This window comes from Serinus canaria, chromosome 18 (assembly GCF_022539315.1).
Source record: "Serinus canaria isolate serCan28SL12 chromosome 18, serCan2020, whole genome shotgun sequence".
NCBI lineage: Eukaryota > Metazoa > Chordata > Aves > Passeriformes > Fringillidae > Serinus > Serinus canaria.
In genome coordinates this window covers 5,431,826-5,576,004 of record NC_066331.1, presented here as the reverse complement: position 1 = coordinate 5,576,004, position 144,179 = coordinate 5,431,826, and the positions used below count along the sequence as shown (strand labels likewise).

Genomic DNA, 144,179 nt, shown 5'->3' with positions numbered 1-144,179 from the left:
AATAAACTCAGCTCCAGTGTGATTGTTTGCATAGTGCACGGTGACTAAAATTAGCCCGCCTTGACTCCATTGCAGGAGGAAATCTGAGTTGCCATTGCAGTTTCAGGTTTATTGGCTTTCAGATAAATTTGAAGCATCCAAGGAAACACAGATGTCTTCTGTGTTTTCTGTGCAGCTCTGCTCCTCTTGGCTGCCACTGCTCTCCCAAGCTGCACCTCAAAGATGTCCTACAGCACCAGCAAAAGCTTTGTCCTTCCCCACATGGGAAACCAGAATGTGCTGAAACGTTTGAAAGCCTTTTTTTCAGTATGAAAATGTTGGGGAGATAAATTAGCAAGGGGAGAATGCATTGCAGTTCACAAATAGTCTGTCCTGGGTGTAGAAAGGGTAAAACCTCACTGAGAGTTAATTATCACATGAGACAGAGGTTTCTCAAAGCAGAGGTGTGCTGGAAGGTGCTCTGCAGGAGACATACACCATGTAAAGTTGGGCTAGGACTGGTAGTTTAACCTTCATTAGCTGCTGGATGAAGGTGAGATCCTCAACTTGATTCTCAAATATTATTGTGTATCAGAGCTTGTGTTCCTCTGTCACAATTTAATACTGTGATTTGGCCAGCCAGAGAGCTCACACACTCCCTTGATCTCATTTTATTCTGCAGATGAACAGATGTCCATAGGAGGTCTTGCTAGTCTACCATGAATGTCCCTGTTAAACTTGAATTATTCAAAAAGTCAGTCATCAGCTAAGTGATAAGCTATTGTGGCTTCTTGGGGTTAGTTTTTTGTTTATTTTTCAGCTTGAGATGTGGCTATAGCTTCTCTTCCCTGGATGCATAAATAATTTATGCAGTTATGGAGTTGGATCACTCAGGACCTCTGTGAAGAGTGCTGCTGGCTCAGATCCTCCTATCACCTACTGAACAAACCCAGGTCAGCTCCTTTACTTCATCCACCCTCCACCCAGGGTCAGGCCATGGGCCCTTAGGCCACATTTCACAGAGTTTTCGTTCCTCTATCCCTGCAAGGTACCAGATACCTTTGAATCCAAGATCACAGCTACCAGAGACTTGTAGCTTAATATTTATAATAAATTCATACAAAAAAACTTGCTGTTGAAACAATCCAGTTAAGTACTTGTTTTTATATTTCATATGAATGCAAGCCAGCAAGTAATTTCATTTACTGATGTGGTGTAGAATTGAAAAAATACATTTAAAATTATTTAGTAATTATTCTGACTATAGTATATATCTTCTGGAGGGAGCCCAGAGTAAAAACTCAGTGATGTGCAGAGTCCTGGTTGGATGCAATTAGGAAGAGAGCAGCCCCATGACATGAAATCCTATGATACGTTGAACTTCTGACCTATAGGAGAAATCTGATTGTCACCATCCACCTTCTTCATTTCAGCTCCATTCAGCATTCAATTTTTCAAGTCTTCATTCAGCATTCAATTTTCTCCACCCTTCGCCACTGTAATTTTTATATGAGCTGAATTAAATATGCCAGACTTTGAGGTAAATGTCCTGAGTGGCTCAGTGATATCCATGGTGCCTTTCTGTTTCTTTAGCCATTGTTATGAAGCCTCATTCTGTTCTGATGAGGCCCTACAGGAGAGTGAGGTGTTCCTGTGTCCAGCTTTACTGTGCTTTAAGCAAAATAAAATACTTGCTATAGCACTACTGGATTACTTTATGTCTGAACTGGAGGCAGTCAGTAGGTTTTGCCTACTTTAACCACATTCTCTGCTCTGAAGTTACTAAGTATTAACCCTGAAGTCCTTATTCAGGATTCCCAACATGCAAGGCAAAGTTTGAGGCAGACACAGACTCCAAAGAGTTTAATGACCGTGCAGAGGTGCTGAGTTGGGGTGGAAGCACCCAATAACCTGCAGTCTGTCACCACTGTAGGCTGACATATCTTCAGTGGAGTGTAGAGATAATTAGGCCTTAAAAGACATGGCACCGTGGCTGGATGGAGGCCAGCTCAACAGTCCTTACCTGAGTTCCTGCCCAGCTTCAGGCACGTTGCTCTTTGCTCATCCACAGCTGAGCTCTCTGGGACCCAGGCATGCCTAAGAGGACAAGGGCTCTACCCACCCCTGCTCTGATAAGCTAAAAACAGAATGAAGTTCTAAGTCAACTACACTTGAGCATGTGATAAAATTCTTTGCTAAACTGGGGCCTAGTCAGTGTGTTCTTAGGGTGGAACTCAAATAGCTGGTCTTGGAGGAGAAAGAACAGGCACACAAATGGAGCCAAAGGTTCTCCTGGGGTGATGGGCTGGGGTGAATGGCAAGAGCCAGAGCAAATGGGGAAACAGCCTGATGCAAGAGGAGGAAGGATTGATGTGACTGGCTGTGTGGCTATGGCTTGGGAGGAGGAATTTCCTTGTGGGAATGTTGCCAGGAGGGTGAGGAAATTGCTTTATAAGCTGAAGCAACTAATGAAGAAGGGGTGAGAACAAAGGTTATAAATGCTGTGGGCAGTGTCACTTAGACGCAGCAGGAGTGGTGATTGGGATTGTGGGGTCCAAAACAGCACACTGACTTCAGACCTTGAAAACTCTGAAAGAGTAAAGTTATAGAGAACTTCATCCCAGATAAATATCTGTGGTAACCATTCAGGAAGTCTAGGGCAATGTCTTTTGGAGTTGAGGATAAAAATAACCCAGATCTAAGATACCAGCCCCAGATTTCATGCAAAGTTCTGGAGACCAAGTGTTAGCTGAGTCCCTTGGAGCACCTCAATATGCCAAGCTGCTACTGCTGGGCTGCCTGTTCTCTCTGTTTGTGCTTTCTTTGGGGCTTTTGGGCCACCTAACAGTTCCTTGTATACTGAAACTTCTTCATTGTGTAATAGGGGAGAGCTTCTATCCTTCTGAAAGAATTTGTGCAAAAGGCATGGAAGGACTAGAAAGAAGTGGTTCAGGTTTTTGTCTCTTTTGGAAAATAAGTAATTTGCAATATGGGTGGAAGGGACCATAACTTCCCTGGAAAACACTTCAATACATCAGGAACTACACTCTGAAATTCTTAGAGCTATGTGTGCAAGAACACAGCTTCTCCACTCACAAAGACACTTCAGCTACAGCCAAAAACTCTGTGAAAGAACCAGCCAACCTCCCAAAAATGCATTCCCCCTAAGGGGAGTTTTGGGCACTGTGCTGGCTAACAAGAGACTTGGAGCTGTGCAGAAAAGCTGTTTCTGGAGATATTCTTACTACACAGAGGGAAAGAAGATTTCATGCCTGAAGGATCTCCTTGATTACATCTCCATTTCGTAAGCACCATCTACAACTGGTTAGAGCCTAAAAGCAGCAATTTCTTCTGCTCAGAAGAGACAGCAGCCTCTTTTCTCTTCTTATACCAGAAAAAAAATTGTTTTGAACTGATTCTTCTAGATAAATAGCACTTAGAAGTGTAGTGCTCGTGATGAATCTCATGGAGGGATTTGCAGTTGCTTTTCATGCCACAGATCATGAATTAATTAAGAAAATCTTCTATTCACAGTCGCATCAAGTCACTGTAGCAGTAACTTGCATGGAAAAAAAACATTAGGGATATTTTTATTTTTAGCTGTCTTAATGAAATATAGCAGATGGAAATGAAGAGGAGAAGCCCATCCTATGTGACTAGCCATCTGTCTGGGGATCAGCCACAAGTGTTTCATGGATCACAGCCAGAAAATTAGTAGGTAATTAACGTCAGTCTTCAAGCTACCCTACAATTCTTCACACTCATTATTCTACTCTATAGACTGACCTTCAAATACCACCCAGAGCTTGCCCAGCTGTGAGAGATGTGCTCCTATCACCACCCCTGGATTTAGAGCACTAAACCTTGGGCTGAACACCAGCAGTTCCCTCCCATCCTGCCCACCCTCTCATACAAAGCTGACAGTGACCACATAAAATCCACAGCCTCAGCTCCCAAGATCAGGATTATTCCAGTCATTTACCTTTTCCTAAGTTTGCTTTTAAGATGTTCCTATCCCATCCTCAGTTTTCCAGCACATCAAGCACTGGGATTTGCACTGGGCATGCCATGGAAACCAGGTTACCAACAGGAACACAGGGTAAAGAGCTATTATACAAACCAGTTTTTTGTGTTTGGTTTATTTCTGGCTTGTGGCTTTTCCGAGTCCATTGAGTAGCTGGTCTGGAATCTCACTCTCCAAACCACTCCAATGACTTCCACACACTGCTCTGCTGGAGGAAGCCTGCCTTGTTTAATGACATCCTAAACACACAATCCTGAGCACTGCTAAAGGTCAGGCAGCCTGAGATTTTTGAGATGAGATACTTGCTCAGTGTTGTCATTGTTATACCCTCTTGGCACCCACACATGCTGCAGTACATCTCTGGGTTGTTCTCCCCTTCCTTTCTTGGAAAATCAATGCCTTCTCACAAGAAAGGTTTTGTATTTCACCATTAGAGAGTAATGGCTATTCTTCTTTGGTAACAGGATATTGTTATCAGGCTGATTTAACTTTGTTTATTACCTCTATTCCTCCAACTGCTGCAATTCACTTGATGCAGGTTTGGTTATTTTTATGCTTTGATTTAAGAACAGTGTGCTCCAAGGCTGCATTTAAAGAAATGCCCAAGGAGTGGAGTCAAGGGAGTCATAAACTTATTTACTGGACTGAGCTGAGCCCAACACAATGGCTTAGGAAATAACCTCTCTTCCTGGAAATCCATGGACAACTGTTAAACTCTACTGTTTGGCATCAACATAATTGTTTTGTGAAGATTTGTTTAACAAATCTTCACAAAACCATGGGCATGCAACATGTGAACATGACATAGCAGGTGGAAATTGTGTTATTCTTCATACAGAGAAAGTGGCCCCACTGACAGAGCTTAAATCAAGGGAATCCTCTTTGTAGACCTACTTGAGTTTTGGCTGTGTCTATTACTTTTATGGCCCTTCCTCTCCCCCTTCTGAATGAGTAAGCAATCACAGTTTGCTGTCAAATGCCAAGTATTTGCAAACACGTTTCAGTCTGCCCTTTCCAAGCTTGAAGGTGGATTTATAAGTCATGGAAAGATTGGTTCCCTCCACTCTGCATCAATGCCTTCACCATCTCCCCCCCTCTTTTTTCCAGCCCATCTCAGAACAGATGAAAGAATCAGGGCTGGGATGGGATTGGGATGTCAGTAGAGAGATGCCATCAACCAGCCTGTCCCTTCCCACTTTCCTCTGAAAAAGGAGAAACCTTACCTGTAAGGAAATCATGGATATACATCCCCACTGATCCCACTCGGGCTCATCTACTGAGGTGTAAATTAGCAGAGCAGATGTGGGGGTTGAGTGCGTGCTGCCTTTCCAGGTGAGCCATCCTCCCAGAGCCGTGTCCCTTGTGGGATGGTGGGGCTCACCCTTGTGTGCTCCTGGCTGGGGGGACGTGTGAGTGCCATGATTTGTCTTGATAGAGTTGATCGCCTAAAAATTGGGAATTGTGGAGCTTCTTCCCCTTTCCATAAAGACACCATGAGGATGATCCAGTTAACACACAAAGGGTTGCTAGAGAACTGCAAAGGGAGAGCTTATGAGATGTAAAATGCCAATTGCTTTTTAATGAAAAAAGGATTGTCATGGTTTGAGAGGAAGTGAGTGTTTTGAGATGCTGTAGTCAAACCAATAAGTGCTCAGATTTGAATACTGGCACCTGGTGTGGCCACTGAGGACATGGATACACCTCTGAGAACCCAGGGGGGTTAAAAGCTGAGAACTCCCAGGGGAAAGGTCTCTTTTGGGTTCCATCTGTGAAAGAGAGATCAGAGCTCCCCTGCTGGCTCCGAGCTGGGCGGGGGAGGAGAAGCCACAAAGCCTGACTGAGGTAGGGCCTGGGACAGAGGAGGGAGGTGAAGGCCCTGCAGGATGGAAGGGTGGAGGAACCCTGAGAGACATCGGGCAGCCCCCCCTTGCCCCAGGAGAGAGAGAGAGAGAGAGAGCTGGAGAACTGGAGAGCTGGTGTCTGTGCAGGTAGTGAAGTGCCCGGCTGGGCAACCGTGGGAGTTCTGGACAGGCAGAGCCTGAGACTTTTAACCCTTTTTTTTTTGGATGCTGGAAACCTTGTAAATGCTAATTCCTCCTGGAGTTGAATGAGAAGAGAGACAGAGGTGAGAAAGGAGGAAATGGGCCACAAGAGAAGCTGAAAAGAATCTTAAGTGGGAAGAGGTGATGGACTGGCCTTTAGCTAGACTTTTCTTGTATAGCCATAGACAAAACCATTTTTCCTGTGACACAGACACTGCATTTAGGGGGGAGGCAATGGCTTAGAGTCAAGAGAGTGCAGTGATGTGATGTGAAGGGGTGGTGTGAGCAGAGACAATGGGTGAGGAGGGTGGTGGTGGTGCCCTCCGTCTTCAGGGAAGAAGAAGAAGAAGATCTCTGTTCTCGAGACCCCTCGGCCCCAGGGGGTAAAATCTGGTGGGGACAGGTGTCCCAAAAGTGAGAGACTGTGCTCTTTTTGGAACTGGGCAAAGCACTCTTTAAAAAGGAAAACCCTAGAAGCAGCCCTGGTCCATGCACGGTGGTGAGAGCACTGGGCACAGAAAGAAGATGTCAGGATGGCAAAATGTTCTCTGGATGGTGCCACTTGTAACATAGAAACACAAGAGGTTTCAACTGTGTATCCTGAGGAAGCCTGTGGTACAAGAGGAACTCCTCTCTCCTAGATGAACTGAGAATCGATTATCTGAAGAGTGGTGCTAGACTGAGAGTGGGTGATTTGAGAGGTGAATGTATTGGAAATTTGGTGGGAGGAGGAAGAATGTTTTTAGAAGGTTTTCATCCTGAGCTCTGTGTGTTTCTTTTATAGTTGTAAGTGAATAAAGTTTTCCCCTTTTATTCCTAAGCTGGAGCCTTCTTTGCTCTATTTCTGATCACATCTCACAGCAGACACCAGGGAAGAAGCATTTTCATAGGGGCACTGGCATTGCACCAGGCTCAAACCATGACAAGGATCAAGAGATTATCTTAAAAACAAACATAGATGCAGTGTCATGTGCCTTCTGGGCATCCTTTGCTGTGGCCTAGTTTCTGTTTCAGTTGCCTGTGCTTATCTGGGCATGCACATCTGGAAGGGAGATGGAGCTTCTTCTGCTTTTTTACTGCCTGGAAGCTGAACAGACTCAAGAGCAAGTGTGCAGACGTACTGCTGCCCAGAGAAAGTGGATCCCCACTTTCCCTACTTTGCTGCACTCTTAGCTACACTCTAACATACAGCCAGAAAATTGACTTCCCTGCTACTTTATACCCAAATTAAGGTCATAGAGACAGCAGGGTTGTTCCAGATGTCTCCCTCATTTCTTCTTCTAGAGTTTTGAGCAGCCAGAAGGTTGCCCAGAGACCAAGACAAAGGGAATTTCTTCATAAGCTTTACCTAAGCCAAATTCCCCAGCAGTGAACCTGAAAGTTATTTTGGAAAAGCTCTTGGCTCTTTGCTGTGGTTTCTGTTTCAACCCCAGGAGCAAGGCTGAGCCTTTTGCAAAGCAGGCAGCTTCCTCTTCCCAAGAGGGCTCCAACAAGTAGGCCAAGCTCAGACCTGGCCATAAATCCTGTCCATGTAGTGAAGTTGCCACACCAGGGCAAAAGCCTGAATTCACAGGTTTGAAGCTATCTGGGGATTTGGGCAGGCACACACTTGGGGCTCTGTGGTGTGCACATCCTCAATTTTTCTCCCAAGGACCATGAGAATCCTGTGTCAGGTCTTACTCTACCTTCTTTTTTCCACCCATTCCAGCCTGTTGTCAGTACTTGTAGCAGCAGAGAACACAGAGCTCATTTCAAAATCCTCCTCTGCTCTCATGGCTGAATTAACCTCTGTTACGATCCATTTTAAACACAGAAGAGCAGGGGGAACAAAGCCTCTGTGAATAAAATGGATCAAACCCAGAAAGGTTCAAAAAATACCCAAAAAACATGATTAAAACCAAACAAGGTTAGATGTTGGTGCCAAAACTTTGATACATTTAGTTTAACAGTGGAAGAGGCAAAGAGAAAAAAAGAGAAAAGAAAGAAATAGAGAAAGAAGTGGCCATGGTGTGGCACAGTGCAGCCTGGAGCAGTGCAGCCATGGTGGCAGCAGGGGACCCTCACCATCCAGAAGACCAGATGGAGGGGAGCAATGAGATGTTGTTGGGACCCCCAGAAGAGTGAATATGCTTCTACCTAACCCCTGTCACTCCCTCCCTGTCCCCCTAGCCCCCCCCCCCCCACTTCTTATTTTCTCTTTCTTTCTCTTTGCCTCTTTTAATATTAAACAAAATGTATCAAATTTTGGCACCAACATCTAACCTCATTTGGTTTTAATATTTTTTCTTGGGTATATTTCCAACCTTTTTCAGATTGATTTGCTTTATTCCCAGAAACTACATTTCCTCTGCTCTTCTGTGTTTAAACCAGATCTTAACGACCTCCCAGATACCCAGGAATGGGTAACCAAGCCTGTGTCTCCGGGGGCTCAATGACACACGACACAACCATCCTCCCTCTCCACACTGCCATCCTAAACAGAGAAACCCAAGCCTTTTCAGGATGTATTTAACCTGCAGCTCTGTCTCCTGTAGGGATAGGGCTGGGATTTTTCAAATGACACCACTGGAAATTTGTTGCTCAATTCCAATTGTGTTTCCAAGGATTTGGCAAATAACTCACAGCCTTTTTTAAGGCTCTCGCACAAAACAGCAATGAACTTGAATTTGCAGGTTGTACATGGAGGCAGACTTCTGGTTCATTATAGCACCAGCTAAATGTTGTTTATCTCATTCATTGTCTCATTCTAGTTATTCATTTCCCCCAGAAACTCAAAGAGTTGGACACGTAGGATGGCTGGACAAAGTTCTTTCAACTCTGTCATTCTCTGTTTAGGAATAATACCTAGAAATATCTTTTCCTGCAGAGTCATAAACCTCCAGCCAGGGCAAACAGCTGCTTATTACAGGAGCTCAGATCCAAAGTTTGCCACTGTTCATGGGGAGCCAGATCCAATGTTTCAGTTTGGCTGATGGTAAAGAAAGGCGAGCAAAGCTGAGTAAATCCAGATCTGAACCACTCCCAGTGTCCATTGCCAGGGGCTGGGCTGCTTTCATTTCATCTTCAGAGAAGGCCATGGTCTGAGCTGCAAAATCAGTTCTGGAGCACCAGAAGGGTTTGAGTAGAAATACACTGCTGTTACTCACAATAAATAAATAAATACATAAAGTAAGAACTGCTGTGGTGAAGAAAGCTGCCTCTAAGTTGTGACATTTGAATTGCTGAGCTGCACCCTTGGGATTTGTATCCTGGGTTTGTCGAGGGACTGTTCCCCTGGGCAGGCAGCCAGCACCATTCCTGGGCTGTAACATAGCCTAAAGGGCTCCGGTCCCTGCTCTAGGTGATGAACAACACAGCTGCCAGGGGCACTGAGAGAGGCCAGAGGGGTGCAGACGGCCTTATTGTGCCATTTGATCTGAGGAATCCCATCCCAGGCACTGGCAAGCCAAGTGATCCCATCAGGATCACTCTGTGGGCTGTAATGGGCAGAAAAAAGAGCTGGGATGCAGGCGTTGACCTGGCACTTTTGGCAGGATGCTCCCACAGTAACAGCACAGCTGACCCCCCCTTCCCAAACTAAATCCTCCCCCTGATCCCTTATCTCACTGCTCAACACAAACACAAACTGCCCTTTGCAGCTGAAGGAAAAGGGCAACCAGATTTCTTGCCTCTGTCACTCCTATCTCCCATTCCAGTGTTGGCAGTTCAAGATCCCCGACATTTTTTGAAACCTGAAGGTTGCTGAAGTGCAAATGCTTCCCTGCCTTTACCTTTTAATGATAGTGTTTGAGGACTGTTTTCATTGCAGTAATGGTAAGAAACTATGAACGAAAAAATAAACCACAAGGCAGCCCTCAGATTTTTACTCACAAATGGAGGGAGGCAGATGTAGAAAAGTGATTACAAGCCCTTGCCCGATATAAAATTACAGAGCAGAAAACTCCATCCTACTCTTCAGCACCAAAGGTGTCTTCTCCAGTAAACTGTACCTCCTGAGCTGGGGTGTCTCCCAAATGAAAACAAGTTTCAAAGCCATGGTTTTGGATGCCATTGCTGTGGGCACATGCATGAATGCTTTTCTGAACCTCTGCCTCCCTAATTACCCCTCAGGTAAATACCGGGCAGCTGCTGGAGCTGACAGCAATGGGAATCCTTATGAACAGATTCTTCATAACCCCCTTGAAAATGAAAATATAGGCAAGCCAGTTCCTGCTGGTGCTGGTTTTACCTGCCTGTACCCAAACATCACCTTCAGTTTCCAAACTTTCTGCCCTCTTTCTTATGACCAGGATGATCACTAGGCTTCTTGGGCTAGAGGATCAGGAAATCCAGGCTCTTATCATTCTACCTCAATATTTGGGAATTTTATTCCATCATCTATTTTAGCCACACACTAAATAACACAGGTGGCACATGAAAAAGGGAATAAAAGCAATATCCTTATCCAAATACCCAGTGTCTAGTGAGGCACCAGGTGTGCCTTGTACTCTGCTGGCTGTTTGGGGTTTGGCTGCTGTTCTTCTGGAGCTGGGAGGTGCAGTGAGTGCCCTTGGTCATCCACCCCATCCTGGGTAACAGGCTTGAGCAGCAGTGCCTGCTGCCTGTCAGGACATGCATTTTGATCTTACTCATGGCTCAAAAATAGCCAACCTGCTTTATTTCCACATCTACTTCAGCAGCGTGGGGTAAGGTAGGCTCTGCTTCAGTCTCAGAGGGCTGGAGACCAGCCCAAGTCTGACAGGTTTTAAGGAAAAAGTGTTATGGGGTGAGAGAAAATAATTCAGGAGAAACTTGCTGCTGCTTCGAGCCACAGCTCAGGTATGACCCATCATGAACAAAACCCTTTCCTCCTAATTTTTTGTCCAGTCCAAGGTCCAAGTTAAAGGTGTGTTTCCAGCCTAGAGGAGGCATGTGGAGTCAGGGCTCTCCACAGCAGAGCTCCAGATCATCTCACCCACCTGTTTGAGCCTAGTTTTCTTATAGTATCCAGGGGCATGGGGACATTGTTATTGGCCATCCTCAGAATTCCTCAGAGGGCTTGACTGAATACACAGAGAAAGACCTTGCTACTGTCACCCAAATTAGTGAGAGGGGAAGGCAATGTGTGTATTAAATAATACTTAGCAGTACAAAGGATTAATTGTCCTGTTCATGTAAGGGAAAGAAAAAAGAAAAAGTAGAGAAAAAAGGGCTTTCTAAAAGCTTAAATTTGGGGCCCATTACTTTGCTGAGCAGCTGGGCCTCCCACACTGTCTGGTTTGAAATGAATCTCTCACACAGAGACTCTGTGTGCTCAGAGCCCCCACTGTTCACAGGCAGACACGTGTGTGTGTGTGTGTCTGTGTGTGTGTGTGTGTGTGTGTGAGTGAGTGCTACACACCACCAGCTCACAGGTCCCTGCTAATTAGCAGAAATACCCTGCTATTACATTTGGTCAGCCAGTCAGTCAAGAAGATTCCCATGGTCCTGCACAGACCTGACCACCAGGAACACTGTGACTAGGAAGAGGAGACTGATGTCCACTGTGGCCATGGCTAAGAGTGCCACCCCCAAGGGTATCCCATGCACCTGCAGCTGCACAGCTAGACTGCATTTGAGTCAGAAGAGCTTGAAAGTCATAATTTTATTTTCTCTCATTCTCCCTATTTTTGGCTTCAGATTCTTGGATGTCTCCTGCCTACTCCCCAAATATGTGACAAGGAGTAGGTTTGAGATAGTAACAATATGAAAATGAGTCAAAGCACAGATTGAGCTGAAAGTTAGCACAAATGCAGGATAAAAACCTCTCAGCAAAAAATAAGAGTCAGGTAGGCAGAAGATCCTCAGGAAAAGCCTGGGGAGCAAGGGAGTACTGCAGGCTCAGTGGGGCCCCCAGTGCCACATGGTTAAGGAACTCTCACAGGCACAGTCACACTTCAGACACACCGTGCTCAGCACTGCCCAGGCTGAACCAAGGAGGCAAAAATCCAGAGTGGAATGGGAATGATCCCAAAATACAGGCTATGAGGAGAGAGAGGCAGAGAGCCAGCAAATAAACAAAATCCAAGATATTAAAGGCCAATAAGATCTCGCACCCTCCACAGACATAAAACCTGTAGAAATAAAGATGCCAAATACTGACACCATTTCAAGGGAGGACACAATATTGTGTCACCATATGGTGATTTGGCACTGGCCAAGACCCTCAATTACAGTACACATGCACCTGGCAGTGCCTCATTTGTTGTTTATGCCCATCTTTCCTCTGGGGATAACCCCTGACTTCCTCATGGGATGGGGAGCTTTCCCCAGCAAAGAATTTATGTCAAGAAATTATTAGCTGGCTTATTCCAATCACAAAGTATTTTTATGTTTTTAACCAGAAGTTATAAAAATCCAGGAAATGTGGATTTATGGCCTATAAAAGGTTTAGCTTGAGCTATGACCTTTGGTTTTATGTAACTTACTACTGGCCTCAGAGTGGACTCCAATTCCAGCACCCCTGTGAGCTCTTTTTGGAGCATTTCTTGATTTGGGCTATTTAAAGCACAGCTGGGCACTCAGTCAGATATGGGAGCTTGGAGGGCTGCTGGGCACTTGCCAACTTTCAGTTTCTCGTGAAGACTGTGCCTGTGCCAAGTTGGAAAACGTCACCCCAATCTTGGCCCTTAGTGTTTGCCCTAGAAACAAGGTGTTTGCTGGTGGGACTGCTCCTTCCTCACCCCTCTCCATCTCTTTAGGTGCCAGCAAGTCAAACCCTTTGAAGAGATAAATTGAACAGAATGGTTGTATCCATGTCTTGGCTTGCAGAAGGATCTGCCCCAGGGCTTGGCAATGTTACCACTGCCATGCCAGAGCTTGTGGGGGTGACTGGAGCATCTCTTCACCACAACCCACTTTATTACCATTACTACCTTGGAGGCTTCTCTGAAGATTCAGCCCCAACCCAGCCCTATGAAGAAGCAACGTAGCATCATGGAATATGCTGAGTTGGAAGGGACCCACAAGGATCATCAAAGGCCTGCTCCTGGTCCTGCACAGGAGACCCCAATAATCCCACTATTGTGCCTGAGAGTATTGTCCAAATGCTGCTGGAGCTCTGGCAGCTTTGGGGCTGTGACCACTGCCTTGGAGTAACTTCATACCCTTGAGAACATGTCTGGGTGATCCATCTCTGGAGGGGAAAGAAGGTTCTGCAGCATTAGTGATTTATTTAGTGTGTGATGAGAAGTGATGAGAGCTGCTCAAGCAGAGTGTGAGATATACCTAAAAAATGGAATCTGTGGAGAAAAGCTATTGTGTCTTGTCCAAACACCAAAGCTTCCCTGGAGGAAGGTGTGCTGCACACTGTGCCCTGAGGCCAGTATTTGTGTGTAGTGTAGCTGGAGGACCAAATACCAACAGCCCTGAAGAACCTCCAGACTAGTTCCAGTCTGATCTGCAGCTCTCCTGAACCATGACTTTCTCAGCTGGCTTTTTTGCTCTGATTTTTTCTTTTGGAGATCAGTCTGAGAACAGACCTACTTTTTATCATGGTTAAACACCAGCCCAAAGCAGCACTGAGCTGTAAGAAGCACAGTCTAGCGTGGTGTCATGCAATCCAGCTGCTCAAGGCACAGAGAGCCCAGCAAAGTCTGCTTGAACCATAAGAGGAACATGGAAACTGCCACTGCATCAGTAGATAAAGCCCTGCCACTGCTGCCTCCTTCTGAAAAGTCTCCTTATGACCTATTCACACTTCCTTCACTTTCTTATTTCTGATTTCAGATCACACCTCACACAGCTTGCAAAGCTCAGCTCACAAGACAAGAACAGTTCAACACCCAAGTGCTGCTGCTGTCAGCCCAGAACACTGCTGGTGGCTCAACAGAGCTTTGTTAAAGTCTCTTCATCCCTCCAAAAATTCTCCTCCATGCTTCCTTTTGAGGGTTTCTGACCCATGTGTGTGATTTCCAGGCTGAGTGAATGGATGAACCCCCTTTATGCTGCCCCTTTATCTGCTGTCAGCCAAGAGGGACTCCTGTACCTCCAGCCCTTCTGATGGACCAGGCCATTTTGCAGGCATTTCAAAGAGATTCTGACCAGCAGAGCTTCCTGCAAATCAGGATGGCAGCAGAGCCTGGGCTGGGAGGGTGTGAAGAGCTGCAACTTCCCAGGATGAGCAGCCCCATGGCAGTCATGGTGTAAACTCCACCTCACTCTGTGCCCAGAGCAGCACACCCAGCTCTGCTCAGAGCTTGCAGCACTTCAGCCACAGCTTTGGCCCAGAGGTGACATTTGGGGCTTTATTGCAGATGCAGGTTGCTATGGTGAAATGACTTTCTGAGCACCCTGTAAAGTTCAGTGAAGGATTAAAAATGCTTGCAAAAGCCAGTCATTGATTTTCTGAGCCTGGCTGATGGCAGGTTGTCACCCAAAAAGCAGCAAAGCATTTTCGTCACCCCCTTTGCATAAAAATTTTATTCTGTCCTGGTGTTCTCCAGTGCTGGTACTGCCAGTCAGATGGTGCTGGGATGTTCCTTCCTTCCCTCTGGAAATGTCCTTCCTCATTTTCTCATCCCACATGTGGAAATCTGCACAGCCCTGAGCAAGGCAAGGATGGGTACCTTGTGCCTGGTGCTGAGTTTGCAAGGCCAAGGTGGGGGAGTCCTGCACCCCTTGAACCCCTGAGCTTGGGCCTGACTGAGCTTCCATCCTTCCATCCTCCTTCCTTCCTTTCCTCTCAGGAGGAATGAGACACAAGCACATCTGCACAGGGCAGAAGAGCTTTTTTAGCTCCCGAGCACCCACACAGTGTTTATTTGCAAGTGAGTCAACCAGACTCTAATGGGTTTGTGGATGCTGCACAATTCACTCTCTTTTATCTCAGGGATTTTCATTAACTTTTGGGCAATTTTGACAAGGATTGAATTTTCCCCACCCACACACACATCCTGCTGTTCTCTCATTGAACACATCAATTAGCAGCCCAAAGAGTCCTCATCACCTTTTCTCCCCTGGATTCAGCCTCCCCCATCAGCCTTTAACAACATTTCCTTGTGCAGTAATCCACCCCAAACCAGGTCTGGCCTGAAAAGACTGAAACACTTCACATCTGATCCATGTGCTGCTCATCCCACAGATCTGTGCCATTCCAGGAGCAGAAACCAAATGCCCCAAGCAAGGACAGAACCATGTATGGCACCTGCAACCCTGCAACAGCATCTGCCAGCAGCACCCATGCAGTGGCAGAACAAGTGTAAAATTTTCTATCATTCTCATTCAGAGTATCCTGAGTATTTCAGAGTATTCCAGCTGCCTTTGCAAACCAGTGAGCTCTCTGATTTCCTGATTTTTAGTCCTGCTGGGATACAGACAGCTGCACCCTTTTCCATCAGTCCAGTTGTTTCCACAAGGGAGAAGCCGATTCATCCAGCCTGGAGACACAGCAGGATCCAGGGTGATCTGTGGGACACTTCCCCACACTCCCACTCCCTCCTGCAGCTGTTGCTTTCAGCCACCATCAGCCAGGACAGCAGGACGTGTACTCTGACCCAGGGCAGCACCATCAGCTCCCCTTTTTCCTTGAACTCAAAGCAAACATCAGCCAAATTTAATTTTAAAGGGAGACCCTGAGATCTGTGTCTGCAGACCAGGCTTTGGGAAAGTCTAAGGATCACACTGGGAAGCTGCTATTGCTACCACAAAGGGCCTAGCTGGTGGCAGCTCCATCCCTGCCAGCCCTGAGCCAGGGCAGGGCCTCAGGGACACAGGATATTCATTCTGTCAGCCCCGTGTGCCGAAAGGTGGGTGTGAAAAGCAGATGTGATGTCTGGGAAAGTTCCCAACATGATTTTTTTGGGTTTTTTTTTTTTTCTCTTTTCCTCTTCATTTAAGCTCCAAATCTGAGACAGCCTAAAAGGCACCGGGACACAGCAACATTCAGGAGCAGATGGCAGCACCCCCAAAGACACCCCAAATCCCTGGGCACTGAAGGTAGGCAGGGGAAGGTCTGGTGTAGATGTAAGGAGCATCAGCCCTCTCAACCCTGCAGCCCCAGCTGCTGCTGGCTTATAAGTTTAGAACCACTGTTCCCAGGCAGAGAATGAAGGGGGCCTTCAACATTGCACCTGTAAACTGGAACAGAACTTCCCTGAAGCCTGGAGAGGCAGCAAGAAGGGGAGTGCTGGGGAGCAGCTGCTCAGCCCTTGCAGTGCCAAGAAACCTCATCTCCCCCACCCTACCTGGCTCCATCCCAGTGCCCAGCAGGACTTCTTTCTAATAAAGGAAAAGCTTTCCCTTTCCCAGATATTAAGTGAATTGGACTGGAGGCCCCAGCTCCAGAGCAGACAGAGGCAAATCCCAACTGGAGCACTTACAGAGGTGAGGGCAGGGGAGCATCTCCTGAATTCTGAGTGGCTTGGGTTCTTCTGTCCTTCCTTAGACACAACAGCTTCACCTTGGAGAGCTGTTTTAGGGAACCAACCAGGCTTGGCTGCTGTAGGAAGCCTAGGAGAAGGGAATGCTCAAGAAGAATTAGTTTTCTCTTGGGCTTCACATTTTGTTTGAATTGTAAGAGCACCATCTTGTGTCACAACTCAGACTGCTCCTGCTCCTGGCCAGAAGCTCAAGCAGAGTGTAATAAGCACCAACCCACATCTCTTCCCATCAGTTCCCTTCCCACCATCATCCTAGAGTGTTTTAAAAAGCAGGACTCAAAACAGTTTTTTTTAAAGTGTAACCACACAGATTCACAGCAAGTCCTGCAGGCCCTGCCAGGTGCTAGTCCAGGTCCCTGGCCAGAGGTCCCTCACAGCTTGTTCTACAGTAGAATGAAGGGGCACTTGTGAATCAGAGATCACCACAATGGTCAGTGCCAGCTCCAGATTGTATTGCTCAGATAGGACACTGAAAATGGGAGGCAAAGGCAAAAAGAATCCCAAATTTTTGGTTTACTATTTATTCCATTGTAGAAAAAGGGAAATAGTCTTCCTCTGTAAGTTTGAGGTTTAATTTCCAAGCAAAAAAAAGTGTTTTTCAATAAAAGCATTTCCAGTGAAAAAGTTTCATAGTGTGTGTATTCATTCTGCCCTGAACACCTCTTGGTGTAGGAGACTGATACAACTGAGAGAGCTTTTTAGAATCTGCCTCAGAAACAGGGAATGCTTTTCCCATGATCCCATGTCCAGTGCAGACAGGTTTGTTATTTCCAATGCCTTCAAATTTCAGTCTCCAAAGAACACTTGTAACTCCTTAGCTCAGTTCAGAACTCTATTCTTTTATCTCTCTCAACACCAGATCTGAAAAATTCAACAGCTTATGCACAGACCAGAGGGGCTCCAGGGCTGCTGGAAGAGCTAAAACACTTCCAGAGTGAAGATTTATGATGTTTCTTCCCTTTTAATGCAGACACACTCTGCTTTAGCACAGTGCAGTGTGTGACCTGCCTAGGAATGGACATGGCCCCAGAACCATCAGTGTAAGGAGAGGGAAATGCATCAGGACATATGTTCTGGAGAGGAAAAAAATCTCCCAGGAAAACTCCACTAACTAAGCAAAAATTATGGTGGGTTTGTTAAGCACCAGGTTTATAAAGCTTCAAGGTGGTACAACAGTGGTAACAGGACATTTGGTGGTTCTCATCCATGGATTATTCCAGTGTTTACAGATGCATTTGTGCAAACAAATCTGAAGCAACTTTGTTCTGGAAATTTTAAACAACTTCACGTGAGCCCTTCACCAGTGTCCAAAGGCAGCAGTAGCACCTGCAGTGACACTCATGGGGAGGGCAGGAGGGTTTTGTGTCCCCAGCACAGCTTTCTGCACCCAGTGGGACTCCCTCAGTCCCTGGGAATAGCCAGGGGTTCTTAGGGACACTCCTGACACACTGATCAGGACACATGGCTGGGACAAATGTGCTTAAAAAGGGGCAGGTGAGCTGGGAAAACATGAAACCCTGGCTCTGACCAAGTGTTCTGTTTCTGCAGTCACCAAGTCCTCATTCTTCTGCCTTAAAAACACATCACTTCCTTTGCTGAGCAGGAAGTAACCAGCGAGCATTTGAACTCTGATGAATCTCTCCTAAAACAATTTCAAAAATAAATCTCAGTGTCAGCATCTATTTCATCTAATTTCATCTGAGCTGCATTAAGCAGATCTCCTCCAGATCTGTATATTAAGAGAGGCACAGACATCATAGCTTTTCTTCACAGCTTTTGTCTGAGCCCACTATAAGAGAGCAGGATAACACTAGTCCTAGAATGACTCAAACACATCATTGATAATGACAATACTTGTCATTAGTGTAAAATCCCCAAAATCGTGTCTTCTGATAGCACCAAAACTAGGCAAAATTAACATGAGATTACAAAGAACACACTGACCCAATGCATGTTTCATATACATATTTATATATATTTAATGTACAAAGTTACATTCTGAACCTCATGGATTCAATAATAGAAATAAATACTGAAATAACTACACTGCTATATGAGCTCTTCTGCTCACAGAAAAGAAGCCTCAAGTTTTAACAGACAGCAAGTTTAATGCTGTAGAATCCATCTCAGATTACAGAGGCAAGTAAAATTCAGCATAAAGTGTCCAACAGACAAAACTTTCAAAAATTACAGACCATAAAATGTTTAAAATATATGTTTAAAAGATTGAGAAATGTGCATCAACAAAATTAATAAAGGAACCTTAATCCTGTTAGAGGGCAGGAGATACATTTAGTGTATAGAAAAATGCTTTGAGGTGCAATATAGGTTGTTACAATATGGCATAACCCTGTTAGAAAAGAACATTTAATTTCCCTAAAGAAGAACTGTATTTGAGTTTACCATGTCTTGTTTTACAGAGCAAGGCCTTCACAAGGCCTGCCTCAACAGGGCCATTTACAGAGTGCTAAGTCAGGTTTAATCCTTTGGTAACTTTTATAATACTCACATGGAAATAAATATTCAGTTACACAGCATTTTTTAAAGACATACGTTCTTTAGAACAGTTAGTATAATAAAACAGATTAAACATTTGTTTATTACTAAGGCAGCCTATGATAAAGTGTCTATGCCCTGTCAGCTCGATCCTATCTGGCACAGGAAGACCTTCCCAAGGAATGGACAATGCAGCCTCACCCTCACCATGCAAACACCCCTACCCAGGCAAGTCATGTGCTGCATATTTTGTGCTCGAAATGTTTCAAAGTATTAACAAGCTGTAGATATCAAGAGATTAGCTCCTATTTATATGATGCTTTAATCACGAGTGTAATGCATAAACACATTCTTGAGACAGAGTCAAGGGTGCATTGTCATCACAGTGCCTGGGATTTGCATGTCTTATTCACCTTTCAAAGTGACCTTAAGGGGACTTTATACAGCCCAGCACACTGTGATGGCAACAGGGACCCAGTTAATCTACTGTACCTTAGGACAGGGGATAAAGTTTTTAAATGAGAAATAGAGAGAAGTGCACATGCCTTTATCTACACCCATAGTGCTACACAGTTCAACTACTGTCTGCTTTAAAACCCTTCCACTTTTGGACAGAAGCAATCCATCACTCTCTGAAACATCTGCAAGGGCTGGCCCACTGAAGCAGTAAAATGGCACGGGGGGACAGCTCCATTTGGCAAAGACCAGGTACACACTTGCAGGCTGCACTGCTCCAGCTGGAGCAGTAATGCCACTCAGAGAAAACAGCTTGTCTTTAATAACAAATTAAATCCTACAAAGAGTCAAGGAACAGAATTGTGCGCTTTTCTTCTGAGAACATGAGAATGTGACAATCAACAAGTGACTAAAAAACTTTGCAGATTGTGTTTTCCAAAGAGAAAAATAAAATAAATTCAAGAAAATGGCAGGAAAAACAATGCAACGGCACCACTCACAGTGAAGATTCTACACAACAGTAAAATTTTAGACAGCATTTTTCTAAGGACATCTCATCAGTTACTTCAGATGTGCTTCACGTTCAGCATACATGCCTGTAAGTTTAAAATAGGTTTAAGAGTGTTGACTCAGGTTACTTTTGTATAATTGGTATTTGTATAATTTTTAATAAGTTTCCAGACTTTATATTTAAGCCAAAGTATTTTAAGAGTGACATTCAAGATGAATATGGAAAGCAAAGTATGAACAACATGCTCTCATAGCTTTTGGCATTCTGAAGAGAAAAATACTACCAAGATATTAAACATCTTTAATAAGGATTTTTACTACATAGTTCATGTCCTAAATACATATTTACGAGAGGAACAGCTGTGTACAAAATATGTTGCTTAAAAAGTATTTATAGATATAAATCTAACCAATAGACCTGAATGGAGATTTTCTGGTTTATCAGCTATGATATGCATTTGAAAAAGCTGCCTAAATATATATTTACACAATAGACCTCAGCTAAATGTGTTCATTTTAAAAATTAAGAAAATATGTTTGCCTGATAGACCAGAACTGCTCCTATTGCATAAAAATGTTTAGGCAGTTTTAAAAAAGTGTTTCTATATTTACTCCTCTGAAACTGTTCAGTTCTCTCATATAACCAAGTTACTAAATTTCTCTGCTAATCTGAACAGCTCCAGCCTTTTGGGGGTAAATGCTGGATCTTTATTAAAACCCCTCAAAACTTACTTTCCAGTGACTAAATTAAAGAGCAAATCTGGGTTTTTAAATCTTCTGAAGTAGAGAAATCATGAAGTGTTTAACTTAGGTCTGATACTAATGCAGAAATTTCAATGTAAAAGGAAGACAGTCTTAAACTCACATTTATGGTTAAAAAAAAGATGGCAATTAGACAGAATGTCAGTCTAAGATTGGTCTCTTGACTTTCCATAATTTTCTCTGTCATTGTGTTACCAGATAATATTGCTGCTGAATTTTTTTTTTTTTTAACTAAACTGGGGTATGGAGCTACAAAAAAAAATAATTTGTACCTAATTATCTGGAACTACACTTCCTTTGATGCCTGAGGCATCACCTTTACGATCTCACTTGTGCAGAATGTGGTTTTTTTCCTGTACACTCTAAGTCTTTTCTCATGCTCTAATTGAGGTCTCCAACCTTCACACACATAGTGCCTTATGAGTTTGAACAGTTAGGCAGAGAAGATCATTCTAAGTGCTTAGGACATAAGGGGTTAAGAAAAGAACAAAACATATCCCCTGTTCAGAATTTTACAGTTATTTTCCAATTTACATCAACCTAAGAATACCCTCTAGAAACAGAGTTGTTCCATGTCAGGGAGATGGAAAAACATTATGCTCAAAATTGCTCATTACTGAGGGCAGCAGTTGTCAAACTTTAAGGTTTAATAGTGAAAATACAGTTTTATTTAAATATTTTCATTTTAATTCCTATACAGCCTCCTCTTTCCCCCCACAAATTCTGAAGAATGTAACAAATGAAACTGCGTACATAATATGAGCAAGATTTTCCAGTTTTGAAAACAAAAGCTGAAATATACAGTTTGCTTTAGCCGTCACTGAGTATTGGGATGAGTCTTAATAATCCATCTTTTAATTTGTCCTTTTTTTTCATACTCTGGGAATAACTTTGCTGTTTTACCCAATGCATTATACTGTGAAATGAAGCTCAGTTGGAACAAAGCTGAACTCAAGTGAGACTACCAAAGAAGTGAACACATGAGATTGCTGTGGTACAGTAAAACTGTATCAGCTGCTCACTGTGGTGTGCACACCAGCTGGAGAAACATCTGATTTCCTCACACTGTTCCATTTAACACAGGTGCAGTAAAACAGCACAAGCTAATTCCTGTATAGCTAAAGTATGACAGGTTTCAATATAAAGTTAAGCAGTAAAGAAATGCTTCAACATCATGTAGTGAAACAGGTACACAAAATAAAAAAAACATGCAGAAGCTTTTTTTTTTTTGCTTCCCCCCATCCCCACCCTCCCCAACACCATTTTTAAGGTCTCCAATTGCATCCTACAGGCTCACTCACTGCCACACATGACTTGCCACACTATTAAGTGACTCCTCTCAGCTTTGGCTACAGAAGGTTCAAGTGGTAGAGCTTCTCCCAGGAGTTCAGATTCTCCTCCTTCATCACCTGGAACAAAACAGCTTTGGTTGAGGCAGTCAATACCCAGAACAGCATCAACAACACATGCAGCAAGACAAGAAAAAACACTAAAAAGACAGCGTTGCCATATGCTGATATAAAAATATATTAAAGTCTGTGAATGTAAACAGAGTGTGTTGCATAATTATCTCAGAGCCCAGCGTTCTGTTGGCAATATCCTTTACTTCTAGCCCAAAAAATAATGGCAGTTTCATAAGTATCCATATTCTACATGTTTCATTACTTATAATTTTTTAATGTAGAGAAACCTAATCTGCAAACTACCAGTCAGACATAGAGATGGTTTTGCCACTACAAAGTGTTCTGGGACAAACCCAAACATATAAATGTTCTGGGACAAGAGCACATGTGAGACAACACAACATTCATGTCTATGGTCAACCTTTCCCACTCTTTCCTCCTGTTCCAGTTTTCCAACTTGTCACAACTCTGCCCACAGTGGCAAAGACAGTCTTGAGCGTATTCTCCATTATTGCTCTTCAAAAAAAGAAGAGCAGTTTTGTAGCTGCACCTGAACTCTGGGTGACAGCAGCTGAGTGGGACCAAAGGTGACACTGCACTGCACATGGATAGCCAGGACTATCAATCCAGAAGGTCACTTTAATCACACAACACAGGAACTAACTTACACCTCAGGAAGGTGCAAAATCAAATTTTGGCTGGTGTTCTGGTTAGACTCCTTTGGAGGGCTGAGGGAGAGTAGCCCCAAACCTCCTAATTTTGCTGGGCTCATGTGGCACTGGCTGGGCTAAGGCAGCACTGGCACTGAGCTCATGGCTTTGCCATCATGCCACAGGGACAGCAAAATTTGGAATGTGGCTGTTCCAGCTGCCCTGAGTGACTGCAGCACTTCAGCCCTCACTGTACTGCAGCACAGAACTGCCTCCAGTCCTGCCTCCCACAGGAAATCCAACATGGTCACCCCAGGAACCTGCTTGTCACTGATTCGTGGGATGGCAGGATTTGGATTGGCCTTCCTGGGTTTTCCTTTGCAATGGTGGGTTGTTTTGCTGTTTGGTTGGTTTTGAAAAACAGATTTAGGCAAAAGGTCAAAAGCAGGTCTAAGAGTTCTGACACTTTTTAATGCACTTTTTGTCAAGGTCGCTGGCTGCAGATTTATAGCACAGAATCACAACAAGTCTCACTTTATTTCCCCAAAGAGTTCAATTAAAATGAAGATACATATTTACACAAGAAATCTTTTATGGGCTAGATCATGCCAAACTGCCATCCAAGAAAAGCAGTGATCAAATACAATGGGCATGCAGAGATAAGTGATCTACTTTCCTACTCAAAAATGACTAAATTTTACACTGAGTATTCTTCACTTAACATTACTTGTTTTCAGTCAGTCTGCATATTTAAGTAACTAAGGACATGTTTTCCAGCAGTTTGAGACAGAAGATTAACCTTCCAAAGAAAGACTGAAAACAGGAAGGTGGTACATGACTCCAAAGCGAGTTCCAAATAAACCTTCTTACACAGTCATCCCTGTTATAGATGAGTAATTAGATGGTTGGCTCTCACAATTAAGGGGTAAATGTTATGTGTATGTTAGGAGAAATTTTATAGATGTATAGTTATGTTACTGTAATATGTCCTCCCCCTTGCACTGAGATGGCCTTGGTAGTTGGGGTGTTTGGGGAGGGTTGGCTTGTTACTACAGTAACACCTGATCTCCGATCAAGATGTAAGAAAGTGAACTCCACCACTAGACAGCAAAGAAGGAGTTGACTGATGAGGCTTTGGGAGGGGCTAGAGGTATAAAAGGCAGAGTATCCATTTCGTAGGCAAGCACATGGTGGTTGAGTCCTTTGCTCCCGGCACTGTATTTTTTTATTTAGTCCTTTTGTTGTATTTTTGTTAAGATTTAATAAACCTTTGAAATTTTAAAAATGAGCATCATTTCTCACATCCCAAAGGTCATGGTTTATTGGGAGGAGGAGGAGAAGCTGAAGGCGTGTGTCAGAATAAAAATACTTCTACCCCTGCAGTTTATGGTAAAGACTCTATATACTGACCACACAAATGCACTCACTGCAATTACAGCAGCAGTTATTATGTGGTTAATACCCTTTCAGTATGAAGTATGACTCATTTAAAGCTCAGATTTCTTACCCATTCTGAAGTCAATGTATCCTTCTCCACCACTTATCACCAACATTGATTTTAAGGGACTCTGGTTCAAGGACTCCAGGGCTTGTTTATCAGCTGTTAGATCTGTTCCACCACTACTCTGAGGGCAAACAACCTGACCTGGGTGAAAAACAGAACACTTTTTTATGCCTTATCTCAGAGTAAAAACTTCTGTGCTTGGTCATTAGATGAAAACGCCGAGAGCAGTTGAAAGCGCTCACTTAGCACAGCACCTTTTTCACAGAAGGAAGCAAAGTCCTTGCTTGTGATCAAGCCCTTTTCCTCTCATTAAACAGGGCTGTACTTAGCAATCAGACAAGCCTTGCAATTAAAATACAATACATTGTTTCTGAGAGAACTTGTGCTATCTTGGACTAAACACTAACTGAATGTTTAACTGGGTAAACAACAAACAAACAAAAAATCGAAACAAAAAAAAACCACCCCACCTCTTTTGAAGGTAGTAACAGAACCTCACCTGGTACTGCAACAAAGAATTTCACAGCATCCCGGTGGCCGTGGAAGCAGAGCTGTGCATGGGCCATGGAACAGTAGGGGATGAATGTCCCTGGAGTCACTTTGTCACTGTGCTCATCTCCATACACACGGATCACACTCCCCGGACGGTTCCCAGAGCCTGCTGCTGATTTATTGGCTGTAAAAGAAGAGTTTGTTTTCTACCTCAAAACACAAATTGCTGAAGTGGTTATTTGTTAAAAAACCTTATAGTACCATCTAAAAGCTAAAGCCAACTTAGATAAAAATGAAATAGGAGGGCAGCAATGCCAATTCAAGACAGAGCTGGAAAGAAAAAGATTGCATGCTTCGTTATTTCAAGTACATCAGAAAATGGAGCAGGATTCTTATTAGTCTAGCATAAACACCAGATTTCAATATCCTACTTTTGGGGAAAAATAATTTGTGACAGGATTGTATCTTTCATAGAAAATAAGTACCTCTAATGTGTTTCAGTATAAGCAAATTCCATGTACTTAGACATGTAATTAAAGACAGTTTCATTCCAACTAATCATAATGTATGCCCTTGCCAGCAAAAATTCTCTAGAAACAGCCACCTGTGGGCATGAAAGAGCTACTCTATTATCATTCTACATCTACATTTTACTGTGAAGTTTTAAAATACATTAAACCAGAGAAGTACTCATGCTAGACATACAAGCCATCTCCATTCCAAAGACTAACAAAGTAGTGAAAGAAACAGTGATTTGTAACAAGACAGCAAATGATGTGGATTAATGACGAAGTTATAAGATGTGATATCACATTGGCTGGAAGAGAAAGTCTATATGAGAGTTCAGCTGCAACACAGGATGATATGCTAAACTGCTGAGCAGATTGGTGGCCATTTAGCAAACATAAAACTGCTGCAATGCAGTAACTGCAAGTGGAAAAACATTTAGGAACATACAAAGGGTAAATCTATAAGGAGTGGGAAACAGCCTCAAAGTGGCTATTATAAGCCTGAAAGTGGGTTTTGGTTCAGGATCTGCACTTACCCCGCAGCCCCAGTAAACGTCCCTGGTGGAGGATTACAGCTAGTGAGAAAGGAGGAAAGGGGAAATGGATAGGTATGACAGCAGAGGAGAAGGATTAATGAGAACCCACCGCTCATATTTTGGTTTTTGATAAGGTAGAGCTTAAAATTTTAGCTCCTAAAAAAACCAATAGATATTTAATTACAGAAGATCTTATCAAAAGTCACTAAGAACAGCATCTTACTATAGAAGTTTCAGTAAAAAATAGACCACAAAAGCACTGTCATGTATTTTTAGTTTATTATTGATTAGCAACGTTTCCCCTTTCTCTCTTTCCTTGGCAGGAGGCTCCAGAATAATATAGAATGATTCATGTTTTCAAGTACCCTTTTGGAACATCATCTGCTGCCCTGCTACTAAGACCCAGGGGATTGAGAGATGCCACTGCTTATGCAAGGATGTGACTGCTTTATTACTATTTCTCAGCAGGTCTCTCAGCCCCACTATCAGGATACCCCCAAAAGGCTGTTCTGGCCCACAACCAACCAACAGAAATGAAATGCAACTGAACAGCTTTAATAGGGATTTCTTCATGTTCACTCCTGGTTTAAAACAAACTCCTCTGGAAACATTAAATTAAGCTTGATGCAAATGAAGAGCTATAATTTTTGAAAGCATGATTTAAAGTGTCTCAAAATCCATGACTGGAAGTCTGTCCTTCCTTAGTACATTCATGCAAAAAAAAGACAGTTACTGAATGGATGGACAATGCAATGGAACAACATGAGAAACAATGCATATGTTTGCTGTTCAACAAAGCAGATACAACATGAAGAGTTTTCACTATTAAATCACCCTAAAACTCCACCTGTCAGACCACACTATTTTCTAAGTAACAACAGTACAATAGGACTATCATAGGTCTGCATTTTATTTTCTGAAACCTCTGTCCACCTGTTATAACATAAGTCTCAGGCACAAGTGTTGAGACTTTTTTTTGTTGTTTAAATGCAATCAATTTACACAGAGATCCTTCCCAAGCTTTACCTATTTAAGATTTGGTTTGCCTTGAGCTGTTATTTTCTCCTGAGATTCAACTGCCCTCAATTAGTTTCAGCCTATGACAAGGGTCTGGGGTCCGTTATGAAGCAAAAACCAGGATTTACATGATTGGAATTTGACCTGGATGTTAGTGCCCTGTTTGAATGTATTTACAGCCCCTATAACTCTGAACATGGCCTTTAAAGTAGTCTGTGCTATTTCTGTTCCAGTCCTTTATACTCACTTTGTGATGAATTCTCAAAATTTAAAGCCAATCAAATTGTATTAGCAACAACATACTCAAATCAAAGAAAAATGTATTTTGTGATCACATGGCAATCAAAAATAATATTAACAAGAAAACTAATGATGTCCTGTATAAGCAATAAACATCTATCAATGCTCTTAATGCTCAGAACACCTCTAAGGCTTCAAAATGTCCCTTTCATTCAAGCCAACTCTGCTCAAACAGCAGTACAGGAGATTCTGGAGATGTGGTATTTTCTCAGGGGAATTGTAACCACATACACAGATCCAGGTGCTAAACATCACACGGGCCTGATCTGTTACAAACCTGCAAGAGTCAGACCTGGCAGTGAAGCTTTCTATCCAACAGCAAGCATCTGAATGGTGTTTAATACTCTTTTTTTTTTTCATGCCTACAGCATATTGCACAGTGCTATTCATTAATATTTTACTTACTTTCTGTTAATGGAATGGAGATGATGACACCATTTCCTGTTCCTACCCATAAACGATTACAAGACACCATAAGTGCTGTGATTCTCACAAATGAGAATCCCAGTTTACCAGTACCTAAAAACAAAAGACGCTTTTCATCAAAAATTATGAGCAAGAATAATTTTAGTTCTACAACAGATAATCTAAAATCCAACTCCCAAATCACACAGACAAGTAATTCCCTCCCACTTTTGACAGAAACAAAGTAGAGGAGCACATTTAAGTTCCAAAGATAACCTAGAAGGCTACAACACTGTAATTAAATTGAGAATCTATGTTTTAAGAGTCTAACATTAGCTGTGAAAAAGCAAAAAACGTCCTTAATGCTGCACAGTAAAATCTTTTGGGGCTTACCAGCTTTTAAAACAAACAAAAAAGTGTGTTTACAGATATAAACAGTATTTGTAATCCATTAAAATTAATTTCTCATTTGTTAGCAGGATGAGAGGAGCACAAGGCTGACACCAGTCATGTGCAATGCAGAGCAGTGACTTGTGAAGGATTTCCCAGAGCCTAATTACCTGTATTTGTTGTGTAATGTATGTAGTCAAACTGCTGTTATACAGATATTAATGAAAATAATCAGAAAGCTTACTAGGTTCAACAGCAATAAAAATTTCCTATCTTGAGGGTTTTTTTAAAAAAATTGGGCAATTTTTCCAGGCAGGTAATGTATTCTTCCCATTTTTAGCTATAAAATGTTGCATCGCTATAGAAAAAGAGAAAGACTGTAGTGTCTTTATTGGTGCCTGCCCAACTCAACCACTACTTTCCTCATTAGTTCTGAGTTTTTAAGGACACTTTACACACCAGGTAAGGTCAACAGACTGTAACAGATGACCCATCACCCCCATCATGCTTCACAGACTGACTTAGGCTTCTACTTCCAGATTCAAGTTTGTACAAACTGATTTCAACGGGCCTTTCCACCCACCTTTACCCCAAATCTGCAGTAAGAACTGCCTGATCTCTAGCAGGAAAAGGAAGCTGCAGACAGCAGGAACACACCAGTTTTTCCTGGGAACTTACCAAGCATTTTGCTTACATAGGGCTCAATGTCCACGTCCTGCAGGTGCTGGTAGGTGTGGGCGTGGTAGAGGCGCAGGGTGGAGTCCAGGCGGATGGACACCCACACCCCGTCCCCCACCCATGCCAGCTGCCTCACTTGGCTCTCCCTCCTTGGGTGGGCATCAAAGGACTTCTATGAAACACAGGGGTTCAAATCAGAAGGTAAAACAAACGGAAGAGTTAGAAAGGTTTCTCTGTTACTCTCATACAGTCTGAACTGGAAATTTCCAATCAAGCACAACCCTCTGATTTGCAAGATCACAAACAGCGTTTAGCTCAGTTACAAATAGCATGTGGTACTCTAAAATTGCTGATTCCCTTCCCTGAGTGTGATCTCAAAGCTGTAATTTCCTACTTGGTCTTCATTTACACATCTCATCTTAGCCTGCTACAGCTTCTGTCTCCCTTGAACCTGAAGCCTTTTTGGTCTGAGATCCTGCTGCCACAGCATAAGGTACATATGCCCAAAAAGTGTCATTCTTCCTTGTTCCACCATGACTGACTCAAACAACCCCACCTTGTGCAAAATACACACTATCCACCAGCAAAACAATCAATTTCATTTTTATATGAACTTCATTTCAGTTTTCCCATATATATTTATAGTCTTCTTCACAAAAACAGGTTATTGAGTGATTGATATTTTTGGAAGAGCTGAGCAGTCACCCTCAAAGGCCTGGCCCATGTCTCAGGCCAATTAGCAGGCGCTAAAGCACTTATATTGTTCAAGGCTTGCAGAAACCTCAGCCCCTTTCTGCTCCTGAGATGACAGACTAAACACTGCAGATAAAACACCAGCTCACACACCTTGCATAAACTATTCTCTAACTGGAAGGAAAGTACATTCCAAATTAATACTTACAACCTCTGCACATGGGTGAATAAAATGAGGCACCCAGAATAAGCTGGGAGCTGGCCTTACAAGCTCTGCACAAGCACAGTTTCCAGTTTCTGGTCAGCCAGAATTGGAGAACTAAATCTCCCAAAAACTGGTTTCAATAAGTGAGAACTGTCTCACCATAGCTTTAAGTCTTCCAAAACTACTACTTAGTAAAACAAATTTGTTAGGTAGCCTGTTTCCATACTGATGAAAACAGATGTTTCTGGAGTTACTCTGGAGTCTGAGCTGCAGCATTAAAACACAACATTTAATTATTTTAATCACCATTGGAACTTACCTCTATTTTCATGGCCTTTGGTTGAACAACATAGATTTTGTTCCTGTAGCCACACCAGACCTTGTCATGGACCACTGTCATACACCGGATGGAGTGGTGTGGCCGGCCCAGGTCCAAGAGGTGATAGTTTGACAAATCCCACTGACCATCTGCAAAAACAGGAAGAAAAAAAAGTAAAACTCACAGGAACCTGAGGTTTAGTTTAAGGAAAATTTAGAAGTACAAGCACCTATCTTAAAAGTCTAATTTTTTAAAGGATGTAATAATCTGGGTAAATCTGTACAAGTTTATGGCTAGGCTCCTCATTTAAAAAATGGCAACTAACATCCCAAATGTTACCTTTTTAAAAAATAAAGTTGCACAATGATTCAGGTTAAAAATCCAGCAAAACACTTTTAAATCAGCAGGTTACCCTGTGCTACCCTTTCAGAGGTGCTTGACTAGGACCAGCACCTCTGAAAACAGGTTCCCACACAGCACCAGGCACCTGCTGCTTGCCTGAACGTAGAAGTGTTGGCCAGTGCAGATTTTTTTAAAATATGCTGCAAGATCTTAAAAAAGGCACCTAAAATCTACTAAAAACATACTAAATTTCATCATTCAACACCAATTAAAATTCTTCTGTAGACTGAACTAAGGCCACAGATCATCAATGACATTCACTAGAGAGGCTTAGACAAACCTCTGCAGTGAGTTTTAAAAAAATAAACAAAAAAAACCCACTAAAAACAACTTCATCCCAGCTGCAAATTTTCCAGTATTTGCATTAGTGTTGTGAAACCTTTTTAACTCTTTTAAATGCTGAGCACAAGGATTTAAACATCACAAGAGAAAGATGAAATGAATAGGGTGGAGAAAACAAGCTAATAGATAAGTTTTGGTTACTCATAGTAAGACCTTCCCCTCCAGGTCCTATTTCTGGAGGCTGAAGAATGAAGCTGGTTCAGGAGCAGTTTGGGCAGAAATTCTAAAGGGATGCTTACAAAATTGTCATTGAAGGACTTGCCCAGACACAATTTTTATCACTAATAAAACAGACGACATGACTATTGAGCATAATGAAAATGCAAGAGAGATGATAATCAAAGCAGACTTTCAGATGGCTTTTCCCTATTTAGCAGATCTATCCCATTCTCCATTTCAGAGTAAGAAAACACCCCATGAAAGCACCACAACAGTGCAAAACCAGAACTTAAATCTGCTACTGCAATAACAAGAAATATTTCTCATTACAACCCAGAAAAAGGTCAATAGGGAATACATTATCAAAACATTACTTGTAAATGGCACATTTATTTCCTTCCTAACAACTGTTGAAAGTTCCCTGATTTCCAGATGCAACAGAATTCTTACCAACTCCCCGGTGAAAGATTGCAAGTGTCCCATCTGCCAGTGCAACCAAGACTATTCCTTTGACATGTCTGAGGAAAAAGGAGGCACAACAACACACTCTGTTAGACTGCTCTGCTCAGAAAGCAAGTTCAAAACTAGGTATAAACATTTCACATTTCAGCATATTTTTTACAGTCATTTTTTTATTAGCCCCAGTGTTTTGATTTCTACACTATAGCTCAAGAGACAGGTTGGAACAAGGGATCAAAATCCAGTTCAGAGAGATTGAAATATATCTGGTTACCATGCCTGAAGAAAACAGCACAAATAGCAACCTATAACTGTTTTGTATAGATACAGATCCTTTGGGCTATGTAATTCCAACAGGTACAAGATTCCTTTTATTTTCCTTACTCCCTTTCCACTGTCCCTCAAAGAGCATGCAGGCAGTTATGGCAACTGACATTCCCAATATCTGAGGAGGAAATACAAAACTACTTTGGAAAATATTTTAACAGAAATTCATTATGATTTACATGACATTCTTTCAGGACTTACACAATGCTGAGAATAGAATCTTTAAGTTTAATGGCATGAACACATTTCCTCCACTGGGCCACTGACGAATGAACATACAGGCTGCAAAGACAAATCAGGAGGGATTAAAAGCACTACCAGACAAAAACAACCACAAGCAAAACTCTTATAAACTGAAATCCACAATCAAAAGGAAAACAAGTTTTCATCTTCCACTGGAAATTCTGTGTACACTGAAAGGAAGAACTACATGAGCAGCAGAATGGCTTTTTCAGAGGCCTAAAGCATTACAAACTCCCTTGCAGATCCATCTGCAGTAAAAATTACAATACATTTTTCTAGCACACTAAAATATTGGAAGTTATGTAATTAACAGACCATAACAATTTCTTTGAATACAAAAAAAACCCCAGAACCTCTCTGCAGATGAAGCATTATCTAACAAAACAGGCCTTGCTAATCACCTACAATACTTCATTTGAATTCTGTAATGCCTAAAAACTGCAGCAAAGCATTCAAGGTTTTGGCTCTCTTGTTATCATCCTGTGCTTAATCTTGACTTGAGACAGTTTCAAGCCTGTAGGCACAAGAAGCAAGTTTAAAGTAATGATAATAAATAAATATAACAAGATTAGCACTTCCTTACCATCCATTCTGTGCTCCAAGCCACATGGTCGGTAAAAGGCTACTCATTTTCTGTGCTTCTTCTCTCACTAGATCTTGCTCACTTGGCAGAACTGCAACATCTTTATATAACTCTGACTCAGTACTAAAAAAAAAACACCAGTTAAAATACATTTAATGAAGTGTACAGATTGCTCAGGCTATAAGCCAGGTGTTTACTTCACAATTTAGAGTTCCTACACTGGCTTTTGAAGTACATGAGATGTTTAAAAACACAGTAACCATATGAAAATACAATACAGATGAAAACCTCAATAACCATGAATTTCTTCAAGTGGACATTTACTTTTACAGGGAAAACTAGGTTCCATTCAAACCTGTCAGTATTATTACCTCTGGGGAATGAAAGAAGAGAGTCACAAAGCACAGTCTTGTACCAAGACTACTTATATGAACTTCAACACACTTAAAAAGGAAAAAAAGTAATCATTTTGTCTCCATGCTACGTGCCTACAAATGTTATACTTTTAAAAAATACATTTTAAGAGGTATGAGGCCTTAGACTAGGTACTTAGGCTGATACACTGGAGATGCCTCTGTTGTATGCTGCACTCCCAAGGGATCTGTAAAGACATGCTCTGTGTAGACTCCAGTTTGTGCAATATCAGCTGTGTCTTCTCCTGTCCCTGCATTGACTTCTGTTGCTTCTGTTGCCTCCTCTGCCGTTGGAATGTTCTCATCTACTGAATTATTTTCAGCTGCAATATCTATGAAACAAATTTGAAAAACTTTTTAACAACTGTGATAGAATTTGCTGTTGTTTAAAACAGCCAGAACTTGATACTTAAAACTGAAGTGAATAGCTGTTATAGCCAGACAGCTACAATTTACATACCAGAATCAAAAAATCACATCAGAAATGCCCAAATTTTAACAGGAAACAAATGTCAAATGCACTTTTAAGTATCAGCCTGATGGCTCAGACTGGCCATTAAATTATTAACTAGGACAGCAGTAAACAAGGCCAACCACTACATATCCATTGACAATCATATCACCATACAGCTCTGCAGGCCATATGACAAAAAATAGTATGAATGTCTACAAAATAATCAGTTTCACTTAAATCTCTATTAAGACTTGACAAAATCCAAGGCATTTATTTTAGTCACAATCTGGCAAGATCTGCATTTCAAATACTACATAAAAATCTCTCTCTAGAACAGGCACAAAAATTCTATCAAAAGTACCTACAAGAAGCAGCTGTCAATTCCCATTTCATGTCACCTCCACCACTTTTTCAGCTACAATTTCCAGATTTACAGAGAGTTTATGTTATCACAGCTTACACACTGTTGACCTCAGTAGTTGCACCACTTCTTTCCAGCTGCATCTCGAGGTGTTTGGCCAGCCCTGACACACCTGTAGTGTTTATCACATACCTGACTGTTTCTCTGCCACAGGTGAGGCTGCATTGGTGTCATGGGCACCAGGAGCCCCCGTAAGACCCTCAGCAGTGCAGCCCACCACAGTGATTCCCCCCAGCAGGCTGTCAGTCTCAGCAGAGCTGTTGCTGGTCATACTGCCACACAGGGAGGATTTGTCCACTTGGCTGGAATCTGCTTCCTGGGACCCTTCTTCTCCTGCAGGGTAGTCTGTTTCTCTTGCCCCTGAAAGAGATTCAAGTCAGAACAACATAATATCCTGAGCTGGAAGGGACCAACAAATATCCAGTCGAACTCCTGGCCCTGCACAGACACCCAGCAATCCCACCCTTTGTCTCAGAGCATTATCCAAGCGCTCCTGGAGCTCTGGCAGCCTTGGTGCCATGACCATGGCCCTGGGGAGCCCTTTCAGTGCCCAACCACCCCCTGGGGAAGAATCTTTTCCTGATATCCAGCCTAAACCTCCCCTGACACAACTCCAGGCCACTCCCTTGGACCCTGTCACTGAGTGTTTTTCATAGGGATAAAGCCGAATCACTTCTCTATCTAATAACTAAGCTTCAAACTCAATGAGCTCTCCAGAGATTAAACATGCAGACAGATCCTATCTACAAGGTTAGTTTCACATAATCAGCAAATGTGGAAGATGCTGTCACAAAGCTCACAAAACAAAAGCAAGATTGACATATGCTGCACTACGATGTCATTCACTCTATTTCCATCTGCAGCTTTCCAAATAGTTTATTTCAGTTTTAATTACATCTTCCTCTAAAATCAGATTTCAGAACAGTGCAGATACACAAGGGCACCTATCTATATCTTTATGAAGGATTTAGGTACAATAGAGTCCTGGTTCTGGAAGAAAAACTGTTTTTCTCGTGTCCAATCCTCTTACACTTTCAAGATTTAAAATACACTCAAATGCAAAAAATATTCCCTCTGTAGGGAGCTTGCTTATCTTCAAGAGGCTGAAGAAGTCAAAAAAGCAACTAACATTATTCTTTTTGTGATGTTCACAATTCCATGAAATATCGACACTGTTGCAGAGTTTATAGTACATCAAACAAAACAGTTCCCCTTGGCTGTTGACATCACTCTGATTTTCCTTTCATGTAAGTCAACAGTCAACTAAAGAGTGAAACAATAGGTAAAAATGCAGTAGTTTAATGTACAACTAACCACTTTCTAATTGCTCTGTTACAGTAACCTTTCACCATACTAAGTAACAAACCTGTGGGTTTTCACTGCATAGGAAAAACTGAATAAGAAACAGTTAAAAAAAGCAGGAGCTGAACCAGCCCAAGCATTTACCTGGCACACTGGCAATACAAAGCACGTGAGAATTGCAAACAATGAAACTGTCCAGAATATTCCCTGGTTGGTTTGCATCAATAATGATAACTTTTGTAGCAGAATGTGTGCTAGTACAGATCCAAACTAGACTGGATAATTCTTCTTGGTGTTTCAGTTCCTTCTGCTGATCCTGAAGGAGAACAAAGGCAGAAATGAACAACAAAAAGGGGGACAAGAATAGAAGTACTACATTTGATCTTTTATGGTCTTACATTTTCACCTACAGAAATATACATAAATATGTGGGAAATTAAGTATATTCAATGCCATTGTAAAACTACATGCAGTTACTTGTTCTTTATGTATTTGTAGTATAAAGCTCCCTCATATTTATACTTCTATTAAAATACATAAAATAGTATAATTACACTGCATAATTATACAGTTAGACCAGTATAAAAGAAAAACATTATTTACATGCCAACTGCCATACTCAGTATCATCACAGGTTAATGTGATATCCCAAAGCACTTGAAAATTTAGACTGTTTTTATGCCCTTATTATGAATTCCATTCATGGCAGTTAGAACATAAACAGGTCTGTCACAAATAGTTTTTAAAGGAGGCAGCACTCGTATAAGCAGCACATCATTTTGATGTAAAATTTATTTGCTCCTGAGATTTGGCAGCAAGGGAAGATTTGAAAGTATTTAATAGTAGGATTCAATAACCCAAACATCCTGAGCTAATGACCAACCAAGAAAACTCTATTTATTACCAATGAACCTGATTAGAAAATACTTTAGTACTCTACAGTTACACAGTAAAGGTGAATAACTATATAATTTATTAAATGTGCCTTGCAGTGACCTTACCTTGAGCTCTTGATCTAGTTTATCTAAACTGCTCTGGGATCCTGTTTGCTGCTTATTGCCATCTGCATCCACACCAGTCACATCATTGTAGAACACACTGGCACCAACCACAGATCCTCCATCTCGTGTCTTCCCTCCTGACAGGTTCACCCCTACAGCACACCACAGCTTGGGAGAAAAAGAAATGTTTCACTTGAATCTCAAACAAAAAAAAAGAGAGAGAGAGAGACAGGCATTGTTAAATATGCTAAGTGATATCAATATTATTATATATCCAGAGTCCATTTTAAGTTTTTAATTACAATTAAAGTCATATACATTTTACTGAGACAAATTCTTCTTCACTATGTTTTCTAAAAAAACATCTTATTGAAAAAGAATGGAATTGAGTCCAAAACAAAAATAGTCAAGCTGTAGTTTGCCCAAGTCTTCTTACCATCACTGGAAACATCCTACCTTCATAGAGGTATCCTTCTCATCCAAAGGTCTCAGGTAAACAGGTACAGGCAAGTTCTTCATCTTATTTTCACCCTGTCCACCATTTGCCACCTAGGTCAAAAAACAAACAAACAAAAAATTTTACCTTTAAAAGAGGTTTACAATCTTTGGAATCAGTTGCTCAGAATTTATTTAATAAAATTAAGAGTTTTGCATTGTTGTCTTTAGAAAGATTCTTTACTGCTAAGTTCAACAAAAAAAAGCTGGAATCAAACACAAGCTGTCAAATCACACCCTCTTCAAATGCAACAAAACATGAAGCTGTTACCATTACACTTGAAAACATCCTACCTGTTTGTACTTCTGAGGTAGACTCCAGCCAAAAGCCTGCACTCTGCCATCTTCCTTCTGGACATGAGCTTTCACCTGGCGGTACTGCTCCCTCTTCTGCTCCCGGCGTGAGGCTAAACTGGCTTCAGTTCTGGGCAAGAATCAGGATTGAACAACTTCTTACTTATGCTCTTTAGAATCTCTTGTGCAATAGGAATTGCTGTTAAACTCAATAACCAAGATCACTGTGGAAGCAATGGGTTACCAAGGAAAACCCAAAGTTTTTTTCACCTATCAAGACACCAGGTTTCCTGTGGGCTATTTTTAAGAGACTGGGGAAAAACAGGCAAAACCAAAACGTCTATTGCCAGCATCCTTAAAGGAAATTAACTTGGGTTGTGTAGCTCTACTAGGAGCTTTAAAAGTTGTAACTCAAAAGGACATATTGCCAAAACAAAGCACAGGAGAAAAAAATAATTACAGATTCCTACTAGCTTGACTCTTAAGTGAACCTTAAGTACCTGTACAGTTATTGCCCAGCTACAACATTTTCATATAAAAGTGTACCAAGTGTTGCCTCCTGTGCCTAAATGCACTGTCTTGAAAGACAGTGGTATTTACCAAGTAGAATATTTCAGCCAGGTGCTCAAAGTATTCACCCTCTGCTGCACATTTTACTCTGCACTATCTTGATGCCTTATGAATCAACACTCCTTTCAGGAGATTATATTTCACTTAGCAGCATGCTAGTAATCTCAGAGAACTAAAGGAGTAAACACTTGATAGAGCATATCTACTATAAAACCAAAATACTTACTCTTCACTGAGGAATTCAAAGGCCTTAGATTTGTCACTGGGTAATTGAGATAAGGTGCTGCTTCTTTTCTTGACTGATGGAGTAATGTGTGAAGTTGGAGCATTATATTTAACATTGACAGGAGGTTCTGGTTTCTTTGCTGTATTGCTGGATGAACTGAAGAGCCTGCTAAAACTAGAAGAAGAGAAAAAGAGTCAAGATTTGTCAGATACATCCAAATTTAACTATGCAGGCAAAACACAACATATGCCAGCCTGTTCAAGACAGTTAAAGTGAGAAACTGGAGCCCAACACACTCAGCAACACTCTAAAAGCACAAAACTCATGTCCATAAGAAAAATTCTTAAAGGATTATTATCCCATTTATCAACTTCAATGGAACTTTATCTTGAATTAACATTTACAGGGAACCAACAAAATTAGGATGTGAACATCACACCTGGAAGACAGTTCTATGAAGGACATTAGTTCATGCAGAGAGCATTTTTAAAAACCCACTATTTTCTATGCAACAAGATAAAACAGTTATCAGCAAATCACAACATCAAAAGGACTATTTGACAACATCTTGTTGAGAAAAATACTGGTTTAGATTCAAAGAGCTTGAAGTCAGAAAGGAGAATATAAAAATTGGTAACCTGTACTTCACAGAAGGAAAAGAAGCTGAAATAAATTCAACCCACACATGCTATCCAGGTTTCTACTTTTCATCATAAAAATGAATCTGGAAAAAATGTTCAGAACAGGAATCCTGGTGCATATTCAGCTCGGAAAAAAATTTCAGCACTTTGGCATTTAACTTCACAAAGTGCAAAGCCACTCACTACATGCTGCAGCTTACAATACATTTTGTCTTCCAGAACAGTCTTACCGAGTTGGCATGCTGGGCAACAAGAGGAGAATTGTTAAGATATTTTCATCTGCCAAAAAATAATTAGCTAACATAGACAAATGTGCCAGCTAATTGGTTAGGGTCTTTATTTATTTCTGCCAATAAGTTGTGCTTCTATACTTACAATTGCCAAATGCTTGATCTTTTCTTCTCTTGCATGGCTGGATTTTCTCTGGATGCTCTACAAGAAATTAATTCCAAGTTTACTAAGTAAGCAACAACTAAAAAAGGAAAAGGAATGGAAGAGTGTGTAACTCTTATTTTTTAAAAAAGGAAAAAGGATAACATCTTGAAAATAACAAAGCCTGTTTTTTCACACTACTACTTCTTTACTGCTCAGAGCGTAATACTGAAATTCACACTGCAGGAAATAAAGTTATATAATAAACTTCATCCCCATTTCTTTGGATACCAAACAAACTGACAACTTTTCAGACAGAAGAGACAAGTCTGCATAACACTTTGTAATGAAAAAAGCTTGAAGAAAGCAGCAAACCATTTTAAATTATTCTGCCCCCTATTTAATATTTTAACGATTGTTTTTTGTTTTAAAGTCTATTAATCTTCAATACATCAGTAAATAATTGATAAAATATTCCCATAGATATAGATTAGAGATAGAAGAGGATTTCTACAGCAGATGTTAGCTACAGAAGAACAAGCCATGGCTGTTGGGAATGTACATTTTTCCCTCTAAAGGGTCACAGGCATGAGCTCAATGGGAACAATTAAATGTCACTGCTGTCCATGGCCAGCAGGCAGCACCACAGCCTCTGGTACCTGTGGTCAGGGACAAGGATGAGTTGGTCTGAGGCAGAAAACGTTTTCCAAACCATACCTTCTAAACACCTGAACATTCAGGATGCAAATGAGACCAAATCACCACCTTTATTGCTTATATTAAACACGCCTTGCACAACTTTAAACTGTTTTATCCTGAACAACTCAAGTCTTTCCAAAGGAATTATGCTCAGTCTGAAGACATTATTCCTATTTTGACAGCACAAGGCATGTGTACACACAGAGTAATTTTTAATGCCCACCAGATTAATGCTATTTACAATTACCAACTTTTGTAACTGTTCCAGAATAAGTATCCCTAAAAAATGTGTGTATTTCACATCATAAGAAGTAACACATCTTCACTGAGGTCTCACCAAGAACCATTCTGACAAATTATATCCCCTTAACTTAAAAACAATGATCCTCATGGGCACGAGGAAAACAAGCAGAAGGCAGTGAACCTGCTGACCAGATCACCCAGCATCTAAAAGTCACAAGGAGCTCTGTCGAAGATTCTAGAAGAGCTTTTTCACCTTATCATCTCAGTCCATCGGACAGCCTCCTGCAGCTCCATCAGCCTCTCCTTGTACTGGTTCCTCTCCATCAGCACTCGGGCCATTTCCACACGTGTGAAGCGTTTCCGCTGCGCCGTGGGGACATCGCTCTGGGAACACAAGTTAAACGTGGCAGGGACAAAGGTGCACCACAGGGCTCTGCAGAGCCACCCTCTGCCTCCTGATAACAGCCAGGCTAGGGCACAATTCCAGATTTCAAATAGTTTGGGGCTTTGAAAATCTGAGTTTACCTTCCTCCCATCCTTTGTATGCAATACAATGTGAATAAAAATAGCTCTTCAAAAAAAGAGTGTAATAACAGTGGACAGAGAGCAAGCAAACTAATCACTGTCAATTTAAGTTTACTTGTGCTCTTTAGATCTGTCATTTCTATACAGGGAGGAACTTTACCACTACTTATTAAGCATTAAGTTTCAGTAACACACAGACTTCTAATTAATGTCCCATTGAATTACACACACAAAACCAGACATATACACCTACATCATCATCCTCTTTAGCCTTCTGTCTTGCTTCTTCTGCTTCTGCACGAGCTCTAAATAGAAAATAAAAAACAGCTGCAATAAATACCACAGTAGGGTTTTTCTTCTTTTTTTTTTTAATAACCATGGAATTAAACTTACTTTCTAAGCTCCTCTTCCAGTTCTTTATTCTTCTCTTCAAGCTTTTGCTTTGCTTGTTTTATAGCTTCTAATTCACCTTGTAGTACATCCTTTTCACAGGTCAGTTCATCCACCTTTGCTATTAAATCATTCTTCACCACATTCAGTGCATTTCTACACAAGCATTGAAAATATATGGTTATAAAGATGGCCATGGTCTCACAGCTCAGCTTCAGCCTGGTTTTATTTTTTAAGATCTACACATTTCTTACACAGAGCTGCTGTAAAAAGATACAGCTTTCTTAGAAATCAAATCATCTCCTCCCAAATCTCCAACATTCAGACACATTCACATTCTCTCTATTAGAAAAAAGTACTGATAAATTGTTAGCTGATTTTCCCTCAATAGTGCTCCAGTGGATTTGCCTCTGTACTTAAAGCTGTGTTTCTGACAGGGAGCTGATCTCATCAGGACACAGCACTGCATTTCTTGGAGTCTTACAAGGATAAAAGCAGATTTTTCTCATTAAGTTCTTAATTTCTAGAAGAAGATCAACTCAGACAAATACACAATACACTTACAAATTCAAAATACTCACACCCCCATGATTCTGAGAACTGAGAGCACATTTGTATAGTTTCAATTCTGTATCAGGATACTGAAGATATAACGAAATAAGAGAAATAAAGTCAGTACTTTTTACATAAACATTCTCACTTACTTTGTCTCCAGCAGCTGAGTGTTTTCCAAAATAAGGTTTTCAACCTCACGCCCCATTCCTTTCCAAAGGAAACAAACAGATTAAATTAGCAAATAAAATGGATGTTTTTATAAAACTTATATGTTTTGCCATTGTCTAAAGTAAAATGAATTTTACGTATGACAAAGCTGTCAGAAGAACTGTGAGCTATCTGAAGTTTCAGGTCCAACCTACCTTCCACAATTAGCCTTCCCTCCCACTTTCTCCCAGCCTAACTTCAATTAAAAAAGCCCAAAGACATCCCCTACCTAAGCATAGGCCAGTGCTGCTACTCTGTATATTTAGAAGTTACAGTACAAGTCAAAAAGCAAACACAGCATATGTTGCAGAAGTATTAGACCACAAAATGTTCAGTTTAAAATGTTTAACTGCCTTTTACACCATTATCATTATCGATTTTGATCTTTTATAAATAGATTGGTATATACCAAAGTGTATCAGTTATAGACACAAGACATGCTGAATAAAGTTCAGATTGTGAAAGCCCTGCAGATTTCCCCAGAGCAAATGATACCTTACCAAAGAAATTATGGTCTTTAAAGCCCATGCATTCCATGTAGAGCAAAAACAAGAACAAGAAACATTTCATATGAGGTGAAATATGATCAAGGTGAAATAAAAGATTAAGACTTAGGAAGTAAGAGCGAATTAAAACAAAGCCACCACCAAAAATCTGAAGTGGAATGTGATGTGATTAGAAGCAAGATTTATACAGAAGACCGATGTGGAATAATTTAAGTTGGTCACAACCATTTCCATTGGTTAAACCTCTTATAAAAATCAGTAACTTAATAAAAGTCTCTCATTGTCTGTGAAATAATTTAGAAGCACAGTCCTTGGAAGAAATTCTAAGCCATTCAGAAGTTTCCAATTAATATGCTCTGATGGAGAAAAGTGAATATAACTTTTCAAGTAACTACTTCAGTGTTACTTAAATTTCTGAAAATTAATTTCTTACCCTATTTTTTGCATACCTAATATAATTTTCAGAATTTAAAAAAAGATAATTTCAGGAGAGAATAATTATTTTGCATCTTTCACAGCAAAATAATTATGATACAGATAACAGCAGAAATTATGTTAATTCAAGATTAACATAATGAAGGAAAAAGGTATATTAATGGTGGAGGCTTTTTAAATACTTTAGGAAAACAATCTTCTAAGCAGCTTTGGCAGCAGAAGACTTGAAAGAGATTTGAATAAAGAAGAAAAGGTATCTATAAATAGACATGCAAGTCAAAGTTCCCTCTTTTGACATTTCCCGCTCTAGGTTTTGGATTAAAAGTAAATGATATTTACTGAAGTAACTTAGATCAACCATAGTTAATTTATCAATATCTGGAGAAATCCCCTATACTACAGCCATCAAGAGATTTTATTCAAGTTGCTATTGCCTTTTAAACACTTTCAATATTCACAGATAAAAGTATGTAGGATCATGTACAACAGGTTTCAGGATCTTTTATAATGCAAGAACAAAAACTAGAAAGCCAGGGTGCAACAGCAAAAAAAAAGTTACCAAGCAGGGAAAAAATGCAGAGAACGTATTGTATGAGAGCAGCAGCCAAGAATGCCTAACTGGAGAAGCAACAGATTTCAAATATCTTTTGAAAAAAGAAGCATACACACCAGAATATTCCCCTGGGTATGCAGCCCAAGAGAAAACAGATTAGAGAAGCCCAATTAACTATTTTTAAACAACTCTATACTGAAGTTTAATGCTCACTTAGAACAGGTCCAAATGCTTTAAACACACAGACTATCCTGGATGCAGATGTGGCTTTTCAGATATTTAACTATGGTTGTTCTCAAAGAGAAATTACGATTCTAAAATAAAATTTTCAGACCAACATATTCTGCATAACAAATGCAGGTATAATCCTAGGCTTAGTGTGCACACACTGGTGTTTCCAGCAATAGATTTACACAGAAAATGGTAATAAACTCACTGACAAACCTTAAATAAGTTATACTAAAAAGTATACTATTTTTTGCCCACGAAAAACAAAGCTTTATGATCAGGACATCCTGACAATAGTTTAATTTCTTTCATCAATTTACCACAACTAAGGGATGGATGTTGCTCCATGCTAATACTTCTCCAGTATCTGTATTTTTGCATGCAAAATGTGTGATTAGTTGTCCCTGTGAGAATGGAATGACATCTAAGAGTTTTAGATGGAGTATGTTGCAGTAAGGATGTGAAGAGCCTCACTGCTCAGAGTGACAACAAAGAAAAACCATCTCAGACTGGAGATAGGCTCATTACTCCTAGTGACTAATACCTGCAGAAATGTCACCTGTTTGATATAAAATAAGTTTCTGGAGGAACACTGAACAACCAGAAGTACAGACTCCACACTGGAGTTTTAACAGTCCTAACAATCTGTATTTTTGCAGGGTCAGAGGACAGAAGCAAACAAGCTGCTAATTTTCTGCACACAACTCATTCTGAAAGCACCTGAGAGTAGCATCTGCATTTTATACATTTCATTGTACTAGCTTTCATTATTTCAAAATGAGGCCTGAACAATTACATAGTAAAAATATCTTGCTATATTGTTTAGAGAAAGATTATTCTTCTGATGACCTTTTCAATCTTGGTCAACTCAAAACTCAAATTTATTTCAGTCAACACAAAAGTAACAACAAGCTGCTTAGGGGAAGGAGGAATGTGGGTTTTCCCTCCCCTATCAATTAACAGTTTGATTCTCAAATTACCACCATTTCATTTGCTGCAATTCTCTTTCAAGTTAAAATCTCTAAGGAGGTGACAAAGCCAGGCCACTACAGATAAGGCACGACCTGAATAAAACTACCTAAAACCAGTTCAAGACAAAAATCCTTCCTCGAGAAAAAAATCCTTATGTAAGAGAATGTACAGGAAGAAATTGAGAATAGTGTAGGAAGTGCCCCAAAAGATTAAGATCGTTATACAGAGAGAAACAAGAAACACTTGCTGGTTTTGCATTCCAATGATTACCTTAGAATGCTACTCAAACAATTTTAATGCAAATGAAGCATAACAAATTCAGCAAGACTAATTAAGCACTTCCTAAAAAGGAAAATTTCTGTATACAGCACCTTTCTTACCCAGTAAATCTGCACCTTCATCCACATCTCCAATTAGGCCAGAACCAGCAGATGACAGCTCTTCAAAGAGTGACTCTGTGTTACGGTCAAATGCTTTGTTCTTGATGCCTTTGGTGGGAGTGCTGGGCAGAGAATTAAACAAGACATGAAAAAGCAGGGGGATAACACTGCTACAATGCAGAAAAGCTTTCTCTGTATTTTTCACCAGTAGTTCATTTTTTCCCCTCAAACAAGCCCCACAAGCCTTCGGTTGGCTTACAAGTTCTAGATTCTATTTTCAAATACTGCTTTGCCATCAAGATCCCAAACTTAAAGCAGTTGCTGATACTGAGCTGGACAGGATTGTAATACATTAAAGCATATCAAGTTTTGGCCTACAGAAATTCAGTTGGGTTTGGACTTAGACCAAATGCCTGAAGAACAGACAGCTCAGCTAAACTGGAAGATATTTAATATAAAAAGAATGCAAGAAAACTGAATAGTAGGAGATCAAAATATTCCTCCAGTCAGAGAAAGGGCATCTTTCACACAAAGCTCTTCTTACGCCCTTTAGATTCACCTGTATGATAATTCATAAAATTATCATACAGGATAATTTTATCCTTCTCATCACAAAAATTAAAGACAAGAAAAGGAAAATCCCCATACACAGCATCTTTAAATAACCTTCTAAAATTTGTCTTCTTCCTCAAATCACAACACACAACTTACCTAGACCCCTTATATCCACTGAGATCTTTATCCATATCCAACTCTGGAGTTGACTCAATAATTGCCTGAACTTCAGATTTTTCTTCATTTTCATTTCCCCCTGGGGCAAAGCAAGTGGTACATGCCCATAAACAAAATCATCATGACATATTAACTACATGTAGTAGTTCCTAATCAATCACTAACTTCAGATACTTCTGTACAGACTTATCAAAATAATTAAATTAAAAGACCCACATATTTTGATACTCTAGTGCAGACACTGGAATTTCTAGGTCTCTCCCAAATTTTATGCAAGCCATCCAACAGCACTTATTTCTTACTACTTCTGTAATTGAAACCAAGATGTCCAACACTTCACAACTCTTTGTGCCTTTTCTACTGCCAAAGAAATGTCTTAAATAATTCTGATTCTGAAGCAAAAAGGACTAAAGTCACCAATAAACAACAGACTTATCTCTGACCAATTCTCTGTACTCCTTAAAATATTGAGTAAAACCCCCGTTCTCATTTGTGGCATAACAAAAGACAATAATTAAGTGATCAAATATCAGGTCCATAGTAACCCTACATTAAGAAGTTAAAGCAGCTCACCAGTGCACACATTTCTTGTCTCTTGAGCTGCTTGTACTTCAATATTCTTGCTTACATCCAGCTTCTCATTTGACATGTCTGTGTCCTTTGCAAGCCCTTCAACATTTTCCTTTTGAGGGGTTTCAGCAGGCAGCACAGGAACATCTGAAGCAGCTGTGGATACTGGCGTAGTACATTTGGAGCCTGCTTGGCTAACATCAGAGAGCTCATCCTAGAATTGCACCATTACCAGTAAAAAATGAACATAAAGTGTTACTAGAAGAGTTGGGCATATAAACTAAGGAACAGACAAAAAAAAATCACTGTATTTTACTGAAAATTATGCAAATGCAAAGACAAATGAATAAAAATAATATTTTAAGCCAGTACAGTCATCTTTAGCCTATGACTGTTTCACTCTTGTTAAGGCAATTATAATTACATTAAAATGCGTTTATTTTTAATAGCAATGTTTGATCTCAGCTGATAATTTTAGTCACTACTTTTCTGTGAAGGCTTCCAAAACACAAGCAGTGTTCTCATTCTAAGAGTCCTTCTAGCTGCACAATAAACTGCCTAATCTTCCCAAAGCTGTTATAAAAATCAATGGTTCTGAATACACATGGTACCTTAAAAAGCAGCCACTGAAGAACTGATGCAAATATGGATTTAACTAATATAAAACTGTAGTAATTCATAGCATCATAAGCACAATATGGGTTGGGAGGGACCTTAAAGATAATTTTGTTCCAACACCCTGTTGTGGGCAGGGACACTTTCTACTAGACCAGGTTGTTCCCAGCCTTGTCCAACCTGGCCTTGAACATTTCCATATTTGCAAGCACTTCACTCAAGTTTTATGTGCTTTCCAGTCTGAACTGGCTGAGACTGGGAATGGAACATAGAATTGTGATAACTACTTGTCCAGTTAGATTTCAGATCAACCAAGGAACATCAGTAAACAGCTCCTCCTCAGAAACTGATTCCTGGCAACAATTCACAGTGACACAATATCAAGACCGTAAGTATGACATTAATTACAGCCTTAATCCAGCTGCTGGACTCCAGACTGGGACCAGCACTCCGAGCTGCATCAAGCACTATGTGGGAGGGCAGAGTGGATTGGGTGTGACACAACCAGAGGCCACTAGCTGAATATACCAACAGCCCTTTTTCAGCTCTTCTCTCATCTCCTTCATTCATTTTACTGCCCATTCATGCCCAGACCCACATCAGACGTCTGATCTATGACTCAAGCAGCACATGACAGTGAACAACAGCCCACTGCAGAGAGGAAAACAAGTTTGCCTGATTAGGCCATTAGTTTCTTGGACACACCATTAGAGGAATCTAGTTGGGGAAAATAAAGATGAAACTTGAGGCTGCTGTATGCAAAATGGAGGCAGGATGGTAACATTTTATCAAAAGTTCTTGTAAAGTTTGTTTGGGAATCACAGGTGAAAGCAAGGTTCCTGGACAAGTCTGTGACATTTTTTAAAGAGAACGTGACTGAACTTGTCAAGAACAAAACAGGTTTAGATTTTGCAAAGCACAAATCACTGCATGCCTTTTTGAGGAAGAAATGAACTGAATTTTAAGGTTATTTAAAAAAAACACAGAAGAGACCTGCATGTAGATGTACACTGTTTCACTTGTACTTAGCATAAGATTCCTATAAGTTGTAACTTACAGATTTCTCCTTTTGGAACTTATTAAGGCAAAATTTTTATTTGTGTGGGGACAGGGAGGAAAGCATAAATAAATAAAGCTTGCATCCTGTAGCAACATCTCCACATTGAATTTGCAAGCCCTAGAAACAAAAATATAGCACTCATTGCCTATCAATTACTGACAGTTGTCATTGTTTTATCGTAAATTGCAAAATAATCAATTATTAATATTTGGTTTTCTGTCAAAAGTATTCAGAAATACAGACACCTCTAGAGGAATGAAAGAAAAGAAAAGAAAAAAACACTGCAATTTACCCAATTGCCTTCTGAATGGGTGAAGTTGAGGCATTGGCTAATGGTTCATACTCGAGTGAGCAGATACAGAAGGGAGGAAGTGGTGCCCCTTTACCAAGGGCAACCAGAGCTCACACAAACGAGAAATAAAACCTCAGCAGAGTTGCTGGCTCTGTTTAAACATTTCTACATCTTTGTATTCCGAGAGCATCCACTGACTGATGCAGCACAAACCGATCACTGACTTTCACACACAAAGCTCAAGGAAAATAGCTTGACAGCACAAGAAAAAACACGGAATAAAATGGTCCTTTTCCTAAGGGAATTTCAAATCACCCCATATATTTTATATTTTTGACTTTATGACCTATGGTATTTTTTTAGCTTACTCTTGGAAACCACACAGATTAAATTACAAATGTTTGTTCTAGAACTAAAGAAAAGCAAAAGTAATTTAATTAAATGACACTGAATTAATTGGAATATCTCAAAGACTAAACATCTGAAATTCAGCGCTGTGCTGACTTAGCAAAATTGACTTTTTTCATCATGTTGCCAAAAGACACCTCCTGGAAAAAAAAATAGTTTAAAAATTCAATAATTAAATCGGAACTCATCTGCAGTGCTGTGCAGGAATGAGTAGAAAAGAATGACTGGTACACAACTGTGTCTCATCTTACAATATCATCTGGCAATCTCACTATTGCACAAGCTACAGAATAACAGGTTTTTTCATCTCTGCCTATCTGCTCCCTATTTGCGATAGTTTTGGAGGAAACGCTGGCCATTAAGGAAAGGTTCAGGCATAAATGGAAGATAGATGCTAGAAAGCAGCAGAATCTTGTTTGTGCCTTGTACTGGATGCTAAAAATATTCAGAAGAAAAATATTAGAGAAAAAAATTTCAAATGCTGGTTTTGAGTTCAATATATCAGGTTATTCAACAGGTTCAATTCAGAAGTACTTTACATTCATAGCTACAAAGTAAAGATGTTGCTTTGGACTCAAGGTACTTATTCTGAATAAATAGATTAGAACAACTACAGTTTGTGCTACTTTGTGAATTCTCATTTTAGAGGTGCATTATTTTTAGAAGAATTATACCAAGAAGCCTATTTTGACAATATGGATTAGCCAATTTTCTGAGGGGAAAGATGGAATCAGAAGCTTTCCTTTCTTCCTCATCTCCATCTACTCCTAGTCATAACTCGTCTTTATTGTACGTAAATTATATTTCAGTCAGCTTTCCTAAAATCTGCCAATTCACTAATGTTAACAGCATAAAACAAAGGGAATTGGACATATTCAAGATCCAACCTCCTGATTAGAACTCTTTTTAAGTGAAAAATTTTTAGAAGCAAACTCACACTGTCACTTTGATATCCCTATAATTAACCACTACTTACTCTTCCCATTATCTTCTTACGACCTCCATGATAAATAAATGGGTTCCTATTACCTCCAAATAGTTTCTGTAGTTCTGATCAGTTAATATTCCTGTGCTAGGCAAGTATTAAGTTCATTTAAGAGGAAACTCCTCTCAGCTATATGCCTTTCCAAAAATAACAGTACATTTCAAAAAACTTCACAAAGAAATATATATTGGGAGGATTTACATATTCTGGAGTTCTTCACCCTGCAGATCTTCCTCCTGCTGTGCTGTGAGGGCACCCTAGACTGCCAGACTCATCCCACTCCAACACCACTCCCCATTCCTCCACTCCTGTAGATTGTTTTATTCCACCCTCTCACCCTTGGAACATAGAACAACTGCAGGAATTATAGCCAGGCTACAAGTAAGGGAAATCATGCTCACAGACTAATTTAGGTCATTCTCAGCTCTGTGGTCTACCTGCACCAGAGAGCTGGTAGTAGGCAGAGGCTGCAGGAAGAGCACTGCCCAGGTAGTAACCAAAGCTTTCCTTCTAAATCAGCATTAATAAAGCTAATTAGACAGTTCCTATTACCTAGTAACATATATAGTGTGGAAAAACAAGTTGGAACCTTTGGAAAGGGTCCTTTGTCAGAAAGAAAAGACCCACTACTGAGAACAAAAGGAGAACTAACCTATGTTATCACTTATTTGGAAAATGCCCCCAACACTTGGTTTCTTGTACAAAGAAAAGTTCCCTCAAAGTTCACAAGCGTGAGCAACATATTGGCTTATACAGAGATGTTTTAGGTGTTTACTTCCCCTCTTTCTATTTGGTATCTTTTTGGTTTCTTCCATCCTCCCAAAGATGTAAAAAAACAAACCAAAAAAAAACCAAACCAAAACAAAAAAAACCACAAACAAAACCCCTCCCTACCATCTGTTCAGGGAGTTTTTGCTGCCACACAAGGCAGTCTGGCTGCACTCACCTTGAGGCTGGTGTGGGACCGTGGTTGGCTCAGCTCATGGAATTTCCAGTGCTCTGCTGCAGGTGTTTCTGCCACGTCCCTCTGAGCCTCGGGCGTGAGGAGAGCATCTCCTGCAGGTAATGGGAAGATGCCCAGGGATATTGGACGCTCCTTCCTGTTGGAAAGACATGCAGGGTTCATCAGCCATTTCAGATGTCCCACAGCTTATTCTCCTGCGGCCTCTGAAATCAGCAGGGAAGTGGTGAAACTCCAGGTTCAAACATCCAGACACTGCTCCATTAAATGCGCAGTGCAGCACACTCAGACTATGTCACAGCACCCAATAATTCCTCACTTCACAACTGCCAAGTCAATTCCATGACTTTAAGTAGCAGTTATTGATTTACACTACAGCTAAAGTTTTATGAAAATGAAACACCTGTTCAATAGAAGTGTAAGACAAAAGTGTTTCCTTACTTCAGATTGAAAATAGTCTTCAGTGGCCACTATTAAAAATTCTATTTTGCACCTTTTTCTCCAAGATATAACCACAATTTCTACAACAGCAAACAGCTAAATCATCAACTGAAACATTTGCAAAATTGTAAACAATAAGCCTCAAGCAACTCTTCTTAAATCATTGGGTATTTTATTCCTGAAGATCACAGAAATGGATTTGCATAAGAAAAAGAACTGGGTCAGGGAATTACCAATGTTACAACTGGCTTAGCTAAAAATTGTGTAGTTTTACCCAAGATCAGTTCCAACACTCTACTTCACCCTAAAGCTGCACAAAAGCTTGTGCCAGCAAAGCAAATTATTTCATCCCAAATTTTCACTCCTTCACTCTTTCTACTTCCCTATGGCAAATACCATTTGGAAATTCCAAAGGGTTACGTAGTAACCCTCAAAAGAAACAAAAAATCCCCACTCAGTAGTGTGCTCAGTGAACAAAAGGATTCATTCTTCCTGCTAGCAAGAGACAAAACCATTGTGCACAATGCCATTCATAGGATACTGTGGCCAGCCCTGAAAAGGAAAAATATCAGCCAGGCCTAGAACTGAGATAAGCAAAGTGTTTGTTCAGGCAAAACAATGTAATGCAGGAAAAAATTACTATAATCAACTAGCACAGCTTTAAGCGTAGTAGACGGAGAAGATAAAAGTGTGCACACATGATGGCATAGTGTTCACATTTTAGCAGTATAAAAAGTCAAGACACAACCACATGTGCTTTCTTCCACAAGGCCCTTCACAGATTAAAACATAACCTAGGCAGAATTAGTATCTTCATATAAAATACATACAAATATATGGCAAGGTGTGCTGAAAAGCAAAAGCTAAGCATTTTCGGACAGATTTTTGATTTTGTTTATTTACTTTGAAGAAAAGTCAGTGAAGAAGGGATTTTATTTACCAATTAATCAGTAAACTCCCTTTGGTAAATTTCACATTGTTAAAATCACAATGTTCAAACAGCAAACAATTTGAACTGGCATGAACCTTTCCAGTCCAGGTGTACAAAGACACTCCTTGTCATAAAAACCTTTGTACCTAATCCTCACATTGGACCTATTCTATTTTATTTTTATGTTCTTTCAGAAATATTAGTCCAAATTAAGTCATTAATTGTGCAGTAGCTTAACACAAAGCAGGCAACAAGGTAAGTAAAGCAAAATCAGTCTGGGTTACAAAATTCAAAACATCAGACAATGTTCCAGCATCTGCAACTGCTGGAATGAGAAACCCCACAGTGGATTCCAAGATTTCCCACTATTGTAACAGGTCCTGCTTTGCTTTCGATTTCCCACAAGTCTCGGGCATGTGAGAAACAAAAGACAGGCCACAGAAGCTGAGATTATGTCAAAAGAAGGGCTGAGACCATTTCAGTGGATAAGAAGTGCAGGAACAAAAAGGAGGTAGAAAAGCTGCCCTTCAGTGGTTGATAGAGCTGCATTGTGAGAGGCCTGGCCTAACACAGAGGGTTCAGCACATTTCCATATTGTAGGACATGCCACAAAGCTGATCTGCTTTGCAATCCTCAAAAAAAAAAGTTTAAGCAGTTTACACCTGGCATCACTTTTTTTTCCAGATTAGTTTGAAAAAACCTTTATAATAAACATATTTTGATGTGTTAGAACAGAGGTCAGGTGCATTGCAAGGCTGTACAGTAAATGAAGTTTGCAAAAGAGGCTGTTTTGGAAATGAAGCTTATTATGTGAGTGTCTGCATTAAAAGAAATTATCCAATTAGACTGAAGCAATTCCGATTTATTTCACTGCTTGTTAAGCAGAAAGCAGAGAACCTCTTCTGCCTCCCCAGTGCACAAAAAAATAAATATCTGAAAATGCCAGAGTGAACAGAATGGAAACTCGTATTTTAAAAGCCTAAACTAATAAGTGATGCACTGAAGCATTGCAGGAGCCTTCAGAACATTTAGATGCTCAGTTCTAAAATCTGACTAGTGCTTAAAAGTACAAAAAATTCTTCTACAATTACATTCCTTCATCCTGTATTTTTATCTCTTTTTTAAAATTAATAAAGACTAAGAAAGTGAATTTTAATTAATGTAATTCCTAAAGCAAATTAGAAGGGCAGGAAAAAACATAGCTTCCCCAAACCTCTCAAATCCATTAAATATTTCAGGGGAGCAAAAGCACATTAGAAAAAATAAAAAATCTATTGCTCAAACCATCTGACTTATTTAAAACTTAAAAGTAACTTGTAAGTTACTGAATATGAAGTTCTGTTTTAGTTTTGTTTGGTTTTAGAGTTGGGAAATATTTATTCTGGATTTGGGTTTCTCACCCTTTTAAACAAACACAGCCTTACTAACTGGGTCAATCTATAGAGTTTCAATTGAAATTTCTTTTATTTCCTCATATTTAATTTTTTTTCAATTTTGTATCTGCTATTGGTATAAATTGGCTTTTTTTCAATCTATTGATTGCTTTTAATTTTTGGATCAACACTTCTGTGCTCACAGACCCAAGTTAAAAGCATACTACCATACAAAATCTACATGCACCAAGTACTAAGGAGGAAAAAGTCACATTAGTGATTTCACAACATTAGTGTTCAGAGAACACTAATTTCCAGCATTTTTCCCATTTAAAATAAAATTTACCATTAAATTTATAACCACAGGTAAAACATGTCAAGTTTTCAGGCCAGAAAGCTGCATTTCAAAAATCTTCCATCTGTAATTATAGTATTAAAAGATGCCAAGGCTACATTTGGCCACAATATTCTAAAGCATTTCTGTCTGCTACTGCTCCAGGCACATAGGACAAACAGAACATAACCTGAGCCAGGGGGACAGACAGCTGGCAACTTGCCATACAAGTACTGAAACAGAGGAGAGGGCAACATTTGGCTGAACAATAGTGAATACACTTTAAGAGCGCTAATGCTTAAATAATGAAAGATTTTTTTTCCCCCCACCAACCAATAATCAGATTTCTTGAAAATAACATGATCAATTAATTACTGTGGTTTTAATATCAATTAACTGATCTTACATAAGCCTTTTTATTAAAACAGGTGCAGTTTAATAGTAGAAAGCTTTGGACTGCATACATTTATGCTATACAAGATCAGCCAAGTACCTGACAATACAATGAACGTGAGCTTTATCCCTGACATTAACACTGCAGCTTTTGCAGCAGGTTATAATAAACTGATGCTAAAGCTTTGCACAGAAAAGATACATACAGCAACCTTAAATAAAAGGCAATGATAAAAAATAGATTGTATCTCCATATATAGACACATTTACAACAAAACCTGACATTTATACATAATTTACTTCTCTAATTTGTCCCTGTTTGAAAAAGCAGGAGAACAGAAAGCAGGGGAGCAGTGAAAGCACACAAAGACAGGGTTCAGTGGGTTGGAGTACCTGAGGATCCTCGGGAGGTTCTGCGTCAGAGCTGGCACCCCAGTGGAAATGGAAAAGTGCACAAGCAGCAGAACAGAAAGCGACACCAGGATGGCTGAGTTAATGACCACCGCCCCGCCAACGAAGCCAAACACAAACAGCAGCATGCAGCCCGGATTCATGGCGCTGCGCTGGCATGGTGGAATGCCGGCTCCAAGAAGGCTACGCAGGGGCCAAGGGGGGATCTTTGTAGGAATAGTCTGTCATTCGGCCGCCACCACAAAAACAATGCCATCAGCAGCAGCAGCAGCAGCATTCCACTCTTCTGCAGCAGCTCCAAAGTAATGACATCACCACCCTCCTCCCCCTTGCCGCTCCTCGCAGCATCAATGCAGTAGCGCAGAAGCACAGCCAGCCCGAGAGTGCTTCTCCCTCCTTCCACCAAGGGTTCATAGATTCCAAAGCTCCCAAATCTGCATAATCTATTCCCAGCAAGCCCTGAGGACAAGCAGGTACCATGCATGCACACAAAGACGCAGCTAGACCGCGGCCATGCTGGGACAGTCACTGACATTTTCCCTGCCTGCCCCAACACAAACACCCCATAAAGCTCAAATTGTTTAAGGCTAATTAATCTATGAAGTATATCTCAACGCTTGGCCACACAACAGCAAAAGCCTCTTTCTACTGATTTCTACGCTGTTCTCTTACCACATTCCAATCATACAACAAATCTTTCTGATTCAGCCGAACTGTTGTTGTAGGATTAAAGAACAAAGTCTTGCAAACACAAATGAACTGAATTTTTTTTCTCATTTCAGGGTGAGAGCAATAAATAGCTTACCTAATTCTACTATGTGTTGTGGATTCTAGCTGATCTCCCCCTGTTAGCTGATGAAGTTTGGTTCTTTCCAAGTGCTCCATATAATTGTGTATCATCTGTTTAAAAGGACAGAAATAGTAAGAAATATTTAGTAACATTTACTTGTACTACAACTGTATAGTTCTTGACCAATATATTCTCCCCCTGTAATGCTAAATAGTACAAGCATTTAGAGATATTAAAGAAATAAAGAAAGAAGAAAAATTAGACAGAGTGTAAAACCACAAACCAGAAGAGAAGTCCATAATAAATTAAAAATATTAGAGAACTTCCTTGTACATTCATGTACAGGAAACATCCTAAGGGTAAAGAAAGTGCATGCAATATTTCAAACATGAGTTTGGAAAAGAATTACCATTTTGGAGTCTGAAACCTCCAAATCCATTTTGGAGTCTGAGACCTCTATGTCCAACAGATATTAGCATTTTTTACATTATGCATAATAGGCACGATAGGCCTAATTGCAAAGTACTGTGAAGGTCAGACAATATGCTCCTCAAATTTTAAAGACTCTGAATCCACAGGCTAATAATCAGATTATTTCTGTAGGCAGAAATATGAAGTCCCCGCTTCTTTTTTCTTCTAAAATACAAACTTAAGCTTTCTGTATTTTCTACAAGGGAAGTTTGGTTTTAAATTATCTAGGCTGACATCTCATTAAAAGGACAGAGTGGCTGTGGATTTTTAGCACTCAAGACGAGTTCTGTCTGCTCTTTCTTTCTCACAAATGACAAGCACAGGCCAACATGGTATTCCTACAGTCATGACTTGTTTAATGAGCCCCAACTCTCATGGCCAAAGGATGCTGCTCTCAGCATGTAACTGATCCAGGACACGCATGGGAAGAAGGATGAGGTATCACTGCATCATTCCAAGGGCTTCATTTGGACACACATCTCTGAACTTAAAACTGGGAAAGCCTGAGAAGCCTATGCACAATTTGGTATTTTTAGCACTTCCAAGGTTCACATTCACAGATGAATAGGGCTCTAAGAACAATAAAGGAAGAAAAATCACAGGTGTACTGAAGAGGAATTTAATGTACTTTTTTTTCCTGAGACATATTCAGGTCACATCTTAACAGCTTCCTCTAGGAAAACACGCAAACAAGCAGACTATTCTTCAAAGCTGTAATTTCTTCTGCTATTCTACAGAGGGTACACAAACACTTCAGACTAGTGATTTTCCAGGCATTTGTACAACCAGTTTATATAAAGTTTTCTTTTGGGGCAGCTGCACACATGAGCTGCACCCATGAGTACAGAACTCAGCAGGACCTGGAAACCTACATTTACAAGTTACTCTCAAGACAGGTTTGATGTATCCAAGTTTAACCTTCAGATGCCACCAACTTCTGCTAGTTTCAGCTTCTCCTCAAATGCCATTTGCCAGCATTAGCTACACAGGAATAAATATTCTTAGTTTCAGATTTTTCTGATCAAACAAACTGGCTTAAGACATCCTGACTGATGGATATTCTACAAATCAGTAACTTATGTTAAGTGATGGTTACATACAGATGTTGGTTTTTCCAGCATTCACCTGAACTAATAAATATAATTCAGACCAGAACAAAATATCATGCTATTTTCAGAGAAACATTATATAATATACTTGGACTGCTGTCAAAAGCTTAAACATTTATCCTCCAACAAAAAGCAGTTTTTCACCAGCCCATCCCATTTGTTTTCCGGTTTTTAATGCTTGCTCACACACAGAGACAAACAAAAGGCACAAAAGGACTGAAAGCTCCACCTTCAACCATGCACATTTGTTTTTTTCCATTTTAACCAAGCAGCCAGAAATAGGTGTTCTGCTTGTTCCTTTGCATAGTTTAACACAAATTAATTATAAGGCAGCTAGTTAAGGAATTTGGGGGGCGAGGGGGGGAGGGAGAATGATCCCCAAGAGTGTATAACTTTGAAATGCACATTAGACTATCCCACATTCTGTTCATATATTCCCTCATCACAGGAGGAAGATGTTACTGACCTGCCTACAAAAACTCCCATTTTCAGTACACCAATTGGTTTCTCAAAGTTAAATTTTAAATAGAACAACTGCTGTGTTTTCAGACAGTGAACAGAAGATGAGTGTCTAGTACCTCTCCAAGGAACTACTAACACATAGGAAAAAAATAATAGGGTTAGTAAAACACACACAACTTTCATGTTTTGCAAAGGACATGGTTTTAACCTACTCTCTCCTCTCAGTCTGTTCTTTTGTTTACCAAAATGTCTCATCACGTTTATTATCAACAGAGGCTGGAGGGCAAGTCAATTTAAAGGACTGTTCAGTTTCTATTGTTCTGCAGCTGAAAATGAAGCTGATAATAAAACTTGCAAATCTGTAGATCACATACTTGAGCACAATGCATATAAGCTATAGGAACCAAAAAATAAAATTAAAACCAGAATGTGCAGTGATGCATGGCAACTGAAGATTCACAGAATCATAAGGTTCTATGTGCATGGGCTATACAGCAATTTCTCCACAGATCCAGGCTATATGCGCCTGTGGTGTCCAAAAATTCACAACAGTAGTACCATCATGTAAAGCCCACTATCTGCCTCAACCAGGGTCCCAAGGATAAGAGTTCACAATACTGGAACAGTGTCTTCAAGGAAAAGAGTTCCTAACCCTTCCTTCCCATGGGATGGGAGAGCTCCACAGCTGGTGCTGTAGAGTAATAAGAAATGGTGTGTGAATTCCCAACTTCCACAAACTTAATTTGAAGGTTAAAGTAATAAATACTGCAGCTTCTTTGCAGCTTCTTGAGAAGTAAGCCCACTCTAACTGCTCATCTGCAATAAAACTTTGAAGACTCACTCCAAAACCACTGGGATTTGAACCAGATGACACTCAAAAATCTTTTCAATCTAAACGACCCTCAAGCCTTGGCATATCCATGAAATGCCATTCTGATCCAAAAACCTGTAATGAATTAATGCACTAGAATTCTGAGGGCTCAAAATATGATTAGAAGTTCTGCTGTTTTGAGATTATTCCACCATTGAAATAAAAAGGTTTTATTATTACTGACAATTTTAAAATAGAGTTAAATGGATTGAATTGCTCTCCACTCAGCACGATTCTTACTGAAGTTATGCTGGTTGACTGATAAATAATTGACTGTGTCTACCCATCTTCAATACAAGGTGCAGTGAATATTTAGTCATCCATAACCTTTCACTATGGACAATTTGTTCTGCTGCCCATGAAGTCCACAAGTATTTTGAATGCAACCAGTTGTTCCTAGGAATACACATCACAAACACAGAGCACTTCATTCAGCATTGTTGCAATTGAACACATTGCTCAATTTTGATTAGCTTAGGAGATTAAAGGTAGACTCAGAACTTGGAAGAATTACCTTAGTTAACAGCAATTCACAGTTCAAGTGTTAATGATTTTAAGGCACATATACAAATCAACTACAGCATGCCTTTGAACAAATTACAGAGTGAACATGAAATCAATTCCCTTTGAATGCAATGTCTTCCCACCTCATAAAAGTACTCAGATTGGTTTCCTTATAGGGCACATGACAAGTCTTACAACTGCAGAAGTGTTACAAGGTTTTTCTACATCTTAAACTTCAGCACTCAGTAAAAGACAATGAACATCCTGGCACTCATTTCAATTTCTACCCTTACAAATAAAACCACTCCCAGTGCATACAAGCCTGGCACTTGTCACAAACAAATATGGATATGCCACGTTGGGGATGTTGTTACCTGCACCTTTGCCTTAATCAGGCTGAGAGCATCTCCTTTATACCTTCCTTGCTCTTTCGCACCTCCTTCCTTTTTGTGTCACTGCTTTAGCTCCCCCAGACAGGTTTTAGTAATTATTTGGCTGTCAGACCAGTCTCAGTGCTATAGACCCCACTGCTTATCCTGCAGATCCAATCAGGCTGGGCACAAGCAGGTCCTCCCTTTGGGAATGTGCACCCAATTGTGTGCATATAGATCTGTCTCTGTACCAAATAATCTATATTTATTGAGGTAACAGATATTTATAGAATTTCCTTGATTCAGTATCAAAGTCCTAAGCATACTTCCATGTAAGTACCTTTTTTTCCTTTCAGGGTTTGTGGTGAGTTTCACACCTAAGTAAAAGCACCATTCCCACTGGAAAGCTTGATGCATCTTTATCCACGCACAAGATGGTGTTGCTGGCAGATACATTAGTAGGTAAAGATGTTACATCCAGGTTTTATAGATCAAGCTGTTAATGCTCAGCATAAGGCTTTAGAAAAACTGCTTGCTTGAACTGATATCCAAAGTCTACTCTCACAGACAATGTGACAGCTGCCCATGCTTAACTATAATTGTAAACAGACAACTCCACTAGCCTTGTCTTCCTGTCCCCTGCCCAGGGACTTGCTAGAGATATGTTTATCCTAATGAACCTGACAAAGTCCATTCCCAATGCCAGAGCCAGGCTCACTGTTCTGTCACATTGTATCAGTGCAGAACACTGAGAAACTTCCATGGCCCAATTATGCTTCATTAAACTAAGCCCATATTCTGTGTGTCAGGGAAAGATATTGAACCACCTCAGCCTAGTGTTTCCCAAAGGAGAAAAAGAATAACTTCCTTAAATAGAGCAAAAAGAGGTTTAGTTTGGAAACCTGTGCAGAGAGAGGCCACAGGTATTAGTCAATTCTCCAGGAGATCTCAAGTATTGCTTTGCCTCAGTTTCCCAAATGAGTAATAAACATAAAAGCCTTAGCCAAGTCTTTAAAAAGCCAGTGTCATAGTTATAAAGTTATGTTCTTTAGCTCTGCAGGAAAAAGAAAGTAAGATCCTTTACCTCCTACTCACCAGGCAAAACCACTCTGAATGGTTTGCTCTGAAAGAGGCATCAGCAGCAGTGCATCATCCCAGCAGCAAAGGCAAAAAAGCCCCTCACAGCTATAAAGAGCAGACAGGCCTACTTTTATCCAGGAATGAAAACAAGCCAGATTCTATTAAACAGACCAGATACAAGAGGCAATTGACAGAATTCCTTTCTAATACAAAGAGCAAAGACTTGAAGACTTTAATGTTAGACCACCATAAACCATTCTGCTTTCCAGCACACTGCCCTTGGCTGTATAATTGCTTCCTTCATCTAGTCCTTCACAGTCAGAGAAAGATGGAAACAAGATTTTGCATAGTTAGGTTCCAGAAGTTCCACCTCAGGAACTCCAGCACACTGTTTTGTCACTCATCTCATCTGAGTATTAGAGCAGAGCATGATCAGCACAAGATCAAAACCCACTGCAAGCACAGGAAAGACAAGGAACCAGAGCACAGAAGTCACAACATGTTCAGGCCATTCCAGCCATTCTGTTCTGACCAAATATTTTACTCTCTTCACTACCCACTACACCCCACCTTCCAATCTGACATCTCAACTGCTCAGGTTCTTATAGCCTAATCCATTTAAAATCAAGCCAGTTAGCCCAAGTCTTAGTGGGAAGGAGGCTTAATGGGATATCCTGCACTCACACCAAGCAGCCTACCACCCTCTCCAGAGAGCAGCAAGACAGACACTGATTTAACAAGAAGGGTGATGGAGGGTAAAGCCTGTCCCCAGAGCTCTCCCCACCCAGGGCAGCCCTGCTATCTCTGCAGCTGCAGACACTTCATTGCTGGGCAGGTTGGTGCTGGAACTGCAATGCAGACCCTGTCTCTGGCAGGTTGAGCTCCAAGGAGAACTCCCAGCTCTCACCATAACACACACACTGTGGAGAGGAATTGATTCAGCTCTCTGCTTCACATCTCTGCTAGAACTCACCAAGGTGACTAGCTTCAGTAGGTCTTGGTCCATTAGGATTGAAAATGGGTGACTTTCCCTGGGATGCTGAGCCAACACCTTTGCTAGGCAGTAAACTCCAGCAAAGGCAGCCACAAACAGGGAGGGCTGAAAGGTAGGTATTGTGAAGGACATGGATCAGGTCAGTAGTTGGAAGAGAAAGACATCCAACTAAAATGACAGATGCGTAATCAAACATTGAGAAATAGTCACTCAGATGTGAATGAGAAAAACTACATCACCAAATGAAGCCTGGTTACAACTCAGTGTACAAACCAAAATGTTCAATATTTTTTCCAATTGCTCACAAGACAAGGTTTTCCACGGATATACATTTTTACAGATACACAAAAATCACCTTGATGCAACAACCTACCTCTGTATGTCTTGAATGAAGTGCATTGTATTCCTTCTTGAGTTCTGCCTCCCGCTCCTCAAGTCTGCTAACTGGAAGAAAAAATAAAATAATTAAAATTAAATCCAGAGTTCTAGTAAGTGAGACTGACTTGCCTGGGACTAAGCAAACAGATCAAAGTATTCCTAGAAGTGAATAGCACAAAGCAGGATAAAAAGTACGTCAGTGTTTATGTTTTTAAGGTCTTATCACTGAGCTTTCTAAGTCATCAACAGCACCACAATATTGCAATTTGCATTCCCCTAAAGAGCCCAAGTCCTATTTTCCCCTGCTGATTGCTAGGCCAGTGAGAGAGGATTTTTCTGTTCAAGGCCAGCTTACTGCTCACCCCAATCCAGATTGTTTCACAAGGAAACTGCAGAAGAGGCAGAAACCATGTCACTCAATCACAGATGAAACCATGTGCTCCAGCTAAGGTCCTAAATAAGTTCCCTAAAAAACATCCACACAATTTCCAGAGGTGTTTAACCAGGACAAACATAGGAAAGGTATCTGTTAAAACAGGTTCAAGCCCTATGTGGTACAGAAATTAAGGTTTCTGCTGGCATTCATTCACACTTCACTGAGCATTATGGAAATAAATTTAAAGAGAGAAAACATTTGAATACTTCTGTAGGTATTCCAAGAAATTAAAAATATATCTAGCAGATTTAGGAGAACTTTAAACAGTAAGTTCTTATTAGAGGGAGATGAAACCAACTGAGCAGCTCAGTTCATCTGTGCTGTGCTTCAGCTCAGATGAAACTGAGCAGAAACAAACTGATATCCTAATGCAATTAATTTGCAGGAAAAGTAACACAATTCAGAACCTTCTACACACAACTTATTCTGTCATTCAAAAACAAAACATTTTTGCTGCTTAGATGTGAATTGCATCTTTTTATTCAGGTATTTTTGAACACAATATTTATGTGACATAAGCACATGTATCTAATTGTGTAACTGAGCTTATTCTAGTTGCTATGTTTAAACATCCCTGGGAAAGTTCAAATTTATAGTTCCATGTTTCCAGAGAGCCACAGCCAGCCACACATTATCTGAAGACAAATGCCAAGACCTTCTCTGCTCTTTGCATACTTTTGTGTTGCCAGCTGGGTATCCTGAAAATTAATTCTTCATATATCATTTCTTTTTGATCTACATATCTGCATTTTGGCACAGTATTTCATCATATTTCAATGAAAAAAACTCTTTGCCCAAGTCAAATGCTGAAACCAACATATATAACTGTCTACTCACTCAGATCTGTATAAACATTCTGCACTACTGATCTAATCTTGCTCTTATAAGAACATTACGCTCCTTGATACAACCTTTTGCAGTCCACCTACAAATATATGGCCAAAATATTACATCAAGTAATATTTATACCATTGCCAGATCTAATGCTTCCATTTCTGCCCTGTTATCAAATGGAACAAAAGCTCTTTGGATCAAATAGCAGCAGGGGAGGCACAAGTATCTGTAACACAACATAGAGAAAAATGTATTTTACAGCACAATGTATGCATCAAAAAAATACATATTTATGCAATGCAGAACACTACTAAATAGAAGGGTTCCATTTGTTTTGAGGCACAAGGTGTTTTAAGTCTCCTTGAACATTTGAAGTGCAGTTTTATGGAAGCCTTTGGTAAGACATTACAGAAGCAAGAGTCAGAACTTATAATTAACAAAGCTGTGATGTGACAGACCATATTTTATGCACTATCTTTGCCTGATTATCATCTTAGTCATGAGTTATGAGATGTTAAACAGCTGCCCATCAGAAATACTCAGCAGCTCTCATGTGAGCACACTGTGCCCAGGCTGTGTACCACAGATCCCACAGGATCTCAATTGTAACCCTTCCACTGTGCTAAACCTTCTTTGGGAAAACAGGAGATCAGAAAGTGCAAACTGTATGACTGATGGACCTTGTATTTGCAGAAATCAGCTCCCTCTCCAACAAACAGTGTCCAAGGAGCCTCCCCCACTGCTGGGTGGTGAAGTCATGGTTCAATTCAGCCTTGCCCAGAACGCCCACAAAAACCAGGGTGATGCACCCAACATTGTTCAGTGAGTTTGTGTTTAGACAGTGTAGCCAACTCCAGGGATGAATTTTGCAAGTGGATTCTGGGAAAGTATTCAACAGTACATTTAATGAAGATTAACACTACACCAGGTGTTACCAACACCCTCCTTTGCAGCTGCCCAAAACAAGCCTTCAGGAAAGCATTCCCCACTGTTACAGATACAACACACACTTGCACAGATGTTGAGGTTCCATAAAGAAGCACACCACTTTTTCTATCTCTGAAGAAAGAAAAGCTTTAAAATGTTTTTAAACTTTAATGGCCCAGTTATAATAAATAGTTCCTTGAATCAAGTCATTGAAGACAAATGTACATGGCTAGTGATGCTGCACAGTCAAGGGGGATATCTCCATGAGATCTGACCACTGTTTTCATTAAGAACAAAGGTTAAAACTATTAAGGGCCCAGAAGATGATATAAATGATATTAAGCACTTTCTTCTGGAAGTCATTTCCAGCTGTGCAGTATATTACACTGCTAGAGGTAGAAGTTTCAGCCAGAAGAGGATGTACACTAAGTTACAAACCCTCAACAGACACCACACCAACAGTCCTCAGAAATGGTTTTCCCAATGCCAGCAGGATGAGATATAGCACCAAAAATCTATTCTACCCAAAATATGCCTCCCATCATGATAAGAGCTTGCCCAAAAAAACCCCAACAGAATACACCTTATTTTTTCAATTAAAAATTGTGCAAGAGATCAGATATTCCCCAAGGATCAGAAATCACCACCAACTTGATCACAGAGTCAGAAGAATTTTGAGGAAGATCACCAGATTCTCACCCCAAAAACTCTGAGAAACTTAAGTCACTATTAAAGGAACATTCCCATCAGCAGTAACAGGAAACTAAATAGGAAGGCAAAATGCCTTTCACTGGCATCCAGAAACACCTTTTAAACTGAATTGTTGCCAGTTCCATTTTAATACACCAACATAGAAAAGAGTGGAAGTCTGGCCCTGATAACATCCCAAGAGGAATGGAGTCGTGTACTGGCACTGCCTGCCACATGCTGAGCCTGCCAAGTGCCAACCAGATGTAGTTCCTATCAGACTTAAGTAACAATACAAAAAGTTCCTCTGATATTTCAGTCTCAGACTTTTTTCCACTAAGATGTCAAATCCTTATGGGTGGATGATAAAATTAGTTTGATTATATATCCTAAAAGCAAAAGTATCCATTGTCTCTGTTGCAATGTGTCTTTACAAAGCCATTACAAAGCCTTGTCACAACAAGGAAGATCTTACATTGCAAGATTACATTGTTTAAGATAATACACATGCAAAATATAACATGCAACAAAAAAGTTGCACTACTCACTCCTAGAAGCTTATGTGGAAAAAATACAAAGGTCTTCAAGCATCATAAGTATAAGCATAAAATGCAAATATTCCAGTGCTTGTAGGCTGATGAGAAGGCATGCCCCTGGAACATCTCCACAAACTCCATCTCCAAGGCCTAGTGCAAACTTCTCCAGCACTGCCAATGTTCTAACACCTTTAATGACCTGAGATACCAATCCTGATCAAAGTTCTCTCACACAAAACCAATTAAGCCTAAAAATAGGATATTAAATGTAATAGTAAACTAGAGAAACTGGAGCTTCTGTCTCCTGACAGCATTATGAGGAACTAGGCAGCCAAGCTGCCCACCCTGCCTGTTCGAAAGTCAGAGCTTACCTCCCAAGTCTGATGGCTTTTACCAAGTTTGGAACACCCTTCATCTGTATGTTGTCCTCTGCCTCAAACTCCTGATAAGCCTGAGGGGGAGAAAGAGAAACAGACCTGCTAGAATGGCAAATCCAACCAGTGTGATGCCTTCAAGAGGAATTACAAGTTCTTCCTACACAAGCCAGGACAGAGATCCAGCTCATTAACAAGCTCTTCCTGGCACCAGGATTGTCTGAAGACTCTCCTTGGACAGCTTTCATCTGGCTCTACTCTTTAATGCAGGTCCCACACCAAAGTTAAGATATAGCTCCAGAAGGACCTCATGACCTCCTAAGTAGTTACCAAAGAGCACATACATCATTCGAGGACTGCAAAGGGGACTAAGCTATCAAACAAGTGTTTAACCTGGAAGTGGTAAGGCCTGCATATCAAATCAGCACAGAAAACTAATTTGTAAGACAAATGAAAAATTCAACCCCTTGACAAGACCATCATGTTCAAGTAGCTCTTACACTGTGAACTACAGTTCTAGATCTCAGTTTAATAAGTAGGGCAGTTGAAATTATGAAGATAATTTAGCTGTCAAGAATGCTCTGTTGATAGCAAGTATCAACACATGCAGCAGCAACAGTCTTATCCCTGACACTTCTGGACTGTTTAAGTTTGCACTATGTCTCAGGCACACAAAATCCCTGCAATTTATTACCAAAACCCAAAACAAAACTTAAAAAAACCAAAACTCTTTAAACATTCTGCTACAACATTTAATATAAAGACAACCACATGCCAGGACATTCCTCACATAGGCTGAAACTCAAACAATCAAGAATATATACCAGAAACTTCTACACAAAATCAAGCCCAAAATCCAACTTCTTGCTCAGTTACTGCAAAAGAGGTGTTTTACTGAGAAAACTTTAGATTGACTGCTTTGCAAACAGTGAGATGCACTTGGCTATAGAAGCAGCTCCCTGTCTATTAATATCCACATCAGTGTGGACATAGAAGCTTTAGCAGACTGAATTTCTTTTAAAAGCCAGTGAAAACTCAGGAATGTAAGATTCTAAAAGACATTTAAAGTAATTTTCATAAGTTTCTGCAGTATTTTGAACCGAATCAGTATAACAACCTAACTCCAGCATATAAACTACAATACTCCCTTAACTTCAAAACACACATGAGCAGTTAATCATACACCAGTGGCTTTCAAGCTCTTGTCACCACTTTTGCTCAGGTATATTAACAGCTAAGCTTAAAGCTGGCCAATCACTGTTCTAATTTCCTACTCCATTTTATTTTAGCCTTGAGTCCTGTAGCTTGGGTCGGTGCCTGCTCTGAAGCCAGCTGTACCCCCTGCTCCACCTAGTGGGCTGCTGGCTCCCAAAACCACAAAGACAGCAGGTCTTTGGGAACAGAATCGGGAAGCCAGGGAAGGCACCATGAAATGCCCAGTCAGGAGAAAAGCCTCCCTTTCCAGCACACCCTGACACTCACACTTCTTACAGAAGAATTTTTCAGGTGTAGCAACTGATATCTGAGGCACAGTGTAGCAAAGGGCAGGGGGAATCTGCCTGGTAAACAAACCTGAGATAACAACTGATATCATCAGAGATGAGGAACATCCACACTGAGAACACACTAGCAAAGAGCTCAGTTCCACACCTGCTAATCAAGAAATACAAGAACCCAAGCTCTTCTGATCCTTCTTTGCTGGAAATCAGATCAGTTCTACTGCTGTCAGCCTGTGAAAATGAAGCAGGAACAACCCAGACCCCCACTGAACAAACCTGAACTTTTCAACTTCTTTCCAGGACCTATTGAAAAGTTTGCCTGTATTCCTTGAGATAAACACCAGTTGAGCCATCCCTAGAAGCAGCATTTACTGACAGAGCTGTTTTTCACACCAGTTTAGTTATCCACATCACCCTTGTGCAGATACACAAATCAAATCTCAAAACAACTTTCTGGGAAATTCTGTTTGTGTTAAACTACACAGCTGAAAGTTCACATCAGAGTCTCCCTGTTAATTACAGAGCCACATGAGCTGCATGATATTTCATGTGCAGAGATATCTCAGATATTGGATGCCTTCAGATTATCTAAGAGTGGCAGTCTGCCTGGGTATACATGACAGCAATGCTGGAGTCCTGAGAGCTCAGAGGAAAATCAGACATCAAATACCATTTGCAGAACATTCACAACAAAACCTGGTCTTGCATCTTCACTTGAAGCCAACGAAAGCAATAGTTCTGTTTAGCTTCTGAGAAAAACAAATGTTTTTAGGTCAGCTTCCAAAGCATTTGTCTCATATACCAAATAAAACCTTCAGCAAGCAATATCTGCACAGTATCACCTGACATGGAAAATACCATCATCACAAGAGTTGTGTCACAACATTTACATCTGCAAAACCCAAGAGCTTCTTTCTTGGGGTTATACTTATTTGGGTTTGTTTGTTTGTTTCATTAGGTTTCTTTCACAAATGCAGTTTCCCCCAAATGTAATCTACCTTGCACACAAAGCTCAGGTTTGATAAAGTCAGGTATGTAGATATATCTGTTTTCATGTCAAATGCAGTTTGTAATCTTGGTTGTACTTTAGCACTAGGCAGAGTCAGAAAAGGAGCCAAATCTTTCAAATACCACAGCCTACCACCTCCATTAGAAAGCACTTCAGTCATGCAGACATTGTGTTTTTCAGATTCTCTAATAAATAAGTTACTCCAAGAATGATTCCTCCAGAAAACTTATGCAAAGCTGTTCCATTCCTGTAGTAAGTCAAAATATACTAGTCATTTTTTACTCCCAAAAATGTAATTAACTTATAGCCTGTAATACATAAAGAAAACTGACATTCCCAGAAAGAGGCAAGGAAGGAAACTAAAATAAACCTCTGTAGCCTGCTGCCCCTCCCCCCCCAGCACTCAGTGGAACATCCCATGAGCTCTGAGAAGATCTTATCCTTCCTGTAACTGGAGACTGAGCACTATCCCAGCAGTATCATGTGCCTTCACAGAGCACTGCTGGACAAATGAGCTGTGTGTTGCTATTACAAGTTTTTAACAACCCAAATGTCATTGGGTTGACATTTCAAATATTTTAATGCTGCAAACAAATTACAAGTAGAGCAAGGGGGTCTCACAACAGCAAAGACTTGAAGTAATGTGAAAGTCAGATATTTTCAAATTCTTGTAAGAAATACTTAAAATTACATCAAAGACTGGCATTGGCCTCAGATACACCACTACAAAACAGAAGAATGTTATTTACTAAACATGTGGTATTATCATGTTCACAGGTGCCCTCTGCTGCTGAGAAGGAAAAAAAACCATGAATTCTAGGTAAGTGATAAACCCAAAAATAAACATTTGCCAACACTCAAGTTTACTTTGAGTGTTTGTCAACACTCAAAGTTTACTATAGAACCACAGCAAGAACTTCTAAAATCTCTGCCTGTACCAACATCATTCCTAAACAAATCCCCAGGAACTTTGTGCTGTTTAACTTGCTTGAGCTTCCCCATGGCACAGACTCCAAGAGCACAGGCATTGCCTTTCCCCCCTCTCCGTCCAGGTACTGCTGAGAGCCAGGCCACATAAGGGACAGGAGTAACCCCGGGCAAGTTAGAGCCAAGAGCAGCAGTGCAAAACGAGATGAAAAGCTGGATCACAAGCCAAGGAGCTTCATCAGTGCTCTTGATTTGAGCCCATTCCTGCGCTCAAATAGAAGCCGCAAATCCTTATGCCCCTGCTCTCCTTGAAGCGGTTCTAAAGTTTAATGAATTCATCCCAGAGTGCCACATATTGAGCCATTTTTTTGCAGCAAACTTGACTTAGGCAACCACCACAGCCCATCAAGTATGAGGACTGAGTGCTACCTATCATGCAGCAGATACAGCGCATCTGCTCCCACCGCTCGGGATTTCATCATCTGCTAGGCTCACAGTCCTTCCAGCAGTGTTTTGCTGTCATCTCCCCCCCTTTCCACCTCCTCCTAAAAAAGAAGAGAGCACTTCAAGGTAGTTCACTCGTGGGGCAGCAACTGTTTCAATTGCCGACGAGGGGAAAAGAAGTCAGCGAACGGCAGGAAGGGAGCAACTGGTTGACACAAAATAACCTCCTGATTTCACGTCAGGAATTTTAAACAGCAGCTTTATTTCCACCTAACTGATTGAACACACGGCTAAGGATACAATCCCACAGGGTAAATTTAAGTGCAAAGAAATATTTTTTTTTAAATTTGCATTTAGTATGACAATCACTTAGACTGCACTAACAAGTACTTAAAATTCAGGACATAACAACCATAACTTCTTGACTGGCACACAGATTTAAGCACATACAATCAAGCAGAACTCTACCATGTAACTTAAGAGCTGCCCCAGATGACAAGTTTTCATTAAATGCTCAGCACTGCCAGTGTTAAAGAGAATTAGTCAAAACTTTTTAATGGGCAAAACTTTTTCCACAGGCTTTGCTTATTTGAGGAAAAACACACAATGCACAGGCAGCCTACATGAAACAAAAAGTCTTGTAGGTAAAGTATGACATAGAACTATGTATTACATGTTTTCCATTCTAATCTATTACAACATCACCAACTGATGTTGTGATCTCAATCTGCACTCCAGACCCAGGTTTTATTTGATTACTTGTTCTGTGCCAGACATTTGCAACTCCCATGACCAGTGATAACACTGGCACCGTTTTGAATGTCGACGTGGTAACACAGTTAGCAATACCAGAGCCTAACTTAGAGGTACAGGCAGTACTGTAGGAAGTAGAAGCAAAAAAGAAATATAGCTAAAAGACTTGGAGCTGAATTAAAGTGACACATTGGTGATTGGGATTGTACAACATGCCAGTTGCCTGGTCTGTAAAACAAAACAAGGTAATGAAGTAAGGTTAAGCTGCTTCATGAATATGTATGGTTTTCATACTGTAGAAATTTAGATCACTAAAAAAACCAGTTAACTTGCATAATATTCATTAGGTGTTCAACAAATGTGCTTATGTCCCCTTTGATCTTGCTTTGCATCAGCAGCATGCCAAATCTTCCCAGCAGCCTTTCATGCTGTCCCAGACAACTTATCAAGGCCAAGCATAAGCAAACTCAGTGTTTAACTGAGCCCTATTGTTTCTCCAAATATTCAGTTTCACCATGACAGAAAGCTTTTCTCCAATACAAAGATATTTTTTTTTCTCCAATAAATAGATTTTGGAACTGTCTAAATCATTATTTTATCACTAGAGCTTTATGTAGTTATGGTAACTGTTTTTAGTAACATTACTTCTTACAAAAACAGTAGTTCTAGCAACCCTCAGTGCTTCTACTGGAACAACTGAGTTTCTTGGGCAAATACTTTCATAATTATCTTATATATATATACACACACACACACATATACACATACTATATAAATAAAACTTTAAAATCATACATATACTTGAAGGCTTCAAAGCAAAAGAGGATTTCATACCAAGAGACTCACAGAGCAACATAAAACGTTGTTATCAATACATGGTAAATGCAATTTCTATTAGAGAAACTCCAGGTATGCTGCCACATACATTGCCAGAAATCCAACTGATTTTTCTTTTTCATGCACTTTGTCCTTTGGATTGTATTAACAGAACAAAGCCAAGGCCTACAGGATAGGATGCAATCTTGATCCATAATCTTGTTGCCAGAGAGTGGGGTCTCCCATGAACAAGCTGTTTGGACGGTGTGTTTAGAGCTCAGGCCTTCTAGAAACAGTGTCTTTGTCATCAAAACAAACCACTTAACTCTTGCTACAATGTTTTCTTTTCCCCTCCGGTGAGGCTCTTAAATGAATAAATAACACTGTTCCACAAGAATCACAGGGTTTCTGGTACAAGTCTCTAAAATTATCCATTTTAGCCTGACTTCATCTACAAAGAGACAATCCTAGGAAATAATCACCCTGGTCTTTGCTAGGAAAGATTACTTGAAGTGCTCCTTCTTCCCTGCCTGTGCAGAATCTGGGAATATTTGAACAGTGGATAATGAAGCAGGTGATGCCTCTAAGATTTGCCAACAATATTCTGAACTGTCCAAATTTCAGTAAAATTCTGCCCTAGGTGCCACCTACATTCATCTTAACATTCTCAGACTAATACTCCTGCCCTGCTATAGACTCAATTATGCCACTGAAAATTAAACTTTACAGGAAAAGTTTTAGAGCTACAGCTGGAAAAGAGCTATAACTTACTATGTTAGGGGCAGGAAATGCAGCTGAGCAGAAATAAAGGAAGAAAGAGTAGTGAAAAGGGGCTTTGATGACTGACACTGCTTTTAGAAACTGGTCATCTCTCAGCCTCATCAAAGTCTCACTTTACATTCCTGCAGGGTCCAGCAATAAAACTGGATAGATATTAACTGATGAACACACCAGTCTCACATCAACAGAAGATGGCTTAGAAGCTTCAAGTATAAAAGTAGAAAAACTTATGATGAAGTTTCATTCAATGACTGTGTGGCTGGATAAGAAGCAGCCCAGCAGAATGCCCAAACTACAATATTTGTAACTTCAAGCACTTCAAGACAACTGATCATTATCATCTTTTTCCAAATTTTCCAGAAATCATTTTTTTCAATTACACAGAACATCTCTAAAAAGTTCTCCCTAAACTTTTACTATAAAAACTAAATGTCTCCTAGAAATAGATAATTTAGAAAAATTATACAAAAGTTAATGAGAATCACCATCAAGGCTCTTCTCCTCCCAGCTGTGCTTCTAAACCTGAAGATTACCTTTATTTTAGCACAGACAACTGTTTAATAGGAAGAAAATATCTTATTTTGTTATCACGAACAAGGAAGTAATCAAAGCATCTCCTGAAAAGGTTGCTAAATGTGAAGAAAGCACTGTCTAAAAGGTAAGCAATACAAGCAGGATACCAGAAGAATACATTACAAGTCACAATCTGACTTGTTTGCCTTAATTCTAAAGAAAACAGACTTGCACAAGAGTTAAATCCAACTATCTGTCTAAGTACAGGAATCAGAGGGCACAGATACTTAGCATATGTATTATTACTTTACAGAACAAAAATTAAAATGCACTAATACCACTTAAAAGGAGAGCACCATGTTTTACTTACTTTGATCAGCATAGTTTTTTGCTTTTAGTTCAAGTTGTCGAGTTTGTGACTCTAATGCTTCCACTCTGGTCTGTAAGTCCTTTTTCTCTTGTTCTTGAGAATCTTCAAACTCAATGAATTTCTAAACAACAACAAAATCGTTAAGTTAGACCAAACAACTAATTACAGGTTTTGCAGCAGGCAGGAAGAAACATAGCAGCCCTTCACAGCCAGGAAGGTGCAAGGTGGTTTCCAAAACAACTGAATAGATCCACAGGCCACATTTTAACACAAAGAACTATTTCAGTCCAGGTCCATCAGTCAAGCACCCAGTCTAGGTTATACTGTGTAATAACTTGCAACTAGATGCCAGCTACTCCAGAGAACCTGCTTGGGATTAACATAAATATGAAATTACTTCATTATTGTCAAACTTAATGTACAACAACTGCCAACAGTGCATGTGAACACAGGGAGTCTTGGTATCCTTAGTCTGATCATCAGTGAAGCTGTTTTCACCCATAAGCCCCAAAGGTACAGACACTGCAACAGGGACACACTAGCAATAGTGCCAACCAAAATGATTTTATATATTTTCCATTCCCACCCAATTCTGCTATAAATTCTCGTAGTCTTTATCAAATCCTTAATAACCATCTACAGTCTGTCAACTGCACAGAAAACTCTGTGCTGATCACCATCACCTTCTGTTTCCACACTTGTGACTTGTGATTTACCACACTTGTGAATCCCCATATCCTGGAATTCACTGATGAATGCATCAGTGTTTACATTCCCTAACATAAAAATTGCCAACACACCATTCTAGCAGCTTTGAAAGCACTTTTTTTGCTATTTATCTTACCCAAAAAGTCAAGAAATTCAGCATGTATTGCTGGCACAAAGAACACTTCTAAAAGCCAAGGATGTTTTAGATCATGCAGTACTCTATGCTCTGCATTGCAAGGAGAAGACAAGGCCACCAACACAAGTTATGCAGAAGGCTCATAGAACAGGGAGGAGAAGCAGACCACAAACCTCTGCAGGAAAAAATCCTAAACATCCATGACAGTTACAGGGGCAAAGGCAGATGAGGACCACATGGAAGAAGGGACAGTGAAGGCAGCAACTTGAAAACAGTAATCTGATTTGAATATTTTTTCCTATGTATTGTTTGGAAAATTTAGTGGGAAAAATATTTCTAATGGTCATACATCAACTGTTAATGAACTATTACTACACTGTAGCCATTGTACACACATGTTTTTACAAAAGCAGAAATTAATATCCTTATGAAAAGGGCTTCAGTTGAACAGCATCATCAGAAGAAGTTCTGACTAAAAAGTACTTCAGATGTAGAAATGCATCAAAACCTACGAAGTAAAACAAGAGTTCCTTTCAGACAAGCTCTGCACAGCTATCACAGGACTGGGCATGGTATTCATATGACTGTGCTTGAAACTAAACCACAACAATTGAGAAACAGCTGACATAGCCCAGGTAGCTCTGCTTTGGGTGCTGCCATCAAAAATCCCTCTTCAAACACCTATGTGCAGGAATCTCTCTACCCCCTCCACATGAAGTTTGGGAATATTAATTAGTCAATGTAATTGGAAAACCTCAATGTTTAAGTTTGTTTCATTTCTTCTTTGTAGTAACTGATTCAAGACTTTTGCCCCTTTAATATTCAAGTCATGTCTGGCCTATTCTTGGCAGACTCCCTTTTTAAAAAGGGCTTCAAAGTTTGACACAAATTTGGCACAGGGGCTAAAGTTACAATAAATACGGGAAGTTTGTTGCACTAAACATGGGAAAACATGAATTAAGAATTATAAAACTGTAACATCTTTGTTTAGTTGTTTCTCTGATGATTTCCCAAAAACTATGTCATAGCTTGCTAAAGGCCAGGGACAATTTATACTCATGAATAACAAACAGCCATTCAGAGCCATTGTCATTGTTACTCATGAAACTAGAGACATAATTTTGTATATCCTCTCAAGTTCTTCAACTGCAAGTGGTAAAACTGGTTTTTCCTAGAACGGTTTTGTTACCTTGCACTAGTTTACCTTCATTTTGTTAAAGTTCAAATCTACATTACTATACTCTAATGCATTTCTGTAATTACATCTGAGTATTTTTCCTTCCCCTGCTGTAAACTATACCTGATCAGATCTCGAGATTGAGAACTTTGGACTTTGAATACTTTTATTCAGTTTCATTTCTCCTTCTGGTGATAGTATAATCACAGAGGCAGCCCCAGCAGATTGATCATCACACCCTGACTAAGCCTACAACAAGTATGACAGAAGAACTAGCGAGATAAACCAACACAGCAGCCAAGGACAGGCTGAGCACCCATATTAAAATAGGGTTTTTTTTAAATTTACATTGCCAATACACTCAAATACTACTTTTCTCCTGCACTGTTTTATGTAAATCCAGCAGCGTATGTAGGAACACATTAGGCACTCAATAGTCATCCTCTCATTTCAACCCCAGTTCCTGGTTATTCAAAACACTGAGGCAGACAAAAATCTAGTTTTCCCCATTTTAAGTGACATCCTGTTTGGGCCACAAAGATGTATCTTACAACTCTAATGAGAAATGTGAGAAGTGAGATTTTTGATACTTTTTCTTTTAAGAGCAAGCTGAAGGACACCAACCTGTCTTTAAAACAATCAAATTATATAAGACTACAAAAAATGGAATGATCCTTAAAAGGTCATGTTGTTTCCAGGTTCTGATGCTCAGCATTGGATGTCTGGATCCTAATTTCGATTAGGCTATGATGAGGTGTAACACAGGATGAGATGCAGAGCTCCTCCTGCATGTGCCTGCTACTGAAACCCAACCTGTGACACCTTCATCAGCCATGTCTGGCAACTCCCATTTAATTCCATCCCATTTTCTCCAGGCAGGATCACATGCATCATTTCAGACCTTTGTCCAACATATTCTTACAGACCTCATATAAAAAGTGTAGAAAGTCCCACACAACTAAACTCAAAAGTATTTATGTAATAAATTTTAAACCTACTTGAAAGCTTGCAGAGGTCTTTGGAATAAATAGGAATGCAAGACTGCACAACAGCCCGGCACATTTGGAACCCTCTGTCCTACACACAACTGAAGCACTCAGTAACACATTATTAGCCAAATGAAATATCTCTTCCTATATTTCTGTCATCTTCTGTCTCTTCACATCTTGACTGGTTTTCCTGTCACAGGACCCAGGTACAATGCTGAGCATATCTGATGTCAGGGTCCCACCCACTTGGCAATCTTTATTACTCCATGACACATCCTTCAGCAATGTGTATTGCAACAATGACAGATTCTCAGCCAATGGCAAGTTCTTGGAGCAGGGATAAAAAGAAACACCTAAAAAGCCAGTTCAGATGGACTTGGGGGACAGAAAAACATGTAAAAATGAAAACAACCTGACAGCCATAAAATAGAGTGCAAGTTTTCTGTAAAATGCATCTAGATTTTGTTCCCTCAAATTAAAAATACTTAAACTCTTCATGCAAAGTGTTTACTCAATATACAATCCTAAGGAAGAAAGTTACCTCTGGGAACAGTAAGAAAAAGCAGACATTAAGTTCATACTATGACTTAAACCAATTTTAGTAGTGGTAAATCCTTTTTCATATTTGCCAAAGATTTCAAAAACCGCTTAATCCCACCCACAGCAGAAAAGCTAAATACTATCCTCATTTAGCATAGCTAATGGAGTGGATTTTATCATCTTTCCAAGTGCACACAAAAGACATGCCAGCTACAAGTGCATGTCTGAAACAGCACATTGCTGCAGAAGTAACTCTTATCAGGGTATAAAGTAGCAGAAGCACAAATGCTGGTTCTTCTCCCACTTCTTTGGGGCAGGAATTGCTACGTCACAGTCACCAAGTGGAAAGGTAAGAACTGGAAGCAGAACATCAGAGCACCTGGCTCCTCCATTTCTTCAGCAATATCAAAAAACCTACCATATTAAAAGTCAGACAAGTGATTTCACAGCAACTACAAAGATCAAAACTATACCCAGAGGGTTAAGAAGTAGGCCCAGAACTTCTGTCAGAGTGACTTTAAAAAAAATATTCCAGAAATCCACAGGCAACAACTTTTAAGATATTTCTTTAGTAACACTTTTTAAGCACAGGAAATAAAGAAGGGAAATTACAAAAATGGGGTAAGGAGACCCCTGCCCAAACAGTAAACTATTTAATGTTCATAAAGATACTGCTGCAAATAAATTTCCTACAACAACAAGCAGAACATAAAAGAAGGTGTGTTAATTGCCCAGAGAAGCTGTGGCTGCCTCATCCCTGGATGTGCACAAGGGTAGGTTGGACAGGGCTTGGACCAGGAGCAACCTGGTGTTGAAAGGATGTCCCTGCCCGTGGCAGGGGTTGGAGTAACATGAACTTTAAGATCCCTTCCAACCCAAACCATTGTGCAAATCTATGAACAGATGACAATAAATATGGAAGTCAGCAGCTAAAAATTTTTCATTTTGACACCACACGACACAGGCAAACTCCGAACAGTTTTGTGCTAAGCCAGCAACTTTTTGTCCAAGGAAAATAGTGTTAAATTTCTGTCCCCTTCTTTTATTTCAACCATACTGTACCCATCAGGTTATCTCAGCATCGAAAAAATAATTCAACAACCATGCCTGACTAGTACATGTGCCTCTCCTGAACACACCAGGCTGTACCTAACACTTTCATGCCTGTACAGTGCAATTACCTCAGCACAAGACAAAAATGACCTTTTTGCTTACCATGAAAACACAGTCTTTGGTCTAACTGCACTTTGGAAAGCATCAGCCAGGTGTCTTGCAGCATGAGCATTGCTTCTTCAACTGCATAAAGCCTGTCCTCTCAAGGTAATTTCTCATGACACAGAGAAACGGAGACGGCAGTGAAGCACACTACCAATACAGGCACATACAGTTCCTGAAACCTACAACAACAAAATTAACCCCATGTTCTGTTTCATCACATTGGTACGGTTTCTGTCCTGATGCCCAAGGCCTGTTTTCTGATCTGGCAAATGCTGCCTGTGCTTCAAGCCTGACGGATTTCCTCATTAATTAGTTCAGAAAGTATTTATCAATCCCTTCCTATTACTCTCAATATAAACACATTTTCTAAAAGACCCTTTTACATCAGTTTGTGTCAGAAATAGTGTGGCAACTCCAGTCCCCTATGGGGATGTCATAAGGCATCATAAAACCACTATGTGTTTGACAAGGAGGATGAATGATCAGTCCAAGAGCTGGGGGACACTGTTCATACCACAGTCCTTCATAACAAAATGAGTCCTGGAATAACCTGCAGACAACATTTTACACTCACTTAGAAAAAAAAAAGTATTTGTACAGGGCTAATGTCTTTTAAATTAAGCTTTTACTGTTAATATTGTGTTCACTCTCAGTGCAGTTGGTCTTCTGATTTTTGGAAAATTTAGAAGGCAAGCAGAACCAGAGAGAATAGCACAGGACAAGGGGTCTGGAAATACACATGTAAAATGGCTTTGTTCCATTACAGATAATGCTGCCAATCCAATTTCTTTCAGGAGTTTGGCAAGACAATGAGCTGGAGGAATCCTGCACATCTGCTTCCTATTGTATTGCTTTATAATATCACATCAGATAATGTCTCGCAAGCTTGTTTATGCTGAAGTGATTCTTGGTACAAACATTAAATAAAAACATCTAACATCCCAAATCAGAGTCGACGTCACTGGAGAGTCCACAACACCTGTTGCTGCCTGCAGCTTTATGTACCAACTCTGAAAGGCTTCAGCCTACACTCTGTGTATTTCCATTATTTTTGGAATGCATTGTCACTATTTTTGCAAAAATGGACAACCCGCCTCCCTCCGCGGGGAGCATCCCGTGTGGCCGTGACAGCACAACCAGCGCACGGTTCCATGTTTGCGCCGCCCCCTCCCGCGGCCCCACCGGCAGCGCAGCGCTCCTCAGGGGTTACCGGGGATCCCTCCGGGACGAGCGGCTCAGGGGACCGCAGGCACACGGACCCGCACGGACGGGTCCCGCTGTGGCTTAGCCGCACGGACCGGGACGTACTCCGCGCCCTCCTCATCCTTCTGCCAAGCTGCATCGCGACCCAACTCCGGCCCCGCGCCCGGACGGGGCAGCCCCAGTACTCGGCTCGCGGCGCCGGCCGCTCTGCCCCGGGCAGGCCCAGCGCGGGAGACGCGGCCGCCCCACGGAGCCGCCCCAGCCCAGCGCCGCGCTCACCTCTTCGGCCTGTTTGCGCAGCGCCTTCTCCCGCTCGTACTGCGTGAGCAGCTGCTCGTTATCGTCCCGCAGCAGCTCCAGCTCCACGCTGGTCTCCTGGCTGTGAGCGCACACCGAGTCCAGGTTCTCCAACACGGCCACCACCAGCGGCATCAGCTCGGCCACCACCTCCTCGTCGTAGCGCCCGATGAGCCGCTCGAATTCGCGGTAAATGGAGCCCGCCAGCCCCGACACCCGCTCCGACATCATGGCGGGGCCAGGCCCGCCGGGATCCTCCTGGTACACCACGCCGTCCGCCAGCTCCATGGCGGCGGGGGGTTGTGCGGGGCCTGGCGGGGCCCGGCAGGTCCTGCTCGGATCGGCTCCCTGCGGCGGCGGCAAAGCCTTGGCAGGACCGGGCGGGGAGCGGCGCGCGCCTATGACCTCACCCGCCGCGTCGGGCGGGGTCTGCCAGGACGGCAGCGTGGGGCGGAGCTACGGACTAGAAATCAGTGCGGGGGGGCGTGGTCTTCTGGTGATGTCATCGAGAGGCAGGGCCCGTGTGAGGTTATGGCGGTGGCTGCTCGCGGAGCTGGTGCTGCGTTTCGGGAAGATTTGTTCGGCGGGAGCAAGGGGGTGGCGGGAAGGGCTGGGCTGTCGGAGACACGTCAGGGATCAACGAATCTTGACAAATCACCGAATCGTCAAGATTGAAAGAGACCTTTAAAAGGGCAATAAGGCTGGAGAAGGGTCTGGAGCGCGCTTCCTGTGAGGAGCGGCTGAGGCAGCTCAGCCTGGAGAAAAGGAGACTCAGGGGCCATCTTATCCCTCTCTACAACTCCTCCTGTCGGTGAGGGTCGGGCTCTGCTCTGCTGTGTCCCAGGGAACAAGGAGCAGGACAGGAAGACACAACCCTAAGCTGTGCTAGGGAAGGTTCGGGTTGGATATTTAGGAAGAAATTCTTCACAGCATGAGTGATTGGGCATTGAAATGGGCTACCCGGGGAGGTGTCACCGCCCCTGGAGGGGCTGAAGAAAAGACTGGATGTGGCATGCAGTGTCATAGTCTGGTTGTTGGGTCAGGTTGGACTGGATGATCTCAAAGATCTTCTCCAACCTAGATGCTGTGATTCTGTGGTTCTGTCACCCAGTCTGACCATGTACCTGGCATGCCACTGTAACTTCTAAACCAGTAAACCACATTACGCAGTGCTGGGTACCTACACCTCTTAAACAGCTCCAGTGTGGTGATTCCACCACCCACTGGGCAACCTCTTTTAACCCCTGACTACACAAACAGTAAAAAAAATTAATTTCAAATATTTAATCTGAATCTCCCCTATCTCAGCTTAAGGCCATTTTCTTTGGTCTTGTCTCTGCAGGCACAGCAGAAGAGCCCCATCCCCACCTCACTACATGTTCCTGTCAGTAGTTCTAGAGAGCTGTGCGGTCACCCCTGAGCCTCCTCTTCTTGAGACTAAACAAACCCAGCCTCATAAGACATGTTTCCTAGCCCCTTTACAAGCCTTGTTACTCTCCTCTGGACACACTCCAGCCCTTCAATATCCTTTTTAAATGAGTGGCCCAAAACTGAACACAGCAGTGCCAAGAACAGCGGGACAATCACTTCTCTTGTGCTGCTGGCCACACTATTCCTGATACAGGCCAAGGTATCCCAGGTCACCAGAGTGACTATCAAAGCCCTGGTGCCATTGGTGGAGGCTCTGAGGGCCCCTGAATGCAAGAGGGTTTGTTCCCTTTAGTCCCTTACTGTGGGACCAGGGACCCAGTGGGGAGCTCCGGTTGTATTGTGGGGTTGGGGTGTCCTGTAGGCAGCTTCCCTCTGTGAATGGCAGATGTGAGGCAATGCATGCAGTCTGACAGCTCCCAGGGTATTTGTTTATCACACCCATAGAGGCATAAATAGACCCAGAGATTCACTGAGGGGTGACTAAAGGAGTTAGAATCTTAGCTCCTGGATTTTGGGACTTCGCAGCTCTATGTTTCCTGGTGCCTGGTAGCAAAAAGGCCTTTCTTTTCTAATAAGGTCTCCAGATAATATCAGAAATCCTGTTTTCTTAACAATAATACAGCTTAGAAGGCATCTTGCACTTGCTGAGAGAGATTGATTTTCCTAGGATTTGGATCAGGGAGTTCCCTTCTAGATCATGTGTTCTGTTATGGGAACAATGGGAGCTGTAACAGACATTTACAGTAAACTTGAAAATACCTATTGAGATTGAAAACTTTCCAAGTTGTTTCACATCCTTCATTTTATTGTGGAGTTATTTAAGTTGGGAAAACCCTTTAAGACCATCAAGTCCAACCATGAACCGAGCACTGCCAAGGACAGCACTAAACCATGTCCCCAAGTGCCACATCTGCAGTTTTTTCAGATGTCTTGAGAGATGGTAACTCCATCATTGTCCTGGGCAGCCTCTGCCAGGGCTTGACAGTGAAGAAATTTTTCCTGGTATCCACTCTAAACCTCCTCTGGTGCAACTTCTATAATACAATTTGAACTTGGGGAAATCAGTATTCTTCATTAGGTAGTATCACATGTACAGCTGAGGAACCTGGTGGCCCAGCAGCAGACCAGGATCAAAGAAATGAAAATGTGCTTTAAAAAAGGCAGAAAGCTTGAGAAGGGATGGAATTTTAACTGTGGTGATTGCATTCAGCTCCACTGTAGGGCAGCAGAGCCTTGCACCTAATTTTTCCTCACTTGGACTGGTTCTAAGGCAGGAACTGTGCTTTAAATGTGTGTGTTCTCTTGTCTCTTCATTTGCTGAGCCAGTGAGTCTGCGCAGGAGTGACAAAGAAGAAAAGACTCCAGCCCTGTATGTCGGATTTATTGTGAGTCCTGTTTAGACATCGTCATCCTCCCCAGCTAATATTTAAAGTGGTACAGCCAGGGCACAGGCAGTTGAAATGTATTTTATAAACATGGCAAAAGGAAAGAAAAGCTGTTTGACTTTTAATTATTACCAAAAAATTACATCATTCCAGCTAAAAAATATTTTTAAAAGACATGATGTGTACTCTCATACATATTCTCAAGTGAAATTTTCATTTAAATTATTGGAAATTATCTCTATGAAGGATTTTTTTTTCCTGTTTCTCTTTAGCAGTTTTACACTGCCCTAGTTTGAAAGATGGGTGTCCACAAAGGAAGGTGGGAACCTCCCTTGGAATGGAAAATGTGATCCCCTTCCCTCTGAATTATTGTAACTTTGAAATTAAGGGGCTTTCAGGCAAAGATATGGGAAAAGGAATAACAGTTCTTTTGCAGTTTACAGGGCAACTGCTACAATCCCTCTGTCACCCCAGCACTAGAAACAGCTTCTGCCCCCACATGTCCCAATGGGATTAGTGTGCCCCGTGCACCAGTATCAACCAAAGCTTCATATTTCTGTGGTTCTGATGTGCCAGGCAATTGGATCCACACAGTCCAAAAGACACAATTCTCCCATGCCTCTACCTCTGGCTAGAGGCAGGACCCCCCCACCAAGTAAACTGATTTGCAATTTACCAGGGAAGAAAATCAGCCCTCGGGTCACTCTGGATTTAGAAAAGTTTACCTGGCACTTTACCTAGAGAAAGAAATTTTATGTAAAAGCTTAATTCTATTGTGGTTTATACCTTAAAGCACAACAGAAATCAAGATAAAGACTGATGAATGATAGCAGCACTCAGCTAAATGAAGAGTAGGATATCCTGGAGCAACAAAGCATGTCAGAGTGAGGACTCTGGTTACAAGAAGCAAGAGAGACACAGGACAAATTATGAGTTTTGATGAGAACCCCAAATATTCCAGGTGCTACAGACAGAGGCTGTGAGCTGAGAACAGTGTAAAACTGGAGCCAAACCAGCAAAGCTGGAGCTGTGTTAAATTCTCCTGAGGTCTGGAGACATTCACAGTCAGTCCTTGGTCTCAGGCCTGTTTTAAAAATCTCCACTGGTTATAAGTAATGTGGAAAAGGTTTGAGCTCAACAGTTACACTTAGTTCACTCACTGAGAACTTTGAAGGTGTTTACTTCTCTCTCATGATCAGTCTATTTTTTGGAAATTATTTGTCTAGACTCTCTTCTTCTTCATATTTTAGATAAATACGTAATTTCCAATGTAGTTAAGTGATCTTGGTAAAATTTGCAACCAGCAAAAGCTCATTTATACAGTAACAACTTGTACTGCTAATCATGGATTAATCTCAAAAGTGGCAGAGTTGACCCTTATTTAATGAGGTTAAAAGACTTTACACAGATCACAGAATAGACCTATGGCAAAGCTGCAAGTCATGCTTGCCCACCTTAGGGCAAGTCCTAAGCTTTAATCATTAAATGACATTGATTTAACAAGACTGTAAATAGATGTCTTTTTGCTTCTTTAAACTTGATATTTTTATAAACATCCTGTTTCTAGAGACCTTTCTTCTATTTTTATGTATTATCATGCCATCGTGAGGATTACAGCATTAAAGTTTGCTTAAATAGTATGAAACATCTTAAATAAATGTGTATCAAAGCAAGATAATAAATTGGATTAGCATTGTCAGGAGACTACTCAGAAACTCTAATTTCAAAATAACCTCAAAAAGAACTTGCTAGAATGTATGACACTGATTTTTTAAATATCATCTGTTAAATCAGAGCTCTTGGAAAGCGTGATGGAAAAAGACCCTGAATACAAGAAAGCAGGTTGGTTGAATAGCTGCTTCAATCAGATCTGGAGTCTCCCACCAGAACTAAAAGTACCTCATGGATGTATGATGGCCTGTAGTGAAAAGAAGGGATCCCAAGTAAGGAAATCCATGTTATCAAAAAGCTGAACTTTTCTTTGTCAAGCAGTGAAGTCCTGCCCAGAGAGAAGCAAAATCTTCATTGTTTTGCTTTCAAGAACAGCCAAGAAGTGGAGCCCAGGAAGTTCATCTCAGTTTGGAAGCAAAAACAGGACAAGCATGGATTTCCATCCAGATGCTTTATCCTCAATTCTCTTAAAGGCAATATAATGCTCAAGGCAAAGCAGCTCAGTCGTAAATGGTTGTAGGGTCTTTTGACTCAAAGAGCCAAATACAGTATAACCAGGAAAACAAACAAACAAAATTAATTACCTTCTTTAAAGAGGAAATACAAGCAGAACAGTACGATAACGAGATTTTTATTAAAATAACGTTATGTGCCTTTTGTTAAATAAAACCCGGGATCCAGCAGGCAAGACAAATGCTGGAAGGGCTGAGCCCGGCGGCCCCGCTCTAAGGGAAGAGACATTGGGTGGGTGCAGGTGTTACCGGGCGGGGGATCGGGGACACGGATCGATCTCGAATCCCCCCTCGGGACGGGGTTGGGGGCGGTAAGGGCGCTCTGGATGAGCGGGAGGCCGCGCTGTCGCCGCGGCAACCGCTGCGCGGGGGCGGGGGGTGGGGCACGGCTAAACCGGGCGGGACCCCGCGGTGACACGTTTTGACAGAGCCACCGGCTCGGGGCACGGCGTGCCAGAGCCACCGGGGAAACAGCGGGGGACGCGGGCTGCGAGAGACACCCAGGGAACAGAGGAGTATTCGGGCTCCGACACTCACCGAGGCCACCAGCGGGGGACACCGTTTGCCACAGCCACCGGGCCACCAGCGGGGGACAAGGCTTCAAGGTTTGCCAGAGCCACTGGGCCACCAGCGGGTAATCCGGGTTGCGGGTCAGCGGGAAGGGTCCCCCTGCCCCCGGGCAGTGTCACCGCACCCTCCCGCGGAGCCTCCCCGCAGCCCCTGCATCCCTCACCTGCCCACTCAGGTGTGCTCCAGCGCGGGGCTCAGAGTCCCTCTGGTGCTGCTGGTTTCCAGGTGAAAACTCTGTGCGTGTACTAATATATTAATTTATTGTACGGCACTGGAAGATGGATCTGTGGTGATCATTACCTTCCTTTCCATTCAGAGTTTTTCTGATTTCAGTATTCGCTGATTATTCCTACACTTGGCACCCTTCCACTGCTTCAAACTCACTCCTGCAGCACTTGGGAAAACCTGTGTGCTCTCAGTGGTTTGTCCAAACATTGGAGACCATGGATTACTGACCCTCAGATGCAGCAAATTTACACTTAGAGCAGACAAGGATGGGCTGGGATCACTCAGTCATGGAATAACAAATTTGATTCCCTCCCTCCTCAGGATCATGGCTGCCATCGAGGAGCGCACCTTCATTGCCATCAAGCCTGACGGCGTCCAGAGGGGGCTGGTGGGGGAGATCATCAAACGCTTTGAGAAGAAAGGATTCAAACTGGTAGCCATGAAATTAATACATGTAAGCTCTTCTCAATTGCTGTGTCTACTTTTTTATATCAGCTGTAGCCTTCAAGTACAGTAGCATGCTATAACAACAAATATGGCCTCTGTAACATTTAAAAATGAAATTTTGAGAAGTGGTACTTATGGTGTTTTTGGAAAAGTTCCAATTCCCAGCTCTGGCTAAATGCTTTAGACGTGCTAAGCACACTAATTTTAGTAACCTGATGCCCTTAGTCTGAGGAGAATATTCTTTCAGGTGCCTCCTATACCAAATAAATATCTTTGAGTATTTTTACAAATCCCAGGTCACATAAACTGCCTGTATGGGCAACAAAAACTTTTCTAAGTTTAGTTGTGGTTAAAGCAAACAGCTCAAATTCATATCGATCAAAGGTACTCCTAGGAAGGTGCTAGACATACTGAATTTTAAAGTGCGTGCAAGTTTCAGGATTACCAGTGCTCCATGGTTTATCTCTTTGATTTCACTATGCTCTTAAGCTCTTACTGTAAGCTTTTTTCTCTGTCTGTCTGGTTTTTAACCCAGGCCTCTGAGGACCTTCTGAGGGAACACTACATTGACCTCAAGGACCGGCCATTCTACGATGGCCTGGTGCAGTACATGCACTCGGGACCTGTTGTAGCCATGGTGAGTTCCTGGCAAGGAAAACTGCACTGCTTGATTGTCTTCCCTGCAATGAGATTGTGTCACCTGTTGAATTCCAGTTTATTTTTAAAAGGATTTTAAAATCTGGATTCAAATACTGAGTAGGAAGATGTGCTGTTAACTATTTTTCTTTAATCTTTTCTCATAATCTTTCTCTCCTTTGAGTCAGGAAGAGGGAGAGGGCAGGGGCAAGAAAGGAATCACAACCAGGGCCTTGAGAAACAGTAAACCTGTACAAAAGCCCCACTCTGAAATGCCAGGTAGTAAGCAAGCTGAAAAAGGATGGTGGAACATTTTAACTTTAGTTCTCTTTTTCTCCTTGATAATGTATTTGTAAAATAGTTGAGGCCTAGCTCTCCCATGCACAAACAGATCTGTGAGACTGTTTGACATACTGAGATGGAAAATTGTTCTCTCCCCACCCTGGGTGAGGAGAGGGATTGTACAGAAGGGGGACCATGTGAGTAGATGCTTCAAGAATCTGACAGAAGAATTGGAGATAAATTTGTCTCACTGTGACAAATAATCAGATGGTGATTTGTGCCATGATGGACAGCCCTGTGTTCTCGTGGATGGTATAATTTATCTGCTGCTAAAAATTTAATAATCTGAATGGAATATTTTTTTTTTCTTTAAGGTGTGGGAAGGTCTTAATGTGATTAAGACTGGAAGAATGATGCTGGGGGAAACCAATCCGTTCGATTCCAAGCCCGGCACTATTCGTGGGGACTTCTGTGTCCAAGTTGGAAAGTAAATTTTAAAACATTTGGTATCATCCAAAAGCACTAAATGCCAAGTGTTATGTCCATGATATCTGCAGGAACTGTGCTCCATCCTTCTCTGTTTTACACATGGAGCTGCCATTCCCTGTGCCCATGACATATTACTATCTAAGGACAGGGATCAAGTCATGGTTGTCCCCATTGACAACAATGAGGAACAAAGCTGGCACTGCCTATGCTGTGTATTTTCCTACTTTACTGTTACTTAAAGCTTCTGTCCATGGTGGGAATCACTTCAAAACAAGAAGCTTACTTTACTTTAAGAATTCCTTTTCTCTTTTATTCACCTTTTCTTTTCCTAGGAACATCATTCATGGCAGTGATTCTGTGGAAAGTGCTGAGACAGAGATCAGTTTATGGTTCACTTCTGAAGAACTGGTTGATTACAGAAGCTGTGCTCATGAGTGGATCTATGATTAACACCCAGCCTGGATCTTCTGATATTCCCATGTCCATGAGCAGCTACCAGCCTCTAGCTATTCCAAAGAAATCCTTGATAGAAACCTCAGAAAACAGTGAAATTGCTCTGTTGTGGATGTTAGAGTCAGTGCTTGCTGCTCCTTTGATTTAAAGTTGTCAAGTTATAAATGGAATTGCACATTTTAAAAGCTGCTTCTGGGACTGAGAGATATGAGATGAAAATACAGAATAGATAACATATATTTTTCTGAAGCATTTCATAGTCATAGAGGGTATTTTGGTAAACATTAAAAAATGGGTAAAAATTGTATTTGGTAAATAAATATGCAAATGGTTCAGAGTCAGAGGACAACTTTGCTAAAACATTAGAGGACAACTGATGGTGCGTAAGTGCATTGATAATATGCCCAAATGTTGAGGATTTGCTTAATATTAAGTCAAGTGTGTCCCCATTCCTAAAATGGCTGCAGAAAAAAAAGCCCATTTCTCTCCCCAGAACATGCTGTGCCCATAAAGAGCTCAACTCTGGCTTAAATGACAACTGGCCTCTGCACTGACACTGTTTCAACTCGCTCTTTTTTCTTTCCACATGGGATTTATGTAGTATTTTAAGGACCGATTAACCAGCCAGGCTTGATGAAATGTCCTTTTATGTGAAAAGAAGATTAATGTGAGGATAGCTGAAGGAGATTCTACCTTTAGCCACTTCAGTGCAGCAGCTCTCTGACATTGCACAGAGCAATAAGTGGTGTTTGCTTTGCCAGCTGGTAATTTAGCTGTGTTCTCATTAGTGTAGTTTCCTCAGTCGCTGGAACTACAAAGCAAATGGTCCTTGGATAAACTGTTTTAGAGGTGACTTTAACACTATCCTTTTGTATTTATTTAATGATGTAAAGAAGTAGAGTCATAATAATGCAGAAGGTATTTCAGTTTCAACAGCAAAAGTTGTACTGGATGAGGCAGTTGGGATTGATATTATGTATTTATTTCCCTGCAACATTATATTCACTAAGAGCAAGAGTTTCATGGAATTAGTTGCTCAAGCTCACGATTTTTTTTCCCCCCACAGTGAGTTCTTGTATCTGAATACTGAACTATGCTGTGAATGTTGAATTGAAGGCTTATGATACCTTATGGTGATATCAAGCTCCTAAAAAGAGATGGCACAAAATAAAACAATATTTGCTGTTTGTTAAGTGAAATAAAATGACATTTTAAATATTTTGTCTTATAGTTAATTAATGAGTATAAGGAGGTGGAACAAATTCTCTAACTATGAAGCTATAGGTGAGGCCGTGAACCTCTCTTCTGAAAATATTCAGTGTTATAGAAGATCAATCATTAGGTTAAAAGATGGAGGAAAGGGAATATGTGACCTGAGCCTGAGATGAGTGGTCTCCAGTTTAAACTTTGCTTGAAAGGTTACTTGAGATGTCTCAAGTCTCAAAAGAGAGAATTGTGGTTTATCTGGAGGTGTTTGGGTTGTGAGGAAGCTGCTGCTCAGTGTTTCTAATGTGATGTGACTGGGAGGAGGTGGAGGCCAGCAATCCCACATGGCTGAGGTGCCTGAGCAGGTCCAGTGTGAAACCACTAACTGACCCCTCAAAAAGAGACAGTGCAAGGACTGCAGAGGTTATTTCATTGATATCCCAGCTAGAGAGATGGTGCACGATTTTAACTTGCTCAGGCAAAGGTGTTATCAACTAAGAAAGAGCCAAGTAGTAAACATAAAAAGTAACAACACACTCCGTGCTTCATGTTGTGACATGGGTTCAGGGACTATGAGGTTTTGACACTTGGCGGCTTCATCTTCCCAATAAAATTATCAATAATGTTCCTGTGTTATGGGTTCCACATCACTTTTCTGTGATAAATATGCCTTCGAAGAGCTGCAGCCACGCTGTGCAGTGCAGCCTGGTTGGCAGGACCAACCCTCAGGCCGCGGGGATACCTGAAAGCAGCCAACCCAGCAAAAAATTAGTAAAAAATTATTCAGTTGTGTTATACATCCGCCGTCGTTTCAGTGCCTTAAAGGCTTAAGCCACACTTGTTGCGTCTGTAAATAACCCTCGAGGCGGCAGAGAAGACAGGTGCGGCCAGGCCTGGCCAAGAGCCACCCCTCGGCGCCTTGTCCCGAAAGCGACAGCTCTCCTGCTTGGTCCCACCTCATCCGGGCCCGGCCCGGTTCCGCTTGGCGCTGGCGATCCCGCCCCCGAAGCGCCGCCGGCCCGGCGGCTCCTCCTCTGCGCGGGGCGGGGGAGCCGTGGCGTGCACGCCTCCTCCAGCGCCTCTTCCTCCGGCGGCAGTGGTGCGGAGGGGAGCGGCGGCGGCAGCTCCGGATAGGTAAGGCCGGGCCGAGTCGGGCCCCGCGCTCCAGGGGCATGGGGAGTGCAGGCAGAAGGGCCGGGCAGGAGCGGGGGACATGGGGGGTGCAGGCGGAGGGGCCGGCGGGGCCGGGCCGGCTCGGTGGGACATTCCGTGGCGGTGCCGCGTGGCAGGGCGGTACCGCCATGGCCGTCGCCGACCTTGAGGCCACCCGTCCCCTCACGCCGCGCTCCCGCCGGCAGCGCTATGGCTGGGAACTGTGAGCGCACCTTCATCGCCATCAAGCCCGACGGCGTCCAGCGCGGGCTGGTCGGGGAGATCATCAAACGGTTCGAGCAGAAAGGGTTCCGGCTCGTGGCCATGAAGTTCGTACACGTGAGTGTCCGCGCCTTCCCCCCACCCGCGTCCCTGCCCGGTCCGAGAAGGGCTCAGCGCACCCACACCGAGCATCTCCCCATGCGGACACTGCTGCGACAGAACTGCGGTCAGATGGCGGATGTGCTGGAGCGCGCTCAGGCCCTTCTTCCTGCCCGGCACACGGCTTCTACCCTTTCCAAAACCAGCGAATTTGGCTTCAGAGGTTTAATGCAGCCCGATTGAGAGCTGGAATGGCCTAGGCTGGAAGGTTGTGTTGGGTAACATCACCCCGGGATCCTGCATTCCCCGTACTCTGCTTATCGCAGAGGCTCACTGCCAGGCAAAGAAATCATAATGACAATTCCCAGCACAGCCACAAAGAACTCCTTTAATATTACAGCAGGAGCTCCCACTGATACACACAATAGTACTGCAGCATTGTTGGTAAAATTAATTGTGAATCTAATCACTAACGTCATTGTCTTACACCTGTAATACCTTTTGTTCAATGACATTCAGAAAATTATATTTAAAGTTACATCTGTCCTTTTAAAGGCCTCTGAAGACCTTCTCAAACAACATTACATTGACCTGAAAGACCGCCCCTTCTTCCCTGGTTTGGTTAAATACATGAACTCTGGACCTGTTGTGGCCATGGTAAGTGACTTCATTTCAGTTTAAGATTACTTTCTTGAATATATTTTTCTTGCTCTATAAATTATTAAGAATATTCAGAGAGAGCACTGCAGACACATTTTTTCAAACTACCTTGTTCTGATAGTGGCAAAAGAAAAAATTAAGACAGTGAAATCACTCTATAATAATAAAAGTGCACATATAAAATGGGTTCTAAAATGCCTAATGTATAAATGTATAAAGCAAAATTCCTGAAAGCAAATCTTCTGCACCAAAAAAATCTATTTTGGGCAAATAAAAGGTCAGGCTCTCTGACACAAAATCCGAACTTCCGTGTTATTCAGTTTTACATTCCCCCCAAAACAAGGTACTTGCTCTAGTAGCATCTCCTGGTGTGATAATGAACTGGGAGAGAACGCTCAGCAGGGTGTCCCTTTTCCATCACAACACAAAGGGTTGGGAATTGGCTTTGTACATTAACTCTGAGGTTTGGTAAAGTATCTCCTTCACTGCAGTAACAATGTTGATAGTGTTTTACAATTACTTCCAGTTCATATGTTTTTTCCCCTTGTCACCTTTACAAGCCCAAGAGATAATCTAGGCAAGGTTAGTATCTTTAATGGTAGAACCTTTGTTTCTTTGCAAAACATGGTAGAGCAAAGCTGAACTGTCAGTATTTTGCATAAGCATTTGGTTTAACAGAATTTTTGTGGTTTTTACCTTAAGGTTTGGGAAGGACTCAATGTAGTTAAAACTGGGCGAGTAATGCTGGGGGAAACCAACCCTGCAGACTCCAAGCCTGGCACCATCCGTGGTGATTTCTGCATTCAAGTGGGAAGGTTTGTACTCAGTCTATTAATTGATAATAAAAACTCAACAACTCCTACTTTACTGTTTACCTGCCAACACAAAAACTGCTGGCAGTCTTTTATTCTGGAAAGCCAAAATTGGTGGTAGAGACCTTAGTCTGATTGTATTTCATTTGCAGGTGACAGTGCATACCTGCTACTTAGGGAAGTGGTACAAAGCTGACTTTGTTTGCAGTCCAGCTCATCCCCAAAGCAGCATGTAAGCTCAGGCAGGGGCTGTTGCAGAACAGTAGCTCTAGAGTGACCCTGATAGCCATAATTAGCTCCTGGTGGGGGGGGGGGGGGCAGGTGTTTGAACACTCTACCTGAAATAACAGCAATAGTATCCCCACTCTAGCTGCTTCATCCACGTTCTTGCAAACTGAGAACAAGGCTGCTGGAGGTGTATTTTTATAGGGATCAATATTTGTCTCCTTCCACAGGAACATCATCCATGGCAGCGACTCTGTGGAGAGTGCACAGAAGGAGATCAACCTGTGGTTCAAACCCACAGAACTCATCGACTTCAAGCCCTGTGCACATGACTGGATCTATGAGTGATGGGTTCCCCCAGTCATTTGTGCCTTCCAACACCTCATCTCATTCCAGCTGCTGCCCTGGGAGCAACTGCAGTTATCTTAGTGCTGAAAGTGACTGTCAAATAAATGGGTGTGAACTAATTCCTTGTGGTGTATTCACTTACAACAGACCCCCTGTTCAAATACTCATAAAGGACATTTTAATAATTCAGGAGCCACTGACACATGACCCTGGCACAGCTGCTGGACTCAAGCAGCAGAAAATTTGCAGAGGGAGAGCTGAAGGAAGGCTGTATCTACTTCCAACACAGCTGGAGGACAAAAGGGAGTGGACATTGGATTTATCTATAAAGCTGTCCAAAATTTTCCTCTTTACACAACTATTAATACTAAATGAAATGACCAAGTGCAAAGCTTGCTCTCTGACATGCTTATTGAATTCACCTTCTCTTATCAAACCCCCTACTTTGTGCTCACGGCCCCAACATGCTTTGTCATCACACCAACATACTTAAAATACTCATGTTATTACAGACTGTGGGTATTTTTAATAAGGTTAAGAGTGTTTTAAGCAAAACAATCAGTATTCAGAAAAAGACTTTTAATCATTTTTATTTTGTGTAAAAAAGGCAAATTTAGTGAATTATTTTCATCTTGTACACAAAGTTATGATTTTAATGCTTTTCACATCCATGCTGAAAATCTGCAGTCTTGTAAAAATGAAAGTAACATTAATTTTTCCAAAAGCATTTTTCCACTGAGTTATGTACATTGCATGAGAAAGCTTTAAATACTCCCTCACTGACCACACAAATTACCAAGAAAATAAAAGATAAAATTTATACAGATATTGATCTATATATCAAATACATACAGAAATTCTGTAAAAACCCATTTGTTTATTCTTGATTTCTGCCCCAACATTTTCCCAGGGGCCAAAGCTGATGCCTTTTTTGTATAAATGGCTGTGGCTTTTAATTTTAAATATGAAAAAAAAAATCAAAAGAAAAATTCAGCTGAAATCACAGTTTTTTAAAATCCCTTCCCAATAAAGGATTGTTACCAAATGTATTAGCACCATCGTACAAAGATCAAGGGAGGGTATTCACATCACAGAAAACAACAATAAAAAACCCAAAACAAACACTGAAACCCGTGTTAGTATCTGTAGAACAAGGAATCAGTAACTGCTGTAGCTTTCCTTAGATGCAGCAAGGAACAGGTTAGAGAGTTCTACTGAAAATAGTGTAATAATCAAAGATCATCAGAGAGATCTGGAACAAGAACAGCAGCCAAGTCAGGGACAGGGCTTGGGCTGCTTCATGGTCAGAAAAACCTGCTGTGCCAAATGCCAGAATTAGTCCAACCCCATTGAAGGTTTCAGGTGTCCAACATTTGCTGCTCCCTCAGGCAGGTACCACAGCTTGAAAGCCACGGGAAACATCCCAGAGCCACAGGAATGCTTTGCAAAGCCAGGGAGCTGCCACAGACACCCCTCAGGTTCCTGGGGATCACATCCCTAGTAGCACCTTGCTCAGGTTTTCCCTGAGCAAGTGACTTCCAGCAGCTCCTTCCATGGTTTGCTTAGCACAGACGTCACTGTACTTGACAATTACACAACTGAGGCATATTATGAACCCACAGACACAAAAGGCATTTCACCAACTGCTGAAGTCACACGGGTACCTGAGAACATACATCACCTCACAGACTTTAGTGTTTGATGAGTAACAGAACACTATAAAGACTGACAGACTTTAGAACAGATTCTTATATTTCTCCCAACACAGGAAGTGTTAAGGACTAATTTTCCCTCTTGACATTTGAAGACTGACTCTGAAATCAGGGATGAGCTGGGGCAATACTCAGTTTAGTGACCAGGCAATGCACCTCACTTATTAACTAGCCCAACCCTCTACCATATGACACACTATTAATGCAACAGTTTTTCTACTGAAGTCAGAAGCTGTTGATGAGAGAAGAAAGCAAGACTCTGAGAATCTTGTTCCAGCTGATGGGACAACCTGCAAGTTGTTGCATTTAACAAAAAAAAAAAAAAAAACAAAAACCAAAACCAAAAATAAACAAAAAAAAAATCAATAATGCTATACTTACCAAATGAAATCAATGCTTGCAGAGCTGGATTTTACAGCAGATTAAATTGAGTACACAGGAAAACAAGCAAGGTTCAAACTGTCATTACAATGGTCTCTAATCCTAGTTCTCCAATCTAGGCCGTTGTTTATTTTGATGTTCAAAATAAACATCATGGGTGGGTCAGAATCTGAGATAAGCTATTTGAAGACTGTCAGGTCCAACAAAGTCCTTTTTATGGCCATTTTAGGGAGCTAAAATGTCTTTACCACCTGAAGTTATAGATTCTTGTAATCAGATTAACAGATTCCATCAACAGAAGAAGCTGTTGCTAAAAACAGGTCGTAATTTAAGAAATTTTACCAATAAGGGAGGAAAGAATTCCAGACATTCCTACACTATACAGCACATTTTACTTCCTGTAGTAAATACAAAACTTTACATAATTAACCCCTCTTGCATAGAATGAGGTAAACCTGTGTATATCACTAATACTATGTACCCAAAGTTGGAGCAATATGTTAGAAAATAATCAAATTGCTGGTTTTCAACTTTCTATGCACTTTTTTTTTTTAAGCTCAAACAACAATATACAAGAAATGGTATCCCAGGGCTCTGTGGGTTGATATACTTACAACATTTCTTAGGCTATAGGATACAGATGTTTATAATTTTTGATCGATTTTTTTTTTTAAGCCTTAATTTCTGATCAAGAGTCAGATGATCATTGTACTGCTCTGAAGGGGACCTGTGAAGACCCAGAAGCACTTACAGAACTTATAATTCCTGAGAGTTTAGTTAATGAACCTTACTGGTAAAAGCTAAAGCTCTTGATGCACAATCTTTCAGTCACAGCTCTGCAGGGCTGATGAACCACCTCACTCATCAACTCCATTTACAAAAATGTATAAAAGTTAAAAATATGGAAAGATAAAATCCAAATTATTAAGAGCTCCTGCAAAAATACTTTGTGTTTAAATGGTCATAATTTTCACCCTTTTATGTGACTTTTGCCTTGTAAAAATCTGGAAGTTGACCTGTTGGGGCCAATGGGATGCTTGACATGAGACAAGAATTCCAAGCAATAGGCAAATCCAGTTTATGAATTATAGACTAAACCCATGTGATTTTGATACTGTTCTCAACTCCTGTGTTACACTATTGCAGCAAGACATGAATATTGCAGGCTATGCAGGACTGAATTAATTTTTAATCCACAATGTAGGGCTCCTTTCAGGTCACCTGAAACCATGTGTCACATCATCTGAATGATCACAGACAAATATTTAAGATGGTAAAGAAACATTTAGGGTTTTCTGAATGGGGAAAAAAATAAAAATCACAAGAATACTCACAAGTTCCTTCCCACTACCAAGGGAATCCTCAGTGACTGTCCATCTAAACTGCTTCTTCAGTCAAAATTCAGAGCTACAACTAATCTTCCAATGACAGAATTTTCTGAAGTTCCAGTTTGGTATAGGACTCTGTAAACATTTGCTGAAGCATTCCAAGACTACAGACATTCATATACAGACAAGAGCTTTATAGATCCAATCCAATGCCCACTGTGGTCGGCGGAGACAAGGCTACTGATATTAATGGGCACTGAATCAGACCCTAAAGAATGTTAAAAACCCAAAAACCTTATATAAAAAAGGGTATTTTAACTAAATAAAAACACCTTGAAAAGGTAAAATCTTCCTCAGGCGATGACTCCGTTGCACTTGGGGCTACTCACTGAGTAGAGCTTTACAGGACTGTCTTCCGTATATAATTTATGCCTTTAAATCAGGGCTTTAAAGCCTTATTTTCACAATTAAAAAACCAGAGGCGTGACCAGTACAGTTCATAAGAGTCTAACAGCCTCGCAACTTGTACCAAAAAGGTTCATTTGTTATGACAGTTCATTTGTATTTGCAACTATATCTTCCTCCAACTGCTTCCCACAATCATGCTAAATAAACTTTAATCTTACAAAAAAATTAGAATTTCAGTTCTTGTTAACAATGCACAATAAATCTGAACTTGAAAATATTACAAAATTCTTTCAAAAGCTTCAAATACAACACAAAAGTGTCCTTTGTTTTTGTTTTTAATAAATTGAAAAATCTTTTTCACTAAAATAGTTTCCGCGCCCTTCCAAAAAATTCTGAACTGAGTCTAATTCATCTACGTTTCGCAAAGCACCCCAGGCACAGTCACCTGAACTGCACCATCCAAGTGGGAACAGAATCAGTCAGTCTCAGTGAAAGGTTCTTTTCCTATCACTGATGCTGTGCCCCTCACTCCTGGGAGCTGCCTCAGGGTTCCTGTTTGATGTAGTAGCTGGCGGAGCCATTGCTCTCCTGGTCAGACGTTCCCTGCAGGAAGCTGTACTCCTCTCCATCCAGCAACTCCTCCTTCAGCTGTAACGAAGTCACTACAAATCAAAAATTCACATTAAACATCTATACAACTTAAATTTACTTAATATTATTGATATTAGGAGCATCCCAGATTCCCCATTTTCTTATATGCCACATTTTAGCTATGCTTTAATGCTCAGGATCCCACAGAGAACTGACACTTTGTGACTGCAGATGGAACTTTAAGTTATGCTCTAATATTAACAGATTTCAAATTACTTACAATAATATATTCTCCACCAGATTTTCTCAAGAACTGAGTAATTTAAACCACGTTAACTTTTAAAACACTTTGCTTCCTATTTAGTTGTTATGCAAGCGAAGATTGGAAATGGCCACCAGTTAACCTACAATTCAAATTACTTAGCAAACAGTTATTGCAAACAGTCTATGTGAGACAACAGAACATATTAACAAAGATTTCTCAATCCATCAATAAAATTTTAAGATCCGAGAAGGTAAATTTCATTAAAGCAAAACATTTTTTGTACTTTTAATCTTTCCTTCTTTTGTCAAAATTAAATAGAAATGAGATTAAGAGAAAAATATTATGGATAGCAATGTCACAATTACTTTTCTGGTTTCACTAGAGATGATTATCAAAATACGAGCACAATGAAAAGAACACTGAAAATAAAACATGTAAACATTCATTAAAGGTGTAGTAGCCACATTAAAGGGTTGATCATACAAAAATAAATTATTCTCTCTGACTAAATGAATGAGAAAAGTATCAAGGTTTATAATCATTCAATATATAGTTTATATACCTTGTGAACGTGTCTTGAAATGCAGAAATATGCAGTGACAGGAAAAAACCCCAACCCAGAACCTGCTGCTACTGACAGCCCTGCAGTAATTTATAAGCCATTTGATTATTCTTTTATAAATATTCTATGTTGAAACAAGCTCTTGAGCTAAATAAAAATAAAATTTGAAAATTAAGATAGAAGAAGATGTCAAAAAGCTGCTGCAGCACAATGCAAGATCTCCTCATCTTTCTCTAATAGATTCCTCCTTCCACCTACAGAATCCACAATCCCTTCCTTATTTTTTTCTCCCAAATACTTCTCCCTGCATCATGCCCAACTCTGATCAAGATTCCTCATCTCTGGGGGGCAACAAAGTGCTGTCTAAATGATAAGACACACAACTGGCTACTTGGCTATGCTGCAGTGCCTTAAGCAAAGGCTATACAGAGGTCAGGGATACAAACCAACCCTCCATACATGTTGTTTACCTTCTCTCCCCTGAGCAGGAAGCTCCTGCAGGTACAGGAGTAACAGCAGTTGCCATGATTTGTATTGCCTCTGGCTCATTTGAACCAAAGTCCTAACATTTAGATATTTAATGATACCTTACTTCATTTGTTCATATTATTCAACTTTTAACTACAATCCTCCATTAGAAAAGCTTAGTTACAGCTACGCATCAAATTGCTTGAAATACGAAAAAGGAAAACTAATTGAAGTCATCTAACTGAAGGAAAAATGAATGCAGACTGGGCGAGGTATTTCCTTTTCACATTGTCTCAGTGATTTGCCAGGACACAGAGATACACTGTCTGATGCCATGACATTCAAACCTCCCAAAACCAATGCAAATAGAGCAATATGCTCCACAGTTGGGTGAATCTCTGGGAACAGCCTCTTCTTCTGCAAGACTGGCTGTACGTTCTTTTTAAAAATGAAGCAGTCCAACAGGAGAATTTCAGTGCTCAAGAGATCATTTCAATGACTGAAAGATGCAAAGTACTCATGCACCCTAAAGCAGCACCAGGAATTTACTAGAGAGCAAAACCACTTCATACAAATGAAGGCAAAGAGCTGAACCTTCCTCCTGTGCTCATGATGATACCAAAGGGGAAAAAATTGGGTTTGAACTCCTACTGAGATCTCCCATGGACAAGAAGTTTCAGAACAGACACTGTTTTGTTAATCTTCCACTGATTCAATTCAAAGCAGTTTTCATTCCATGAAAACATCCCCTGCACTGTGTCTGCATATGTCCAACAGCTACTGCAGTCAGGCAATGAATGATGCTGAGGAATATGCACATAATTAATGAGTTCTGGCCAATTTCAAACATGCTTTAAATTGATTAGATGGTATCAAGGTGATGCCTCCTTCCCAGAGACTGAAAAGGTATGGCCTTGCTGGTTTCAATATATATGTATATCTATCTATCTCTGGACAATGACAAGGCTAACCACACCACAAACAAAATTAATTTTGTCCAGCCTTACCAAAACTCAGGTCTGAAAAGTTGAAAAGTTCCCCTCAATTCATCATACTCATCCCCTCAATTGATCACCGAGTATCAGAAACCAAGGAACACAGGTGTTTCATAGGAATTGCAAGATCTAATGATACAGAAATTCAGATTGCATATGTCTTTGCACTGCAGAAATGCAATGCAGGTGTAGATTTAGCACAAAAGAACATTTGTGCAGAAATAGATGCTCCAGAACACTCTCCCATAAGCAAGGCTTCTCTTTGGCATCAAGGGCTTGTTAAACGTGGCATGTACACACCAGCAGGAACATGAAGAGAAACTAAAGGATTCCTTCAGAAGTGTTGAGAGGTGTGCAGAAGAGAATACATGTTTTCCTCAGGGTCTAAAGGTGGCATTTGGGTTCCTTTTTCCCCAATCTGTTAATGGATAACACATGAACAGGAGAAACCGTTCTGGATGTATTCCAGAGTCAGTACAGAGTGCTGACAGGGCAGCCTGGGCAGACTAAGGCAAGCTTAAGGGAGTAATCAAGCAAATATGAAGCTAAATCTATCAACCTGGCAACTGTCCTGCAGTGTGTTGATACCTGAGTATTTTGTACAAGGCAGTACAACTACCAATATAGTACACAGCCAATATATTATTTAACTGAAATTATGTCAGAAAACAAAAATATTTTAACCATTGTCCATCTACAATTAATAGATTATTATTATTATTAGCAACATCTACCCTACCACGAGTTATAAAAAATGGTTATTCTCAATGAAAAAGTTCTTTTTGTGGCATACTGCACCTTTAAGTATAACACCTGTTTAGACACAAACATTTCCAAATAGAACAGAGATTTAGGTAGAGACCACAAACTTTAACACATCAGGTAAAGTGCAAACACTATTTTGTCACCCACTTTTCTTATGTCCTTTGTACTGTTGTGATTTAGCTTTTTTCTTCTGTTTGGACGAACTTGACTGGCTATCTCTTGATGCTGCAAAAATGAAGAATTCAAAATTTATGCTTATTTTAAAAAACCCCAAACTTTAAAATGTGTCAAAGCTGCTACACAGTTACAGAATTTTTCCTTAGTGACTGAACACAGACAGAAATTTACTGTGGAAAATCAATTTGCATTAAACTACTTAACAAGAACTCACTCATTACCCTCTTATTAAAAAACAGGTGAAATGCATTTCATCAGTTATTATCATGTGATCAGACAGGACAAGCTGTGATATAATAAATTACATACAGCTTCTGCACAGGCTGAGTTCCACCAAATTCAGGAGGTGAAACAGATACACTGGCAGTCTTAAAGCAATATAAATTCTCAGTGAGCTCCTCCAGAACTGACAAGAGGCTTTTGCCCAGCATCAAATCAGCATCTTCTAGCATTGAAAAAAACACTCTGAAGTACTTTAGAAATCAAAGTGGGAAAGATTAGAACTGTCAATTAGAACTTCCAGGCATTAGCAAGAGTTTTTTCTATTTCTGTTATGCCTGGAGGCTTAACTGAAAAAGGTTAGTAAAATGAGCCCCCATTAAATTAATTTCCATTACTGACAAAGCAGGACTCACACTGCGGCGCTGGAGGCTGGAGCTGATATCCAGTGAGCTGACACCATCCCACAGGATACAGATCTGGGGACTCACAATCCACCCACTGATCATATTCATCTTCCCAGCCATCGAAGTGTATCCTCAGAAGCCGGTGAATAATGCGCGTCACTGTGGCCACACACACCAGGCGAGGCTCCATCAGATCTACTGCCTCTAGTTTCATGCCGACATGAAACCCGTGGTTTGGAACTTCCTGGGGAAGCAAAGAAAGCAAACATCAGTAAACAGACATGCTCATCAAGATAGTTTAAGCACAGTGCTGAAACAGGGATTTCAATCCACTTAATAGAGAAAAAAAACCCAAGTATCATTGATGAAGTTTCCTGTACCTCTGCATATGTTTAACTTTTCAGAGATACCAACCTTTTTTTTACTCAAATGGTTCTTATCTCTAAAAGTTTTAGCTTTTCAAAAGTGTATTTAACAAATGGGTCCATCCCATGCACTATGCAAAAATGTAAAGAAAATGCTAATTCCAGTACAAACACATATAATTTCATTACCTTATTGAAGAGCTTTACTGGTGCAGCTATTGAGTCAGTTTCCCTGAGGTAGTCAAACCATTTAAAAGGGAGTTTTGCATAACCTGTGAATTTAAACATTTTCATACATCAACTGCAAACTTCACATGTAAGAACAACAGCAAAATTAGCACATTGGGAGTGTGTTACAGTTAAAAAAACAACAAAAGTCAAACATCAGTAGCAGAAACTTCCAGTCTCTGAGCTTTGATCTAAGGGACAAAAAGACATCTAGACATTGCCCATTTGCAACTAACAAGAAAAATTAAGCACTGGGTAATGTAAAAGATACCATTTCAGTTAAGATTAATCACTTAAACTGGAAGTTTTTTGTCCATGAAGATTCTTATCTCAACAAATGCCCTACACAAATGACCCAGAACAGATACAGAATGAGACCATCCAATTTCTTCCCTGTGGGGAAATAGCTCCACTATTTAAACACCTAAATTGTCAGGAACAGAACAGCAAGAATAAACGTGGATATTTTAAAATTTTAATAAGGGTAAAAATAGCAGTAATATGGAAAACTAGAGAATTTTTTAAAGCTATTATAAAGGGAAGAAAATCATTCTCAAAAAGATATGTAGCTGCTACTGAATATGCATAAAACACATGAATATCTTTTCCTTTGAGCAATTTTAACAACTGCTTAAACTAATAATACTCTAATTCTAGCTGGAGGAACAATAGCCTGAAGGATTTCTCTGCATCACTGTGTAGTGATGGACATCCTGAAAATCTGCAGTGCAGTGGGCATGGTGTGGGAGCTACAGGAGAGGTCTGCATCTCACCTCTGTGGGGGTAGAGGGTTGCCACTCTCAGTACCCACAGCCCAAAACTCAATCCTATCCTTCAAAACGCCCAAGCATCTTCATCTTTTACTGATTTCAGCATTGGATGAAGAAGTTTGGGAGGAATAAGCTTTGCAAAGTCCAATGATTTCACAGCAACTGAAGTTATCCACAATACTAAATGCAACTTGAATAAGAGTGCTCACAGTGGCTATAAAATCTATCCATGAATAGAGGCAGCTGGAGAGTTAATTAATAATGGCAATACTGTATCAGTTCTGCATATTATTGTTTTCCTTCTCAATGTAACATTCCTCTGCTACACCAATATATTTGTACTCAAGTTCATCACACACAGGAAATGTGCACATGGGCCTTGTCAGGCCAAGCAGAATTAAGAAGCTGTCCATTTTCCAGCCCATAATTTGGAAAGCAAAGTGCACTCCTCATTGGAGCTAAGGAGCTTTGATTACTTTGGACCTATTAAAACTGCTAATGGGCATTATGCTCTGTATTTTGCTGCTAGTAATTCCTCTTCCAAATGACTTTTAGATTATTGCACGTGTGATTTATAATCCCCTCTCGCTGATGATACAGGACTTAGGAAGAACTGCAATAAAAGGGAAAATGTACATTACAAAGAATTAGATTGACAAGATACAAGAAACACTATAAGTATCATAAATGTGCTAACAACAAAATCCACATTTTGAAAGTAGTGTTTCAAGAGTGAAACCTAAAGGCAAGTTTTTCTACTATTCTGTCTCATCAGTTTCATATATGTATTTCTAAACTGATTGATATGTACTGATATACAAGAAGTTTTTTTCCCATAAAAACTTCTATTGCAAGAGTCTCTGCACCTCAGATTTTTGAGGGATGCTGGTGCCCATGAATTTCTAGGTAATAAACTCACTAAATAAGCTGACTGAAAAAAAAAAACCCTAAATCTGTATAACTGCACTTTCCACGCACTCTAGGGTGACAGAGCTGTCACTGTACCACTACAAAAATCATATGAAATTACTTTCTTCATGTTGCATTACACTGTAGTTATTACCTAGAAAAATACTTTATTAAACACAAATAGAAGTCTGCAAGAATGAGAATGGAGGGAAAAAGCCATAGAAAATCATTGTCATCTGTCAGCTGTTATACAGCTATGATCCTCTTAAAATGTACCAGACCAAGGCAAAAAATGGGAAAAGGGAAGCAAAGTCTTCTGTAGGCACATGTGCTTGTGAACACACAACTTTTCCTCACAGAGGGGTTTATTTACTCTACAGTCCTAAAGCTCAAGTTTGTGCATAGCCTTCCAAAATTTGACTGGTGCAGTTGTGAATTAGCCTGAGATTCTTTACAGTGTTCATTAATTGTTTTGGTGTCAGGACATCCCAAGCAGTGACACTTTCTGAAGAGCCCTTTTAGTGACTCCGACACTTTCCACTTAGTGGAATCCTCAATTTCTGACAGCATATGCAAATTATTTCAGCCAATAATCAATCTAACTTTTTCTAAATGAAAATTTGGTGACCTCTGGTTTAGATTACTTGAAAGTAAAGCTGTTGTATTTGTTTCAGACTTGAGAAAGTCCTAAGAGATGACCTGAATTTTATAGGGTGAGTTAAGAAACATAGCATATGGCACATACAGTATCACTGAGCAATAAAAGGTGTCAGAATGCTACCTGTACCTCTGGGTGGAGTTAGTTCAATCATGTTAATTTCACAGAAACCAACAGGGAAAATAGAAGGGGAAGTGGCATGGTAACAAAACCAATCAGACCCATCTGCTGCTTCTGAGCCATCAATCCCAATCATGAGATAGCCATCTGCTAACACCTTGGTAAAGAGAAACAAAATTTCACATTAAATACCTTCAGCTGGGTGAGAAAGCTAGAAAGCAAGCAATGTTTCAGGAGTGAGAGCAATTCAATAATAATGGAAGCACACTTAGAAGCACATTCAATTATAACAAAAACCCTCCAAATCATATCTGTGTTAGGACTGTGAATACAACTGTAACACGTACCTTTGATAACTGCAAAGTTATGAGATGAACATTTATTTTTCTGATCTCTAGTTTATTTTTCTTTTGAACAACAGTTTTATTTCTAGATCTTTCTATTCTTCAGCTTGCAAGGATATTCAGTACACCATTACTCAAAATCACAACAATTCTCCTTACTGGAGAGGTTAAACAATTCAGGTAAGCTGCTTTTTACATTTTCTCTTTTAAAGCAGATTTCACATGGACTGGCTCCCTTTCAATCAAACTAAGAAAGAAGGACAGCCTTAAAATATCTTCACAGACTTCTGCAAGTCAGCAAGACGAGGTCTGCTTTTGAACAGTTGTAAAACACTTGGTATAAGTAGCAGAATATTTTCCTGCAAATTCCTCTCACAAATACATTCTAATTAAAGGTAAGGCTGATTTTCCAGAGCTTAAAGTCGAATTTACATGAGTACATTTTTATAGTGGTTGTATATAAACAATTGATAGACATATCCCATTCACTGTGCAAATGAACTCTCCTAATTTTGATTTTGAGCTTCTTGTTTCAAGCCTGAGTAAAGGTTAGGGGAAAAGGATTCCTCTTCGCCTCCTCAAAATGCACAGTTGCTTTCTTACCTTTCTGATAGTTGCCACACATATTGCTGACAGGTTTAGGGGGTCTATAGCTTCCAATTTCATTCCTTCTTTAAACCACTCTCCAGCTGCATCAACCTCTTTTACCTAAAGAATCACAGAACAGCAGCAGAAACAAAGAATGTAATGAGCCTGGAACAAAACATACCACCACACTGCTAAAGCAACAGACTGAAATATCTGTTTTACCACCTCTGCTTATCAAGGAGGTCAGATTGGATAACACAAGCAGAAACACTTGTGCTGGGCCAGGATGTAAACAGAGTTTCAGATCTGGTTTACACACAAGAGGAACTGAAGGTCCTCAATCAACTCTGCAAAGAGTACTCTAGCTACTCAACTCACCTTCATAAATAAGTGTGGGGGTGCATCAAAATGTCCATCCTGTTTCTTTGTAATATCTACAAGGAATAATAATAGTACTATAATATTGTTCAGAAGTTTTGTTCACAGAGCACACAATATTTGTTTTTCTGAATATATTAACCAATACCACACAATCACGGGTGTTGGGAGGACCACAGTTTATTAGTAACACTACCACCACAATCAGGAGGACATAATCCATTCATTTTCCTTGCTGACTTCAACCTGAGCTGCCTCTATAAAACAAACATATAATCACTTTAAATACATATATATATGTGTGTGTGTCTCTATCTGTTTATAAATGGTTTCAGAGAAAGTTGAAGCGTTAGGAAAACTGAAGGCCTTTCCCTGAAGGGAAACCTTGTGGAATGCCTTACAGAAATTTTGCCTCTAACAAGGGATACCAGCTCAAATGAACAGAGAAATAATAAAAAACCCAGACTTTCTTTTTGTTTGTCTAGAAGCCTTAACTATTTTAAAATACAATTGCTTTTGTATTTTGGGTAGCAAAGGCTGTGTCCCTTCTACCACATTGTCACTTCACTTTCCCAGCCCATTCTCTAATGCCCTCTAAATCATGTAAATATTGAAAAATAAAATATTAGACAGTCTTTAAACTTGCCAGTAAATAGAAATTCTGTTTCTACTAGGATACATGTCCACGTTGCATTGTAGAAAGAAGGCGTTAGATGAGAAGAAAGTAGGAGTTTGTGGAGTAGGGCTGTAATTCCAGGTATCAGCGTGAAAAGTGAAGTTTATCATGCTTGAATTGTGCAGTTAAAGGTTTTTCTACCTACAGTTTGCTGGTCTCTGTTCATCATTGAATCTTCTAAACACTACATATCAACCTAAAGGTTATTCTGGCTTCTCCAGTGCTGTATAATATGTTAATTGTAATTTTAACTGAAATTCCTGAGTGTCGTAAAATTGGGCCACATTACATAACATTCTCAAGTACCATTATTCAAGGTAGAAGCAACAGAACTGCTAAAGCCAGACTCCTCCCAGCCAACACTGCCTACAAAACACCAATAACCCAAACCAAACTTACCAGATCTTTTGAACCTGTGTCCTATACTTCGAGACCAGCCAATATGATGAATGAGTGGGCTGTACATATGGCACCAGAAGTCATCAGTTTTGTCCTCACTCTCTTCATACACCAACCTCAGACGTCCCCCAACAACACTATCCACCACTGCCACCCTTGTCCGGCACAGGTGCGTCTTATCCACCACTTCTACCCTCATGGAAGTTTTGAACGGGTACTGCATACTCTCAGACACCTTGAAACAACACAAAACATACATTCTGTAAGAATAGCCTCTGGTGTTCCATTTCCTGTGTTTTAAAGCACAGTATTGACACACTTGTCATTTAATTGAAGTACTTGTTAATCAACCCAGAGAAATGACACAAGTTATTGGTCTTCTATTTAATTGTAAGAAAATATTTCAGAAAACTGAGAACAGATGCTACAATGCCTTGATTGTTTCAAGGTCATCCCTTAAGATGAGATAAAATTCTCACATAAGTTCAAGGAATTTTCCATTGACATAATGAAAGTTTGTTCAGTTGTAAACAATGGGTGAAGTTACCTTGAGAAAGAACTTTAACAAGAAAAACCTCAAGATCTTTTGTTCTTGCTTTGTCATCCACTCAAAATACAACATTTTAAAAGCAGGATTAAAATGCTTCATTTTAAGGTATGGAAAACAATCCTTCAACATAATTAAAGCTGGCCATTTACAAAAGTGTTTCTTCAAAATACACAAAAGGAAGGAAAGAGATGTTTATCTGCTCTGTGAAAACAGACTGTATTTAAAAATCAGCATCTGTCACTTGCCATTTTCATTACCACCTCTCCAAAGGACTGAGATCTTGCCAATTTGGCTTCCAACTGAGCCAATTTTAAAATAAAAATTAACAACCACAGAAAGGCATTTTGGTTGGTTTTAAAACATTACATGCAGTGTAAAACAATGACTTGTTGTTGTCATTTCTATTAAAAACTATATACACCATAATCTCACAATACTGGCAAGTAAACTTCCCACACATTATACAGCAGCTGCCACACCTGAAGACATGACTAAGACAGAAAGAAACCTAGTCCAGAGCAGGAAAAAAAATACTAAGATTTAAAAGTACAATCTTCATTCCTTCTACATTCATGCTATACTAACATATTCTGTTCAGTTTCTTGAAATAGTGCATGAAACAAATAATTCCTGAATTAGAAAAATCAGTTTTCATTTTTCTTAAATATCACAGGGTAACCTGTGAGCACTTCTGGGTTTTCTGTGGATTTTTTAAATTGGGTATTTTAAAATTAAAACAGACCAACTAGTTTTTACAGACAGCTATACTTTCTAGAGCAAAGTTTACCAAATACATACTGACAAGTGTGGACATAACAGTAGAAGGGATTGCAAGGAAAACTGTATCTAAGGGAAGAAACTACTGTACCTCCTTCACTGCAAGAGGAGCTAATGTGCCACTGTAAAGTATTTCAGTTCTTCACACTGTGCTGCAGTTTTCTTTACAGAACATCACTGATACTGGATCAGCCTTACCTTCTGAGAAAAGTCAGGAGGAAGTGTTTTGGCACCAGTAAGTCGTTTCACTAGAAAAGCTTTCCAGTTTGTGTATTTGTGTTGGATGGCTGTTGTAAATGAAGGGGAAGAAATAAGCCACTGACTTTTAATTGTGCCCGTTAGAGACAATATTAGAGTCTGGAATATGTAAAGAAGAAATCCCAGATGACTATTAAAAGGTCTAGATGACAATAATGCCAAAAAGCCTCTTTAGAGAATGAGTGCTACCCAAGATTAAGTTTATAGGCCAGGGTAAACAACTTAATAACAAAGTATAAATAAAATCAGTGCATATTCCCATAACTGATTAGCAAACTGCTGCCACCCCAATCTTAAAAGCTTTGAGTCACATCAGATGGGCTACTCCAAGAAACACAGCATCAGTCAAAAGTTAAAATTATTAATTCATAACTAGTGAAAAAGTTATGGTAAAAGAATATTTTGCTATCTGGATCATGAACAAATTTAGTCTAATAAAGAGACTCTGAAACCAGTCAGTAAGACTACTATTTACATACTGCGAGGAGGAACTAAGGGCTTCCCACTGGTTGCACACCAACCAACTGGGTGGATGTCAGACCCACAAATGTTGCACCAGAAGTCAAGACTTGAATCATTTTCAAATCCTTCATATCTCAGTAGAGCATTGTAACCTGAAAGAAAGCATTTTAAAAAAATGCAAGAATGAAACAAGATTATAAAATATGTATGAATATTTCTCGACTAATCATCATGTACATTATATTGGTTTTCTAAATGTAATTTTTAATAGCAAGTTGGGTTTTTTTGACACATTTCTGGATGCTATTAAAGCACAGAATTTATTACTTTGATAAATGCGCATGTATTATCATGTAAGTCAATTTAAATAAAGATTAAAATTCTTGAACTATAAACCTTTAGAAGTTGCACAAAAGAGAACAAAATTAATTACGCACAGTATCTGCTATTTCATATCTTAGATCTGTAACCTTGAATTTCTAACTTTTTACCAGTGATTCATATAATGAGGCTTCTTGACAGCTTATACCATGTCTCCTTTCAGTTCTGCACTACTCTTACCACGCTGTGAGGCAGTATTTAAAAATAAATTAAAAAAAAAAAAAAAAAAAAAAAAATCAAACCAAGGATAGACATTCTCAAGCATCACAGCAGCCAGTGTAGATAGAACAGTAACAGCACCACAATGTATAACCTACAGACACAGCTCTGCCAACCTGACCAGTGTCAGCATTACTCTCATCAGGTGATCACTGACTAAAGTACTTGATCTCTTCACATAGTTCTTTTATTTTAATTTCAACTAAAACCCATTTACCTGCTAATTTTATAATTCCAGCTATCCAGAAGACTTTGGTAGGTAGGCTGCAGTCAGTGTTTGGAACCTCCACTCGCACTCCTTCTGAAATATCACCCCAGCAAGTCCCCATGGGAGCCTGTCAGGGTTGGGATTAAAAAGTCATCAGCTCACCATGTGAAAATATTAATTTTTTGTTATCTCAGTGTTCTACAAGCAACTTAAAAAGACAAAACATTGAATATACATAAAACAAACATATGGTTAGAATATGTTTCTATGAGAACCTACTTTTTTTTTGACAACTATGCGTAACACTGTAATTGTATCCAATTATTCCTGTGTATTTACTGAAAAGAACCTATAGCATTCCAAGTTAAAATAGCAGTTAAGCACAAATTGTACATTCCCAAAGGTCAGTTCTATTCTATGATGTTTCAATTAGGAAGAAACTACTGATGTTAGTAAGAATGGTGGAAATCGCTGTGCAATTCTACTTGCAAGAAAATCATGGTACCTGTAGCACAGACATCAAAACCCTTAAATTCTGCAAGTCTAGGCATTCTTCCAGCAGCATGCCTAAAATTATTTCTTTATTCTATTCTGATGATTTATTATGGTAGGGTTTATCACCCACTGGTTCACATCCTCTCAGAGGAACAGGCTTTCACATCACTTGCAAGTGATCACTCCATGGAGCAGACAAAAAGAACAGAAGGCTCTGAGTGGCACCTTTTTAATGAACATCAGAAGGAAAGGCACAGCAAGATCCCTCACACTGTCCCATGTGAGGAATATGTTAGGAACAAGAAGGAATATCTGCCTGATGAACTTGTAAGGGTTTGCAGAAGCTGGCGATAGAAATTACATTTAGTTTGCTATCTCCAGAAGAACATTTTGTTGAACAGAGCATAATGAAATATCAGTCAAAGATGGTATTGTAGATACCAGAAATGCACAGTGCTGAAGAACCTAAATTCTTAACAGTAACTCAACTGAAGTTATATTGGTAACAAGCTAGAAAATTTCTCAGTCTGCATCCAACTTGAGACTACCCAGGAGAGAGATATTCATATTTTGGGTGTTTTATAACAACAGTCATATCAATTCTGAGAAAAGATATATTCTTATCAGTTCAGAGATTACCCAGCTATCACTGGGACAACTGAAGGAGGGATCCTCTAGCTCTGCACTGTGTCTCATTTACAAAGCTCTTTGCAAACCCAGAGAACTGCACTACTCAGTGGGAATAGCCTCCAACTGCACAGAAGCTACAAGTGAAGAAATCTGGATTAATCCTGAATAACTGAGAATTACAATATTGGAATTTTGCTGGCAATCAGCAATTTTCATTAGAAGCACTAGAAGCTGAATTTATCTTAAAAGGAAACTAGTTTCTTCACTAGTTGATTTGAGGTGATACAAAACTTAAAACTAGTTTCAACTCTTAAAGGATATGTAAGCATGCCAGTTTCTATTCTTGAAGCCTGGTCTCTTCATGTTCTGCTATGTCCCATCTACACCAGTCTAGGCCACAGAGCTCTCTTCTGCCAACTGGCAGCCAGAGAAAAATCCAACAGAAAAGATGATGGCTTATTTTCACATACAAAATATGCAAATACAACTTAAGTCCATCCTGTGATCACTGCCCTCTCTAAACTGACATGTGTAGGGTTTTGAATTGAACTGGGGAAATAAACCGCGTATTTCAGCAAATCTTGTTGGCTGTATAGAGATACAGATGAGGCCAAAGAATCTAAAATAACAGTGCTGACTAATTTCATAACCCAGTTGCACTGAACTGAAGTACATTTTGTTGCCTGCTCATCTATTCAGTTGATTCAGAGAACAGTATATCAAAACACTTCTCCTGACATCAACTTAAAATAGAAGTTTCATTTCCAGAGTGTGGATTGGTATAGACGGAAATAGCAGAAAGTTAAATTTGTCCTTGTCTGTGAAAACATTGGTTCTGCTAGTTCTCCTACACCAATCCATATGGCTCACCCTTTCAAGAAGGAAGCCATCCTGTGCAGCATCATTGCTGAAATGTCAGACAATTATACTGTCCTGAGGGATGGTTTACAGCACACCTGCTACACTGCACTATCTTAGTCTCCATCACTCATTAGGGATATTCTTGAATCAGGAAGACCTGGATAAACCAGGGCTGTGACTGCCATCTTCCTTCATCTCTCCTCTGTCTTCATCTGATTAATCAATCAATGTTCGAAGAGTGCTTTTAAAAACTCAAAATGCACTAGAGAAGTGTTAAGCCTTACTTATCTGCTGACTCAAAGGTGACTGCAGTCTGGATTGGCATAGTGTGAACTAGCAGAACCATCATTTACAGGTAAGAACAAATTTACCTTTCAGACTCATGACGAAGAGATCCACGTCACATCACTCCCAAACAAGGAAGAGCTGGTTCCTGGCTTCCTGCTCCGGGACATGACCTGGGAGGGGTCTATCTGTGAGCACCAAGGGCCTTCTCTGCAAGGTAAGGTGCAGTCAGGAAGGGCCTGTTTGACAGGAGCACCTAAAGGCCAAGTTTTCCACATATGCACCTGAATAAAGAGCTCACATGGCTTAAATAAGTGGCTTCTACAGGTTTTGGATGGCATCAACACTGCCATGATTCCGGACTTTAAATTAAATCAGGATTTTAATAGCAAATCCTGATGGTGATGCTACCAATTCCATCGGTACCACGGTGATGCTACTAATTTCTGAATTGTATGGAAAGCTGAAACTTCATGTGTGAGCAGTGCCCCACCAACAGGTAATGCCAGAGGAGAAAACATGAGAAAGGGTTTAAACAAAAACCTTCAAAGCAGAACACTGACACCCAGTGTAGCATCTTGGAAATGCTCCCTTAAATCGCTGGATATAGCTTAAAAATAGATGAAATCAAGAGAATGAAAATATTTTGGCTCAGAATAAAATTCAGGTGGAAGAAAGAACTTCAGGAAATGTTCCTCTCATTAGCAACAGAGTGAAAAGAAACAACTGCTCTTAATTGTGCATAAAATTGTCCAGTAAGTAGTACTAAGAAATAACTCAAACCACTGTAAATTGCTTTCATTTGTAGGAATGGTTTGAACAAATAAAAGCAACTATAGAAAAGAGTAAAAAGTGTTTAGAGGATAAAAAGTGGAAAGCAGGTCAGCAATGAGCTCGCTGTATGTGACTAAACTATAACTCAACATTAAATTGAGTTTTTGTCCTTGCAGCAGCTATTGCTGCGTGCCTGATTAACGCAATTTGACAAAATAAAGAAAAAGAGGCTGCAAGGTGCACAAATGGGAATTCTGGCACTGTCATGGGCTTCCTGTAGGACATAAACCAAAGCAGTTCCCTACTTCAGTTTACTGAACACTGAAATCATGGGCATGGCCACTTTATTGCTGCTGAATTTCATTAGTGTTACTCAACACTCAAGTCTGGAATAAATGTAACATGGAAGCACAAAAAGCACATCAAAATACAAGAGAAAGAACTTCCCAAGATTTAGATACTTCAATTCTAAAATGCAGCTGTTTTAAATTGAAGAAGAAATAACTTCCCAGGAAAAAAAAACAAAACCAGAAAAACTGATGTGTGAAATGTACATCAGTCCTGAGATACTGAAGTATGCCAGGTTATTAAAAAAAGCCAAATCTTACAACTCATAATTCCTCTAAATTTTCTTTAATATTGATCCTAATGTTCATATCAAATATCCATACAGATATCCCCAGTATAACCAGTAAATTCAATATATTTTACTGAATAATGAATTTAAGGGTAGATTTGTCATGATTTTTCTGTCATCTCAAAGCTTTGATCTTGAACAGAATAAGCTTTATATATTCGATCACACACATACAGGTGTATGAAATCCATAATAAGGATGGTAAACATCAACTAATACAAAATTTTACAAATCAAAACAATACAGTATACAGAAAATAGCAATAATCTTTCCAGAAAGTCAAAAAGAATACTGTTTAATTATCAACGGAGAGTGGGACAAAGAAAAGGACCTAACAAAAGAGTACTGATGTGTTTTTCAGATTCTGACTGGTCTAAATAATGTACTTTTCAAAGAAATAATTACAGTAAAGTTAAATGCAAATCATACCCTTATAACACTAACTCCTATCCACCAAAGTAGTAGAAATGTCCAAAGAAAACAGCAGGATTTGCATTTTACTTGTTTGAAAAAGGAAAATGAGGACAGAAAAGAAACAACTTTCAGGCTACTTGGTAGCACTGTTGCCAGTATCTTGTGAAAATTTTTGAGGTACAATGTGACTATTGGTGTGGTCTTGATTCACATTATTGGGGCACTGTGCAGCTGAATGAATGAAGCAGTGAGAAAGGGAGATACAACTGCTTTTAATAAAATGTAATGTTAGAGCATAATTTACAAGAGATCTGACGACTGTAGCTGTCTCTAATACAGGATGCCACACACCCTGAGACATGTGTAGATCCAATAGCACAGTCCATGTTATCAAATGATACTTTTTGATCTGGACTATGAAATCACTTATTACATGTACATAGCTGTGAAAGCAAAGCGCAAACATGCTGACTCGAGCATGCAGAATTTGATACAAATTCCCAAAGTTCTCCTAGCACAAGGCTCTGTTCTGGGCAGTAGCTGAGGCCTCTGAGCATAAAGGGTACTATTCACAGACTGCCAACTGCCAGGAGCCCTCAACTCCCACTGGTTTATGATCTGAGAGGGCTCAGCAGGAATTCCCGTGCTGAAGAGAAAATATTTCTCTTCTCTCTCATGGACAACTTCCATGAAGAAAAATGTTTGTTTTGATTACAACTTCCAGCACGTAATTTAGATCAAGACAAAAACTTTGTAATACAGTACACTTCAACTTCTCAAATTAAAAAATATGCTGAGAAAGCACCTTTTTGTCAAAGGTTTTACTTAAGAGACAGAAAGTACTGACAATATTTTAATCGTCAGCCTAATGTCTCATGTCTAGAATTTTATAAACACATTAAAGACAGATGTGTTTATAAAGACAGACTAAATATTTTCCCCAACCCTTAATTTCCTCAGTCATTAAAGAATGTCTTTTTGTCTGAAGCTTTTGAAACTTTAAAAAAATAACTTTTTTTTTAATTTTTAAATTTCAGATTTCTAAACAGCCCTAATTTTCCTCCATACTACACTACCTGGCAGCATGACTGACAGAGAGAATCTGACTAAAAATAAAGAAAGAAAACCCCAAATCTAAATATGTAAAAGATCAGTCCAACACAATGGAACAAGCCTAACTTAATCTAAAAGGCCTTTTGTAACTGTTTTCAGTACAGCTTGACTTGGCTGGTTTGTTACTCTGCAGTACATGGGATGATTCTGTGACTTGAACATGAGAAAAACAATTCTCAAGCATGTAAGAGCCTTCCTTTTTGTTTATGAGAGTATCTATGATGAAAGTAACTGATGGTGCTCAGAATGATTTTAAAGGACAGAAATGATCTAAACAGTAGTCATACTCACATCATCAAAAATATTTGGATAGTAATGTTTTGAAAAATGAATTCAAGAACTTCCACAGACTCACTTATACACACACAGAGAAGGAAAGCACAAACTGAGAAATACTCACGTGTTTAAAGCAGGTAACAGGAGCTGCTGTAAAGCTATTACTATTGATGTAGTTACCCCAGCTGAAACCTTCCACAGGGACAGCTGCTAAGAGAAAGTTATTTCAGTTAGGAAGCTGCTCATGAGGCACAAATCTTTCAATGTTTTTGTTTCAGCTCTATTTATATGCTGTTACCTGTTTTTGTCTTTGCCTGGTTTTGTAAAGTTGCTTGGTACTGGGCATATGCTGCTAATTTAGCCACTAAGGGCTGTTTTTGTAGAACTTTAGCCTTCTTTGTTGGAGGTTTACCCTAAAAAAAAAAAAAAAACACAACCCAAGTAAATAACATCTTTCTAAATTCCTGTCAGAAAATTTCCACAGGTCTGCAGCTATCTTTAACAGACTTAAACTAAAATCAGAAGTACACAGAGACTAAGTATCACACATGTATTATAAAATAAATTTAAAAACCAGTAGTAAGGAGTGTCCAAAAGATGACTTTTGTACTACTATCCCAACTTGAACAGCACTATAGATTCACTGTTGTTTACCTGAAAAAAAGATATCTCTTAAAAGCAGGTCAAAAGGAAGAACTTTTAATCTAACTTATAGCAACGCAAATTCTTGGCATTTGTTGCAATGAGTTTGAGACAGGATATAATGATATTTCTTGACATTTTCCTATCTTTTCTTGATTACTACAAACATGATTAATATTTTAAGTCAACAGACATATGCCTATTTTGCAACTCTATAAAGAAAACCCTCAAACCCAAGAAACTGATCTTAAAACATGCAGCCATCTGTACAAATACCCAATTTCACCAACACAGACAGAAAGGATGTAAATAAAACGGTGTCTGTACCGCTACCTGAAGCCTGGCCAGAATGCTGGCCTTCTTGGAGTTGGAGGAATAGCTTCTGGAGCACGACACACTGCAGAAGCGCTTGGTTTTAGAGTAAAAAGCATCCCGGACACCAACCATCCCACACATCTCACATGTAGCTAATCAGAAAAAAGAAAAAAAAAAAACTCAAAATATTAAGAGTGTAGTTAAAATTGCAAAAAAAAAAAAAAAACAAAAAAACCAGAATGTAGAGGACAGAATGAAGGTCCTGGAGGTGGTACCATCAAACAGTTTCTGAGGGCTTTACCCCAAAGAAAATTGCACAGGAAAAAAAAATTTAAAACACCAATATCAGTGAAACAGCAAGAACCTCAAGTTCACTAGTAAAACAGTGCCTCTTTCTACTCCCTATTAATTTCATCTCCGGTGCAAGTGAATGACCCAGCTAAATCAGCTTAAGCAATTTTTTTCACTGTTCTCAAGGAAGCATCTGCTTTGAATTTGGGCTTGTCAATCTTGGTTTCCTCTAAACATAGAATACTTCCAACCTGAAATAAAACCAGATTTAGTGTTTGATTCATAAATTAGTATATCCCAATTACCCCAGCCCACCAGTGTTTTTTCTGGCTAGAATAATGTTTCAGAGATGGACAGCATCGCCCACAGTGTATTTCATGATGAGCAAGACTCCGAGACCAACTAATGCCAGTGAGACAACACCCAAATTCTGCCCAGAGAGAGCTCTAGGCTAATCAATAGAGTTCCACACAAAATATTTTTCCCTGATAACAAAATAAATCTTCCCTTTCAATTTATTTTCCTAGTATCCTCCAGCTTACAGCTAGTGAGGAGTGAACAGTTATACACTAACACGTTTTATACAGTAGCAGTAATGAAGTTTTCCTAATATAGGAAGAAATATTTAAACACATTGTACATGTAACAAAGGACAGAGAAAAGGTATGCCCTGGCATAGATAGACCATACTGACATTGTCCTCAAAGCTCCAAGAATAAAACCAATGCACATGAGAACACACACACACATGTGCAAACACAACACATAAGACAGGAGGGCAGATGTTCCCATACTATTTCTTCCCTGCCAGCAGGATTCAAACCCTCTCTCTTATTTCAGTTTAGCAGAACCCAAACAATTCCCCTTCTCAAAACCAACCAATCCCAACCCTTTAGCTGCTTTGGTCCCTTTTCAGTTGGGACCAACATTTGGGATGGGACCATCACAACGCAGCACATGCTAAAATCCACCAATATCCAACTCCTTGCACTCACACAGCCCATACTTACCCATCCCAGATTTGCCATCTGGATAAGTATAAACTTGCCCATTGTTCTTGATAATTGGGAGACTGGATGCCAAAGGAGCAACCTCCTCCTCACTTTCATCTGAACTGGAGCTGCTGCTGGTGTCCTCACTACAACTATCATAACCGTCAAACATCCCGAACGAGTCTCGGCGTTTTCTTTCCACTCGCGAACTATGTTCTGTCTAAAAATTAAAAATAACCAAACAACAAAGAAACCAAAGAATAGCAGAATGTTCTGAATGCAAAGATTTCAAAGTCAAGCTTAAAAAGTTTCACTGCTCAGTCTTCAAAAGTAGATATTCTAAGGCACTGCTATATCAGCACAGACATGAACCATGTATTGCCAATTACGTGAGCATTGGTATAATCAAAACTGGCCAGTTTTTGGTGTTGTGATATACAGAAAGAAAAAAAAAAAACTATCTCGTGATCCACTGAGAATACACAGGAGGCATCCATACATTTAATTTCCTTGGTATCTTTAGAGTTCATTAAGTCTGATGAGCTGAACACTGACAGCCACACTGATCTTACATGCAAATGAGCACATTCCAGATGGCTGCAGCCAATTCCACTAAAATTCATTCATTTGAGAAAGCTGGGCAGAGAAAAGACAGTTCAATCAAGAGGGCACTTATACCACAGCAAAAGGCATGAGAGGCTCTCTGCTCTTATTGGTTTGTGAGGTTATCCATAAATCATTCAGCTCCCCTATGAGTCCATGAATCCCGTGTGAAGCAGGAACACCTCTCCAGCTCCCAGGGCTGTTCAGAGGATTAATACATTAACCATTAAGAAGAGCTCAGTTACTATGGCAATAGGGCCTGTACAAATGCTGAAAGAGAGAAAGGTGACTAATTTGCCACTGTCATATACAAAAAACTTGTTACATAATAGCTTCTTCTATAATCAAAAAATCTGAAGTAGGATGAAACCACACAATTTTGTGGAAGGCATGACAGTTAAGCAATTTCCACCAAAGACAGTAAGGAAGCAAGAGATTAACTGATGTACTTTTTCTGAGGCATATCCAACACATGCATTTTGATACAATGACAATTTTCACTTATTAATATCTTACACAGCTCCACTGAAACAAGGCTATTCCTATGTGAGCTGCCCTTATTACGCTAAAAAAAATTTTAAGGTTTCATATTATTTCCATAATCTTAGTATCTACTAAGTTTGAGAGGAAATAACAAATAAAGACAAAAAAAGAAGAAATTCTACAATAAAAGCACAAGTTAGGGGAGTGAAGTACCAACAAGAAAATAAGAAAAATTTAAAAAGCCCTTGGCTCAACTTCCTTTTCCAAGAGTGAATTTTATTTAAAAGTAGACAGAAAAGTAATATGATCGGGCTTTCCCTTCTTAAATTGCATTTGGATTCATAGCTTCAAGATTTTGTCACAATTCCCCAAATCCCTTTCCTAGAGCATATGCCTGACATCTTTATTGTTAGATCTCATTCAAGCTTTTTTCTGCCATGCTATGCCTTTATTATAATATAGTCTATTTTGCAATCTAAATAAATCCTATTACAGAAGAATTTCCTAACTGGCACAAGGGAAAACTGATTTCCACACTGACCCAATCCTAGAATGCAATTCTTAAAAAAAAATATTCTCCAAAAACCCAGTAAGCACAAAAGGTTATGCAATAAGGCAAACACTTTAAACCCACTTACAGTAGTTCTGAAACCAAACAACCAAGTCAGTGTAATGTTAATTATGAATATACACCCCAGCCAAAAAAAAAAAAAAAAAAAAAAATGTATTAAACCAAATCAAATTTAGGATAGGGCATAACCTGACAACTTCCTCAAGGCACTGAAACCAGCCCATGGGATTGTTAGAGGAAACACTGAGCCATGGCAGACAAAGCCCAGCCCTGACCCATGCTGGCAGCAGTGTCACCTGTCCCATCTGCCACCAACATGAATGACAGAGACTTGTTTGTGTGTGCACATGTGTGCAGCTTAAGGCAGAAGATGAGCACAACGTTGCCATGGATACAGTGTCCTGCCAATACTGCCAGGAATTCTCAGAGCAGATGATGAAAACTAGTCATCTTCCTCAAGACTTCAGGAACTCCTTAACATCTCACAGTATTTATGTTCTCTTTACCACAGTCTCTGCTAAGATATAAATTGTGATTCCATGTGAACCATTCCCAGCAGTACTACCAGAGCACTATGATGCTTAGAAGGTTTTATGGACAGTTAACTGTGGTGTTTCAAAGCCCAGGGAAGGATCTCCCTCTTCATGCCCTTTTCCTCTTTAAAACAACTGGTCTGATTTCACTAAGAGATTTGGGCCTCATCCCATACCAAGGTGTGATTCTACAGCTTCAGCCCTCTTATGGAGGCTGCAGTACAAGCCTGTCTTAGGATATCCCCATCCCACTCCAAAATGGAGAACCCTGAACCTATAGGGTGGTAACTTTGCTCAGTGGTCTGAAATCTTGATGGTGCTCAGAAGGAATTGAAGTGCAGCCCATTCTCAGTCCCACCAATTCCCCATGCCAGCTCTGCTCCCACTGCTAGGGAAGGTGGAAGAAGAACTGGGAAGCTGGGGGCAAGGTGAAGGACCAGAAACTGAAGCACAGGGCAAGGTGACTACCTTAACAGTGCGCCTGGCTTTTTTGGTGTTCTTTTCCATCACTTCCATTTAGAACCTCAATATTATTGCTAAGCTCTCTTTGCCAAAATATCCAGAGATGGGAAGGAAAACAGCTTCTCTTTGTAAATGGAAAGTTGTGCGCTCAATAAGGAAAAAATCATTCTTCAATTTTATACAACTTCAAAAGTAGCAATCATCAAGTTTTTGAGTATAAATACACTATCAAAACAAACCTCATGTATCATCTTTCCGTTTACTTAATATTCAGCCAAACTTTTCCAATTCAAAATTATTGAATAGCAAATCTGCAATTCAAATCAGCAGTTTTGCTTATAATTTAAAAATAATACTGCATTTTTTTATAAAACATTTTTATCCCAGATTTTGCCAGATAATTTATGCAGAACATTCTTAATGTTAATTTGTAGTTAGTACCTGGATTGCAATTGGGGAAACTACCCCAAATGTTTTGTGAGATTTCAAAAAGGCAGAGTTTGCAGGAAAAAAACCCAACAAAATACTTTGTATACAAAAGTAGGTGAAAGTTAGGGAAGATAATATACAAATACCTATGCTGGAATTTTGTTAGAGCAGATCAAAACACTTCTGTGTTGATAATAAACACCACAGAGGTTCTTTTTAACCCATGTTGAAACACAGCTTTTGTAGGAACAAAGTGAACGTGAGGAAGCTTTGAGAACCCTTCCTGGAGAATTCAGATGAAGAAAAGGAGCTCTAACATCTGGAAGTGAAAAAAGGAGGAGCACTGCTTGAATTCAAAGGTGAAGGACACATCCTTACGAAAAGGACAACGTATACCTCACGTAGAATTATAACCAAGATAAAGCAGTGGCTTTGGTACAGCAGCAGTTTGCAATTTCTGCTGAGTCCTTGCTAATTGGTTCCACCTTTTTCTTTTGAAAATTAAGTAAAAAATTCCCCCCTTTCTGATTTTCTAGGGCCTCAATCTTTTCCCAGAAGCCCTCAACCATCTCATCGATAGTTCCTTAAGTGCTGGTGGCCTCTAATACACTATGGTGAGCTTCATCAGAGATACCAGGAAATTGGAATAATCTACCTTATGCACACATTCTCTCTCCCTTTGCTGTTATCCCTCCTATCTTCGGAAAAGGCAAAAGGAGAGCCCAGGAAATGACAGATCAAAGAGCCTCATCCCTGATGAGGTAACAGAACAAGCAATGTTGGAAGTAATTTCTAGGCATGTGAAGGACAAGCAATTCTTGATGAGTCCTTTTAAGGCTTCATAGATGACAGCAACACCTTGTCTGTCTGAAGCAGCATCTCCTCACAGCAGATGCAGGTCCTTGAATTAAAAAAGAGGTGTGCAGAAAAAAAAAACCAAACCCTTAAATTAACATAAAACAAGCTTCCTACTCTTCAAAGCTGGACTTAGCAGTAAAAATCATGCTGAGGATATTGTCTTTTCCTCAAAAGACCATCTAAACAGTATTCAACTTCTAACAAAACAGGGACCAGCTTCCTGTCTATCCACAGAAACTGCTTGGAGCAGGAGCCTGGCTTGCTATTAAACAGAACTTTGCAGCTGGTTAATGCCAAAAGAGCAGCAGCTTGAGTAACTACTCTGCTAACAGAGTCTATCTGTACACTAAGCAGAAGCAATGCACAAACAAAAGAACAAGACAAACTTTCAGACATTCTGGCAAAGGTTTATTTTCCTAATAAGATGACTGGTTCCTCAACAGAGGTTTTTAGTCAGAGCACTATGAAATGTATCATGAGCAGCACTAGCAAATTACCCTGTACTATTTGCTCAGGGGGTTTCTTGCATACTTTTCTTTATTGAAGGGATGGGTGGAGAAAGGAACTCTTAAGAACTGCTTTCTTTTTCTGCCCAACTTCCCATTTTCCTGTTCTTCCCCTCCTCCCTGTGAATACTTGACAACAGAGCATTTTTAAGAAATACTCTTAATTAAGCATTACATAAGGCAAATAGTATGAAAAAGAACACAGGGAAACTGATTTCCCTGAGAGCAGGAAGGCAACTCTAAACAAACAAGAAAATAACCCATTTCTCACTCTAAACATACATTTTTATGTACATATACATACACACACATTGAATTTGATCAACACAGTATAGCATACATTCTTTGAGTTTAGTAACTACTCTTACAACACAAAAAAGTGGGCACAAAGGGTGAGCAATAAATGGCAAAACCAGAAACCATTTCATGTTATTTAGACATCAAACACTTAGGAAATGGCTTTAGTGTCTTGATGAAGACTATGATCAAATATTGGCAAAATTTATGCAAAAGAGTTTTGAAGGTAAGAACTTCCAAGAAAACCACCCCATTATTATGTAACCAAAACTATTAGGTAAGTGCAGCTGGCCACAGGAGGAAGATCCAAAGCAGCCACAGAAAGGTTTCAAACCACTCCAAATGGTTGTTGTTAATCTTGAATTCAATCTGGGGCTTGAACTCAGAATGGAAGCAATTTGGAGCTTGGAGTACAAGAGCTGTAGCTCAGCAAAGGTACACCAGCACTTGAACAGAGGCATCACTTCCTATATTCAGCTCCAACCCTCCCAAACGGGACAGAATTATGGACAGATGGGATCAGAGGCCATGGTCAACAATGAGGTCACCACAACCTTCAAGCCAAGGGTCGGTCATAAGACAGATTTACTTTAATCACATATCCTGGATGGATCCAAGGGTATTTCCAAGCTAAGTTTGGAACATAAAGTTAACTAAGTTTGTAGCATAAAGCATCAATGAACTATTGAAAACAAAACCTGTGCATCAAGTTTCACAGGTTTTGTTTTCAATAGTTCATTGATGCTTTATGCTACAAACTTAGTTTCAGCTCTGGATGTTAAGGAAACACTACAATAGAACTAATTTATTACAACTCTTCTGAATTCAAGTTGGCCAAAATAATTTACAGTAGAATAGTAGCTTGTCCCTGTGGAACTGAAGCCTAATTGTGCCTCAGACCATGACCAAAAAAGAAAATTGAAACATGATACCAATTTAAAGAAAACACACTTTCAGCTTTCATTAAAAGCAAACAAAGACCCCCAAAACTAAACATCTTGGGATTCTTGGAAATCAGAACCAACCAAACTTACTTTTTTTATATAAGCAACTCACCTCTATCTGGAAATGTGCCTTCCACTCTTATTATAAGTAAAATCTCTGCTGGAAAATTACAGAAATGTTTTTTCCTGTCTCTTCATTTGCTATGTATGACAGCATTTTGTCTGAAGCCAGTTTCTGCTGTTTGCCAATGGTTTTGTCCATAGCCTCTTCCCCAGGGGGTTTCACACAAGAGGGGAGACTCTTTCATAAAAAAATATATCACATTAGCAGGAAATTTTGGAGGGGGGGTGTGATGATTAATCTGTGAAATATCTGAGTTTTGATAAAACTAAACAACTATTACAAACTCTATCACATTTCTATAAGGCCCTTACAGGAGTAAGGCAAAGGAAGAGGCAAACATTTAACTTTAAACACTGTGTTACCATTAAAATTAACAAACAAACAAAACCCCAAATGAAATAACAAATTTAAATGTAAAGAACCCCAAAACCACCACCAACCCAAAACCAAAGTCTTCAACACCTAAATTCATTCCACGTGCTCAGAGCCAGGTTCAGCAAAGGATCCCACATCCCCAGAGCATACTAACTTACCTGAGAAATGAAGGAATGCAGTAGTGCTTCGCAGAAGATATGAAAAGCCTTGCAAAGTTAAATTTTAGAAGGTAAGAGAAATGAAAGCCAATGAGAGAGAACTTCTCTGAATTTTACCACTGCTGGCAGGAACAACTTGCTCTTTAAGGAACAATGAAGAGAAATCTTACTTTCAGTTTGCAATCTTCCTGCATGTGCACAAGCCCACATATTCTCAAGAACAACACTTAAACTGTTCATGGGAAACAAGATCCCTCTGCATAGTTTCCTACAGCCTACATTACCCACTTCCTCAAAAAGATACCTAGGCCGAAGAAATGAGTAAAGACAATTAATCTGCCAAGTTCTTTTGCCTTCTTAAGGGAATATACTATTTTAGTTCTCATTGAAGGCTCCAGATTAGACTCTCATAGCCTTAGTCCATTCCTTTTAAGTCAAAATCAAACTGTTGAATACAATAAATAGGTAAATGCAGGTCCTCAAACCTGCAAAATAATTTAAATTTAAAATACAAGAAATTGCCCTGCAGCTTTCAGTTTTGACTAGGTTTAGATTTGAAAAATTGCAACAGTTGCCAGACACATATTAAAATAAATTGCCTTTTCACACACAGAATTTTTTACTCTAATCAGCATATGCTTTGTAGTAGGACTTCTAATTTTCAAAGCCACACCAGGCAGAAAATGCTACACTTTCAAACATTTCCAGCAACAACCTGAAAGTGAAACTGGTTTCACGAGTTTACTACTCCTCACAAAAAGAACAAAGTCACAACATCAGAAGTCATAAAAATCGCACGGAGCGTGGGGGCAGAGGGAGGGGGGAAGTGGCCGCAAAAAATCCGAAATTTTTGATGCGCTGACAATAAGGGAAACTCTCCAACACTTAGCATGACAACGCTAAAAAACTGAACTTTAAATGCTGGAACTACAGGGAGAAGTTGCTGAAAGCCGGCACTACAGTGGAGCAGGGGGAGAAGCGGATCCGAGAGCGCCTGCGAGAAGCTGAAACTTTTATCCGACACAAGAGGAAAGAAGGACAAAACTCGACCCCGCACAGCCGGATTGCAACAAAGGGGTACAGCCGTGCCGGCCCTACGTGCCCCGGCCAGGCCCCCCCGCGAGCAGCAGCGCCGGCCCGGCCCCTGGAGCCCTGGGCGGGCACAACCCCCCGCACCCCGCGGGGCCGCCCCCGCAACAACCGGGGGTGTCCCCGACTTTCTCCCACACACTGAGAGGCCGCCTCCCCCCGCACAGGCACTGGGAATCGCTCAGCTCCCGCCCCCGGCTCAGCCCGCGCCGCTCTCCCACCGGGGGCTGAGGCTTCCAGGGCACTGCGGCGGCCGCACCACCCGCAGGCTCCTGTACTCACCAGCTCCTTTGTGTTTTCCATCAGGCCCTCATGGGCAGGAGCCGCCTGCTGCCTCTGCGCGCTCACCCCAGGGACTCCGGCGCTGCAGATGCCCGCGGTCGGGGCCGGGCCCGGCGGGGTGGGGATAGGCCGGGCAGTTCAGCGGCTCCGGGCGCCGGGAACCGACCAGGACCGACTGCGGCCGCCGGAACATCAACAACACGAGCACACGGCTGCGCAGGCGTGGACACGCCCCCGCCGGGATCGGTCTGCGCTGAGCGACCCCACTGCCACATGCCCCCCCTCCCCACTCGGGCGAAATCATTTGTTACCGGGGGTGGGCACTCCGCGCCCAGGCAGGGACCGCGGGGCGTAAAAGCAGCCGTGCCCAGCAGCAAGTAGTGGTGCGCATGGGATATTCCAGTGAGCGGCCGATGAGTAGCCGGCGAGGGACAAGTGTTGCCTCCTGGGTCGGGGATTTCCCCACCCCTCCACCCCCCCCCCCGCGGGCTCGCAATGGAGCGGCCCAGCTGGGCCGCGTCACGTGGCACTCGGGATGGGCGGGGAGCTGGGAGCGAAGGGAGGTGAAGAGAGGAGTCACGTGACCCAAGGATGGCCGCCGGGGGCGGGAGCTGGATCACATGGGGCGGGGGCAGCGCAGTGCCATGAACCTATCGCAGGAGGGGGCGGGTCCAAGGGGGTCGCGTGACCGGGTGCTTGTGTTCCGGTTCCGGGTCCGGTGGGCGATGCGTGGTGTGGCGGCGGTTGTGGGGCGGGAGCCGGGAGTGGCAAAAGCAGGGAGAGCACCCAGAATGAAGGCGACGAAGAAACTGTCTAAAGTGACCAAAGCAGGTAAAATGATGAAACCCAAGCGGACAGCGAAGCGTCTTCTGGCTGTGGCGAATGAGGCGGTGGCCGCCGAGGCAGCGCGACGCGCCCGCCACCTGAAGGCGCTGAGCTGCGTGTCGGGCGCCGAGCGGGAGCTGGAGGAGCTGGTGTTCGGTGACAGCCTCAATGGGGAGGAGGATGAACTGCTGCGACGCCTGGCCAGGCCTCGACCGGTACGGCACATCTAGGCCCGACTCGACAGCGGCCGCCCTGCCCGCTCGCTCCCCGGGCTCCCGGCCGTGTCCCCGTCACGTTTGGTTGTTTTCAGGTTCCTGCTGCAGAGGGGAAGGGCCTCCAGAAAGAGTCCAGCGATTCCGAGATGGAAAATGAAGCGAAATGTGACTTACTGCTCAAAAATCCGGCCTGGGTAGATGAGGATGATGAAGCTGAGGAAAAGTAAGTTCAGGTTAGGTGACGGGAATGGTGTATTATACTTGGGAGTGCTTGGCCTTGGTTTGAACGGTGTTTGTGTTCTGTTTGTTTTTACCCTCTAGTGTTGATATGACCCATAAGTACAGGAAAGATTTCATGAAAAGTGATGCCGAGACAACTCTTACTAAGAAAAAACTGAAGAAAAGACTTGAGGAACAGTGAGTTTCACTAATGTTATGTGACTGACTGTATTGACTTTATTGATCTCATGATCATTGCTCTCCACTGTGGGGGCCAGAAGAATGTTACCAGACTCTTTTCAGTGGCACCTAGAACAGGACAAGGGGCAGTGACCATAAACTAAAAGTTCCATCTCAACATGAATAAGAATTTCTTTCCATGGTGGTTAATAGAGTGCTGGAACAGCTGTCCAGGGAGGTTGTGGAGTCTCCCTCTGGAGACATTCCAAACACACCTGGATGCGTTCACATGTCACCTGCTCCAGGTGACCCTGCTGTAGTGGGGAGTTGGACTGGATGATCTCCCTTCCAAACAATTTTGTAAGCTAAAATATATTATACATTCAAAGTCACTTTTCTCTTTATCCACTGTTCTCGTGTGGTCTCTTTAAAGTCAGGGCTTCATTTGTCTTCTAGAGAATTATACAAGAAACAGTGAAATCTTAATTTATTTTTTTTTAATTAAAAAACTTGCATTGTGTTCTAAGTACAAGTAATCCTGCCAAATTCTGACTGTGTTTCTTCTAAGTACTTAACTCATAGAAGGAAATTACTGTCTCACAAAAGTTATGACTTTTTTCTCTTTTTCTCATAAGGTTTCAACAAGCTATGGGAGGAGTTCCTGCCTGGGCTGGTCTAGAAAACAGGAAGAAATCCAAAAGGACTTTGAGTGACAGTAAATATGCCCAATACTATTCTGATAAGTGTTTCTGTGATTCCCTATTCAGTTTGCAAGAAGATAATTACTTTTGATGTCTTCTCAGCTTGCTTTGTTCCTTCAGTGTGCTTTAATTTAATTCATTTCAGTGAGGAATGTGTTGATTTTGCTGTGGGTACTTGTGCAATTAGCTGATTCCCCATTCTTTGGTTTAATGAGGTGACAGTGATGAAGATGATGATCTGCTACGCAGGACTGGCAATTTCATTACAAGCTCAGAGTCTCTGCCAAGAGGGATTTTGAAGGTAAAGACAAACCTTATCTTTCCACTTCATCTGGACTTAAGTGCACACTTTGACTCTTGTTGTGTATAGAATTAGTGATTCTGTGAATTTGTTTCTGCAGCTAGAAGCTTTAGAGGATAAGCAAATTGAACAAATGACACTTTCACATGAAAGTATGAAACAATAAACTGAGGTGTATTGTTTGACATAAGAATTTTCTGCACTTTCTATAGCATCTTGTAGTAGGATTTTAATTTCTGCAGAGGGAGAATGGAATTCTCCCACAGCTTTGAAGTGACTGAAATGATCTTTAAGAAGACAGCCTTAAATGACTATTTCTCACACTGTCTCCTACAGCTATCTCAGATGAGTCAGAATGCAGCTGGTTTTACACTCAGTTTTAATGCAGGTAGAAAGGCTGCTGAGTTCAGCCTGTGTTTGTACTGGAACAGCTCCCTGAACAGGGTGTTTGTGCTTTGCTCATGTCACCCTGCTCAGAACTTCATCACAGGGCTTCAGGTCTTGTAGCATAAAGAGTAAATGGCTTTTTAGCCAGCATAAGTGATTATTGGGGGTTTTTTTTTAACTGTCTGATCTGTGTTGTAGATGAGCACCTGCCTTCCTGCAAACCAGGAACGTTTTGCCAATGGAAAACTGGTGACAGTGCAGTTTCATCCCTCAGCTCAAGTGGTGATGACAGCTGGGCATGATCGCTCCGTGTCCCTCTTCCAGGTGAAGAATTTCAGTTTGTACTCTGTTGATGGTCACTAACATGGAACCTTTGTTTTGAGTGTACATGAAATAGCCTGGAATGGTAGACTTTGTTTTCTCTCTTCCTCTGCACACCGTCAGGGGTTATGCAATGTCTGTGGTTACAATGGAAATCTTTGATTAAAGGCATCTTGAAAGGAATTTCCACCTGTGACTTCACACCAAGCACATGCAGAGTACTGGCAAATTCTTTGTCTCAGAGTTTTTAGCTGAAGATTTGTGTTTAAAAACGTTTGGTTTGAACGTTTGCAAGTGACAAGTACTGAGGAGATTTTTTGTTCCTAAGTTGTTTGGAGAGCCTGTAGTAGGGGGAGCAGTACACTTTGCTTTGAGACTGTAAAATTACTGTGAAGCCATGCTGGGGATGGATAGGCTATGCTGCAGGAAGAAGGTGTTCATCCTGAGACACTGCCAGGCTCCTCTGAAAACTAAAGATCCTAATTTTATTTAGGAATTCTTAGCATGGCCTAGTGTCACTGAAATGGTCAGACAAGTGGAAAGTGATACTCTCACAGAGCTGCAAGAAAACCCAAATCAAAGCAGATGTTTCCATTTAGAAAAAGCATAGTAGAAGTGATTATTTGAACAAAGCACGGGCAAGATGAAGAAGGGCAAGAGGTGTGAGGTCTATCAGAAAGGCAGGGAGTGCCTGCTACATGAGGTGAGGAACTAAGAAGCAGATCATTTGTAGGAGAGAGAAAGAATTTAAGGCTTCCCAGTGGTGTACCTCTTACTACTTAAGTCTCAGCTGAGAAGTTTGTATGATTTTTCTCTGTAAAAGTACTTGATGTATTCCTCAATATGACAGCATGGTTTGTTACTTTCTTTTCTTGAAGGTGGACGGTATAAGGAACCCAAAAATACAGAGCATCTATTTAGAGAGTTTTCCAATTTATAAGGCTCATTTCAGTGTGGATGGAGAACAAGTTATAGCCACTGGTACTCATCACAGCATGTTCTTTGTGTATGACATGATGGCTGGGAGTATCATCCCTATCCCAAAAGTACGAGGTATGTTTTTGCAGCTCTGAGTGTCTGGGCACAGTTGAAGCTGTCCCAAATGGAGATGGCAGATGAACTTCCTTTAAAACAGAGTGTGGTGGGTTGTTGGAGGTTGTATTTTTAACTTGTCTTCAAGGAAATAAACTACCTTTACTGTTAATTGTCTGGGATATTAATTATCACACATGAGCAAGGTTGAGTTCAGCTTCTCTGTGACAGCATATGGCAGAAATGAAGAGCTGGGGTCAGGTTTTAGTCATATTCATCCTACCTCTAAATAGGCCAAAGAATAAATTGCACCAATTTCAAGTTTCAAATCTCTTTTTAAAGGTGTGGAGGAAAAATTCCTCAGAAACTTCGAACTCTCTCCAGATGGATCATTTATGCTGCTGATTGGAACTTCAGGTTACCTTCACTTGCTGTCCATGAAGGTACTTTCCCTGCATGGTGTAGCTTTGCTTCCTTGGTGCCTTTTCCCTATTGAGTTTGCTTTTATCTCATCTGCAAGGCAGTCTAACTTTCAGCTGAAGCCAAGGTATGACACGTACTGTGACAGCCCTAAAAATGTGCTGTAGAATCAACCCACTGCACCTTTAGGGAATTATTTTGGACACTCTGAGACTTTGTTCCCCAGTTCCATGGGACTGGTGGAGCTCAGGGCAGTTCCATGGGGTTTTCAGCTTGAAGAAGTCATGTGTCAGTGCTGTATTTCAGCTGCTTGCACAAGCACTGTGCTGGTAAGAGGAATGGAAACAGCATGGGAACAGGCACCTGGGGGTGGAAGAAATATAGGACTGCTTTTTTGGGAGTCATGCTAGTGCCTGCTACTGTACTCTGTTCATGAATCATGCCAAACACTGATTCATAATGCATAGAGAAGTCTTTCAGCTGAATTTTAAAATGCCTTATGATGGCAGGTGGATTTGTTTTAAACTTTCACAGGGAAAAATACTTTCTTCTTTAAAAGTTCAGTTTTGTGTAACTCAGACCCTTCAGTGAGGGAGCAAACAAGTGTTGATCCAGGTGCAGTTAGACTCAGGAGTTTGTGCTCTGCTCTGGCAGGCACTGGCAATGTTGGTGCTGTTCTCTGAATGTCAGGGTAGATAATTTAAGATTTTTGTGGGACAGGAAACAGCTTTTCTGTAGATTTTTGGAGAATCTCTGTCAGCATTGTTCTTCATCCTGCAGACAAAAGAACTGATCAGCACTATGAAGGTGAATGGAAGGTGCACTGCCTCTGCTTTCACCCCAGACAGCAGTAAAATATACAGCTATTCAAGTGAGTATTGCAGCAGCTCTAGTAATAATTCCATTAAAATTGCATGAGTTCTCAGAAGTCACTTATCGTTTTAGAAAACTAATTTTCAAAATTTATACTAGTATCTCTTCTAAAAATACAACCAAGCGATCAATCATTGAAGAATGGAATTGACTATTTTAGTGTGCCTTTAATCGTTGGGTTTTTTAAAAATACCCTAAATTTGATAATTGTAAATTAGCTTCTAGTTGTCATCTAATTAATTTTTTTTTTTAACAAAGGGATGTGTATGTCTGTTTTCTCTAATATTTTTCATTCTGCAACCAGAGGAAGGCGAAGTTTTCATTTGGGATGTGAGAAGCAGAAAGAGTCTACACAAATTTGAAGATGAAGGTTCTTTGGAAGGAAAGTGCATTGCTGTTTCAAAAAATAACCAGTATGTGGCATGTGGGTAAGTGACAGAACTTTGACAGCTTCTTCTGCTGTCATTTTGGAGTTCTTCCAAAAGAGCTATGGGTGGCTGCTGAGAGTGTAGGAATGTGGTTTGGTTCTAATAAGCGAAGAGTAGGCATGAACAGATTAATATTTCCTATTTTATGATAATAATTACTTTTCTCTTTGTAAGTATAAAATACCATAGTACACCTAAAACAATAGGAGTGATACTGATATTGCTACTGCCATGTTTGTGTTCAGTAGTTAATTTTGAAATCACACTAAAATCACAAATTCTGTAACAGCAATGTTGGTTCAGGGTCTTCTTCCTTTTGTAGTTCTCTTCCTTGTGCTCTAAATTTGGCTTCTGCAAGGCAGCATGTTAGCTTTTCAAAAAGGGTCTCAGCTCAAAGCCACAAAAACTGTTTCTCCAGATTTACTGAGATGCAGTTTCAGCTAGTGTCTGGATTCTTTTAAGTGAGAATAGCAAATAAATAGAAAAGTACAATATATATTTTCCTAGCTCACTGTAGAAGAGATTTTAAAGTGGGCTTATGCTACAATTACTAAAAAAAAAGAAAAAAAAATAAAAAACACCCAAAAAGCAAAAAAAGCCCCAAAAACCAAAACCAACCAAACAAAAAAATCCCCAACAAATTACCTCAGAATTTTTTGATACCAAGATCTCCTTGCTTTGAATTAATCCTGGTAAGAGATGGGCTCGTCAAGGCTGAGTCTCTTATTCTATAAGGAAAAAAAACCCACATTCCAGCAAAAACCTAAACTCCTCCACTAGACACTTTTATAAACTCCAAAGGAAAATCAAGCTCCAAACAAAATATTATTGCAGACTTCAGGAAATAATTGGAAATTACATTTTCAGATGAGTAGGGGTTATAGATAACAAGACAGTATATACTGGAGTGTTACTTTTCAGTATAATCTTTGTTCATTTTGTTCTTCAGTTCATCTTCTGGAGTTGTAAATTTATACACTACTGATACCTGCCTCAAAGAAAACCGTCCTAAACCAGTAAAGTCCATAATGAACCTTGTTACTGCTGCCACCTGTGTGACCTTTAATCCCACCACAGAGATTTTGGCAGTAGCTTCCCGTGACACTGATGAGGCTGTCAAATTGGTATGTTCAGCTTCTTTTTACAATATTTATTTTCAGTCTTGCTCTAAATACTGCTGGTGACATAATAAAACTGATACAAAGCAGATAAGGTACTGCAAAAGGTGCTGGACCAACCAGATCCGGACATGGCCGAGACACTCTGCATTTACTTTTATTTTCTTTACTAAAAGTTGCTTTGAAAATAACGTTTTGTAGTTTAGTTTACCTTTTTTACCTTTTTAAAATGCTCTAAAATGTCTGGAAGTGTTTGAGGCCAGGTTGGACAAGGCTTGGAGTAACCTGGTGTAGAGGAATGTGTCCCAACCTATGGCAGTATGTTGGAACTGGATGAAGACTCTAAGGTCCCTTCTAACCTAACCAGTCTGTGATTCAATTTCAGTGCTGTAAATATAGCTCAGCAACTAATGGGAGTTTTCAGCAATTGGTAACTGTAACCATCTTACTGTGGGTTTTTTTTGCCAGCCTTATCAGAATTCTGGCCAACGGAGGAACTGTTGAATTAATCTGAGGCTTTGTAGGCCTGAGAATTGCAGTAATTGGTTCCATGATGTGTTCCCTGCTCATTTTCTCCTATAGACTTCTATATGTAGAGTCATGTGGGGTAGGAATATAACTGAATATTTGAGCTTAACATTGAGCTTCAATTATAGAATTGTAGTTTTATTTTTAGTGGGTTTTTTTTTCCCAACTTAAAATTCTGATCTATTTCTTAACAGGTGCACCTTCCTTCATATACTGTATTCTCAAACTTCCCAGTCTTCAGAAAAAAACAGATATATCTTACTCAATCTATGGACTTCTCTCCCAGAAGTGGATATTTCTCTGTAGCAAATAACAAAGGCAAAGCTTTGTTATTTAGGTAGGTACTAAGTTAGGTCCATTAATCCCACATAACGTGTGTATGTTCTGTAAGATGGGGCAAATGACTGTAAGTGATGAAGTGATTCCTGATCTGAATTACACCTGATGAATAGCTGGAATATGGAGTTGGCTTTCCCTGCTGGAGAACAATCCTTGTTCTTTGTCTGATTATGCAGTACACCCTGATCCCATGTTTTTGATTTTGCTCCCCTGCTGGTGTGGTCAGGGGTGAGGAGCAGGGCTAACTCCAAGCAGGAATTTTTTTTTTTTCAACTCACAACTTCATGGTGCTTGAAAAACTGCTTAATTTTGAGATGAGATTTTAATGATTTATCAAGACAGACAAGGAAAATTTATAAAAATATTCCTAAATATGAATAAATCTTGTGATTTGTCCTTTATTTGAAATTGAACTGCATATTATAATGGCACTTAAGTTATTCTAGCAGGTGGATGTTTGCTATCTTTTACTACATCTGTGTTTCAGATTAGCTGAGGATACTCTCTGTCATTGCTGAAGAGCTATTGTTTCTTTGTGTTGCCCCCTCAAAAGATTACTGAGAAGTTTTAAATCTCTCAATTATTTTTTCTTTAGGCTGAAACATTATTCATTCTTCTGAAAGAAGATACAGGCGAAAATGAACCAGTAACTGAGGTGAAAACAGCACTAGAAATGTTTACAGTGTTGGCTTGAGGAGCCTCAAAATTTTCATTTTGCTGCCTCCACTTCTTTAGAGATGGCAGGAAGAATTTCTTAGCCCTGTGTGATCTGTCCTGCCTGGGTCACTCATGATTTGGAGTAGTACTGGCCTTGTCACTCTCAGCTTTTCTGATAATGCAGCAAGTTGATAGTTCAACTGAAAACCACCGTCATCCGGACTGAGTTGATTATATTTAACTCAAACTCAGCAATGTTGATAAACAGCTGCAGGCTGGCAGGAACTTGGCTTGATCCTGTTCTGGAGTATTGTGAGCCCACAGAAGTCTGCATCATTTCAAATTCCCATTGCAGGAATTACTGAAGTTTGAAGCATAGTTTGTGTGCAGATATGATTTTATTGTGCACTTAAATGCCTTCTTGGGAAACTGGGAAATCTTGTAGCCTTGACAATAATACACTAGATTGACAAAAAACTGTGTTAATGAGGGGAGGCTAAAGTTGTTTAGACTGGAAGCAGCTCTGACTGCTGCATGTTAAGCTTGCATAGAATTTTGTGATGGCTCAGTGTTTGGAAAATACTAACAAAATTTTTTCTACTGATCTTTCCCCAGGTTTTGTAACCTGCAGATAAAACGATGCTGACAAAATCAAAGCTTTTTTTTTTCAATTATTTTTTTTTTTTATTTTATATGGAAGTTACAAAATACTAATAGAATATATGTATTTTTAAATTTCTTTGTTTTAAATAAATGTACCTGGTAAGTTTCCAGGCAACTTGTTTCAACTTATTCCAATGCTTTGCGTAAGTTTACAAGTGAGATTTTATTGCTTGGCACTCAAGCTTGTGTCTTCCAGAAGTGCTTGAATGTCTTAATTATTAATAATTATGTGAAATATTCCAGTGCTGAAACAGAAATTTTGTGCAAACTGATCTCTGCCCCATGTGTCTCTGTCCCCCTGAGAGCCTTCTCAGGAACCCCCAGCCAGGCCTGAGTTGGCAGACACCGGGGAGATGTGCCAAGGTTACATTTAAAGGGAGGTGGAAACCAAAAGTAGATAACATTTTACCAACCAATAAATGACCCAAAGGGATGGGCACTAAGGGATGGATGCTTAGGACAGTGTATAAAAAAAGTCTCGGAGGGCTGACCCCTGGCTTCTGGCTAATCGCTCGATGTCTTGAACCAAAGCTTCTAGATATAATGAGGCCTTAGGTTAATAGAAAAAAACCCTACTCTTTCTGTATAACACATTTTAGCACCTCTTAAAATAAAAATTCTTTAAATAAAAATATCTTCTGGGTGGGTAAGGTGGATGCTTTCAGAAAATCCTAGAACGCAATAAAGGGTTTGTGAGTGACCGTGACACAGACTCAGACTGGCAGGGAATCCGAATTGTTTATTCAAAGGAATGAGCTGGTTTTATACACTTTCTCCAGGCACAGTATTTCCTTACATGGTAATTCTCACTATGTGACCTATCTCGTATTGCCATGTCAGCAACAGGTGTTCTGAATATCCTTCTGTGGGGTGATCACTGTTCACCCACCTGTCAGCTTCAGCAGGCTCCTTTCCTATAGGGCTCTGCTGCATGGCACCTCCTGCCAGGGTCCGGCAGAGACAAACCTCTGTGCCGCCGTGTGCTACCAGGTGCCTCTGTGTGCTGCCATGTGCTCCTTTGTGCCTCAATGTGCTCCTTTGTGCTGCCATGTGCCTCTCTGTGTGCCACAGTATGCTCCTTTGTGCTGCCACGCACCTCTCTGTGCCACCATGTGCTCCTTTGTGCTGCCATGTGCTTCTGCAGGTGCATCCCGTAGCCTGCAGCTCAACTCCATCCCATCTCTTCCCACAAGGGACCAGCAAACTTCAGGATCTAGAATGGTGCCCAATTTAGAGGGCAATTTGTAAGAGAGAGTTTGCTGTTGGGTTTGTATGGGTGTTTTTTATTTGTTTGTTTAATGTTTTGACTCTTGTTTAGGAAGCCTTAAGGCTACCTTTGTGTTGAAACCTGTTAGGGAAATTTAGGACTGAATTACATTTGTCTCTTTAATGAGCATTCAAGAATTTGGGGAATTTCTCTCCCTTACAGTCCTTGCTGGGAATCCTTCCAAGCTCCTGCCTCTGGGTCTTGTGGTTGTTGGAATTACAATGTATTCATATTTCATGCTGGAGATGTGCTAAAGTACACAATAAGTCTGAGAGCAAGGATCAAAATACTCTGTTGGTGGCATAGATAAAATGATGTTTTGCATGCTAAACTTTATAACCATAGCAGAAAAGTCTCATTTGCCTTCAGATTTGTAGTGTCTCATTACATGAAATACCCTAAGCTCACAGCAAGACCCTCTATAGGTGGTAATTTTAGTAATTTTTTTTTGTGCTTATGCCATGTAGCAGTGTGCATGAGTCCTAGCCAAAACATTCTGTAATGTATATATTTGAGGAGATGTATTTTTTTAAGATACTCATCAAAAATAGTATTTGGTGTTTGTTCGATCAAGACATGGTAAATTCCACTTAAACCAACATATGCACACTTTCTCAGGTGGGGTCAAATAAGGATGAAATATTTATTGCCAGAATTGCTGAATTCGTTTATTGTAATGATTTGCTGTGTGACCTCAGCTGTATTTAATTAGTCATCAAATGGTGATTTAACAATCTCAATAATGACAACTACTAGAGACAGTTTCCATGCTCTTAAGAAAGCATTGTCAACTGCTGCTCCTGCTGTGCTGCAGCCATGGAGCACCTGGGAGCTGCTCACCTTCATCCTTTCCCACCAATATTTAAGTGCACAGGGCTGGGGGTTTGGCTGAGCTGTTAACAACGACACCACAACCTGTCTTTTTGTCAACCAGAGCTCTAAATTATCCCTTAAAGCTCAAGGAGTAGCCAAAAGGTTGCCTCTTCCATGATGGATTTGCTTGGGAGCAGTAAACATGGAGCAGGACAGTTTTCCTTGACCACAAGATGGCAATCACAGAGCAAACAATCACTCTTTCTGCAGGATGCAGCTTTTAAATTAGCACTGGGCTCCTTCAGGCTGCGAAGATAAAATAGAAATGGTTTAGCAGGTAGAGAAAGGTGCTGTGCTATGTATATGCAAAATGTATATGTGCTTATTTAAATGGTATTTCTTCCCTAAACCTCACAAAATGCCCGGTGCAGTATGTAAACACACTGTTCAATTGCTGGGATAACTTCTTCTGGTTTATCTTTATCACTTTAGGGCTGTGACAAGTGGAAGGCAGCAGTGTTATTTAATGTATGTATGACCCAGCATATATGTATGATTCCAGCACACTGTAGTTACTATAAAGCTGTTTAATAGTGGCCTTTTTATTTCATCTGTGAAAATTGTCTGGTTTCTTTTATATTTCAGTCCTGAGGGCAAAAAAATAACTGTAAAAATTAGTTTGGAATGTTCCCAGTTAAACTATTTTCATGGGTCAGAGGCATCACATGAAATATATCTACAGAGCAAATAACAAATTCTGCAGTACGTCACTGCTACAGGCTCCATTTTCACATCCTGTAAAATAGCTTCTCTCCTTTCTCCCCATTTTTCTTGCTGTGTGAATGGATATGGAAGTGTTATCAGAGTTCTCTGCAGTACTGTGTGCTGATTTTGATGGGGCTATTTCAGAAACCACAGTTAGTATGAGCCTCTTCTGCAGGGAAGAAGAGTCCACACAGTGTGTTCACTGCATTAAAACACTACATTAAAACTCCTTTCTCTCTCCACCTGAATCTGCTTCTCTTAATCTACAGAGGTCAAGCACCATTTCATGTTGCTGCAGCAGCGAGGGATAAGTTGAGGATGGGTTGCAGAGGATGATATCCTCTGGAGCAGAGCATGCTGAGCTGGGGTGGGCATCCTTTTGGGAGAGCTTGGCTGGAAATCCTGCCAGCAGCCATGAGACTTCACGTCTGTGCAATGTCTCTTGGTGCTTGTGCCTATCTGTTTGGAAGGCTCTGACCAGACCCACAGGGTTGTTGCCCCACTAGACGTGGGATTCAGTCTTTCCTAAGTGCCTTCTCCAGGGATGAATGGTGTATCTGACACTTAGTGGTTGCCCTGGGCCACCTGCTAGTAGAAATGATTGCAAAAGAAGTTTGTGAAAGCACAAAGGAATGGAGGAACAACAGGCTGTGCTTTCCAGTATCATAGGGGTAAAGATAAGAGAAGATAATTTTATGAGAAAGTAGTTTGGGTCCAGATTGATTTCTAGGTACAGGACTCTGGGGTCCTGATATAACTGAGTGTTTGGCAGCACATCCATCTAATACACTGACAAGGGGGAGTTATTGGGTGGCTTTTTAAACTTGGGGAATGGCCTGAATAGTCTATGTTACTACTAAACCTCAAAGCACCCTGTAGAGTGTGTAGTTTGTTGTTGGATGGGGGCTGACACAGTGGGATAGTGAAGACATGATCAAGATGGTGCGATTAACTGGACTAGGCATGTTTTAGGCAACTGTACTTTCCTCCAGAATCAAAGCAGGGAATGAGGGGTTTCTGCTCTCCAGCATCATGATTGCAAACATCCTCATTACCTTTTGAGGCTGGGACAGCAATTAATTTTACAAATAAACAGTACCAGGAGGCAGTCCAACTTCTTCCTCTGGTATTTCTAATGGCTTGAGCTTGTGCTGTGATCTAACACCACAGGAGGCTTTCTAGGTCCTTAAACTGTTGTCATGGGATTGTTATTTCTGTGGTTTTATGCAGGCTGCACAACTTAAGTCTCATGCCAATCTGAAACTAGAAAGAATTACATTTTCTGCTTATGTGTGGAGCCTGTGTGATATTAGTAGACTAAATATATGCCTGTGTTAATGAATAGCTGGAAAAAATAATCAATTGATGGTGTTGGTGGATTTTTATTCCCCATGTGGGTCTTTTTTTCCTCTCTGCAGCCAGGAGCTTAGTGCTGCTTTCTTTTCTTGACTCACTACTTGCATGTTCTGGTTCAGTTGTAAGTGGAGGAAGATCATGTAGCGGAGTAGGGAGACAGAGGTGGCTTTGTGGCAAGGCAGGTGTGTAATGAAGAGAATTAGAGGGAGAAGTCAGAACACAAGAGATCAGATGAAGGAATGGGATGGCAAAGAAGCCCCTCTAGGCCTAGTGGAAAAGTTGAATCTAACAATAAAATAGTAATGTATAATAAACATTACCACCCCCAGTGTCAGCTCTTAATGTTTTGTTTTTTTTTTTTTTCTCAATAAAAAGCTCCTCTTGTTGTAGTGCGTTTTCATTGTTTGGCAGGTTTAGTGCCTAATTTGTGGGTTTGTTTCCTGTTTAACTTGTAGTTTTGTAATCCCCCTATACTGTCCTCCTGCACCAGAATCTCCATTTTGTTTTATAGATGTCTCAAGTTTAGTCCTGGAGAACCTCACTCAAGGCATAGCAGACATGAAGGCCTTGAAAGAAATAGCTTTCTCTTAGTTGGTGTATAGCAAGTATGAAAGGATTAGTTATAAAGAATTAGTCTTTTATTTCTTCAATTACAAGGAATTACAAGAATAAGACATTGCATTAAATTCTCTTGTTCTTTTGGGATCCAAATTATCACCAAGGTAGGGAAGAAAAAAGCTTGGATTTAAAGCTGAATACAGAACACTCTTATCTTTTGACATAGCTGCTGCCCAGACCCCATCTCTATTCTGTTTTTTTGACACTGAATGGAATGTGGTTTGGCATCCCTAATAGAGCTGGCACAATTTCAGGCTGATATGGCTGTCCTGGCAGTGTCAAGCCTGTCTTGAGCCATCAAGACAGTGACTCATTACATACTCATTTTTATCACCTCCTGCCTCACTCTGCTGGAAACATGGAGCCGACGTTAAAAACATGGAGCAGAGGTTAAAAACATCCTCTGCACTGGGAGTCCTCTCCAGCTGCTAGGGGCTCACGTTATACCTGACCCTTCAAGGTACCAAAGCCAGGCTGTCAAGTGACAGCCAAGCTGTCACTGGCTTGAAAGGAAGCCTGTCCCTTGGCATGCTGCATCATTTATTTCTTTTTCTTTTTGATCTGTGGACTTGAAATCCACCCTACCTCCCATTAATAAAGGTTCCACCAGATGCACACAGAGGGGACCTGTTGTAAACAGCAAAATATCAGGATTTTTTTTTTCACATGTGGTGACATTGATGATTTGAAACTAATCTGCAGCTTTGTAATGGAAGTATATCATATTGGGTGTTTTCAGTAACTGGATAGTTGCTTATTAGCTCTGTTGGGCTGGCTTTTAATGGGCTGTGCTGTGAGCATTCTGTATTTAGGGCTGCTTGCAGTTAGTACTGGTCTGAGTCTACTTTTCCTTTATTTTTTGGCAAAAGCCACACATTTCTGTAATAAATTTGCTATTTGAAGTTGGTGGGGAGAGAGGCCTGAGGCTCATGGCAGTAGAGCAAGCCTAGCCATTACAATAAGAATGGCAATAAAAGTAACCATAAAAGGGTTTTTAAATCAGTCACATTTCTTCACCCCACCCCCCCCGCCCTGAAAACTTTTGAAGTGTTTTCTCAGTATTATGTCAGAACTGCTTTTCAGATGCAGTTAAGGACTTTACCTATTCTGCAGCTTGTTAATTTAAAATACAAACATTAAATTTGGCTGAGAGGTCTGTTGGAACTCATTGCTTTATCACAAGGACTTAATGTTTACAATAGCAACGAGAGTTATCCTGAGGACCCTTGAAAACTTGTAAAATAGGAAAATTGGCCCAAATACAATGCTGCACCTGTTTTTCTGTGTTAGCTCAACTTTCCTGTTGTCCATCACGTAACCTGTGCTCATGTGGGACTCTGCTGAGCACAGCTTCCAATTTCATGTGGATTGTGCTCACTGGAGCCAATGGGATACAGCTGTGCCTCAGTTCTAGCAAAATAAATATGCTCTCAAGTATTAGTGCCAAGAGTAGAGCTTTAGTCAGAAGCTAAATGAGGTACAAAACTCCACTGAAATACAATGGGATTAAATATGTGGAAGATTTGAGTTGCTTCCCAAATATTATACTCTAGGGGAAGACCTCTAGCAGTGGGTGGGCTCCTCTTGTCCAGCGGTATGGGCCAGACTCTTGCAAAGTGGTTCTGAGTAATGATATTGACAATTACACTCCTGTAGGCATTTTAGTCCTGGTCACCTCTGCTCTGCTGCTGCAGGGCCAAACCTTCTCCATTGTGTGTGCATCCATCAGGGCCACACATCTTCATAGGGTGTCTTCATGTTGCCAGTGGCCTTATTTGAAGCAGGGCTTGATTTAGGATTTGAGCCTTTTACAGTAATTCCTTCTAGTACTATCATATACTACAATTCAATGAAAATAATATGACTTTAGTCTATAGTCATCAATAAATCCATGTGCTTTTTTTTTTTTCCGGACTAAGGAATCAGCTTTATTTTTTTTTAAATTTTTTTTTTTTCCTTCTTTTAACAAATACAGTTAAGTCATCTCATGCCAAGACTGAAGAATGTATTTAGAGAGCATTACCTATTCCTGTACTACCTGGAGGAACTGTCTTAGTTGTATCAAGAGAAGCATTGTTTTATTTAAAGAAACAAGGTGAAATAATGAAAATAATGTCCAGCACCTTTACATCAACTGCTAAACTGATGGGCTCTGCCAGCCAAAGGGATTGCACGTGGCAACCAGTGACAATATTAGGTGGGATCTAGTAGGATCCCTACTGCAGAAAAATTCATATGGATGCTTCTGGTCAAAAGCAATAGATTTTAAGGTTGTATCTTTTCTTGGTTTAGATATTTTTGTAACTGTTTATCTGCATTCCAAAATGATTGTAGTTAGAGAAAGCATGAACTTCAGTTATATCAGACCAGAGATACCATCTGACAGCAGCATTGGGCTTGGTTATAGATGAAGTGGACTCAAACTCTAGTTTGGTAATTTTAGTTCTGCGACCTTGAGCAAGTCATTTAAACTGGTGGTGCTTTACCATCTCCTGCAAGATGGGGCTGACACTCTCTTGTTGAGGAAATGAGGTTGTATTTGTGGGTGCCCAGGAAACAGCATGGCTATTTGTGCACCGGTAGCAGGTGGCCGCCTCAGGGCTTGGGTCAATAATTCAACTTTTAAAAAAGGCAGTAGGCAGGCACAAAAATGAACTTAGCAGAGGAAGAGGAGCCTGGGACTGCATTGCTGCATGTTTCTTGGCACTTAAGCCAATTGCAGGGATGGCAGTCTAGCAGTGCTTGCTGTTTTTGCTGAAATCTGAGCTCCTGGAACCATGGGAATCTCAGCTTTAAATAAAAGGAGGGGGGAAATAATCTAATCTTCATGGCTTTGCTCATGGTTTATAAATGGAGAGCTGGCTGTATTAAATTTGATGTAGCAATGTGTTCTCTTGAGAATATGTATTAAACAAAATTTGCTTATCTCTTGCTAGCTCTCCCATGTTGTCATAGCATTGGAGTATTTGTGTGCATGGGATTAAAGTTATTTTGGGACCCGAAACTGTGAATTCCTTTTTAAAAACTGTCAGAAAAATGTAGGCAGCCTTTCTTTCTATCTTACCAGCTGAGAAGTGGGGTTTAAAAAAATTTTTGATAATTTTGTAGAAAATAGACCCTTCTCTCTTGATGGCATTGTGTGGCTTCTCTCAGGGGTGGGGAGATGTAGAGCAAGGGTTTGAAATACCTCCAATCTGAGCATTCAAACTGAGTTTTTCCTCTAGTGGTACATGCGTGCTGGGAAGAAACTCATGGATCATTTGCCTTTGTATACCTCAAAAGTTAGAGAGTAGTTATGCTTTCCTTATTTGGGAGAGAGATAAGGAGAATTGCCCACTTGACACCAGACAACTGCCATACAGGTGGTAATAGAATACATCCTGCCTTGCAATGTGGAACAGGTCTGAGTACTTTTGAGTTTGGAGAAAACTCAGGACCAGAAAATGTTGTGTTTTTGAAAAAGCACCCACCAAACCACGAAACAAAGTCAAATATGCAGCAGCAATAGGCTGCACAGCCAGGCAGCACAGGGAACCTGTGTTGTGTCTTTAGTGGCCGTATTGGGCTCAAATCCTGTGAGGGTGACCTGTGACAAGCCTCTGTTCGTCTGCACCAATAATTTCCTGCCTCATTGCAGAGATCAGGCAAGTTAACACTAGAAAGTTGTCACAGTTTCCAGGTAGGTTTGGAGTTCCAAAACCTGAGGGATCCCATCCTAAGAGACATCAGTGACACAGGAAATGCTGAGGACTCTGCTACTATTAGGCAAGTGATTGTATAGTTTGTATTTCCTTGGAGTGCCTTGCTATGGGGATCTTTAGGTGCCTTAATCAGGCTTTATCCACATGTGGTTCTGAAATTAGGGGAGAATTATGAAGTGTTAGAAACCTGATTATGTCACCAACATGTTTTATGGAAAACCCTTTCCTTAGGATTTTTCCCTCCTGAGAAGCTGAGAGGCCTCAGGAACAAACTGCAAACAATTCTTATCTGCTGCTGTGGAATGCAACAGGTGGATCTGGGATTGGTCTCATCTGGTTGTTTCTAATTAATGGCCAATCCCAGTCCAGCTGTCCAGAACATCTCAGTCAGAGACAAACCTTTGTTATTCATCCTTTTTCTATTCTTAGCTAGCTAGCCTTCTGATGAAATCCTTTCTTCTATCCTTTTAGTATAGTTTTTAATATATATAGTAAAATAATAAATCAAGCCTTCTGGAACATGGAGTCAACTTTCTTGTCTCTTCCCTCATCTTAAGACCCCTGTGAACATCATCACATGATTATACAAGCAAGGGAGGCCCAAAGTGGTGCTGAGATTTGACACAGCAAACTCCCTGAGCCAGGGGAATGACTCCCAGTTCTTGATCCCATTTCTGTCCTGTAATCCAAAGACCACATTTGGGTTGTGAAAATAGCTTCAGCAACCTGCAAGCACAGAGATCTGCAGCTCCCCTTTATGTGTTGCAGTTGTTGCTCAGTCCTGTAGATAAAAATGGCTGGGAAAGTTATTTGCTTCCACTGCAATAAAGGGGCATTTTATTCATGGAATTAAGGCAGCTTCTTATTTTGACCATTTACACAAAAAAATGTAAAGGAGACTGTTACGTGAAATCTGGATGGGGTAAACTTTTCATTGGGAGGAGGGAGCCATTCTCCCTGAATAAAGGCAAATGCTGAGGAAGGTAGTAAAACTCTGTTCTCTCAGACTTTCTCCTTATGGGCCTGTTTGTTCTCCTGAGGGTCTTTTGGATGAGGCTAGGGAAATAATTTTTGTGAGAGCAATTTCTTCTGCAGCAAAGGCTTCTCATGAGCTTTTCTCCCTCCACCTCTTTAACCAATAAGGATTGCCCAAAGCCATGATATTTTTATTTAGATATGCATTTAAACACACACACACATAAACACACATGTATATATGGACATGAGCTGTAACCATTTTTTTAAAAGCAGTTGGGGACTATTAGCAGAGGTGGCCTTTTTTTCCATCATTGCTCTGCTTCTAATGTCCCCTGAGCACAACAAATATCAATATGAAAACCAAAAGATATCCAGCTGAGAATCATCTGCATGACATCACTCATGAGAAGAATTTCTCCTTCACAGTTTGGAAGAGTTGCAATACATCCAATTCTGCTGGGCTAACCACAAAGGAAAGCTTCATAAGAGCTGAACCTTCTGTGTTTGTAATTTGTTTGCTTAATAGATTGGTTTTGATGAGTGCAGCAATAATTATAAACCGTTTTACCAGGCACAGATTTGAGCCTCTCTTAAGGGGCTGTTTTGGTAAGCTTTTATGAAAGGTATCATCACGTGATAAAAATTGAGCATTTCACAAGCTTCTATAATACTGGGAAATGAATTGGCTGCATTTCACTAGAAGTCTGGAACAGAAACACAGTATTATTTCAAGGGTTTGTACAGATTGGTAAATTCATAGGAATATTAATAACGTAACCATTTGAAATTAGGATTATCTAGAGGCATGGCTGTCGGGAAGCCCTCAATTAAGTGGGTTTTTGCTTCCCTCTTGCCCTCCTGGGGGCAGGATCAGCAGGGCTATATGGTGGGGAGCTGCACAAGTTTCCTGTTTGTTCCACAAACTGCACGTTTTGGCAAAGGTGAGGAATTTATGACCCTTTGAGCCAGGGGAAGTAACTGCTAATGCAGCTCTCTATCCAAAATCCAATCCTTTTTTGATCTGCTTCAGACTTATAGGCACTGATGCAAAGTCCATCCGTGCTATGCCTGCAGCACTGGATTTTACCGTGACGTGAGGGAACTGTGCAGGCAGAGCTGAGTTCTGTGCAACCCCCTGTGCTACAGGGCAGAAAAGTGGATGGTGAAACACACATTGTGCTGTCCTAACCCATCACAACAGAGTTCTGAGTGTACACCCAGGCCTCAAAAGGACAAAACACTGATGTTTGTCTCCATGGAGAAGGTATATAATGTCTTGAATAGACTTTCCTTCTAAGTGATCAACCCCTTCAGCCTCCCTATATGAGAAATCAAGCTATATACAAGAAATCAAGCTCTGCTCTTAGGGGCAGTGCTTTTCATGATTCCTGACTCAAAATCACAACCTTGGCTCTCTTTAAAAGAAAAAAATAATCATACTTACAAGCTTTTAGCTGACAATTCTTGGTATTAAGAAGATACTTAGAATTTCTTTCTTGCTGCCTTCCACACACCTCTATCTTTTTATGCTGGTATCAAGAACCCAAACACATCCGATTTTCTGTGAAAAATACTCCTGATGTGGTTTTATTTTTCTCTTTTTAAACTTAAATTCTTTCAATTCTCATCATACTGTCAGCTTTTCTCTAGACATTACTGTGTATTGACATGTGATCCACATTAATATAGATAATTCACAGGGGGTTGAATGTTTTTGTGATGTTTTAATGGTTGTTGGTTTCTTTTCAAGAGTTTTCTCTGACATGAAACCAGGAAGGGTTTTTATACTCAGATTGAGGGGCAGGAAATAAAGGATGCTTAAATAGAGTACAGCTCTGAAAATCAGTGCACAGAACTTGTCTTCTCTATTCATAACCTCCAATTGCCCTGAAGGGATTGATTGAAATTCAAAGCATGCTGATGTGAAATCAGGGACTGATTTTGTTTATATTTATATATAAATGTATATCTAAAATATATGTTTATATACAAATAAAACACTAAGTATTGCAGTGCAGATTTGCCTGTGAAGCTCCATTCACTTACCCTGAACCCACCAGAATAAGACTTGTATTGATACAGAATCATAAATCTGGAGAACATGGACCAACCCATTTTTAAATTATGAGTTTCTTTAGAGTGTTTTAAAGCTGTCAAAAAAATATACAGACTGTTTTCTGTATGTGTAATAAATTGTGGTGAATGGAGCCCTCCCTCTCCTGATAGCTCCAATGTGTCATGAATTGATGGAACATGAAAATCTATCCTATTTCTGGAAAAACAGGCTCAGAAGATATGTTGGATAGAAATACAGACTTTCAGAATTCAAGCTTTGCCAGTGCTGCTGATGAAGTAATGTTGCCATCTATCTCTAAGTATGAGAGCAAGACTGGCTTAAAACTCTGACAAAGTCTTCTGTTGCATCTCTGCACTAAATTCTTCCAAATGTACTCAGGCATGTTCCAGGAAGAGATTGAATCTGAATCTACTGTTAAATGGTGTATTGGAAAAAAAAAAAAAAGTGTTTAGAAGGCCCCATGTATTGAATAAATCAGAGAACATGAAATAATACTGGGATATTCTTTTTCTTGCTAGTGTAAAAGTTGTTTAATAAATCCTGATCATATTCTAAAAGTTGTGGTTCCTATCTGACGAAGATGTAGTTGAAGAGAGGTGACTGTTAGTTTCATTTATTGGGTCTTAATACATTTCAGTTTCCCTCTTTTTGATTTCCATTTGAAGCAGTGTATTCTAGACTAATAACAT

General features: G+C 40.5%; 5 protein-coding genes across 21 annotated transcripts; 3 read left to right on the top strand and 2 right to left on the bottom strand.

Annotated features, from left to right (window-relative positions):
* Positions 1-18,392: 18,392 nt before the first annotated feature.
* Positions 18,393-78,275, bottom strand: SPAG9 (sperm associated antigen 9). 6 transcript variants are annotated; one of them, XM_050981240.1, is made up of 30 exons: positions 77,856-78,275; positions 71,606-71,726; positions 60,696-60,766; positions 54,476-54,570; positions 49,773-49,926; positions 45,470-45,680; positions 44,876-44,975; positions 44,156-44,286; positions 41,033-41,090; positions 40,332-40,484; positions 40,192-40,243; positions 39,667-39,797; positions 38,475-38,531; positions 37,459-37,632; positions 36,663-36,792; positions 36,330-36,422; positions 35,874-36,041; positions 35,017-35,188; positions 33,703-33,930; positions 32,844-33,027; positions 32,283-32,405; positions 31,658-31,738; positions 31,121-31,188; positions 29,768-29,916; positions 28,551-28,722; positions 27,483-27,596; positions 25,761-25,799; positions 24,723-24,899; positions 24,227-24,364; positions 18,393-22,075 (listed from the first exon to the last, which is right to left on the bottom strand). In XM_050981240.1, the coding sequence occupies exons 1-30, from the start codon at positions 78,159-78,161 to the stop codon at positions 21,960-21,962; spliced, it is 3,966 nt and encodes a 1,321-aa protein (XP_050837197.1). In that variant the 5' UTR covers positions 78,162-78,275; the 3' UTR covers positions 18,393-21,959. The 6 variants fall into 6 exon arrangements, with proteins under 6 accessions (XP_050837197.1, XP_030086924.2, XP_030086925.2 ...); XM_030231064.2 differs by having other exon boundaries at positions 32,832-33,027; positions 77,856-78,274; XM_030231065.2 differs by having other exon boundaries at positions 32,832-33,027; positions 44,165-44,286; positions 77,856-78,273.
* A 5,010-nt stretch (positions 78,276-83,285) lies between these two features.
* On the top strand, positions 83,286-87,171 carry LOC103819811 (nucleoside diphosphate kinase-like). The gene is made up of 5 exons (XM_009094381.4): positions 83,286-83,477; positions 83,992-84,124; positions 84,653-84,754; positions 85,410-85,522; positions 85,857-87,171. The coding sequence occupies exons 2-5, from the start codon at positions 83,996-83,998 to the stop codon at positions 85,972-85,974; spliced, it is 462 nt and encodes a 153-aa protein (XP_009092629.1). The 5' UTR covers positions 83,286-83,477; positions 83,992-83,995; the 3' UTR covers positions 85,975-87,171.
* A 678-nt stretch (positions 87,172-87,849) lies between these two features.
* Positions 87,850-90,820, top strand: LOC103819810 (nucleoside diphosphate kinase). Its single transcript, XM_009094380.4, has 6 exons — positions 87,850-87,954; positions 88,049-88,317; positions 88,542-88,674; positions 89,212-89,313; positions 90,019-90,131; positions 90,584-90,820. Exons 1-6 carry the CDS (start codon positions 87,850-87,852, stop codon positions 90,699-90,701), a joined length of 840 nt encoding a protein of 279 aa, XP_009092628.2. The 3' UTR covers positions 90,702-90,820.
* Positions 90,821-91,275: 455 nt separating this feature from the next.
* MBTD1 (mbt domain containing 1) lies at positions 91,276-123,176 on the bottom strand. 12 transcript variants are annotated; one of them, XM_050981566.1, is made up of 18 exons: positions 122,709-123,175; positions 121,338-121,385; positions 120,793-120,981; positions 115,013-115,214; positions 113,724-113,863; positions 113,053-113,167; positions 112,879-112,964; positions 107,279-107,396; positions 106,479-106,613; positions 105,940-106,028; positions 104,415-104,649; positions 103,340-103,395; positions 102,977-103,081; positions 102,033-102,186; positions 99,534-99,616; positions 98,989-99,223; positions 98,324-98,401; positions 91,276-95,192 (listed from the first exon to the last, which is right to left on the bottom strand). In XM_050981566.1, the coding sequence occupies exons 4-18, from the start codon at positions 115,164-115,166 to the stop codon at positions 95,074-95,076; spliced, it is 1,902 nt and encodes a 633-aa protein (XP_050837523.1). In that variant the 5' UTR covers positions 115,167-115,214; positions 120,793-120,981; positions 121,338-121,385; positions 122,709-123,175; the 3' UTR covers positions 91,276-95,073. The 12 variants fall into 12 exon arrangements, with proteins under 12 accessions (XP_050837523.1, XP_050837522.1, XP_030088770.1 ...); XM_050981565.1 differs by having other exon boundaries at positions 120,793-121,478; XM_030232910.2 differs by lacking the exon at positions 121,338-121,385.
* Positions 123,177-123,313: 137 nt separating this feature from the next.
* UTP18 (UTP18 small subunit processome component) lies at positions 123,314-132,044 on the top strand. Its single transcript, XM_009094582.4, has 14 exons — positions 123,314-123,748; positions 123,844-123,971; positions 124,070-124,165; positions 124,783-124,862; positions 125,064-125,149; positions 125,735-125,860; positions 126,736-126,910; positions 127,232-127,332; positions 128,090-128,180; positions 128,487-128,610; positions 129,560-129,734; positions 130,451-130,593; positions 131,191-131,250; positions 131,868-132,044. The coding sequence occupies exons 1-13, from the start codon at positions 123,329-123,331 to the stop codon at positions 131,213-131,215; spliced, it is 1,770 nt and encodes a 589-aa protein (XP_009092830.3). The 5' UTR covers positions 123,314-123,328; the 3' UTR covers positions 131,216-131,250; positions 131,868-132,044.
* Positions 132,045-144,179: the final 12,135 nt, after the last annotated feature.

Excerpts from the sequence above, each read along its gene's own strand:
- SPAG9 (XM_030231064.2), bottom strand. The coding sequence starts at position 78,161 with ATGGAGCTGGCGGACGGCGTGGTGTACCAGGAGGATCCCGGCGGGCCT. Across the intron at positions 38,532-39,666 it reads CGATGGACTGAGATGATAAG|AGCATCCAGAGAAAATCCAG; the intron begins GTGAAAAAGCTC and ends AATTTCTTGTAG. Across the intron at positions 29,917-31,120 it reads AATCTTTCACCGGGGAGTTG|ATGGTCAGTGGGATTTGTCA; the intron begins GTAAGAATTCTG and ends CTGTTTTTGCAG.
- LOC103819811 (XM_009094381.4), top strand. The coding sequence starts at position 83,996 with ATGGCTGCCATCGAGGAGCGCACCTTCATTGCCATCAAGCCTGACGGC. Across the intron at positions 84,125-84,652 it reads TAGCCATGAAATTAATACAT|GCCTCTGAGGACCTTCTGAG; the intron begins GTAAGCTCTTCT and ends TTTTTAACCCAG. Across the intron at positions 84,755-85,409 it reads CGGGACCTGTTGTAGCCATG|GTGTGGGAAGGTCTTAATGT; the intron begins GTGAGTTCCTGG and ends TTTTTCTTTAAG.
- LOC103819810 (XM_009094380.4), top strand. The coding sequence starts at position 87,850 with ATGCCTTCGAAGAGCTGCAGCCACGCTGTGCAGTGCAGCCTGGTTGGC. Across the intron at positions 87,955-88,048 it reads GCCAACCCAGCAAAAAATTA|GCGGCAGAGAAGACAGGTGC; the intron begins GTAAAAAATTAT and ends ATAACCCTCGAG. Across the intron at positions 90,132-90,583 it reads TTCTGCATTCAAGTGGGAAG|GAACATCATCCATGGCAGCG; the intron begins GTTTGTACTCAG and ends CTCCTTCCACAG.
- MBTD1 (XM_018918980.3), bottom strand. The coding sequence starts at position 122,729 with ATGGAAAACACAAAGGAGCTG. Across the intron at positions 106,614-107,278 it reads TGGAATTATAAAATTAGCAG|GTTACAATGCTCTACTGAGA; the intron begins GTAAATGGGTTT and ends GCTTTCTTTCAG. Across the intron at positions 95,193-98,323 it reads GTACAAAGGACATAAGAAAA|TGACTTCGTTACAGCTGAAG; the intron begins GTGGGTGACAAA and ends TTTGATTTGTAG.
- UTP18 (XM_009094582.4), top strand. The coding sequence starts at position 123,329 with ATGGGGCGGGGGCAGCGCAGTGCCATGAACCTATCGCAGGAGGGGGCG. Across the intron at positions 124,166-124,782 it reads AAGAAAAGACTTGAGGAACA|GTTTCAACAAGCTATGGGAG; the intron begins GTGAGTTTCACT and ends TTTTCTCATAAG. Across the intron at positions 130,594-131,190 it reads GGCAAAGCTTTGTTATTTAG|GCTGAAACATTATTCATTCT; the intron begins GTAGGTACTAAG and ends TTTTTTCTTTAG.